At 39.6% G+C, this 144,179-nt stretch overlaps 1 protein-coding gene across 1 annotated transcript; it reads right to left on the reverse strand.

Annotated features, from left to right (window-relative positions):
- Positions 1 to 37,582: 37,582 nt before the first annotated feature.
- lrfn5a (leucine rich repeat and fibronectin type III domain containing 5a) lies at positions 37,583 to 100,990 on the reverse strand. Its single transcript, XM_056236805.1, has 3 exons — positions 100,154 to 100,990; positions 56,016 to 57,423; positions 37,583 to 38,578 (listed from the first exon to the last, which is right to left on the reverse strand). The coding sequence occupies exons 2-3, from the start codon at positions 57,401 to 57,403 to the stop codon at positions 37,594 to 37,596; spliced, it is 2,373 nt and encodes a 790-aa protein (XP_056092780.1). The 5' UTR covers positions 57,404 to 57,423; positions 100,154 to 100,990; the 3' UTR covers positions 37,583 to 37,593.
- Between the last annotated feature and the right edge of the window lie 43,189 nt (positions 100,991 to 144,179).

The raw sequence follows: 144,179 nt of genomic DNA on the forward strand, positions 1-144,179 counted from the left end.
GGACGTTAACGTTAGCTACTTATTAACGACACAGCTGAGCACAGCCTCTCGTACCTTATTGCTACAGTCTATGTTTCAAGCACTTCATCAGTAACGTTAAATTACATGACAGTAGTCGGTTATGTTACAAAGAGTATTCAGAATAGTTTCAATGTTTTAGAACTTACCCGCCATGAACAGCAGTTTGGCTGCAACCGGCTTCGGATCTTGCCTGCGTTTAGCTGGTAAAATCACCTCTATCCAGCCTTCCTGGGACTGGAGGTCTTCCTTGCAGGTGACTGTAATACCAGCGTTTATATATGCATCCTGTATAATAGATGTACTATCTGCAATAACGGACCCGTCTACGAAATAAAACAACCCATACATTGTGCTAACTTTACCCTGTTATCGCCTGAGTATCAGTGATGAATAATTTCAAACATTAACCGTTACTATTTGGCTATGTTGTAGCTGTGTAGCTAATTGGCGCCCAAACTTCTACATAGTGATTGGATGTCGATGATGCTGCGCACACTGATTGGATGTGGGAACCGACTGGTGGGGGTAGGTCCAATTTCTGGGTCCATTCGTAGCATCTACTGCTAGTCTGGATTTTTTAATCTTGATCTGTTGCAGTGCTCAACAACAATCCCTATGTCAACAATAGTTATTAAAATATGCCACCTGTATAATCAAAGTACAAGTCCTACTTATTGGTCACTAATAAGACAATACCAAGGACAACAGAATACAGACACAGGAAGGTAATTATAATTTGTATCATTATTTTATATTATTGATATGTTTTTCTTGTTCTTCTTCTTCTTATAATTATGGTAGTAGTCGGCCTCATAGACATCATATATGATGTCTATGGTCAGCCTACTACTACAATAATAATAATAAAAAGAAGGCCCTAGAATAGCAGTACTAATAATAATGTAAATAATAGGATAATAACTGGTAGCAGGCCAAGCAATGGAGAAAGCCTACCTGATATTCATGATAAGTAGTAGGCTAGCTCCACCATCTTATAGGCTAGCTATACTGTCTTGAAATTGTCTTTTGTTTCAGGGAAAAGGCAGAAGACATAAACAGTACAAGCAGTACCTTTGCAGCAGTGGTGTTGAAGTCCCTGACAGAATTTTAGGATGTCATGACAGAGAAGTAAGCTAGCATATATGATGATGTAAAGTATTTTTTTATGATTATGACATTACATGGATTACAACGTGTAATGTTTTCAGCCAAAAAACTAGCTTAATTCCCAAATTGCTTTGACACACTGCAAAAACTGCTTATCTAATAAAAAATTAACCATCTGATATTAAACTTATATCAAGATCAAAAAAGTAGTTGGTATTGTTTTCAGACCTACCTAGCTCTTTCTCGTAAAATCATTTGACTTAATTTAACCCTTGTGCTGCAATAGATATTTTACGCTGTTGAGTGCATTAATGACCAAAAATGGTCACATATTAAACATTGCCTAAAATATTATATATTATTATTATTTTCCACTTTTACCAAGTTAAATCTTTTAACCAGCATCAGTCCTCATCATAACTACCAAATATTTATTTAATTTCAGGATTTTAACCCTTTAAATACCCGTTTTGGTGGCGATACCATCAATTTGTATAAGAGGAAAAAACACAAAAATGTAATTATTTTCCATATACTAAATGCAAAGTGAAAACCTTGTTTTATGTCAAAATATGTCAAAGATTAGCAGCAACATTATTTTTGGTGCATTTTTATTTTTATGTGCTATGTCAGATTTAAAAAAATAAATAATCACACATAGGGACAAATTTGGTCCTATTTGAACTCATTAAAATATCCATTTTTGAACCCACTGTCATAATATCATAAAATCATAATTTCTATTCAAATACCCTGTCATTACCAAGTCTTGGGGTAAAATATTTACTGTTTTCCACCAGTTGGTACCATTTATCATATAATTGACATACTGCAAACATCTGTAGTACTGCAACATTTTCCTGATTTCTACTAGGTGATTATAACCTGTGCCTGTATCACTACACATCAAAATTTGCTCTAGAAAGAAAGCAAAACTACAAGATCACCATGAACATGAATTTTTATTTTTTCTATAAATAATTTAATTCTATAAACATAAAACATATCAAAACTTCAAAACAAAATGGGGTCATTCTTCAGCTCATTTGCAGGAGCTGCAGAATTGCAATGCATGCTCCTTACAGATGTAAATGCTACATTTTGAGGAGGTGGTGGAGATTATTATTTTTTTTTTGTTAGGGCAGAAACTGCACCCCCTCCTCCTTTTGTCATGGGTGTCTGCAGACCCACTAGCTTTTCTTCATCTTGTCGAGTTTGAAATTGCCGCTTTCTCTTGCTAAATGCACACACACACACACATGCCTACACACACATCCTACACCACTGACACACACACAGAGAGAGAGATAGTAGACAGAAAGGGTAAAATATGACCTTCAGGATATTGTGATTTGTCACTCGCCTAAACACCATGTATTATATTTAGGCCCTACACACACACACACTTTTGTCAATGCAGACACACATTGCTCTCAGACATCCACACATACTACCAAAAATGTCCCTAATGCAGCACAAGGGTTAAGAAGAGTTTGACTTCTCATCCCGAAAACAAGTAAATGTGGCTCCCAGTGCGTTGAGCAAATTGTTCTTGATAAGACTCCTTCAAATAAGTCAAAGTCTTCTTCAATAAAGTCAAAATTATTTTTCAAGAGAGCACGGTAAGTGTCTTTATACTTAAAACAATACCAAAATTATGTTTTCATCTTAATATAAGATTAATTACACTTGGTTAGATTTTATTTTCTGCACTGACATGGATGGTGACAATTGTTTTGCTTACAGCTTCCAGCTCACCATGATGCACCACTGCAGCCAACAGCAGGAAAACGGAAGAGAGCTGACAGTAAGGTCAGAACACTAACAATGCATAATTCATTCCTTATAACTCATTCATTGATTCATTCATTCATAACTATGCAAGATTGCGGTGAAAATACAGACCGGAAGTCAAAAGACAACGAGCTCAGCGCTGAAAAGGGGCGTGGCTACATAAGGTCTATAGGCTAATGTAATGAACTACCCATGTCTGTACCGGATGTCTGTGTGAAAACTTATGTCCAGTAATAACAAAACAGTCATGGAACAATGTATGATATTCACATAAATCATATACCAAATTGTTCAGGATGGCCAAAAAGTGGGTTTCTGTCTATATGTGTTTGTGTGTGTGTAATACAATATGGGGCAGAGTGTAGTACAACAAAATATCTAGTAGTAGTAACCTATAGGTTAGTGGCAATAGTGTGCAGAATGAAAAAAAAAACATGCAGGTCAGGACACAGGTAATACACATTTGTTCACTATGTTAGTCTATTGATATTTTGTATTTAGAGGAACTGACTCCTACAACGTAACAAACTAGCTCACGCATTTTTCAAATTTCAGAGTGGAGCAATTGGAGCAAGTTGCTTTACTTGTAGTGCTTTAATATCCCACTCAATACCTAAAAATAACACCTGATTCAGTGACTAACTTGCCACACACTTTGTGCCAACTTCAGAATGGATCAGCTGCTGAGGACGATGTAGTTGATATAGGAGAGCACCAGACCATGCAAGGACCAGAGGCTGAGAGACCCAACCCAAATTCGTCACAGGTAAGATTACAATTACTTACAGGCTAGCATTTGCATTATAGATTGCTTTACTTGTAGTGCTTTAATATCCCACTCAATACCTAAAAATAACACCTGATTCAGTGACTAACTTGCCACACACTTTGTGCCAACTTCAGAATGGATCAGCTGCTGAGGACGATGTAGTTGATATAGGAGAGCACCAGACCATGCAAGGACCAGAGGCTGAGAGACCCAACCCAAATCCGTCACAGGTAAGATTACAATTACTTAGCGTTCATCTTTGTGCGTTTAATTTATCTTTTACAGGATTGATTTGCTATGATGACTTGATGCACACAATCTGGACAACAAATTTCATTCCTCTGCCATAGAATAGAATAGAATAGAATAAAAGACTTTATTTTCATGTCAGGCACTTCAATTTTGCTCAGCAGGCCACAATAAAGCTGAATTGAGATCTCTGGCTGACATAAAACCATGCCCAAAGAGTGCAGCAAGGCACAAGATTCTAGAAAATATTGATCATAGTGATGATTAGACGTAATTTTTCAGCATCAGCATTTTACTATATGGTCTGATGTTTGAACTCAAAAAATATTTGAGATACTGTGTTGGACCACCCAAAAGTACACACAAGGAATCCCTAAAATATCTGTAAATGTAAGTTCAGTGATGACAACTTATCAAAACCCATCAGAGACTAATACTTAACTAAAAATGGTTAGATGAAGTCATATGCACAAGAGCTCGATCCCAAGGGTTCCCAGAATAATGCATACATTTCATGTGTAATCATATTTAGCAAATAACATATCACAAATAATTATAATATTTTACTCGTGTTAGATTTTGCTCGGGTAGTAGAGCAAAGTTAATGTGAACTGTGTCATTCATATAGGGCATTTTTTAATTATTAGAAACGTGACAAGATTTGATAAACCTGAATACTTGAGAATGTTTTGTTCATTGTACTGAATGCTTTTTTAATCTCAATGTGTCATTTTGTAGGATGGAAATTGTGGAGATGACCTTTTGTACCCTGGAGCACCAATTACCAAAGGTCAAAGTTTGCTGCTTCTAATGGCTTACGTCCTGAGGCATAACTTGACCGGGATTGCTCTGGACCATCTTTTACGGATTTTTCATGAACTTTTCCCTGCACTGATACCAGCAACCTCGTATCTCTTCCATAAATCCTATGGCCAATATGGCGAGTATGTGCCCCATTTCTACTGCCACCAGTGTTCAAATTATATTGGAACAAAAGAATGTGGTTTGACACAGTGTGTTCTGTGTGAGGCAGAATTTGATGTGGATGCTAGTCTAGAAAAGGGTTCATATTTTTTGGTTATCAGTTTATCTTTGCAAATTAAAGAGATTCTGGAAAATCCCAACATCAAAATCCAAAGACATACATCAACTCCAGGTTTAATTTGTGATGTGCAATGTGGAGGGGAGTATAGGAGGCTTAAAGATAGTGGTGAAATAGGTGATGATGACATCAGTCTGATCTGGAACAGTGATGGGATCCCTGTTTTTAAAAGCTCTAGATGCCAAATATGGCCTATTCAGTGCCAAATCATAGAACTACACCCTACAGACAGGAAGAACAACATATGTGTTCCTTGTCTTTGGTTTGGAGAGAGCAAGCCTAATATACAGACTCTCCTATTTCCATTTGTAAAAGAGCTACAGGAACTTCAAAGTAATGGGATCACCTGGGGAGATGGTTGCACTGCAAAGGTGCATGCACTTGTATGTAGTGCAGATTCAGTTGCAAGGCCACTTCTCCAAAATAAGAAGCAGTTTAATGGCATTTATGGCTGTGACTTCTGTTACCACAGAGGTGGAGGCTCCTATCCATATGTTATTCCTGAACCTCGTCTTCGTACAGAAGTTGAGCATTTTGACAATGCCATGAATGCAACACCTCAGCAGCCCATAATGGGAGTGAAAGGCCCAAGTCAACTAATGAAACTAGACAAATTTCAAATGGTGCAAGGCTTTGTTCCAGAATATCAGCATAGTGTGTGCCTTGGAGTTACAAGACAGCTGACTTCTCTCTGGTTAGATTCCACAAACCATCAGCATGGTTGGTACATAGGCACCCAAACTGAGCAGATCGACAAAGTGCTTAAAAAAATTTCACCACCAACTGAGATCACAAGAGTACCACGATCTATGCAAGAAAGGAAGTTCTGGAAGGCGTCTGAGTGGAGGTCGTTTCTTTTGTTTTATGCTTTGCCTGTTTTAAATGGCATCCTCCCCAGAAAATACTGGAATCATCTTTTCCTTTTGGTTTTTGCAGTATATCATCTACTGCAAGAAAGGATCAGAGAGGCCGAGGTGGTGATAGCTGAGCAGGCATTGAAAAAATTTGTCAGGGAGTTTCAGGGGTTATATGGCACAGCTAATGTGTCATTTAATGTGCACCTCATGACACACTTGGCTGCGAGTGTGAGGAACTGGGGACCATTGTGGGCCACGTCCACATTTTCCTTTGAATCTTTTAACGGCACCCTGTTGACATATTTCAATGGCACAACTCATGTCCCTGTCCAAATAATGAAAAGGTACCTTAGGGAGAGGAGTCTCACAAAGAAAGGAGCAACAGTTATGCATAATGCTAATGAGTATGTCAAAGATCTTTTCTATGAACTACAGGGCAGAAAGTGTTCAAGTGACAAATCAGTTCAGATCAGTGCCCATGTCAGAGTTTTTGGTAAATCAGTACAGACAGATGTCTCGGTTTTACACATGCTTGCAATAGATGACCTAATAGGTGTTAGAGTGAAACAAGCCTCCTACTACAACCGTTTCATTGTGAATGGAATACTTTATCACTCTGACACAAACAACCGCCTACAGAAAAGAATCAACTCTGTTGTTGAGTTGCAGAATGGCACATTAGTCAGAATTGTGAATTTGGTCGTTTCTGGTGCAACACACTGTGTTTTGGTCAAGGAGCTTGTTAAGTCTGGAAGGAAGCTGTGCAGAGACACAACACTTAATATTGCATCAAGCTTTGTGTATGAAGTGTCTGAGTGCAATATAGTGTATGCCATCCATCCAGAGTCATTGACACGCAAATGTGTCATGGTTGAATCCAGGGAGAAGGTATATGTTATTCCTCTGCCAAACAACATTGAACGAGACTAATGTGGCATCAAGAAAATTGCCGTACTACTGCCAAGAAGTCCCGAGATTCCCTGAGACCTATTGAATTGACATGTAAATACAATATCTGTACAAATAATGACTGTTCTTTACCTGTTACATAAAGTGACTCTTCTGTCAATCAAGTGTTTGTGCATTGATACATGATGGTAACAGTGTAGATAAACAAAATGAACTTGTCTTTGCAGCATTGTAGCATATGACCCTAGCAGAAATCAGCCTAACAATGTCAATACACTTTCCATTAGTAGGCTACAGTAAATTACTAAATTACTAAATTTCCACTAAAAGTGTTTTTATTTTAGCATATTTCATGACAGTACTTTGATATGCTAATAAAAGTACACTTATATTTTAGTGCACTTTGTTAGTGTACTAAGATTACACTACCAATGAAGTGAAATCAGTGTACATTTTCAAAAATTATACTAACTCTGTATTACAAATAAGCGTACTTACTAAAAGTACACTAAATTACCACTATACATTTTTGTATTTTAACATATTTTATGAAAGTACACTGATATGCCACTAAAAATACACTTATTTTAGAGTGTACTTTATAAAGTGTACAGAAGTCACACTTCTAATGAAGTGAGATCATAGTACACTTTAAAACAGTATACTTACAATTATTTCCCAAAAAAATATACTTCCCATAAGTACACTGAATTGCCACTCTAAGTATGTCACATTTAATACACTTAAAAAAAATAAACTTCTATACAATTTAAAATACATTAACAACAAAGTACACTTTCAAAAAGTACATTTAAAAAATAATTTGATTACTGCTAAATTAGTATACTTACTTTTTGGACTCTTAAGTTGAACTTAATTACATCTTTTTTGAAGTATACTTTTTAAAAGTACATATTAAGTACTCTTTAAATAAAGCACAACAAGTAGAAGCATACTTGTTTTATACTTCATGTACTTCATTCATATTTCCAATACACTAAAGTATACTACTTTTTTACCTGGGGTAGTTTGTCTTTTTAACCTTTTACTTAGATATATATAGTTATATATATATATATATATATATATATATATATATAGATAGTTAACACATGGTTTGTGTAGTTTGTCTTTTTAACCTTATACTTAGATATATATATAGTTATATATACAGTATATATATATATAGATATATATATATATATATATCTACTGTATATATAACTATATATATCTAAGTATATATATATATATATCTACTGTATATATAACTATATCTAAGTATAAGGTTAAAAAGACAAACTACACAAACCATGTGATAACTATATATATATATATATATATATATATATATATATATATACTGTATATATAACTATATATATCTAAGTAAAAGGTTAAAAAGACAAACTACACAAACCATGTGATAACTAGATATAGATAAATGCACACTCCTGGGCATAATGGCTAAACACTAAGATTTTAATTTTAACCACAAATTATTGGTCAGGAAATTAGCAACATTTAGGAAAATGCACTAATTGAAAAGCCATTGCTGTCTCATGAAAACATCAAAGACAGAATGAAGGTTTTGGCAGAATATGGGAAGTTGTATGAGAAGTGATGAATCACAATGAAACACGAATTGCATGGTAATGCTACAGATCGCTGCCTTCGAAAATCTGGTGAGAAATATAATAATAAATGCATTTCTACCACCGTAAAGCAGGAAGAGTGCCATTTTGTGGGGAGCCTTTTTAGCTGCTGCTATCGGTGAGCTACTTCGCTGTGAAAAGTCATTTCATGCTTTGGACTACCGGAGAATATTGCAGAATGGCTTGCTTCCCACAAATGTAAAGTTGTTATCTAAAGAGGAATGATCAGATGTTATTTTTCAACAAGCCAATGCTCCTGCCCAAACTGCAGAGACATCAGTCCATCAGGCTCATGTTTTGGCCCGGTCAGAGTCCAGATTTCAACCCTAATGAATATTTGGCCTCATATTAAACTCAAACTAACTGGGAGACATGTTTCATCTGCTCATGAACTGTTTGAAGCCATAAACATTGTGTAGAACATTGACTCTTCTTCCTATAAAAAGCTGTCTGCAAGTTGGCTATTCCATGCTACATTAGTTTATCTAAAGCAATTCTTGCTAATTTCCTGACCAGTGATTTATGTGTCAATGGTTTAGGTCACCCAATAGTCAATAATTACTCACCCTCATTGTCGTTCCAAACCTGTAAGACATTCATTCATCTTCGGAACATAAATTTAGATATTTTTGATGAAATCTGAGAGGTTTCTGACCCCTCCATAGACTGCAAAGTTATTACCACTTTCAAGGCACAGAAAGGTAGTAAAGACATCGTTAAAATAGTGTTATGAAGCGACGAGAATACTTTTTGCAGAACAAGGCCGAAACCAATACTTTCATTTTTGGTACTTGCCGATACAGATACCGGTATTTTCACTGCATTTGTCATTTTTAAATATTAGATATAAATCTAAAGAATATGAATCATATTCGTTAATTTAAATTGTTTAGCAAATATATATTTCCTGCTTAATTATGCCTGTTAAAATGTATTGTACAAGCCTCTGTTGCTTTGACTGTTCATTCTATTGCTCTATCATATTTTATCTTTTATTTAATAGCACAGCGCATATTTACATTTGTGGCTCAATGCTAAGGATTGTTTCTACTGGTCCAGTTGGGTCAGTGGTTCATCTAATGTTAGGTATCAGTGAAATATCACAATTCTAAATTACAATTTTGATGCTTCAGCAAAAACTACTAATGTTAATGTTAATTTAAAACATTACTAAAGACAAGTAAACAGTCAGTAATAAAATAAGAAGAAATAATCCAATTACAAATAGCACAAATAAAAAACAATAGAACAAAGATACAAATGAAATAGTGCTATTCGGGTTTTTTCACGTAGTTCTAACAGTAGTTTTCAGGTACAGAATTTAAAATGTGTAATAACACTGCATAGCCTTCACTGTATAATATAGTTATTCATTCTTGTAGGATCCCGAGGAACTTACGGCTATATAATGTCCAATGCTAGCAATGTTTTAAACTATTTTGAAAATGGCTGCCCTTGTATTCTCGACATTGTACACACTGTTTATCAAGGACCTTTTTTGTGAGACAGGACACAGGCTACTTATTGAGTTATATAATTAAGGGTGATTTGAGATATAAACCACACAAGAAAGCATCTCTTTCCAACATACACTCACTTGCTAGTAGGACCTTTTTTTCACAGTTCATTAACCTACTTTCATATGCACATCCATTCAGAAAAGCAATCTCAGGCCAAGATGAGAGAAAGAAAGGCGATTTCTTTGAAGGCCTGCACTCAGTCTGAAGGCTGGTGATTATGTACAGAGTCGACGCTCTCGTCTCTGTGCTTCAGTGCAGCTGAATAAAATTCTGGAATCAGATGTTTTTATTTGAAACAAGTCTGTGCCCTTCTGAAGATAAGAATTGACTTCCCTTTCGAGGGAACTCTCGATGCGTCACTTGACGCCTTGGGAACGCCCCCAGCGTGCATGCGTCTGAGCATCAATGTCAACTAGTCCAATGGAAAGAATGAGCGTCACGGGCGGGTGACGTCATGACCAGGAAGGGATAAAGGCTCACCCGGTGAAACGCGGCATTAGCTTCTGTGTCTCAGCAAGCGATCTGTGTCATTTTGTCTCTGTCTATTTACTGTTGTCTGTTGCGGAAAAGGATGGAAACTAAACAAGTGTACAAACAGTGTGCTTCTCCCTGCCCGCGTTATTTAACGGGTGGGGACACACACGAGCTTTGTGTCGTTTGTTTGGGAGTGGAGCATGCGGTCTCAGCCTTCGAGGGGGCTGAGTGCCAGCATTGTGAGATGTTACCGCTTCGCATGCTCCGCTCTCGCCTGTCACTCTTTGATAAAGAGAGTGGGCAGGCTCGCGATCCGCAGGGATCAGGACCCGCGTCTGCTGAGGCAGCGCGGAGATTGCATTCCTGGGGATCGCAAAAGGAACTTTCGGAGGGGTTGGAGACGGGTCCGAGGGCTCTTTCTCCTTCCTTACCCGAGAGATCCAACGCTCTCCCCCCGGTGTCGGAAGCACGCTCTGCGGTTTCTTCCGCCCGGGGAGAGAGCCCTCCATTACTTTATTGCTCTTCCTCCGAGGAGGTTGATGCGATGAGTTTGGAGAGTGAAAGCACACACATGGGGGAAAGAGATTCACAATTTATTTCCCCAGCATATGATGAGCTGGTGGATGTTATGTCGCGGGCTGTAGAGAAATTAAATATTGAATGGCCATCTGAGAAGAAGGGCGCTTGTCCTAAAAGCAAATTAGATGAGCGCTTTTTATCTTCCACCACATTATCTCCACCACGAGGGCTTCCATTTTTTCCCGATTTGCACAATGAAATATCTAAATCGTGGAATAAACCTTACTCATCACGTCTTTTCAGCCCTCAAGTTAACACTTATTCGAGAATAAGAGGGCTGAAAGAGTATGGTTATGAGGCGATGCCCCAGGCGGAAGAGAATTTAGCCAGTTATCTTTCCCCTGGTCCCGCATCGTCTCTGAAAGCCTCGGCTTTGCCCACTAGACCGCTCAAAGCCACTTCGGTGTTAGTGGGCAAAGCTTATACGGCAGCAGGTCAAGCTGGAGCATGTCTGCATACTATGGCAGTGCTCCAGGCTTATCAAGCTGACCTGCTGGGGGATCTGGATAGTAGTGAGGGAGTCAGTCATGACGATATTCGTGAACTTCGTCGGGCTACCGATCTTTCTCTCAGGGCTACTAAGGAGACCGCCAGAGCAATTGGGCGGTCTATGGCAGCCTTGGTAGCTACTGAGAGACATTTATGGTTAAATCTGTCTGAAATTAAAGAAAAAGATCGAGCTTTTTTATTAGATGCTCCGCTTGAACCTTCTGGTCTCTTCGGGGACGCAGTCCACGCGGTCGTCGAGAGATTTCAGGAGTCAAAGAAACAAGCTGACGTTTTTAAAAAGTTTATCCCTCGCCGGGTCCAGCCCCCTGGGGCTGCTGGGCGTGAGCAGCCCCAGCCGTCGAGCTCATCATATCGTGTGCATCAGAAAGAGAGTGTTGCGTCTCGTGCACCTCCACGTAGAGACTGGAGACGGACGCAACCCTCTCAACCGAAGTCTTCTAAGTCGAAGCCGGATCTGAGGACCGTTCTTCAGGCGAAGAAGGCTTCGGTTCAAAAAAAAAGGTCCTGATGTTCATGCATCAGGCCTGTGAGGACAGCCCCGACCGAAGTGGAGCGGTGTACACCTCATTATACGGTGCCCGTTCCATTTCGGGGTCCTCACGAGACCGTTCTGCCAACCCTGCCACCCTCGGTGCTTCAGGGCGCAGCGGTCTCCAGCGAGTCGCTGATGCTATGCTGCGGCACAGCATCGGTTTCGCGCCCTCTGAGGGGGGCCTTAGAGCGGCCAGTTCAGGTAGTTCCTGCCATTATGTTTCAGGCTCCGGAATTAGCCGTCTCGATAACACCAGAGACCAGCCTCGAGAGGCTGGTTCCCTTAGTAAATTTTCTGGCAGCGTGGAAGCTTCTGCCGAATATTTCTCGTTGGGTCCTGCAGATTGTAGAGAAAGGATACAGAATCCAGTTTGGTTCTCGTCCTCCTCGTTACAACGGGGTGCTGCCCACAGTGGTGCATCCCGAGCAGGCTCTGGTAATGGAGCAAGAGGTAAAGGCCCTGTTAGCAAAGGAAGCTATAGAACAGGTGTACTCACCCGACAGAGAGTCGGGTTTTTACAGCCGTTATTTCATTGTTCCAAAAAAGGATGGAGGGTTGCGTCCCATTTTAGATCTTCGTCTGTTAAATCGTTCAGTACAGAAACTCAAGTTCAAGATGCTGACACTCAAGCAGATCGTGACTCAAATCAGATCCGAGGACTGGTTTGTCACGATAGATCTGAAGGACGCTTACTTCCATGTCTCCATCCTCCCTCAGCACAGGAAGTTCCTAAGGTTTTCTTTCGGGGGCAAAGAATACCAATATCGGGTTCTTCCTTTCGGTCTAGCTTTATCACCCCGCACGTTCACGAAATGCGTGGATGCAGCTCTAGCCCCTCTCAGGCTTCAGGGCATACGTATTCTGAACTACATCGACGACTGGCTGATTCTAGCGGAATCAGAGCAGTTGGCGGTTCGGCACCGAGGTGTCGTTCTCGCTCATATGCAGATGTTGGGGTTGAGGCTCAATGCCAAGAAAAGTGTGCTTTCTCCAGTACAGAGAACCACTTTCCTTGGTGTGGTATGGGATTCAGTGACGATGCGGGCCACTCTATCGCCCGTTCGTGTAGCTGCTATCCTGACAGCCACCAAAGAGCTAAAGCTAGGCCAGTCACGCACTGTAAAACAGTTCGAGAGACTGTTGGGTCTTTTGGCGGCAGCGTCCAACGTGATTCCTTTTGGCCTGCTGTACATGAGACCTTTGCAGTGGTGGCTCAGGACCAGAGGGTTCTCCCCGAGGGGAAACCCACTTCGTATGATCAAGATCACGCGGCGATGCCTTCGTGCCTTGGTTATATGGAGAAAACACTGGTTCTTAACCCAGGGTCCGGTGTTGGGAGCTCTCTGCCATCGAGTTACGATCTCGACAGATGCTTCCCTCACCGGCTGGGGAGCGGTAATGGAAGGCCGCTCGGTTCAGGGTCGGTGGAGGAGTCATCATCTTTCTTGGCACATAAATTGCCTGGAGATGATGGCCGTCTTCAATGCGTTGAAGCAATTCCTCCCAGACCTGAGGGGCCATCATGTGCTCGTCCGTACAGACAACACATCGGTGGTCTCTTATCTGAACCGTCAGGGGGGTCTGCGGTCGCGTCCGCTTTGCAAGCTGGCGCACCAGATCCTCCTGTGGTCTCTGGGGAAGGTACTCTCCCTGAGGGCAGTGTATATTCCTGGGGACCAGAATATTGGGGCAGACATCCTGTCGAGGCAGGAGCTGAGGCCAGGGGACTGGAGACTCCACCCCGAGGCGGTGGAGAAAATTTGGGAGTTTTACGGCCAAGCAGAGGTGGATCTGTTTGCGTCTCAGCATACGACGCACTGTCCACTTTGGTTCTCCCTTACTCACCCAGCCCCCCTGGGGCTGGATGCTATGGTGCAGACGTGGCCGAGGCTACGTCTGTACGCATTTCCCCCTGTTGCTCTGCTCCCAGGAGTTCTGGAACGAGTCCGCCAGTACGGAATAAGCCTACTGCTAGTAGCACCACGCTGGCCGAGTCGGATCTGGTTTGCGGACCTGATCCATCTCTTAGACGGTCCTCCCTTGGAGATCCCGATCAGGAGAGACCTTCTGTCTCAGGCCGGGGGCACAATATTTCACCCTCGACCAGAAATTTGGAACCTGTGGGTTTGGCCTCTGAGGGGGCCCAACTCATAGAGAGTGGTCTCTCAGCTGAGGCTGCTGAGACCATTCTAAGCTCCAGAGCTCCAGCTACTAGGAAACTATATGCGCTTAAATGGAGAGTTTTTTCTGTATGGTGTCACCGACATCAGTGGGATCCAGTTAACTGTTCTGTGAACACAGTACTCGAGTTCCTGCAGGAGCGCTTTACGTCAGGTCTATGTCCTTCCACGCTCAAGGTCTACGTGGCGGCCATTGCGGCTTACCACGCCCTGGTGGGGGGTACATCGTTGGGTCGAGACCCCCTGATTACACGTTTCCTTCGTGGCACTTTGAGGCTAAGGCCTGCAACTCGCACTAGGGTGCCAGCTTGGGATCTTGCTTTAGTACTAGAAGGCCTGTCTAGGGCTCCATTCGAGCCCTTAGATTCGGTTTCAGAGAAGTTTCTTACCTTTAAGACTATCTTTCTGCTAGCTATTTCGTCCCTTAAGAGAGTTGGAGACCTTTAGGCCCTTTCGGTTTCCCCCACTTGCCTTGAGTTTGCACCGGGGATGGTCAAGGCATTCTTATATCCAAAACAGGGATACGTCCCTAAGGTGCCGACCTTGACTCCGAGGCCTATTGTGCTGCAGGCTTTCTGTCCTCCTCCTTTTACATCTGCGGACCAGGAAAGGCTGAACCTCTTGTGTCCAGTGCGAGCACTGGATACTTATGTTCATCGGACATCGTCAATGAGGAAGTCCGACCAGTTATTTATTTGCTTTGGATCACCTAAGAAGGGTCTTCCTGCTTCTAAACAGACGGTTAGTAAGTGGATAGTTGAGGCTATTTCACTTGCATACGAGTACTCTGACCTGCCGTGTCCTTTGGCGGTCAGAGCTCATTCTACGAGGGGTATGGCGGCCTCTAAAGCCTTACTATTTGGAGTTTCTCTTCAAGACGTTTGTGATGCAGCAGGCTGGTCCTCACCGCTCACATTCGTTAGGTTTTACAGCTTAGACCTGGATGCTGCCCCAGGTTCTCAGGTGCTTAGTGCTTAGTTTCAACAGACTGACACTCAGGTACTTGGAATTCTGGCGTTTTGGGTATTCTCGTTCCCAAGGCGTCAAGTGACGCATCGAGAGTTCCCTCGAAAGGGAACGTCTCAGGTTACGACTGTAACCGTAGTTCCCTGAGAAAGGGAACGAGACGATGCGTCACCCTGCCATACTTCCTGCTTCCCTGTGATCGGCTTGCTTCGACTTTTTGAAGCTAATGCCGCGTTTCACCGGGTGAGCCTTTATCCCTTCCTGGTCATGACGTCACCCGCCCGTGACCCTCATTCTTTCCATTGGACTAGTTGACATTGATGCTCAGACGCATGCACGCTGGGGGCGTTCCCAAGGCGTCAAGTGACGCATCGTCTCGTTCCCTTTCTCAGGGAACTACGGTTACAGTCGTAACCTGAGACGTTTTCTTTCTTAGACTTTTAGTTCACTTCTCATGTGAATAGAAGATTAAGCTTGGATGTGGGAGCACAACATTTTGCGAACGTTTGTTGTAAAGTTAACATTCAAAGACGTCTCGTCTCAAATCTGATTCACTGAAGGAATCAGGTAAGGGCCCAGCAAACAGGGAACATTCTCAGAATGTTCTGAAAAGGTTCTCTCAAAGTTATAAACAAACTTTCTTCCAGTAAGATTAATGGACTAGTAGCACAACTACCTCCGTACCACGAGCTGCCTTGAGCATATGACACAACCTAACTGGAAATAAATGAGTTGTACTATTTCAAAACGGAAGTGCTCAGTGCCTGTACAGTAGTCCATAGAATGTTCGTTTAAAGCAATCTGGTCTGTAATGTTCTGGAAATGTTAGCACAAAAATGTTATTTATACATCGTTTATGGAATGTTTTTACCTTGTTCACACAGTTTTTAAAAACAGCAACAGGTAAGCTAAAATCTAATTGAATGGCTCATTTCATCGCAGGGGGACGTGGGAATTTTCTTTTGACTCAGTGGTCAACAAAAACAAAACAAAAAACGCACTTTGTAGCGCTGTGATTGATCGCGCTCGGTGTGAATAGCTCCATGCGGATCCATTGTTCCGATTCAAGAGCGTCGTCGCAACGTACATTCATTTTGCTTATGCAGAGTTCACACTGCACAAAAACTTTTTTTAAATGCGTCTTCATGTCTCAAAAGTAACGTTTCCATAATGTTTCCAGAAAGGAATGTCCCCTTAACTTTTTTTTACAACATTTAAATAACTGAACATTTTGAACGTTCAGTGAACATTCAGAAATAATAATTCAGTTTTTGTAACTTAATGAGAACATTAGCTAAATGTTTTCAAAACATATTTTTGTTAGCTGGGGGCACAAACACTTCCAAAAATGTTTAGCTGAATGCGATTTGCATGATGCAATTCCCAATCTCAGAGGAGTTCTGCAGAATGACTCCAGCATCTCTGCAATGCAGAAAATGCATTTGAGCACAGCTGCACATGTGCCCGGTCATGTTGTCTTCTCCATCATTTGATCATCACTTGATAAATTACTCCCACCGTGATCACTAGAAAATGCATTCATTTTAAATAAAATCATGTTTACGGCCTGCTTTCCATGTGCTGTAACAGCATGACATTAATTGCACCAGGACAAAAGCGATGAGCTTTCTGACTAAGGCACATTTTATAATGAGCCTAATTTACATCTAAAGAATGACAGTGACTTAAATAGCAGCACTATTTCGGGGCATTTAGTACCTGATAAATTTAAATTACAGGAGGTTAGTAAACAAGACAAGAAGTTTTTCGTGCCGAGTGCAACTGTTTCATTAACACGTTAAGGTTTTCATGTGTGCAATTAAAGATTTTGATGACTTGGAAATGTAGTTTGTACATCTACACAGACAAAAAGCAATCTGTTTATAAAGCATTTAAGTGAAAGCAAGTAAACCAACGCAGCTGTATTGATTATCTTTAATTTCTTAGTGTTAGTAGGAACATCTAGGGAAATAAGGAAATTCTTTAATGTGCTCCAGATCAATATGTTAATTATATGCCGTTTGGCATTCTATTAGGAGGCTATCAGCAGACTTATGTAATGCACTCCAGACTCCTCTAAATGACTGACCTTTCCTTTATGTCATTTATTGATATCTTTAGCTTCACAATGCTCAACGATTACATTTTCTGCTGATTCCTTTCCATCTCCCACTTATGATGGTGAACCAACGTCTTTTGGGTTAAAGGACCTCAATCAAGGAGTTCATGTTGACCCCAGCATCGTCCCTGCATTTACAGAGCTATATGGAAAGAAAATACTGAAGAAAATGAGAAGATTCAATTGGCGGCTAAGAGGCCTTTGACGGATGTCATTGATTGATCGATTCCAGCCTTTCCTGGACTTGCGATCAAATATCTGACCATGGTTGTGGTACTATGGCTTTAAGTGAGCAGGAATACGACGCTGTTGGAAACACGACTCTTCAATGGCACAACATGAACAAACTGAACACAATACCTCTGCGTCTAACATGGCCCAGATTACAGCAGGATCTTTAGAGATTCAATCATGTCCGCTAAAGGGCTGTGAGCGGAATGCACTAGATAAATCACAGAGAATATGATCCGGCAAAGGCACACTCAAGGACAGTGGGCACTTTATTCTGTGCATATCATTTTGTTTTAATGGTAGGCGGCAAAGTGTTTAAATTGTTTGCGTTTTAATAGCGTCTGCGTTGGAAGAGAAGATGAGCTGGAATGAATATTAGAGTGGTCTATTTTACAGCCCGCTCCTCGGGGGATATCCTCAGCCCAGAGTTATTTGTCACGCTCCGTATGGGAGTTAGGGACTTTAAAATATGGAGCCAACTTAATTTGGAAGGGTTTATTCCGTCGGCTGAAATGTAATCATAGCTGCACATGTCGTATCATGTAATTCACAGGTGCAAGCAGTATCATCCCAAACCTTAACAAACAACTTTGTAATATTGATCATAAAAAAAAAAAATATATATATATACAACTATTATAATGCTGCTACCTGTGCATTAAACGGGTTTATTACCTTCCAGCCAATAAGAATCGAGTATTCAGACAGACCATGGTATATTATAAACAACTGTTTTTTTTTTTTTGGTTTGGTTTTTTAAAGGTAAATAATCATATATATTATGTATTCATAAACATTAAGACGAAGTGAAATTTATGATCGGACATTGGAGACTTCAAAGATACAGTGTTTACATGTGGGCATTGGTGAAAGCATGATTAGACTGAGTGCAAATGTACAAACTTCATGCATTAAACATACAGTGCCTTTCTTAAAAAGCTTTAAGCATTTCCAGATTATGCTGTGTGAAGAGCAATTACGTAACACTAACCATTAGAGACACCATAGTGATATACAAACTGCAATATGAATACTGCAAGGAGATTTGCAGAACTCATTTTAATGGAGCCCATCATTTCATTCAAATACAACACAGCTTCTTCTAATTCATTGTTACATATGTGCCCAGTTATGAATAATGACTTTGGAAGCAGACAAAGATGATAGTGTAGCAAACCAAAGTGCAGTTAATTTACAGTGAAAAAACAATAAACCATAAACAAGAACTTGGCGTTAATCAGACCTTGCACATAAAACAACAACTTACTTTTATACACGAAAAAGGCAAACATGAAGGCTTAAATATATGATTTAGGGGAACACATGACTATGACAACCAATAAGAACACGTCACATGAAACACATGACCAGATCACATGAGGGGAACTGGGAATCACATGACATGAATGAACCAAAGGCTACATATAATACAAATAAAATTCTATTAACAGCCTAGAGTTAAGATAATGGACTATATTGCTACAGCATAATTACTTACTGTCATTATTATAAATATCATAATTTGTTCAAAGTTGTACATATTTTGATGCTTTAATTAGTGAGACCAAAAAGCACAGTTTGGAGTGTTCTACTTTTTTCAGCAGTTGTACATCTAATGTTTGAGAAAATAAAGTTCATTATTCATAACTGGGCACATATGTAACAGTGAATTAGAAGAGGATGTATTATATTTGAATGGCCAGTTGGTGTTTATTTGCTTACATTTGAGAGAATCTGTGGCTCAAACTTATGCAATTATAAAATGTGATGTCTTGTTGATTGACAATGTATAGAAAGGAATATGTTTTTTTCTTTTTAATGTTAAATTCTGAATGATTGGTGTTCATTTTTCATGTTGTTGAGATTTGTTGCTTGGTTGCCGCAAACAGCCTACAGTCGGATTAAGGAACTATATTACTTGGCAGATGAAATGTTTATTAGTGTATTTACTAGAAGCTGGTAATATGCCATACCTGAGTAGATACCAGTGTATGGTGACCTTCGCCTATGTCCTGCCTAAGGCATTACATATTTTAGGCCATCATGATAAAAAAGAAGGGGTGATATTATAAATAATATCTTGACCGTGGGATAAAAGATCCAGCAGGAAAGCAGCAGCAGCAGAAGTGTTACTGATACTATACTGCAGTCTATTATGTCAATGACAAATTGCTAATAATTTGCATAAACAACCTGTGCTGCGGAGCAAGAAGCTGCTTATACACACTAAACTGCAGTCACCTATAATTAGGCAATGGCAGCTCCCTTTTTGTGTCGCCTAGTGTTTTTTTTTTTTTTTTTTAATTAAACAGTGAATAAAATAATAATTGGGCATTGTATAATGAGTGTGTTGTGAAGTGAGTCTGTTAGTAGGTGTACTGAGAGTGGATGTGCAGGGCTCTTGGCTTCCTCTGTTAAAATTTGATTATCTAAATAAAAACAACACGACATCGTTAGAATGAAGACTGGAGATTATATTCCGATTTTAATTGATTCTGGACTCAAATGAGCTGAGCTGTGTGGCAAAGAATTTCAGGGCTCATTGATGTGTAGATTGATGTGTGCACTGTGTGCAACGATCACAACAAGCTGTTTTTTACAGTTCGAAATTTGCAATAATACAGTTCACTCTGGTGTCCAGTGAATTTTTTAAAAAACATTAGAGGCACAAGTCCATTTTTGTCATGAGATCTTTTAGATATGATAGAACTATTATCCAACTCAACATTAACCTAAAGTACCTTTCACACTGAGAGTGATTAATGCCGAGTTCAAATTGTACGAATTTCAGTCATTTCATTTCAAAGTCGTCGGGTCACTGTTCTATCTATCTATCTATCTATCTATCTATCTATCTATCTATCTATCTATCTATCTATCTATCTATCTATCTATCTATCTATCTATCTATCTATCTATCTATCTATCTATCTATCTATCTATCTATATCGTTCTATTTCAGTTTATAATGAAGTTGCTGGCCCTATATTGTATTAATGTAAACTGCTGGTTGGCTTGACTGGACTGCTGTGTATGTGCCAATCACTAACCATTGACCTCCCACACACACACTCTGACCATGTGCTTAAGCTACCGACAGTGATAATTAGGCATTCAGAATATCACCTTACAATAAAAACAAGAGCAATAAAACTGTTATAAACCCCACCAAAAAAGCTGCTGTTTCCATTCATCATAAAACACTTCTGCATAGGGCAGAATGACACATTCTGAGTGATGATCATTGCTACATTAGTGTCGTTAATAAATCATCTACATACTGACTGTATTTTCAGACTGAATGTGATGGATTATGCCTCAAGACACAAACAAGATTATATATCACAGATCAATGTTATTATCTGAAATGCAATTCATTAAGGCCTGTGTACTGTACATAGAGCCAACAAGGTGCAACTTACAAGAAAATAAACTTAGCAATGCTATGAGCAATATTTGCTTCGCAATACTGCTTGTTTTTAAAGTTTTAATATGCACACTGACATATTCCCGAGACTCTTCTTGGAAGCATTAATCACAGAGGTGCTCTGTCAAATGTCATTGCAGTACTGAGAAGCAACACTGGATATCAATGAGGTGTTTCATCTAAAGGCCAACCATTACAGTATACAAGCTCCTTTAACTTTTCTATTGTTAGAGAGGCTTTGAAAGATGCAGAGGCCTGCTGAGGCACCAAAGATACTCTACCGACTCGAGGGTCAATAACCACATTTAGTCTAGCAGGAGATACAATCTCCTGTAATATAGAGCATTTATATTTATAAGCTCCATTAATACTAATATATGCAAAACTCAGGTTGATATTTTTAGAGCAAGACCCTGCAATTCAAACCTGGGTTATTGCAGTGGTGAAAGACACCTGTCAGCATGGCGTAATAAGCAAGAGTTTCAATAATTAATGGAGAAAGGTAAAATATTCTCACCCTTCACTGATGTGCCATATTAATGAGTGATGAGCTCCTTTCCTGCCTGTCCTTTCCTGTAGGACAATGATATACACATCAATTCACAAACTGGCCTTAATAACATCATTTTGATAATTATTGCCTCATTATTCTGTTTTACAGGCTTCTCTCGTTTTCATGCATTCATTTAAGATTTATAAAACAGCTTGGATAAAGATAATTGCAATACATTTCAGCTCTTTGCCATGTATTTTTCCTCCACCTCAAAAAAAGAAGGTGCATACCATCATCAGTTCATAAATCTCGGTTTTGAATTTTGATCGAGGTGATATCATACATTTGGTTATCACATGAATAATTCATGTGATATTGGTTATCACATGAATAATTCATCATGCCCTATTAATATATATATATATATATATATATATACATATTGTACATGTTTTCAAAATTGCAAAACATCAAAACATGTCAATGTACTTTAAATATATACTCTATATATATGCATGTGTGTGATTTTCAAAATATGTACAGTAAAACACAAGAAATTAAATAAAGCCGGTCATGAATTAGAAGTCTAAAATAAGAAGTTTTAAAGAAAAATGTCGATATAAGGATTTCGATATAAGAGAAAAGGAGCTACGTCGGGTCAGAGTTCTACCTTCCGTCGCAACTCGACTCTCTAGATATCACATACGGCCGTTGCCAGAAGCCAGTGCTTATAGTTTATACAATTTAAATATGGATATTTTTTTTACAAAAACCCATCGCTTTGCTTCAGAGGGCATCCCACTGGAGTCATATGGATTACTTTAATGATGTATGGATGTGCTTTTTGGAGCTTCAAAAACTGTCTGGGAAGAGCCAGGATAATATTTAATATATCTCAGATTGTTCTTCGGCTGAAAGAAGAAAGTCATATACGCCTAACATGGTTTGAGAGTTCGTAAAATTATGGGATAATTTTCATTTTTGGGTGAACTATTCCTTTGACACAAAACAGGATACACAAGAATATTCATGTATGCTCTGCCAGGTTCACCGAAAAACACAGAATATTTCAGAACACCAGCTTAATTGTAGCCTGGGAAAACCCAGACAGCTTCCGGCAAATTTAGATTTGCTCTGAAAGTTAGTCTGGCAAAGAGCTCAAATCACGGCACCAATCAGAGACGTTGGGGCGGGCTTTACACGATGACGACAGCGCTGGGATTTTGAAGCAGATTTTGTAGCCTACATTACAAAGATGGATGCCACCGTCGTACATCTTTCGTTCAAATCAGCTATCGCGTCTGTTTTAAGCGATTTGAACGTTTCCTTTTTGTTAAAAACCGAGCAAAGAACAACACTCGGAGATTCTCTGCCGCTCTGCATACGTCATCTTCTTCATCGCTCTGATTGGTTTTCGGTCTATCCGCGACGTCCGTTGGTCACGCCCCTCTGGAAATAATTTGTCTATGACGCTTTGCCAGACCATAACTCAGTTACAACTGAGAATGGTCTGGTTTTAACCAGGCCAGCTTAATTGAGTCATATGTTACTGAATCAAACTACTTTGTCTTTGTTTTTGCGAGGACAAGACGTGCACGTCTTTTAATCACGTTGTCAAGGGCTGTGAGGCAGATACTAAACACACGAAGAAGAAAGTAAACAGACTTAAATGATCTAAAGGTGTATCCAATGAAGTACATCCAAACACAACTACACATAGACGAGACCCGACCATTAACACAACCTGAACTGAACTTAAGTAGTGAGAGGATAATGAGACATGAACACCTGAACACAATGACACACACCTAAAGTGAGTAATTAATCAAATTAACAACCATGAGGACAAACTAACAACCATGAGGACAAACTAAATGGGTCTGTTTACACGACAACGTTTTCAACTAAAAACGTAAAACTTTTTATCCAATTTGGCCGTTCATTTACACGACAACAGCGTTTTGGGTGCCATGAAAACGCAAACTTTTGAAAAAGGGTTTCAAAGTGCAAGTTTAAAAAAAAACCGCGAATCTCTGAAGACGATGACGTCACGCACATGCATATTACGCGTTCAATCTATAGTGTTGCATCGCCATCTAATGGCCTGGCACCAGAATACAGTGTTTTTAGTCGTTTTGTTGCGGATCCGTGTGAATGGGGATCGTTTTTACAATGGTGTTATCTGTACGCAGAAAACTCAAAGGAAAAACTTCTCCGTTTTAAGCATATTGTTGTCGTGTAAACGTACCCTAAGTTGAAAACACAAACAGTGTCCATGTCGTGAGAACTGAGAATAAACATAACCAGTTAACCCTGACACACATTCCATTTAGATGACAAACTTACGTTTACAACTTGGGGTAAAATATGATTTATTATAAATTATTGCTATGCATTCCAGCGCCACAGATACTTGGAAATGTGTAGGCCTACTGGTTATCCAATTTCTCTGTTTATTTCACCCACCAATACCATGTGGTGTTATTTTTTTGTGTGGAATTTTGAAGAATATTTATGCTCTTTTTTCCATAGTACGACAGTTTATAGATCACATTTGTGAAGCTCCAAAAAGTCCAAACCACCAGAAAAGCACCAATATGACTTATCCAGCAACAGGTCTTTTTATTACACCTCAAATTATGACAGCATACTATAGGCTATCTATTGTCTGTTTTGAATCTACTGTATCTCACCATTTCCATGTCCATCAATTAATTAATAGGCTGCATATAAACGTGTTCCATAGGGAAGATTGAAGGTTGTCTAGCATTTCACCTTTTTTATGACATTGGTTATTAAAAATAAGTCACCATTCTAGATTGAATTTGTATCCTGAAAAGAATCTATCATTTAAATTGAAGGCTTTGGATGGTTAGAGCAGAGCATTATAATTCACTGCACATTTATTCTGTATTCTAGGATAGCTATTAAATGAACTGTCGGATTCTTCATTTTCGCTCCTCTCGAAAAAGTGAATGGGCCCTCATTGTTGAGTTTTGTTTGGTGTCAGAACAGAAAGCATCAAATATTAGCTTGCCAACACTTCTCTTCAGGTGCTTTTATCACAAGCAGTAGCATTTAATGAGAGAGGACATTTTGTTTCAACGGTGTGGCAAACATGAGTGATTTGATTTCAGATACTACACAGCTGGGATACTGCTGTAATCCACACCAAATGCAAACATGGCCATGGAGCTCTGCGGTTTTCCTAAACAGCGTTCCGTTAGGGTCCCTATACTATGTTCGCTGCTCCCTATATGGTATCTGTAGAAGTTCACTTCACTTGACAAAGTTTGTTCAATAGGCTTTATGCACAGCTTCACTACTTCCTGAACTTCAGCCAGCTCCTTTGTTTCCTGTCTACCATATTGGACAAACTGATTAATCCAGGTGTGCCTGATTATTGTTACTGAGGCCAGGCACACCTGGATTATCAGTTTGTCCTATAATGGCAGACAGGAAACAAAGGAGCTGGCTGAAGTTCAGGAAGTAGTGCAGCTGTGCATAAAGCCAATTGGTCACCAAACACAGACTTTGAGTAAATGCAGAGTAGGAGGGATGTTTGTGTATTTTATAAAATAAAATGATGTTTACATTAATATAATCATTTATATTTAAATTATTTGGCCAAATTTGTATTATTTAAATGTATTAAGTGCAGTAAGTGATTTCTGAGAAACACTGTTGATATTTGAAATCGACATCCAAACAAACACACCCCTCCCATTTCTCCGACCCCAACATAGAAGTTAAAGCAGTTGTGCTGCTTAATATTTTTGTGGAAACCATACGTGTTAGGATATGTTTGCATCTCCTTGTCTGTCTATCTAATAATTTCTTGTACACCCTGTTTAGTCACACGCTCGTAAGACATGTGGTAGTTATTATCCATAAGGAGCAACATTGCATATGGTATAATTATGAATGGAGTTGTTTGTCTCTCTACACTTTCAGCGAAGCTGACAGTCTCCTTTCTTTTCTATATGGACTTGTTATTCTATTTGTTGGTTTCAGCCTGCTATATAAACTATGGCACGTGCACTATAAAGCTGACTTTGAGCGAACTGCACTTCTGTGTTTGTGTCATTCTTGGTCCCCACATCTGGTGTTCTACTCTGGTCTGCATTGATCGATTTTATCTAACAATATGTTTTCTTATCAGGTTATTCTTTGATGAATAGAATTTTCAAAAGAACAGGATTTATTTGAAATAGAAACCTTTTGTAACATTAACCATCTTTACTGTCCCTTTTGATCAATTTAATGCATCCTTGCAGAACAAAAATATGAATTTCTTAAAAAAATAATTATTGACCCCAAACTTTTGTGCAGGCTACATGTTTATTTTAGCCAAACTTTGTTTTACTGAAATGGTGTTCAACTGATGGGCGAATTTCACTGTCTTCTATCTTCTGTGAAGCGTAAAATGCCACGATGAGCACATTTGGGTGAGATATGGGTGCATGTCCTACAGCTAAAACACCCATGTAGTGACATTCTCATTTAATTGGGTGCTTACGAAATAGGCACATGCCCAACTACAGAGTAAAATAAAAAGCCTATGTTTGTGAATCAAAACCTTTATGCTTTTATTTAATAATTTCCACTTTTAGACTTATTCATACTATTAAAGCAATTGATTACAAGGAGGCCGTTTGATGGCAAAAAGTCACATTTAGGTTGGTTTTAAAGCAGGAAGAATGGACTATTATATTCTGTATAATGGACCTCTGGGCTTCCTTTGAAAGCCATTTCACTGGCTGAAACAGCATAGAGCTTCGAAAGCTTAAGAGAAGGAATCATTTGCATAATGCACACCTGCAGATCTTTTTTAATGTGTTTCAAAGTGCTTACTACCCCCAAAAAACTCAACTTTTAAATGAAAAGGGGCTTTCCAAATAACTTTACATGAAAGTTTTTCTCAAAGCTTACGTGATTGCACCCAATTATTTATTAATAAGGCTCTTTCACAGCAACGCTCTAACTGTGAATGGGAGTTTTGGGTTCCTGTCACATCTCATGATGATGGTGTTCACTACACAGACACTCCACTGTCCTTGAAGTTCTGAAAAACACAGAATAAATTATTTTCAGGCCACTCAAAAGGATTGTATCTCAAAGACTGTGAGAGAAAGAGACAGATCTATCATAATGAGATGTCCCTCCATACAGTCGATTAAAGGCAAGAAAATTGTATTCTTACTGTCTTTTTAAAAGCTCTTTCAGAAACATGATGGATACTTGCTAGTAGAAGCTTAATGAAATAAGCCAATTCAATTTATTTTACGTCACTGAATCCTGTTATTGCTCAGCGAGGTACGTGTTATTTGTCCAGTGTGATCTTGCTTCTTGCCAGGCTTCTTGATTAGTGATGAAGTCCAATTCATTTACGTGAATTGTTAATTTGTTTCAAAGTACTGGATCAAATTAACGATTAATTATTTTGTCATCACTATATTACACCAACATATGGTGTGGCATATTTTGCAAAGATTTTTTTTTATAATTATGTTATTGTTTACTGTTTTATCGGAACCTTCATCGCTGTTTCTGGACAGCACTATGGACTGTATAAACTCTTTATCTGTTTTATCGGAACTTTCATCACTGTTTCTAGACAGCACAGATACCTGTATGAACAATGGATTTTTACCTTCGACCCTGTCAAATCTTCATTTGCCTCCGTCACCACCCCGTTCAGCCAGTCCTCCAGCTCCACCTCTGCTTGAGGTTTGCAGCGCTTCACCATCTGTAATGCCAAGCAGTCACGTCGAGGATCAGGTCCTTTAACCACCATCAGCGCCTGAGCGGATAGATCCAGTGGCTCCGCCTCCGGCTTCAGATCATCTCAGCTGCGCCTTGACTCCTCCCACCTTCGACTCCACGAGACACCCTTAGCCTTTCGACTCTACCGGGTTCCCTCGTCCCACCGGCTCCCTCTCGGTCAGTCGTCACACCACCTCAGCCACGGACTTCTGCTTCGTTCCGTTCCTCCACCCCTACGGCTGCAGCGGGCTCCTCCTTCCCTTCGGGTCCTCCATCACACCGGCATCGCCTCAGTCCTCTGGCAGTCTGGCTACACCTCAGACGCTCGTAGCCGTGGCATCGCCTAGGCCACCTGCGCCCTGGGATCCATCGGCTTCGCCTCCGTCGATCGTCCCCCAGTTGACGTCAGCCATCATTCCAACTTGGCTCCTCCCTCCCTCGACTCCGCCGTGGGCTGTCGTCTCTGGGCTCTGGGTCTGTGCCATCGGACGCCCTTCATCATCGCCGCCGGGGTCTCGTCGTCCGTATTGCACTATCCCCTCATCATCTCCTGTCATCACCTCTGCCACCGCCAAAGCCGGCGTTCTGTCACAGTAATCTGGAGTTATTCATCTTTAGTTTCACTTTCATGGACTTTCAGTTTGTTTTTATTCATCACATGTGTTCCTTTGTTCGATTTTCCCGCCACTCATCAGTTGTCATGGACACTCAACAGATCATCACACCTGTTTGTCATCTCCTCTTTATCACTGTGTATTTAAGTTCCTTACCTTCAGTCTGTGTTTGTCGGTTGTTGTTTGTGTGTCTGTGTTACACGCTGTTACTTTCTCTTCGTCGTTGTGGATTACCTGAGTTTGTTTTCATTAAAGAACCTTTTAGTTTTTTTTTCCTTCATCTTCTTCAACTGGTGACACAAACATAGCAAAATACATACTAATGTGTAGGATTTAACATGCTTACATTTACAGCAAGTTCTCTGGTAGCAAAGCAAGTACCCTATCTATACCTTTCAAGCTTTGGCACACAAATTAGAGATGCTAAAATGCGCATATTAATCAAAGACTGCATCGGAAACCCAACTTTACAACTTTTTGAAAAGTCCAATTTTTGTTCAGACAAATCATATATAATATACATAATCACTAGGCTGAATGTTATAGGCATGTGATGTTTATCATTTTATATATATAAAAAAAGTTGTCAAAAGTTTTAATAGTCATTTTACAGTTTAGGATGTCACCATAGAGATTGGTGTTGTTTCAAAAGAACGTTGCTACCTAAACAACGGTATTATATTCAAATATCAGAGTTTTCCAAAACGATTTCAACTGCTTTTTCGACGGTTTGTAGTTTGCTGGTATGACTTTATGCTTTTACATGCATTTTTGTATTTTGGCAGGACTTTTCAAAATAATCATTCCTAAAAACCAGCATCATGGTATCATGACACAGTAGGCAATATAAAGAGAATAGTCATCAGGAAATGTCTATCCACCTTTTTAAAATGAGACTGTCACAGTTAGAAGTGCTATGGAAAGGGCATAAAAAAAGTGTTGATCTTTCTTGTAACATTGCACTGATTTGTTCTTTTCGCACAAGTCAACCAAACCTTGATTTTGCAGTGGTGGGTTTTAATTCAAAGTATCGAAGCGAGGTTGAACCCTTGAGCAGATTAAAGAGGAGGAACGGCCTGCCAGAGAGTCGTCTGTCCTCTCTGAGCTGCTTGAGCTTGGGATGGATTGTGCTGAGACTAACCCAAAGTCCTACCCAAACCTCAAGCCTCAGCACTTAATCTCCACAATTGGAAACAGCTGGCAGTGTTCAGGTCCTCATCCGGCCCAGCACATCATGGGATGGCTTGATCTCGACCCAGAATTGTCTGAGCCATTTATACAAAACAGAAAAACAACATAGGATATACTATATTGTGATATAAAATGATATATATATATATATATATATGTATATTATGTAGACAGTTGTGCTCCAAACTTTACTTATACCAATTTGAACAAAAAAAAGAGGGATCATACAAAATGCATGTTATTTTTTTTTATTTAGTACTGTCCTGAATAAGATATTTTACATAAAATATGTTTAAAAATAGTCCACAGGACAAAAAAAAAGCTGAATTTATAAAAAATTTCAAAAGTTGATGTAAGTTGACCCTTGATTCGTAATACTGTGTCGTTACCAGGAGGATCCACGACTGTTTTTTTTTTTTTATTTAGTTTTTTTTTTTATGGTTGTTATTGAGTCTCTTGTTTGTCCTGAGCAGTTAAACTGCCCAATGTTCTTCAGAAAAATCCTTTTCCAGCATTTGTTGCATATTGAAGCCTTTTCTAGCAGTGACTGAATTATTTTGGGATCCATATTTTCACCCTGAGGACAATTGAAGACTCAAAACACAACTATTGAAAAAGGTTCAGAAATTCACTGATGCTCCAATAGCATTAGGAGCTGGGGGGTGAAAACTTTTGAACAGTATGAAGATGTCCTATTTTTTCTCTTATTTTTCTTATATTCTTATTTTTATATCTTTTTTTTTATTTTTTAGTACTGCCCTTCGGAAGCAACAGAAGATACGGGAAGACAAATTAAATACAATTTACCTTGATCTTCGAATTCAGTAAGTTTTCACCCCCTGGCTCTTGATGCATCGTGTTCTATTCTGGAGCATCAGTGAATGTTTGAACCTTTTTTTTTTTCATGGGTTTGATTTCTAGGGAGCACACTTAAAAAAAAAAGTAACAAAGCATCTGCCAAATGTGTAAATGCTGCTGGCTAAATAATCTCAGAAAATACTACATTATGCTTTTATTGATTTTCTCTAGAGGGCCTGGGTTTTCATTTGGCTGACTTGACTAACATAATATGTAAGAACAAAATAACAGCTTTCTTAAGAGTAATGGTCTTGAACTGATCTCTGTATTTTAATAGATTTATCATCTTTTGCTTTTCTCTTGAGATGGCATGTTCCTAAAAGACGTTGCGTGTCCACAATGGCCCGTTCCTGTTCATCATAGTTCACAGATAACCCTGACCCTCAATAAATGCATCTCTCCCCTATTGAGTGTCAATTGTCTGACTAGAAAAAGGCAGGTGGTTTGTGATCGATAGCAGAAGTGGGAAATCAGCGCTGCATGTTTGAGCTGCATCTGGGGAAGTTGCAGTGACATTGATGGAGAGCATTTGCTTTTTTAGCCACTCTAATGACTTACATTGCTTCCCTTCAGCTCTAGCTGGTGGTTCATATCTGGCGCTGAGGTAATGTGGAGAAATCTTCTGAAAGCGAGCTTTGATCCACTGTGAGGTTTGAAAGAGAGTTTGACATTCATTCATGTTGTCTTTAAAGGGCAGGGATGAATCCCTTTCAGTCATGGCCTCTTTTGTCTTTCTACTGCAGTTCAGAACATTCATGTCAATACAATATTTTATACTGGGTGAGAAAACTGCTGTGAAATGAACAAATAAATCTGACCTATACTGTATGTCTAAAACTTTTATTTTATTTTATTTTGTTTTATTTATTTTTTTATTTTGTTTTATTTTTATTGTTTTATTTAATTTTTTTGATTTGATTTTATATATATATATATATATATATATATATATATATATATATATATATATATATATATATATATATATATATATATATATATATTTGTATTATTTGATTTGATTTGATTTATTTGATTTATTTTTCATTTTTTATTCTATTTAAAAAAATATATTATTATTATATTATTATTTCTATATTATTATTATTTTTGTTTGCTTAAAACATTGACTGCATAACCAGCTACAACATGAAACTGAGCAGGGATAAATGCATGGAAATCTGTCCTAACCATCTTTGACATTAATATATATATTTTAATCATATATATATATATATATATATACACTGTATATACACTGTATATACTGTATATATATATATATATATATTTTTTTTTTTCTTTTTCATTTTATTAATTGCTGAAGTTTAAAAACTTGACTTCATCCCAACCATCTTTGAAAGTGATTATACATAATTATTTGCTTGTTTATATTTTTACAAACAGAACATCAGAACAGACAGAACATCAGCATTGCTTGAGACTAAATCTGTCTCTTCAGTATCTTTACTGGAAATATCCTTGATTGATCACTTCGTGGAAAGGCATCTTAAAGTCATATGAAGCAAACAAGTTCTCAGTGGTGGAATCAAATCTGCAAACTATTAATCTCAAATTTAGTTCCCATATAGATAACGGACTCCTATAGTAGTCATAAATTAATAAGAACAAGAACAGAACAGCTGCAGCACTATACGGCCTTCATGTCCTCAGCTGTATGTGTGTCAGGAGATTTCTCATACAGATTCCTCACCACTAGTGTTAATGCCAATCACTGAGCGTCAGGCTTATGTCAGGATTATTGACGATGTCAATCAAGATTGACAGTAATCCAGATGCGCTGAAACGCTTCCCCTCTGTAAAACGTGCACATGCATTGTGTATAAAGGGCGACGGCATGCTGATATAGTCCGCTCACCATTGTCACGTGCAGGAATATTAGTTTGGTGCATCTAAAAACCATTTCAAGCAGGAGTCTATGGCTCTTGGCTCTTCAATTGAATGACCTCTGCTCCCTACACTTCAATAAAACTGTCATCTCACTAATAACACAACGTAAATGTAAACTAAAGGGATATCAATATCATTGTTCTCATTTATCACAACCAAATCAATTACCATTTCTTTCATTTCAGCATTAGTTTTACCATTAGTCCAGGGCTTGAAGTGGCCACAGGAAGGACATTTTCACAAGCGCGTTTGCCACTTTCTGAGTCACCTGACCCTTTGTAAGCAACCGTAACCTTTAATATGAATATATAGGTTTCATTTGAACATTGACATTGGAATGTTTTAAGGGGTCTTCCTGCAAACAAACCTCCCAGGTCATCTATGCCTTTCAGAGTTTTCTATAACTGCTGAATTTATCATGTAAAGATGTTTGAAAAGCTACATTTAAAACATTTACCCAAAGATGTAAATTATCTTCATTTATCATCATTATCATTGACTTGCATGGAACACAAAATGAGAAATTGATGCTGTTGCGGTTATGATTATATATCGCTTCTGCCACATATAGAATTGCATTGATCTGATGCATCATGTTGATGTGAATGGACAGAACTCAAAGTCTGAAAGCACATCATTTTATTCCAACTCAACCTGTAACACGGCATCAGTAGACTTTTTTAAAAAAAAATGTAATGTTCTCACTCCAAGCTGAACTTAAAAGTTGGCAGTCCGACACACTTAGATTCCACACATTTAAATTAGTTTGGCCAATCTATAGGCTATAAATGGCCTATAATGTAGAAATAGATTTCACATCTGGAAAAGAGACATACTCACGTTTTTCGTTTTCTCTGAATCACACATACCCACATTTGAGAAATGATTCAAATCTAACGGTTTCTACGCAACATTTTATAAATGAGGCCCCAGGAACATAATTAAGCAAGCAAAGTCACATTTGATGTTGATGCACTGAGAACAGAAACTTTGCCTCTGACTTGATTTGACAATTCTAATATTTCCCTTTACTTTTTGAACTCACAAACTTTTTGGCCACGACTGCATTCCTGTGTTGAGTTACTGACAGCGCAACACCTTAGATGTCTCGCAGACTTAACGTGGATCCTGTGTGTTCATGCTGAAGGCCTCTTTGAAGCACAGAGCTCTCACGGCTTTGATCCTTCCCTTATATTTGCATCCCCCATTCCTTCCACGCAAGAGAGACTATTGTGGAGAAGAATGTGGTTAAATTACACTCTCCTTAAAGTGCAAATCAATGCTAATTGAGAGGAATCAGACCGCCTACTTGCGTCTATTCTCATTAGTCTCCCCAGTTCTCTTGACATGACACACCAGGCAGAAACTAAACTACTTTCCTGAAGTGTGCAAGTGGGGGCTTTTAGAACTCTCAGCCAAGGCTTTGGGGGAAATCATCGAATAGCAGCTTCTAGGGTTCAGCTACACTAAAGGGGCGGCAGTGGCTCAGTGGTTCATGTAGGTTGTCTACAAACCGGAAGGTTGGAGGTTCAATCCCCAGTTCCACCTGACCAAGTGTCGAGGTGTCCATGAGCAAGACACCTAACCCCAGCTGCTCCCGACGAGCTGGATGGTGCCATCGGTGTATGAATGAATGGGTGAATGTGAGGGAAAATGTAAAGCACTTTGTTGGCCATTGGGTCTGTGAAAGCGCTATATAAATGCAGTCCATTTAATTGAATGATGGCTAAATGGAAAATATTTGTGCTTTCTCACAATTTTTTCCCCCTTTGATTTCCAAAAATAAGTTTTTATTTAATCAGAGATTAAGATCCATTGTTCAGACATGTAAATATCCTTGGTAGATTTGATAAGTTGCACTGGGAGTTTGGTTTGGGCTTTCCAAAAATTCATGAATACATTTCTTACCCAATAATTTAAGTTAGCAAAATGTATTTTTCCCACAAATTCTGCGGTGTTTGTTTCCAGTGCTTATGCATAAGTGAAAAAAAAATATATGCTGGGTATAAGAAATCACGAAAGACACCTTAATTGATAGATCTGTTTTTGTTCTTTTTTTTTTCAAGGTTAGAAATTCATTCATTCAAATCTAATAGAAATGTCATTAAGAACACTAAATCGGCTCAGAAATTTATTTATTAAGGATAATTTGGTCAATTAATATTTATTTTGCTTGATATTACAATTAAAAGATTTTGAAAATAATATTTATTTTTTGGCAATTTGGCTGACCTTCACACATCTTTATTCTGTATGGGCGAATCTCATGAAAACAGGTCACATTTCACCCTAAAATCAATTAAAGATAATCTTTTTGTGTCTTCGTTATCACGAAAAGGATGTCAATGCAACTTGTAATATTGCTAAAACATGAAAGACAAATGGATGAAGGGCAAATATGTACCTCACAATACCATTTCATTATTCTCCTGTGCACAGTTGTACAAAGCTCAGAGATAATATATATGTGGGTTTTAAGCCAACAGGCACGTGGGTTCTGTCCAGCAATATAGGATTTAGAGGATTTCAATCTCATGCATTTGTCAATCATTTATCATAAGCCAAATCTATCTCTCGTCCCTCCCTGGATAAATTAAAAGTTAAATGAAAGGATGCTACATTATTTAAGAAACAAAGAAAACTGGCATCTTCCTCGACTTGTAATTAAACAATTATTTCAGCTTGGCATGGAATATGTGTCTTCATGCATATGCCTATTTGTCATTTTCTTGTCTTAGGTATATTAGAAGGCTGTCTTACAGACAGAGGGAGATGGAAAGGGCTGATTTCATTAGGTTTTGATCCAGTGACTATCTAATTTGATTGCATTTTTCAGCACCAGCAAGCAGAGATTATTGGGTGTTAGTGTTGTTGTGAGAAAAAAAAATGCAGTCAAGGTTGGCTCATGTCAGATGTGTAAAATGCATCTGGCACAAACCTTGACAGAATCTCCAACCTAACATCAGTGATTGAACCAAAATACATATTTTTGTTATGTCGAGAGTATATATGTTGACGTGGGCTGAAAGGCTGTGTGATGTGCTCTGTTTACTTCTTTTATTTATTTTGGGCTTCTTGCTTTTTAGAAATGTGTTTTAGTCCGATGTCAAATTTATACAAAAAGGGAACAGGTTTTACCAACATGAATCTTCTTTATGATTTAAAAAAAAATGATTTATGCAACGCTTTACACAAACAGAGTATACGGAAGCTTAGAATCATAATATTGTAAAAACAATATATTATGTATTAGTTAAAACAGTTTAACTACACTGTATATCTCAACCTCTTAACATTTAATCTTGTTAATTGAATAGATTTCATTTATAGTGTATTGCTAAACTTAATACAAATCTTTAATTTACAAACAGAAAATTATATCTTGTGGTGTCCCACATGGCTTGATTCTGGGCCCGTTATGTATTTTTCTTGTTTAATTTACTGCTTTGCAAGAGACTGTATGTAAGGGTTTAGCCATAGCCGAGGAAAACCGAATAAGATACATGATTGAAAAGAAAGGTTACGACAGAACCAACACAACAACATCATCAACCTATGTGTGCGCAAACTGCACTAAAGACACACACAAATCAGACTATTTAACCACAGTGGTCGCTGCTGTAAATGATGACTATCCCCGGTCACATCCATTGTCGTCTTTGACAGACGGAGCTGAAGAAAGAAGGCTTTCACTTTCCAGTGTAATTAACTGACATGCCATTTGTCATTGTTATGCAGATGATGTGCTACTCTATTTTTCTTTTTTCACTTGCATTTATGTGCATACAGTATATAGCGATTTGTAACCAATTTGCAATGTATAAGAATATGTAAATTATATTTTTATATCCATAAAGTGTATCATTATTATGAGTAGTAGAAAAGGTCATGTGTTTACATTTTATCCCATTTTAAAATTGTGAAATTTGCTCATTGTACCTAAGTTTAGTAGACATCTCTGTAAATAACGATTAAGCTTTAATTTCCCCCTAAAGAGTTGCAGTTCTCTGTGTGTGTTTGCCCTTCTTCTCCCCTCTAATGAGCCGACACATTCCGATTAAAGACTTGTGACAGAAAAAGTGGAGTGAGGGTTGTTAAAAAGTCAGTGCCTTCGGCTAAATCTTTATGGTAGATTCATATGGGTACTTTGACTTGTGAGTCTCTCTATGAGACAATAAAGCTGAAGAGCGTAAGGCGTAGAGACCTCTGAAGCCCGCCAACCGGAAACCATATGTGATCAAAGAGATCTTCCCAAAGCTACTTACCATTAAGAGGGCTTAAAGGGGTCATTTGTATGTGAGCTTCTGCCACTCTGAGTCACCTGACCCTTTGTAAGGAACTGTAACCATTCACATGTAGGTGCAGGTTTCGTTTGAACATTGATGGGGACATTTTTAAAGGGTCTTACTGAAAACAAACCTACCAGGACATCTATGCCTAATAAATCATATTTTTCTATAACAGCTCAGGAAGTCTTGAATCAGATACAGCTGTCAGTCCACTCGGCTTAAGAGGATTGCCTGTGAAAAAGTGTCAACTCCCTATACACATGTATAATTATCTTAAAACAATTTTTTTGAAGTATGACAAATTAGACTGGACGTAACAGAAAAGACTTTGATTTTTACATTTAACATGCACATTTTAATACAACTCTTTTTCTAATTAAAAAATCTGAATAACTATATTTTTAGATAATAAGTGTACTTTTCTCAGTAAAATATTTAAAATGATTATGATTGTACCAGAATATGACATTCACAGATGTCTCATTGTAAAATCACATGGTTATCTTTTATTTAAATAATGTTTTGTGTTACTGTATATTTGTTTAGTTAATGTTTATTGAATTATTTTACTCTGTTGATTTGTGGTTCATGGAAAGGCCAATTTTATGACCTGTTTTACCATTTGTCAGAGCATTTCAAATATTTTTGTAGTTCAAGTACATTATATATTAACAATGAATATGGCTATGAAATGTAAACATATACAGGTCCTACAATGCATAATACCTGAAACATCACTCTATTTTTTGTGTATTACACGAATTGAAGCAGTATCATGAACATTTGTTTTACGTTCATACCGACACAGACGGAATGGTTTCATTTTTTTATTTTATTTTACACAACATAAGAACACAGCAGATGTTGTCTTTCTGTACATGGATTTTTTTTTGTGCCTTCAAACAAAGGCAAAATGTCACTGAAAAGAAAAAGCTTTGATTTTTTTAAAAATATCAATTTAATAACAGGTCCCAGTATCAAGTCCTTATATAGTTTTTTTTTTCTTTTCTTATAAGAGTTTCTCTATAATATGCAGGAAATGTCATTTCCTTGAATAGAAAGGCTTTTTTGTGAAATCTCTTATGTTTCCTTCTATAGTGTAACTGACACAAAGCTTGTATCCAGTAGGAGCCCTCTGGTAAGAGGACACAGGAAGGCACCGATGCTTTCCTCTTACCGTGAAGCTCACCGTGTTCAGTGAAGATGGAGGCGTGTCTCTCTTGGGTGATGGATCCGGCTATGAGCGGCTAGCACCTCCCTCAAAGCAAATATCCACAGTAATCCATGGGTTCCCAGAAAACATTAATAAAAAGACAGCAGAAAATATGATTTGCGGATGGAAACTAAAGAAATGGTGCAAAACGTGCACATTCATACGATCACACACATTTATATACTTTGAGAGCCTATACACACACACACGCACACACACGTACACAATGAGATGCAGGCACTCCAGCAGTCGTACATTCACACGGTGCTCTCTAAAATCCACTCTGAACTGGAAAACGCAGTTTTCTCGCTGTCTAGATTCGAGTTTGCCATTTGGACTAGCATCCCGTTTACAGACATACTCCGCTTGCAAAACACGTTCCCCAGCTTCTGCGAGCCAATGTAGCAGTGGTGTTTCGACAGGTTCTCGTTCAAAGAGTACCTGCGTTTAGCCCGCACTCCTTCAACGGGCAGTGTCATATACTTGGACGAAGTAGGACGCGCCCTCCTTAAAATCGGAGTGTCATTAAAGCGGGATGGGGGCGGGGGGGTTGGGACCGTCTGCTGAAGGGCAGTGGAGTTGTTTCGGTTGGTGTTTTGCGTCTCTGCGTTGGGGAGCGCCTCCACTTTGGGCTCGGTGGCACCGGCCGCGGGGACGGGCTTTGGCGCTGGTTTGCGCTTTGGCTTTAATGACCCTGAAGAGCCGGGTGTCGTCCAGCTTTGGCATACCAGGGAAGTGGAGGTGGAGCAGTCTGGAATGGAGGTCTCTGAGGTTTGGGTTTGGGAATCTGGAGGTGGAGGAAGAGGCGCGGCGGAGCTCTTTTGGCATCCCTCGCCTGCCTCCAAGCTCAAAGCACCTTGTTTGGACGCAGACGGTGTGACGGTACAGCCCTGGGACTGCGCCCCGTTGGTTTGAGAGTGCACGTCGGTGACCGAGGTCCCCTTGGCGGAGTTGCCGCTGTTGCACACTTTGTAGCGGATCATGAGGATGATGATGAAGACGAGGACGGAGGCCACGATTATGCCCCCGATGATGATGATCATAGTGCCACCTAAGAACTGGGATTGCATGAAGTGGCAGCGTAGATACTCAGACTCGGTGGTGAACTGCACGCAGCCTACAACCCGCGTGGCCGTCAGAGAGGTCATGCCGTCGTCATAAATTGCAAGGACGCACAGGTCATACTGCGTCCCGGCAGCCAGGTTATTCACCAGGAAGTTTTTGCTCGTTGGGGGAATCATTCTGTTGGGTGAAGAAAAGAAGAGTGTTGGAATAAAACATGATAGGTTTCATTCATCATTCATTTATTAAACTGCTTTACATCTTCTGAACAACCTCAAGAGTGGTATCAGTTCATGCAAAATTTTAATTTCCATAATTTGTCAGCCCAGCAGTAGCCCTGAGAGAGTAATATCCTACATATATGGATAAGGGAAAAAGAAAGTTTTATGTACTGTGACTTTTTCAAAATTTTTACACCATTTGGCTTTTCTTGCAGAACTTTCTTTTTTGCAGACCTGCAGAGATAAATGCTTATTCAACTGATACAAAGTTTCATAAAAACAGCATATATTTATACTTTGTTTTATTGATCATGGCATGTTATTGCTTGTCCATTACCCATAATTACATTCTGTGTGTTGAGTCCCTTTTGTTTGTAATATTATACGCTGTGATGAGGGGGGCGTGGTTTTAGCGCCGTCTGTAGTGAGAGACAAGTCAGAGGGCGCGGCGGTGAGTAAGTGGGTCAAGTGCAAATGATAAACACCTGTGTCTGATTGCAGTGATTGGCGTGGGGAGACGGATAAAAGCCACAAAGTGAGAGAATGAGGAAAGAGAGGAGGACTGGCGACTCGTGCGTGAGCAGTGTTGAAACTGGGACAGCTGAAAGCAGCGTGGAAAGAGTTTAACTGAAGCTGTGGAGGACGTTGAAGCTGAACCAGCGTGGAAAGAGTTGTTATTGGAAATATTGTGTTGCTGTAGTACTACTACGGTGAATGCGCTGTGTGCGCACCATTTATTATTTTTGTTGAAAATAAAAACCGTACGAGTCCCAGTCTCGCCGACCCTGTCTCCTTCTTCCTCCATAAAGACGAACTTTATTACACTGGTGCCGAAAACCCGGGAAGAAGGAGATCGGCCGCCGCCATGCAGAACCCGTCAGGAACGCCGTTTGCGGACATCATTCAGTCACTCGCGGCTCTTCAAAGAGATCAACATCAGGCCCTGCTGAGCGTTAAGGAGGAGCATGAGCGGCGCTTTCAGGCGCTGCTCCAAGGTCAGCAGGAAGACCGTGAGTTGTTCCGGAGCTGTCTGGACCGGGAGACTCCGGCAAGCCCCCCCCCAGCAACAGACTCGGCCTCGCCGCTTACCTTATCGAAGATGGGTCCTACTGACGACCCGGAGGCGTTCTTGGACCTCTTCGAAAGGATGGCCGAGACCCGGGGCTGGCCCAGGGCAGACTGGCCTCTGCGTCTCATCCCGCTGCTGTCAGGGGAGTCGCAGGTTGCCGCCCACCAGCTGCCAGTCGCGAGTCTCCTGGTCTATCAAGACCTACGGCGCGCCATCCTGCAACGGGTCGGTCGGACCACGGAACAGCATCGCCAGCGCTTCAGGTCTCTGACACTCGACGAGTCCGGCCGGCCCTTCGTGATGGCGCAACAGCTCCGGGACTCCTGCCGCAAATGGCTGATGGCCGGGGGAAGCGACGTCGAGCAGATTATCGACCAGGTGGTACTGGAACAGTTTATAGTGAAGCTCCCCAAGAAAACTGCACAGTGGGTCCAGTGCCACCGCCCGACGTCGCTGGACCAGGCCATCCAACTGGCGGAGGATCACATGGTGGCGTGCTCTGGGGTCGGCGAAACCCTTCCATCTGTCTCTCTCTCGCCCTCTCTCTCTCTCTCTCCCCCGGCCTCTACCCCCTCCCTTTCTACTAAGCCTGTCCCCCTTCCTAGGTCGCGAGGAGGCTTCGCACCCAGGCCAGCGCCGAGGTGGAGGTCTGGGTGGTCCGGTGACAATGGGGCGGCCGGGAGGACGGCGACGAGGGGGACACCGGCTGGGGAACTTTCCACCCTGGCGCAGCTGGCACCTCTCTCCCCACGTCAATCCCTTGCCCCGCTTCCTGCCGCTGGAACAGCGGTAAAACCTGGGCCGGCCTGTTGGCGCTGTGGGGACCCGGGCCACTTCATCGACCGGTGCCCGGTGATGGAGGTGGGGACACTGGTTCGGGTCCCCGACGCGCCAAAGGCCGCCCCCGATCAAGCCGGCCCGTACCAAATACCAGTGAGTATAAAGGGGGGTACTTATCAGGCTTTGGTGGATTCAGGATGTAACCAAACCTCTATTCATCAAAGCCTGGTTCGATCTGGGGCATTGGATAACAGCCGCGTGGTTAAGGTGCGGTGTGTGCACGGGGTGGTGGTGAGTTATCCCTTAATGTCGGTAGAAATTCTATTTAGGGGACAAAAGCATAGTGTGGAGGTCGCAGTTAACCCGCACCTCCGGCATCCGCTAATCTTGGGAACGGATTGGCCTGGTTTTAAGAAGTTATTGGGGGCTTTATGTGCGGATGCCTCTTGGGAAAAGAAGCACCAGGGAAGACAGCGGTGATTCAGGTGGGGGATGCTGTACCGGGGCCTCTGGGTTCTGCTGTAGGGGAAGAGAGCACTTTGGAGGGAAATATCCTCTCCGAGCGCGATGATTTTCCCCTAAAACAGTCCCAGGATGAGACGCTAAAACGCGCGTTTGACCAGGTCCGTTCCATCGACGGTCAGCTACTCCACCCGGAGCAACCGCTCTCTTACCCCTATTTTTGTGTGATCAAAGATAGGTTGTATCGGGTGACCCAAGACGCCCAGACAAAGGAGGATACAACCCAGTTGTTAGTACCAAGGAGCCGTCGGGAAATGCTTTTCCAGGCGGCTCACTGTAATCCGATGGCCGGTCATTTGGGGCAAACGGCGACACTAAACCGTCTCATGGCCCGATTCTTTTGGCCGGGCATTCACGAGAACGTGCGCAGGTGGTGCGCGTCTTGTCGTGAATGTCAGTTGGTTAATCCACCGGCCAACCCAAAAGCACCCTTGTGCCCCCTTCCGCTGATGCAGGTCCCCTTCGAACGAATTGGTATGGACCTCATTGGGCCATTAGAACGGTCAGCACGAGGGCATCGTTTTGCGTTAGTCTTGGTAGATTACGCAACACGATACCCGGAAGCAGTACCGCTTCGCAATATCTCCGCTAAGAGTGTGGCAAGCGCGCTGTTTTCTTTAATCTCCCGGGTGGGGATCCCTAAAGAGATCCTCACCGATCAAGGCACGGCGTTTATGTCACGAACGGTTCGCGAGCTTTATGAATTGTTGGGCATTAAATCGATTCGCACCAGCGTCTATCACCCACAAACAGACGGCCTGGTCGAACGGTTTAATCGTACTTTGAAAACCATGATTCGTAAGTTCGTTCACGAAGACGCCAAAAATTGGGATAAATGGTTGGAACCCCTTCTGTTTGCTGTACGCGAGGTTCCCCAAGCCTCCACGGGGTTTTCCCCCTTCGAGCTTCTTTTCGGTCGCCAGCCCCGTGGGGTGTTGGATGTACTGAGGGAGGCTTGGGAGGACGGACCGTCCGCTAGTAAAAACGAAATTCAGCATGTCCTGGACCTGAGAACAAAACTCCACACATTGGGGCGGCTCTCTTTGGAGAATTTGTTACAGGCCCAGGACAGACAGAGACAGCAATACAATAGGGGGACTAAACTTCGTCAATTCGCACCGGGAGATAAGGTACTTGTATTACTTCCCACGTCCAGCTCGAAATTACTCGCAAAGTGGCAAGGGCCATTTGAGGTCACACGGCGAGTTGGTGATCTCAACTATGAGGTAGTTCGATCGGATCGGGGTGGGGGACGTCAGATTTACCACCTCAACCTGCTTAAAAAATGGGTTGAGGCTGAAGCAGTGATGCTGGCGACGGTGGTGACTGGAGAGGAGGATCTCGGGCCAGAAGCGAATATCAAATCCCAGTCATTCGCTCTGGCTCCCTCTGGTGACCACCTCTCGCCCTCGCAGCTCGCTGACATCACAACCTTACAGGCAGAATTTGCCGATGTATTCTCGCCCCTGCCTGGTCGAACGAACCTCATTCAGCACCACGTTGAGACAGATCCGGGGGTCGTGGTACGTTGCCGCCCGTATCGTTTACCTGAACACAAAAAGAAAACCGTTCAGGCCGAATTAGAGACAATGCTGGACATGGGGGTCATAGAAGAGTCCAACAGTGACTGGGCGAGCCCGATCGTTTTGGTACCCAAACCTGACGGTTCGATTCGGTTCTGTGTGGATTATAGGAAGGTGAACGCAGTGTCTAAGTTTGATGCGTATCCAATGCCCAGGATTGACGAGTTGCTTGATCGGCTTGGTTCTGCTCGCTTTTATTCGACGCTGGACTTAACAAAAGGTTATTGGCAGATCCCCTTATCTCCAATATCTAAAGAAAATACAGCTTTTACCACGCCGTTTGGATTGCACCAATTTGTCACACTTCCGTTCGGGTTGTTTGGGGCACCGGCGACTTTTCAGCGTTTGATGGACCGAATTCTCCGGCCGCATGCTGCATATGCCGCTGCTTATTTAGATGACATCATTATTTATAGTAATGATTGGCAGCGTCATATGCAGTATCTGCGTGCTGTCCTGAAAACGCTGAGAAGAGCTGGGCTCACAGCCAACCCGAAGAAGTGTGCAATTGGGCGGGTTGAAGTAAGATATCTGGGCTTCCACTTGGGACATGGACAGGTGCGTCCCCAAATTGATAAGACTGCTGCGGTTGCGACCTGTCCGAGTCCTAAGACCAAAAAGGAGGTTAGACAGTTCCTGGGGCTAGCGGGATACTATAGACGGTTTGTTCCCAATTATTCGGACCTCGCTAGCCCGCTGACTGATCTAACTAAAAAGGGCGCTCCAGATACGGTTCAGTGGACGGAGCAGTGCCAGCAGGCTTTTACCAACATAAAGGCTGCTCTGTGCGGCGGACCGCTTTTGCATGCTCCTGACTTTTCTCTCCCTTTTATCCTACAGACGGATGCCTCGGACAGGGGTTTGGGCGCGGTCCTGTCCCAGGAGGTGGAGGGGGAGGAACGGCCGGTGCTGTACATCAGTCGGAAGCTTTCTAAGAGAGAGACGATGTACAGCACCATAGAAAAGGAGTGTTTGGCCATCCGTTGGGCTGTTCTCACCCTCCGATACTACCTCCTGGGCCAGGAGTTCACCCTGTGTTCGGACCACGCTCCCCTTCAATGGCTCCACCGCATGAAAGATACCAACGCGCGGATCACCCGTTGGTATCTGGCTTTACAACCATTTAAATTTCAGGTGGTCCACAGGCCGGGGACGCAGATGGCTGTGGCCGACTTCCTCTCCAGGAGGGGGGGGGGGGGGGGGGGGGGGCGGGCTGCAGGCCGGACGGTTCCCCGGCCTGAGTCGGGCGGTGGGGGTATGTGATGAGGGGGGCGTGGTTTTAGCGCCGTCTGTAGTGAGAGACAAGTCAGAGGGCGCGGCGGTGAGTAAGTGGGTCAAGTGCAAATGATAAACACCTGTGTCTGATTGCAGTGATTGGCGTGGGGAGACGGATAAAAGCCACAAAGTGAGAGAATGAGGAAAGAGGGGAGGACTGGCGACTCGTGCGTGAGCAGTGTTGAAACTGGGACAGCTGAAAGCAGCGTGGAAAGAGTTTAACTGAAGCTGTGGAGGACGTTGAAGCTGAACCAGCGTGGAAAGAGTTGTTATTGGAAATATTGTGTTGCTGTAGTACTACTACGGTGAATGCGCTGTGTGCGCACCATTTATTATTTTTGTTGAAAATAAAAACCGTACGAGTCCCAGTCTCGCCGACCCTGTCTCCTTCTTCCTCCATAAAGACGAACTTTATTACATACGCATTCACTATCATTCAAAGTGTGAGGTCAGAATTTTTTTTAAAGTCCACAGACTACATTTTTTATTCAAAAATACAGTAAAAAACTATGGGATTAATATCCTGCCATGATTCAAAACTGAAAATAAAGTTCTGAAAGGTTGAAACTAAGTGTTCGAAAACTCAAAATCTTACAAAAAAAAGTTTTGCAAAATCGAAAAATAAGATTTGCAAGCTTGCAAAATGTAAAAAAATTAAAAATATCTCTGCAAACATTATGTTGTTTTTGAGATTTCCTTCTTCAGAACTGCAACATTTTTTTTACGATGTTGCGCAAACAATTTTTCAGAGTTTCACATTTGTCAGTGTTCTCCCACTGTATTAGTTTGTTTTCCAGGTTTGAAACCTTGTAAATGGTGATCTGAAAACTGGTGTGCGAATGTGTGAAAAAAAGTTTTGAAACTCTGAAAACAGACTTTTGCAGGCTTGCAAAGGGGTAAAAAAAATTAAATCTCTGCAAACATAATTTTGTTTTTGAGTTTTCCTTCTTCAGAAGTGCAACACTCTTTTTGACGGTGTTGTGCAATCATTTTTTCAGAGTTTCGAATTTGTCACTGTTCTCCCAGTGTATAGTTTGTTTTCCAGATTTGAAACCTTGTAAATGGTGATCTGAAAACTGGTGTGCGAATAGGTGAAAAACAGTTTTGAAACTCTGAAAACTGAGGTTCGAAAGGGCGAAACTTATTACATTACATTACATGTGCACTCCTATTGCAGACTATTTTTTCAGAGCTGAGTTTACAACACCCAGTTTGCGGAGATACGCCCACACAGTTGCGAGCTTGCGACTCACGTGATTTGTGGCAGCTTTGTCACGCAGCTCTGCTCTGAAACTCTGAAACTCAGACTGAGCGAAAATGAAGCTTCGCAACCTCGCAACTTAAAAAAAAGCTTGGAGGGAGGGCCTTCTGCTCTTGGCCAATGCTTTGCTGTCTGCTGACGTACAGTCCAATCACAAGTCGTATTTACTGGAAAGGTGGGATTGACCGACTGCTCCGCCAATGACGAAAGCGTATGGGATGAATATAATATATTCATGCATTCTAGAAACGGAGCAATGAATGCACGTGTTTCACCTGATCAAAAATTGCACATCTTGTTGCATGCACAAGTTCTGAGCTACATTAATACAAAATCGAGGTTTTGTATTAACAACTATATGGCTCTAGTTGTACAAAATGCTGCACATTCATGTGATTCTGGATTTTGCGCACACATTGAATTGTATTAGTTTAAATGTAGTGACGCACATTTATGAATTTGTCAAATAGATGTGTAGTTGTGCCCAAATTAATAATTAGCACCAGGCCTATTCATTTGTAGTTGTTTGTGTGTGGGTTGTGAAATGCTTAAAACCCGCGAAAAGAAAGTCTCAAAATCCAAATGAATCAAATGAGATTGACTCAGAAAAGACGTCAATGAATGCACGCGTGTCACCTGATCCACACATGCACGTCTTCTTTGTTGGATTCGCAAATTATGAAACACTAATACAAAAGAAAACATTTGTATTCACAAAAATGTCTCTATTTGTACAAATTGCAAATCTTGTGTGATGTCCTACTCCTAAACTGCCGAGATAATCACACAAGCGTGCTAGACGTCCACTAATGACACGTCCGATACGCAAACGAATGACTCATTTTAACTATTCACTTTAATGAATAGTTGAAACAACTGACATGTCCAACACTGAACTCACGAGACCTCTGAATCGGTGTATAAAAAATCGGTGACACTTATAGATTAGTTAACATTTACTATCAACAAACTGCACTTCTACAGCATTGTTAATATTAATGTAAATATTTAGAGAGTCTGTATAGGCCCACTATATGTGTTGTAGCCATTAAATAAGCGCATTTAGTTTCATTTTTGTTAAAATATTGTAATGTTATTTTTTTCACATCTATGCTGATTATGAAAATTGAACAGCATGTGCAAGATGGATGCGCAATATATCGGAAGATATGATGGGTCAGACATGATTTTGACCACTAAATTAAGTTTTGTTTTGTAGAAAGCCTTTCTTTAAAGTGAATTTCGTTTTGTATAAATTGTATCTTCATTTTAATCAATTTTTCATCAACCAATTGGATATATAATAAATAAGAAGCAAATAGCTGACAATATGATCATGGAGGCACGGGCGCGATTGCATTGCACATGAGCTGGAGCATCTCATTATAAATTTTGCTCATTTAAATAATAGTGTGTGTGTGTGTGTGTATGTATATAGCCTATATATATATATATATATATATATATATATATATATATATATATATATATATAATTGCGCAGCTCCCCCTGTCAATGATCTGACACCCCCTCAGCACCTGCGTTAAAAATGATCTGGCGCCGCCCCTGAAAAGGCCTGTTGAAAGGCCTTTGGTTGTGGATAATAAAACATTTCTGCAACATTAATCAAGTTCATTGATAATTGTGCTTGCACGTGTTAATCATTTTGATACTATATTTTGATACAGCACTTTGGCCAACAGCTGTTTTTTTTTAAATGTGCTCTATAAATAAATATGACTGACTATATTCATCCCATACGTTTTCGTCATTGGCGGAGCAGTCGGTCAATCCCACCTTTCCAGTAAATACGACTTGTGATTGGACTGTACGTCAGCAGACAGCAAAGCATTGGCCAAGAGCAGAAGGCCCTCCCTCCAGGCTTTTTTTTAAGTTGCGACGTTGCGAAGCTTCATTTTCGCTCAGTCTGAGTTTCAGAGTTTCAGAGCAGAGCTGCGTGACAACGCTGCCACAAATCACGTGAGTCGCAAGCTCGCAACTGTGTGGGCGTATCTCCGCAAACTGGGTGTTGTAAACTCAGCTCTGAAAAAATAGTCTGCAATAGGAGTGCACATGTAATGTAATGTAATAAGTTTCGCCCTTTCGAACCTCAGTTTTCAGAGTTTCAAAACTGTTTTTCACCTATTCGCACACCAGTTTTCAGATCACCATTTACAAGGTTTCAAATCTGGAAAACAAACTATACACTGGGAGAACAGTGACAAATTCGAAACTCTGAAAAAATGATTGCACAACACCGTAAAAAAGAGTGTTGCACTTCTGAAGAAGGAAAACTCAAAAACAAAATTATGTTTGCAGAGATTTAATTTTTTTTACCCCTTTGCAAGCCTGCAAAAGTCTGTTTTCAGAGTTTCAAAACTTTTTTTCACACATTCGCACACCAGTTTTCAGATCACCATTTACAAGGTTTCAAACCTGGAAAACAAACTAATACAGTGGGAGAACACTGACAAATTTGAAACTCTGAAAAATTGTTTGCGCAACATCGTAAAAAAAATGTTGCAGTTCTGAAGAAGGAAATCTCAAAAACAACATAATGTTTGCAGAGATATTTTTAATTTTTTTACATTTTGCAAGCTTGCAAATCTTATTTTTCGATCTTGCAAAACTTTTTTTGTAAGATTTTGAGTTTTCGAACACTTAGTTTCAACCTTTCAGAACTTTATTTTCAGTTTTGAATCATGGCAGGATATTAATCCCATAAAAAACAGTCATATTGTGAAACATTGTTACAACATTTGAAATAGAAATCCTTTTTTAACATTCTAAATGCATTTACTGTCACTTTTGATTAATTTAAAGGGGTCATGAATTGAGAAATCAAATTTTCCTTCATACTATACTATAAGAATATCCTGTAAGCTTCAGAACTGAAAACTTGTTAGTCCAGAAACAGCTTATACTGAAACCAAGCCCAGAGAACGACTCGTGGAATGTGCCCATATGATAGGTGAAAAAATGCTTCTGCAGAAATAGATCAACGCCTACTTCTACATCATTACCACTGTAGCCCCGCCCACTGATTCGCACATGACAAGTAATAGGTAAATAACATGTGTGGCGCTAACACTGGATGCATAACCTTTCTGACGCAGGATTTGCAGAAAGACTTAAAAAAACCCGGCTCAGCACACTTATGCGAGTAAACTAAGTTTTTACTGTATCACTATTGTTACAGATTGTTTGATTTGTACTGATTATGTGTGCATGTCTAACCAAAATCACAGTGACCAGTGATTTTTTATATGTAATGATTAATGTTAAAAGGTCAACTTTACATTGTTTTGCTTAATAGGATGAAAATAATCTGTTATTTAAATTGCAATTAAATTATATATAGAAAGTGATCAAAGAATAGTCCCTCTCACCAAAACTCTCGTTATAATCAATAAATCCCTTATTTACATCATGTTTGCACTGTTAATTATGATGAAAGTATTCATTAGAGTGCAGAAATCCAGTTACACTGACAAGATCCCTGCATTCATGCGTTCAACATGTCTGTAATCGGCTACAATGCTCATCACTGCAACCTTTCATGTCACGATCTAAATATAATGCTATAGATCTAAAAATAATCTGAGGCTATAATCAACATTTTTCACGATTAGTAAAAAAAAACGTGCTAAAAGAAGTTTTCAAGAGAGTTCCACATGTAATAATTTTTTATTATATCTAAATTATGACGATTTTTGATGTGAAAATCATACCAACATTATAGATTCACCCAGGAAACATTATAAAATAATAAAATAATGCAGTTCATGACCCCTGCATGCTTGCTGAATTATCTATACAGTAGTATTAATTTCTTAAAAATAAATAAATAAATAAAACCCCTTAAAGTCTGATCAGGATCCCGGTGCAAAGCAAAATCCTCTAAATGGGTTAAATTTTCAAAACAATATTGTCTGAAATAAAGTAAAATAATGAATCATAAAAATATTACAAATGAAGCAATACATAATTTGGAAAAAAAAATATGGCATTACTTCAAGGGGTCAATTGTTATGATTCTTTTCATGTTCATGATTTTATTCAGTTGTGTGTTGTGTTCTGAATCAAAACCCACATGAATATACAATTTTCATAAGCTAACAAGAACAGCACGATAGAGAAGTGGATTTCACATCGGAGGGCTCTGTACAGGAACACACTAGTCCTAAGCTATTGATAAATATGGTAATGCTCAAGTTGCATTTTCATTTGTGCAGCAGATTTAAGCACGACACATGTGGAGAACCTATTATACCATTCTGAGCATGTTACAATAAACGCGTAAAGCAAACTGTGATATATCAGGTCTTGATCTCTTATCTGTCCTGTGTTTACTCTGCTGCAGGCATGTTTAATCACATAATCTAGAAAGCGTTAGTCTGGAGCAACGGTAAATCTGCTTCGGTGCTGTATCTAGAGGAAGTCCTGCTGTACTTGCAGGAGCCTGGGGTCTGCTATCACTCTCTGAACCGTTCACTTCAGACGTGAACAATGGCATCTCTTATCATCCTTCCCCACACGCCCCACCTGTCTCCTCTGCAGCCTGGCAAACATTCAGCTCATTCAGCCAGCTGAAAGAAGGGCTCTGTGATTTCCCATGCAAACCGACTGGATTTGGAGCACAAAGGTTCTCAGTAGAAGCGGCCTCGCGCCACAGCCGGTCAGAGCGTTTCAGTATGCTGGGTGAGAGCATCCACCATCATACATACCAAATGAATGAGCTGAGCATTTTAATTGCAGGGTTGCTCTAAGTAACTCAGTGTGTGTTTAATGGTGTCAAGAAACTAGCTGCTAGGGTCATGTTTCACAAAATGGCTGAAAATATTTGCATCGTTCTACATAGCATTGAGTAAGTAGCCTACTAATTTTATTCAGTGACACTGGAATATATCCTCCCATTTCTAGATGCTTTATTGTTAAATGTAACATCTAATTAGCACACTGCCTAGACTCTATTAGTGTCACTAAATCTGGGTAGCATACGTTTCCTCTTTGTGGAGGAGTTTCTTGATACTAGCAGGCAGTTGGCGCTGTTAATGTGAAGACGTTTGCAATCCTCGGCAATGACAAAAAATACTGGGAATAAAAAGTAAAAAAAATATATTTAAGTGAAAGTATGGATACTCAGCCCATTCTCATCCCTAGGCGTCATGAAACTGACGCCTTGGGAATCATTTTGACCATGCTTCAATATTCGACGCTTTAGGCACCCTTTAGCGTCAGTTACATGACGCGATCCTAGGGCGTCATCTTACTGACGCTTTACCTTTAACGTCAGTTAGATGACGCTATCTAATCCTAACCCTACCCCAGACCTACCAGTCGATCTACGAACGCCGATCCAAGTGCGCTGGTGAGATGTGAACGAGCTATAAGTTGTGATAAGGTGAGCGCGAACAGCAGGCTTGGATCGGCGTTCGTAGATTGACTGCTAAAGGCTGTATTTCAAAGATGGCTCCTGCCTGTATTCACGAAGTTGACTGTATGTTTAAAATATCTTCTTATTAAACTGTCTGGACACTGACAAAGTTCTCAATGCTTCGGTTTGAAGGTAGGGACCCTCATTATGCTACCGTGTTAGTGTGGGGCTATTTTCAGCCTTGTTAGTGGTATTAACAAGCGATTTTTATTTGTCATTACACTATGCCCAATATACTAGCATTATACTAGCTTTATAGGCTAAACTGTTTTTAGAGATAAAACTATTTACATTCGATAATCATGAAAACAAATCTCAGATAACGGTTGACTAGGTAACAATGTGTAATTAGACCAAAGGTTCATTTTGCGCCGGAGTTCTCCTTTAAGGTTATAACAAGAACTGTTTTAGATCAACTCCGCTCTCAAGGATGATTGACCATAGCTGTGGCCAAGCACATTTCACACAGATTTTTTTTTTTTTTTTTAAGTTGAATAAAATTCAAGGACATGAGACTTGCTAGCTCAGTAAGACAGACAAAAATATAGTTTATTTTTATTAACAGGATATATATTTGTCATGATGAATGGTAAAATATGTACTTTGAAGGTCTTAATAAAATTACAAGGAATAAAAAGGTGCTATTTTTAAATGTAATTGAGTATTTAGTTTCAACAGCACTTGTTAAAAAAAAAAACAATTCCCCCAAATAATTAAGTACAATTACTCAAGAAAATTTTACACTTCTGAACAATGAATGCAGAATAAATAATATATATACTGTATATATATATATATATTAGGGCTGGGAAAAAATTAATCGTGATTAATCGCATCCAAAATAAAAGTTGTGTTTACATAAAATATGTGTGTGTAGTGTGTATAATTATTTTGTATCTATAAATACACACACATGCATGTATATATTTAAGAAAAATGTGTTATTAATATAAAAAATATGTATATTTATATATAATATAAATGATGTATAAATATATATACAGTATATACATGCAAATATTTCTTAAATATATATATGCATGTGTGTGTATTTATATATACAAAATAATTACACACACTACACACACATATATTATGTAAACAAAACTTTTATTTTGGATGCGATTAATCACGATTAATTTTTTCCCAGCCCTAATATATATATATATATATACAGTATATTTGTATATACAATATAATGATTTTCTTTCTTTCTTACAAAAATGGGTGGTGAAAATTAACTATTTACTTCATTAACACACATTCCTAGTGTTAGTGTGCATGATTCATCGTCATTGCACCTTATTCCAAAGAAAAAAAAAACTATTAATCTTTATAAACTTATATCTAAATGTTTCCCCTGTGAAATTACCTTCCTTTTTGACAGACATCACAAACCACCAGACTACTTAATGCCTGCATTGCAAGATCCAATCAATTTCTTATTGAATATTCTGTATAACTCAGAAATACATTTTATGATAGATTGAATTATGAATGACATTTCATATTGACTTGAAGCGTAGGAGTGATAGTCGGAAGGTTTCAAAATGGCAAGAATCAAGAAAGCAGACATCATCATTGTGCCCATGAGCAAGACACTTAACCCCAGGTCTGACAGGGGATTGTCTCTGTTATAAGTTCATGGCACTTTTCTGCAGCTTTATCGCAGGAACAAATTCCACTGGCCCTGTATGTGTGGCGAAAATTCGATTATAGTCTATGTTTCACTGCGGCCGGTCTGTTGCTAAATGTGTTAACTGAGAAGGGAGCACTTGATAACAACATGGGGTATCAGCCAGATGCCAGATCTCTAGTAAAAACATAGGTTGAGATGTATCTGTAGTCTTTCTGTGGGCTTCATTCTCATCATTTGTGAAAAGAGCTTCCCACACAATGTGCTCTGTACACAAATGACGAGGTAATGGCTTTGCTTTTGCAGTGTGTCTCATTGAACAGGGAACGCTCATGGCCAGTGTGTGTTATTGTAATTAGCCGACTGTGGCTCATTTACAGCAGCCCATTGAGATAAAGTAAGCCAAAAATGAATCTCTTTTTGATTCCCCCAAGCGAGTCTGCAAAGAACGTAATTACGAGAACGTATTAATGAGTACAGCATATGTAAAAGGAAATACTGTTCGAGATAGCACTAAAACAGATTGGCTAACACACACAATGGTTTCTGAATATTATCAGTCATAAATGATAATGATAATTCAGTTTTACACTTTAATATGCTCTAGGTAGGCACGCTTGCTAATCCTAATCAAAGAGGTCCATAGATTTTATTCTGTGTTCAGTCTCCCAAGTGCCCACAACCTCTTTAAACCATAAAAAGAAAAGCTCTAATGGTTAGAGATTCAGGCTGGTAACCCAAAGATTGCGGGTTTGATTCTCAATACCAGCAGGAATGGACTGAGCACTAACTTGGACGGGTTAAATGCAGAGGACAAATTACAACAGAAGTATAACCTTCTGACGATTGTTTCTTAAATCTGGCCCCCCGACTGAGTCTGGTTTCTCCCAAGGTTTTTTTCTCCATTCTGTCACCTGATGGAGTTTTGGTTCCTTGCCACTGTTGCCTTGTCTTTTGGCTTGCTTAGTTGGGGACATTTAATATTCAATAATGTTATTGATCTGCCTTACTTAAGGTGGACGCTGACGCAATTTTCTTTCAGAAACTAACTTTGTTATATTGTTTTCATGTTATGTTATCACTGTGAAGCGCTTTGATACAATCTGTATTGTAAAAAGCGCTATATAAATAAAGGTGACTTGACTTGACTTGACTTAAATCCCTGGGAGGTCTAAATGGGATTTACAAAACGCTTATCCATTAAAGATAGGACAGTACCCACTTTATTTGGACCAACTTGCTCCTCAGAATCGCAACCTGCAAGCAAGTATGATTGATTATTGATGTATATTTTTTCTACCGGGTGTTCAAAATACATAGTTTTGTGTTTTAAATTGTGTAGGTCTCAGGCTGCCTAACGTTATTACTGTCTTACTGAAATAGTTCTGCTAATCAGCTGTGGGCCACTACCTAAAACTGTCAGTTAATGCAGCTTGCCTATTGTTGTTACTACTATGAGTAATGATAAAGGATTTACAAACTTTAAAATTACATCAGTCATTTACGTTAGTGCTCGGCTAACATATGTGCTGTTATTGATACAGTTAATGGTAAAGTTAACATGCACACTACAATAAATTATAAATATACACGTTGGGTTGTTGATGGACATAGTCTTGTTAAGAGGAATTACAATTGCAATAGCGTATCACTAGCTGCGTTTACATGGACCCTTATAATCGGATTGACGGCACAATCGGACTAAAAAACCTTCATGTAAACACCTTAATCGACCTGATTGAGCTCGATCTGATTGGAATTTCGATCGGATTGAAAGATTCCAATACGATCGAGAGAACATGTAAACACTTGATCGGATTGAAAACCAAAACTGAAAGGACTGCGCATGTGCAATGACGTTAAAATAGCGTGATGACGTATGACGCACGGAACGAGCTGTTCTTCCTGTTTATAAAGTGTCATCTAAATGAGTGTCCCGTTATTCTAAAATTCTCATTTCACTCAGCGTCTGTGAAGTGAAGCAGGACAACGTCCCACCAGTCCTTGTTTCAGACTCATCCACAGACGACTGCTTTTGGGCACGGGGTTTTACTGCGTGATAAATATAAGCAGCACGGAAAAGCGGTTCATATGCTCATTGTCTCCAAATCATGACCAGAGATGGATAAATATTAAGTCTGCTGTTTAAAACAAATAAAGAACCAATAGAGGAGAATAGTTATGCGCGAACAGCAGCAGTATATTCGTGCAGTGTGCGCATGTCAAAAAATCAATTCCGATATAAACGCACACATCAACCCGATTACTTCATTTATCGTTCATGTAAACACCGTGTTCGGATTCATCAATCGGATTGATTCCATTCCGATTGAACCAAAAGGTGTCCATGTAAACCAAGCTACTGAGAAAGGTCTTGCTCCTTGCGATGGAAGTTCGGGTTGAATAACTAGTTCTTCAAATGTTTCATCATCGGACTCTCGCTCGGATTGATATGGTAAAATCGACGTCACCACTACTGTCTTTACAGTGTTTACAATAGCTGAGTTTTAGGAAGCCTCCGGAGTTGAAATTCAGTTATGGTAATGGCCGGGTTTTTTTTCGACATACGCTGTAACAACCAATCACAACAGACTGGGCTCTCTGACCAATCAGAGCAGAGTAGGCTTCCGGAAAGATTTAGAGAGACTGAATCATCGGACGGTCGTTTGAGAATCATTGAAAAATGTTGTGATGTGTAATTTATTTTATGAGAAAATAAAACATTTTTTGGACCTTTGATGCATGTAAACCTGTTGTAGGAGAACATCAAAAAAGAATCTTCAAAATAGCATAATAGGGGCACTTTAAGATATTTAAACCATTTAAGGGACACAGTTTAAAATAAAGTAATACAAACTAAAGGCTAGGGTACACTATGACAGATCACAACCACACAAGACAAAAACACGGCACAGTCTAAAAACCAGCATACAAAAACAAAAATCACACACATACACCAGTATTATTCATTTAAGAGAAAATTAGAAATGGATTTCTATTCAAGCATTTCACATTAACAAAAAGCATCGATCCATCCATCCATTAGAACAACATAAACTGGTGATGGATTTTTGTGCTAATGTACTGAATATTAGATCCCTTTTCACAGCTGGCCTTTTTAACACCTTGCTGCTGTCTCAAAGGGCCAAAATCAGTTTGTTCCTTTCCTTGCTGGCCTATTGTTGTGTCTAATGTCTAGTGTATATTAAATTGGCTTCCTAAATTTCAATCTACAAACTCATTATTTCAAATCACATACTAATGTATCTGGCTAGTTTCCAAATGTTTGTGCTTTATTATTCACGTGATAAAAATTATGATGTCCAAAATTGTACACATTTAGAGAAATACTGAAGGTATTTTCATGTTTACTTCTCATTGCTATTCTATTCTAGCTACTAAAGTGCACATCTGAAATGAGGGCATTCTAGAAGGTGGTCCATAAGTTTCAATAGTTGAGGCCATTTTGTTTGTTGAAATTGGTGGGGACGGGGACATCAATATAAATATATTTTAAGTTTTGATCGAAATTATTGCTAGGGATATATCAGTGTCACTGGATATTGGTAGGGACACGTCCCTAGCATCCCTACTAAATTCTACGCCCCTGGTATGTACAATTCTAATTCAACTTCAGTTTTACTTCTTGGTTGTTTCACAATGGAAATACATTGTCTTAGTTAATCTAATTGTCCTTATTGGCTTTTTTCTAAATGATGGTTGTGGCGTTGTGACCAACAATAACGGTTTAAAATCTACTTCAAGAAATGGATAAACATTTAATGTGGATTCACCCAACAAGCAAAAATGACAGAATGAAAAGTATTTCTCACCTGTAAACAAGAGAGTCATCATAGGTTCCATTATACTGAATCTGAAACATGCGTATTCCAGGTATATTCCTCTGGAAGTTAAATTTGATGAGTGCAGTAGATGAGGTGGCTTCTGCCATAACCACCCTCTTATCTGGACTGGTCTTGGCGTCGCCAGTGTGGTTGCTGCCGTTTGCTCCCGCCCTTGTTGAAGTGGAGATGTCAGAAGAGCCCGGGTCAGGCTCCTGGATGTTATTGGTGCTGTTGCTAATATGCGGAAGCTTGATGATAACCAGCTCCACGGTCTGGTGGGCCTCCCCGGCAGGATTCGAGGAAATGCACGTGAAAGAGCCCGTGTCCTTTACTGTGCTTATCAGGATGTCAAGTGTGCCGTTGTTGTAAACCAGCGTGCGTGACGTGTTTGAGACTAACTTCCCATCGGGAGATATCCAGTGAATGGCAGGTTCGGGATCTCCCCTGGCTTTGCACTTTAATGCTACCCGCTGGCCCTCCAGGACCCTCATCTCGTGAGAGTGGCGGGTAATGAGGGGCGGCTCGCAGAGGAACTCCTCCTCCGGGATGGACCAGAAATAGCGTCCAGAGAGATGCAGGGGTGTGGCGCAGGTCTCCAAGTCGTCCTCGCGATTGAGCCGCCTAAGCCACAGCAGCTCGCAGTTGCAGTGTAAAGGATTTCCTCCAAAGCTCAGAGCAAAAGAGAAGGAATTGAGAATGCCGGATGTGGCCAGAACCTGCGCCCGCTGGAAAAGCGGGTCTGGTGGAAGCTTCTGGAGCTTGTTGGAGGTCACGTCCAAGCGATTGAGCTTCTGTAGGAGGGAGAAAGTCCCCTCAGGAATGTATTCGATCATGTTGTGGTCCAGACTAAGTGTGTGTAGGCTGATCATCTTTTGAATGGCCTCCCAGGGGATTGTCTCCAGGTTGTTGTAGGATAGGTCCAGTTCTTCGAGGGCTAGGAGGTCATTAAAGGCTCCCATGTGGATGAGGGTCAGTTGGTTGTTGTTCAGAATCAGGTGATGCAGCTTAGACATGCCACTGAAGGTCTCGTTGGATATCCGCGTCAAGCGGTTGTGGTCTAAATGCAAGGCTCGTAGGTTCTCCAGGTCTGCGAACGCATGTGGAGTGATGTAGCTTATTGTATTCCTCGACAAAGTAAGATCCACCAGCTTGGTCATGTTGGCCAAGTCTTTCCGTTTTACGCTTGTGACAAAGTTATCAGCTAGCCGGAGCTCCACGGTGTGCCTGTCGATGTTGGGCGGAACAAAGAGTAGCCCTTTTTTGGCACAGAGTGTTGCGAGGTTGGGGGATAGAACTTGACAGACGCAGCGCTTCGGACAGATCTGGGCCTTCACTGCCATTCCGATAACCAACAAGCAGACAAGCAGTTTTTCCATTGTAAATCAGGTTTTTACACCTATAGGGGAAAAAGAGAAAAAAAGACAAAGGGCGTGATTAATATGCTACTGTGCCTTTGAACTACAATTTCAAGCAAAGCAGGCCTTTATTCAGTTGGAGCATAATTGCATTTGTAGATGTTTATCAAACACCAGTGCTTAGCGCAGTCATAATGCATGAGATAACAGCAGGCCATTGGTTATCCTGCAGTTATTTCAGGAAGTGTGATAAACAGTTCATCTTGCACAAACAAAACCCCATGTCTGATGTAAGAAACCAGCAGTTTTGTAACACAGCATTAACATTCCCAAGCTCAAAATCAGTTTTGCCAGATCTAAAAAAAAAAAAAAAAAAAAGTAACCTGCTCTGAAAAAAATCCAAAATAAGGGAAAATATACATATAATATAAAATAATCAAGTCTAAATATACATTCTTGATTTTCAGACAGTGTATCTAGCATTTTTAGCTTAATTTAAAAGCAACTAGGCCTATACATTTTCAAGTATAAAGAACCATTTATACAGAGGTGGAAAGAGTACTACAATATTCTACTCAAGTAAAAGTACTATTACTTCAATACAATTTTACTTAAGTACACGTAAAAGTACCAGTCTAACAATCTACTCAAGTAAAAGTAAAAAGTAGCTCATTTAGAATTTACTCAGAGTAAAAGTTGCTGAGTTACTTGTTTAACAGCGGGGGTGTGGTGGGGGACTCTCCCAATGTAGGGTTTTAACGGTATGAGAGTTTCACAGTATGATAACCGTCTCAGAAAATATCACGGTTTATGTAAACTGTATTATTATCATTAGTTAAAATGACAGTTAAATAAATGAAACATTTGTTCAATAAAACATATCTAATCAACTAATTTCAATAATTGATTATGAATTAGATTAACAACTTATTTTTATCATTAATAAATTCATTAATTCATGACTGTAAATAAGACCAAAAACAATAAAACACAGCCACCTGCCCATATTTATGAGCGACTTAATGAAAAAAAATTGCTTATAATAAGTGCTCATGGCAACACTGCTGAAAATAGATCGATGCAGTCTCTAAAGGAGTGTGGGTTTATTTCAGGCAAAACACATGGCTGATAAACGTCATGCACATTACAGGAAATTTCAACACTTCAGTTTATTAGCTACATTAATTCATTCTAAACCAATATGTTATTTTCATCTTTGATTTCAAGTGTTTTAACAATATCTTCCTGTCTTACTTTTTCACACTTCTGTCGAAGGTGTGACTCATTCTTTCCAACTGTAGAGTCCTTCACTCTCCATTAGAATTGTGTGGGTGTGCAGAAGAGCTGTTTCATAATGACCGTGTGTGTGAACGGAACGCTTTTGCAAGACCCTGACCCAGTGGGGGCAACTGTATTATATTTAATTATATAATTACACTAAGTTGAGTATGTAATGACACAATACGGGGTCTAACAACTATGAACTCGTAGAGAGTACTGCATTAAAAACAGCTATCATCAAACGGCAACCGCAGCTTACATCAGACTATGAAATCATGAGGACACTGTCTGAGCATTAGACCTGAAATTACCCGAAGAAGTACGATTACTGACTGATTATGTCATCTTGTTGATGATAATGGTCTAAAAGCGATAGCTCTCTCAAATATGACAAGTTGGTATCATTTATTTACCCTTATGTCATTTCAAACCTGATATTGTCCTCTGCAGAACTCAACTTAAGGAGGTTAATAGAATATTCACGCTGCTGTTTTCCATACAATGAATGTGAATAGTGATGAGGGGCTTGTAAACTCCAAAAATGACAAAACAACAAAGTTCTCTTCCAAAGCATCATTAGTTCTCTTTCATTATATGGGGGAAAAGCACAGTGTCAACAAGTTTTTTGTTTTCATAAAAAAGAATTGGAAAAAATCCAAATCCAGGCACTTTATTGTTTTACACCCTGGCCTTCATCAGGGTGTTGGTAACAAACAGACAGTTTGTTTAAACAGTTTAAAGTTTTTAGTATTATTTATATACAATTATAGTATTTATTTTGAATTAGCTTTTATTTTTAGCATTTGTCATTTTCATTTAAAGTTATAGTAATTTAAATACACTGTATATAAGAGGGGTCACAGGGGGTCTCGCATCTAAGAGGGGTCTCGCATCTCACACGGAGGAGCGGAAGCATAAAGGAGGAGCGACGACAGTGAAGATCGAGAAAGAAATCAGGCCTGTTCCTTTCTCGGTCTTCACAGTCGTCGCTCCTCCTTTATGCTTCCGCTCCTCCGTGAGAGATGCGAGACCAGTGCGTCTCACAGGTGTCGTTCATTATCACTCACGCCACCAGCCTGGCGCCGCTCTCTCACGTCACTCGGCCTCGTCCTGCTCGCCACAGCCACAACGAGCCCTGCCTGTCCCAGTGTGAAGTTGCGCACAGGCACACTTAGGACGAGATCACTAGAGTGCAAACTCCAGGCACCCATGAGATATAGAGACGCCTGAAGGTCTCCTACTCTCCTCAGAGAAGTAATGGCTAATAAAAAAGCTACCTTGAGAGAAAGATTCTTGGCATCAGCCGACTCCAGAGCTTCGAAGGGGACCTCGAGAGCCCTTCGAGAACCACTGCCAGGTCCCATGTGGGAACTCTGGTACGAGCCGCAGGTCTCATCCTTCGAGCTCCACGAAGGAAACGTACGAGCAGCTGATGTCTCCCCAGAGGCCCATCACCCAGATGAGCGCAGAAAGCCGCGATGGCAGCCACATACACCTTGAGTGTGGATGGGGTAAGACCAGGTGAGAAGCGATCTTGGAGGAGCTCCAGCACTAAATCCAACCGGGCAGTTAACTGGGTCCACCTTATGCTCTCTACACCAAGTGGAAACAAATTCGACTTTATGTCGTACAATCTCCTCGTGGAAGGAGCTCTGGAACTGAATATGGTCTCAACCACTCCAGCCTTTAGGAATTGAGCCCGCTCAGGGGCCAGGCCCAAAGTTTCCACAGGTCTGGTCGAGGGTGAATATTGAGCCTCCGGCCTGTGGAAGCATGTCCCTCATGGTTCATAACGTGAAATGTGGATATGTGGAAGTATATAAACAGCAGACTTAATATTTATCAATTTCTGGTGATAATTTGGAGACAATGAACATATGAACCGTTGTGCCACTGCTTATATTTATCACGCAGTTAAAATGGCCCTCCCCGCCATAGACTGTAAAAAAAAAAGAAAAAGCGCACGCGCCCAAAATCAGTCGTCTGTGGTGGATGAGAGTCTGAAACTAGGACTGGTGGGACGTTGTCCTGCTCCACTTCACAGATGCTGAGTGAAATGAGAATTATAGAATGACGGGACGCTCATTTATATGACACTTTACTCAACAGGAAAAACAGCTTGTTCGCACGTCATACATACGCTATTTCAACGTCATTGCACATGCGCAGTCCTTTCAGTTTCGGTTTTCAATCCGATCAAGTGTTTACATGTTCTCTCGATCGTATTAGAAAAGGAATAAACCACCGCTCTCTATTCGATCGAAAATTCATTCGGATCGAGCTCAATCGGATTGATTAAGGTGTTTAAATGAAGACTTTTCAGTCCGTTCGAGCTGTCAGCGAGGCAGCGCGTAGATTATAGGGGTGGGAATCTCTAGGCACCTCACGATTCGATTCGATTACGATTCAGAGGGCTCCGATTCGATGCTAAAGCGATTATCGATTATCTGAATCTTTTTTTGTGTGTGTGTGACTATAAATACTTTGCTTTAAAAGTAAAAAGTAATGACCCATAAAGAATTAACGTACAATATATTTTATTAACATTGCAAAGAACCAACAGGAAAATAAATGTGTGCCTGAACTAGCAGCATAACGTTACTTGTTGTAAATTAATAATATAACAACGACGGTAGCCTACAGCTGAGTGTTTTTCCTCCTGGGTGGAAACGTGTCATATGGCTTCATCATGTTTCCGAAATATTTTAGTTTTATTCTATAAAGCTTACAAATAGTGTGGCTCTTGTCCAGCTCCTTTCCCCCTTCAACTTCATAGAAGCCAAAATATTTCCACACGTCAGCTTTTAACGCGGAGGGTGTTTGGATTTCGCGCTCAGCCATTGTGCACGCCACTCGGGCGTCTCTGTTGTGTGCACGCCACAGACGGTCCGGGCACTGCAGTTCCGTGCTTCAGAGTTCTGCGTTCCGTCAGTATTACGTTATTATAAATATATATATATATATTTTTTTTTTTTGAAAATCAATTTTTGACATCTGTGAATCAATTCAGAATCGTCCACGTCTGCATCGCGATGCATCTAAGAATCGATTTTCCCCCCCACCCCTAGTAGATTATGGGCCCTATTTTAACGATCTGAAACGCAAGTGTCAAAGCGCAAAGCGCAAGTAACTTTGTGGGCGGATCCCGGCGCTGTTGCTATTTTCCCGGCGGGATAAATGCCTCTTGCGCCTGGCGCAAATCTAAAAGGGGTTGGTCTGAAGTAGCTTCATTATTCATAGGTGTGGTTTGGGCGTAACGTGAAATAAACCAATCAGCGTCATCTCACATTCCCTTTAAGAGCAGGTGCGCATGTTGCATGGCGGATTGCTATTATAACGGCAGATTTACCAGGCGCGCGCCAGGAGCGGTTCACAGCCGAGGAGACCGACGTTCTTGTCAGGACCGTGAAAGACAGAGAAGTGACGTTGTATGGGGATGGGAGAAACCCACCCAAATCAGCGTCGGTTAAACAGGCGTGGGAGGAAAAAAACAAAAAAATTTACATCTTCATGGACACCACAATGATTTCCCTCATGTGTTAATATTTTTCCTTGTTATAATGTATGATTTGCAAAAATAAAAACTGCTGCATCTGTGTTGATGAGAGAATCAAAGTGTATGCGCATTGTGCACCCGCTACATTATGGCCAAGCATGCACGCTTAAAATAGCATAATGAACAACGCGCAACGCGCCACTGACTTTAGACTAGTTTTTTTCTGGTCAGTGGCGCAATTGTTTTATAGAACAGCAAAATAGCATGAGGGAAAGTTTGCGCCGGAACACGCCTCCTCTTTGCGCTGAACCGCCCCGGGGAGCGCAAGTGTATTTCTTAGTTAACCGACCTGTGTCTGTGGAGGGAAAAGTCCGCTTTGCGCGGGTGCAAAATAGGAATGATACATGCGTCAGTGTACAAAGTCATTTGCGCCGGTGCAAGATAGAGCCCTATGGGTCTACTCTGCAATAAAGATTCTGTGGCTGGATCAAATAGGAAAGACAGTTTGACACAGAGCGCTTGCTGAAGAGAAAGTTGTGTGCCAGCGTCCCTTTGTAGCTTCCGTGAATGCCGTCACGTGTTACATCATGACGCAGCACCAATCAGGATTGGATTAGTTTCATTCACACTGCGTTACGCTAAGGGCGCTCCCCAAATTGTCGTCATCGACGCCGTTCGAGTTCCCTTGAAAGGGAACACAGGGCTTACATACCAAAGCAAACTAATCGACAAAATAAACGACAGGTGCAAATCATAATCACATCAATGAAAAACCATAGAAACAAACAAACCCAGGAGACAGAATTAAAACTCACAAAAAAAAAGACATAAACATTATCACCCATAATAATTTCAGCTTTATTTCGATTAATGAAAATGATTTGTAATAGTTTTAATTTTAGTTAAAAATAACAACTCTGGTGTCAACAACCTGCATCTTCTTTTGTTTTTCACGTAAGAAAGACAATCATACAGGTATGAAACAACATGAGGGTGAGTAAATTTCATTTATGGGCATTTCTTTGAGTGAAAATGATGACGGAAAGATGACTTCTGAACATGTCTGGACAAGATAAAATACTCCCTCTTATGTGAATGACTCATCTGGTTGTCACCCAGGCACACAGCAAATGCAAAGATCATGTTCTTTCCAACACTGCAGATCTTCACTATTGTTTTTCATTCCAAACTGTGGACAGGACGGAGCAGCGAGATTTGAATGAACGAGAGATAAAGAGAAGGAAGTAGGAAAGAGCAAGAGATACACAGAGAAATGTGATGCTGTAATAGAGACTGATGCTTTGTGCATATGCACAATAGGGAATGGAGTGTATGATTCATGCCAGTGGATCTGATTCACGAGCATTGGCTCTTCACCAGTGCAGTAAAGCAAAACAGGCAGATGTGCATTATGTTTTGCCTCAAGATGAACTGAATAATGTGTCCAAGCCACACGGACACACAAGGACCTATCAGCAGGACGGTTCTTAGGGCGGTGCAACTGACCGAGGGGGTCCTGCTTTCTTTCTAACTCGCACTGGGCCCCACCCCATGATTGGGACAGCTTATACAGATCAGTGTACAAAAACTAATTTTTTTTTATTACTGTATGAATAGGACACAATCCAATTCTTGTCAGCTATACCGCCTAAAAAGTTAAAGTAGGGTATAGTTTGGGAGGGGCTTGCACAGACGATTCCCAGTAATTGTAACAGCAACTATCAAAGCAGCTGTTAACTTCACTATAGGTGACAAATCTGACAGCTTTTCCTGCATTACCAGTAAGAGTGAAAATCTTAGCACGGATGTTGATTAAACCTGTTGAGTTGTAACTAATAGCTGTGCTTTATCCCTAAATACACCACATACAAGCTAAATGTGTTCATTTTAGGGCTGTCAGTAGATATTTTTTTTTTTAAATCACGATTAATTGCACACTTATCGTGAAATTAAGCATACACTATTTATCTTGTTTAACGTTAATTTTGTCATCATTTGCTATATCCAGCAAAGTAAACCATCAGATTGAAGGGTGTCACAAAACTGTAAAATTATCTGATCGCAAACAGAGAAGCAAAATCGGGTTAGAATAGAAATTTCCACCTACCAGGGATACAGGTGCTTGTGCCATTGTAGATGCTCTCGACTTCGAAGCTCATCTAACTGTGTGACGTAAATTACCTTAATGATTTTTATTTGCGTTAAATTATCATAACCCATTAAGGATTTTGAATTAATCGCATGCGTTAACGCATTAACGTTGGCAGCCCAAGTTAATTTATGTTTCTAAGGTTTCAAGCTTCCAACGTCCTGAAATCTTCTCTTTCATCACCCTTCTTTATTATGTATGCCTGCAGATCCTAGAATTAGCACATTCACATTTCCCAATTCTGTTACAAACTAAGAAAGGACCAAACTAACGAACAATAGGCCTAATTAATCTGCATTTCATGCTTCATTAAGGGCCTCTAATTGATAAAAATAAATACATATTTTTGACAGAACACACTACCAGTCCTATATTTATTTTTATTTACCTTTATTTTACCAGGAAATAGTCCCATTGAGATTCAGAATCTCTTTTTCAAGGTAGTCCTGGCCAAGACAGCAGAATAATAGTTCCATATTAAAAAGTACATATACAAACATTAACAAAAACAAAACAAACAAGAAAAAAAAGTACATTTTGGCTATTTAACATACTCTCAACATAATCACCAGCCGCTCTCAGGAACAGCACATGTGCATCTAGTACTCAAATAGTCCTTTATCCTCATTTTAAATTGTGTCATTGTCGGTAAACAGTCAAATTTTAGCTGATTTTGCAATTTATACCAGAAAAACGGTGCAAAAACTTTAAAGGCACTTTCACCGAAGACAGTGCATCACATCTGATATTACCACTATAAAAAATGAAAATCAAAAAACTACATTTATACTTTGCTTTTCTTCCCATCCAGTTTGAATACATGACGTTCTATACAGAGCTACGTTGTCGGACTGGGAATTATGCGTTTATTTACCAACACTAATAATGGCTAAATTAATGAGCAGGGTATTCCTGCAATATCGGAGGCTGCAGTTTCAGGTCTGCAGTGCTAGAACCACATTTCTTGTTTTATTTTTATTTCCAATCCTGTATTTTGTATGATTCATATTTTGAAACTGTTATCAGGCTTAGCATCTGGCTATAATAGGAATGCTACCATATTACTGCAGCAGTATACACTATAGTGCGCATACTGCACAGTGTGCAAATTTTCTGTATGCATAGAATACCCAGATGACCCATTACATTTGCAACGGGCTGTGTGGAATACTGTATCCCACAATGCACCAGTGTAATGGATGACTCAGTGGTAATATCAGATGTGATGCATCTCTTTCTTGACTCATATCATACTATCAAATCCTAAGACTTCTTTACACCAAAATCAAAATGCAAATTCACTTTATTATTTATAAAATGAATATAACATAAAAGATAGAGCTAACAATGTGGAATTCGGAATTTGAAACTTTTTTATGGAATAACATCTAATATTTCACTTACTATTTAAAAAAAAATAGTAGGCAGTGTACATTAAGCAGAATTTAAGTATAATATTCCAATCTAAACATAGCCAATGCGTTGGATGCATCAGTCATTATTTGAAGACTTCCTTGGATAAATAAAGCATGATGCAAAGGGAACCGCAGCACATAAGCTTCAATCTAAAGATGACAACAGCAAGCTCATCGAAAATTAACAGCAAGCTCCTGACCCAAACACTACAACTATAAAAAAAAAAAAAAACGATGTAAAAAATCACTGATTCTATTAAAACTCTACCAAACAAAAGACCTCTTTGTATTGAAGTATTCTAAATGACCCTACTGAATATCAAGTAGATGTTGCATGCGCAGCAGACTCTCATGAAAAGCATAATGATAGCAAGTGTAATGAGGAAGCTTTAGAGTGCTGTCAGTCACTTTGACAGGAAGCAATTGCCGTGTACTTCACTGTGAAGAGCAGCCCCAAGACAAACACTCGCTAATCAAGCATGTCTGAGCGAGTATGGATGTTTCACCCACCACAGTCCTTAATGAAGTGAGGCGTTCGGTTAAACAATAGCTCAGTCCCGAGATGGGAAACTTCACAAACAGTGTTTCAAGAAAAAAAAAGAAAGAAAAAAAAGATAATTGCTGCATGTTAAATAGCTTCTTTTTTTTTTCTGTGGGGGAGAACTGTATAATATTACAGCACAGTACTGTTTATTGCACATTATGCACATGAAATCTGATATTATTCTGATATAAGATATAAGTTTATCTTCGCCAGGGTTGCACAATTAAGCAAGAACAGCATATTTTCATTCAGCGACAAAGATGTGGATCGTTATTCTTGTATGCAGCCATTTCTGATTTATTAGCTGACCGAAAAACAAAATCTTACAGAAATTTGGGATGTTTGGAATATAAAAAAAGTTGTAGGTTCTCTTTTTGCTTACACGTGCATGTGTATTTGTGTGTGTAGCAACTGATTGTTGACCTGAGAGTGACAGAGAGAATGAGAAAGACATGATTATCATGCATCATTCACATGGTAAAAACATTCTAACTTCTCTATAATTCACACTGGCCATATTTTTACACACAATGCACACATTAATTTTTAAGCATGTTTTCCTCACTGAAAATATTATCATAAATATTTAAAATGTGTCAACACACACAGCAGAGATGCGCAGCAGGATACGGACATAAAGAGAGAAAAAAGAGAAAGATTTAAAACTCACTCTGTGAAACTCACGAGATTTAGATTTGTTGTTGTGAGGGTGGTCATGTTTTGGCTAGTTATCTTTGACAGTTAACCCTATTGATATATACGTATGACATAACTGCAGACAAGAAGCATTTTCAGTACACTCAGTACAGATTTCAGAACATTTTATCAGTGTCAAACTTTTTTTCTTAAATTAAGGAGTTCTAAAATGTCTGCATTAGTACAAAGTACATTAGACCTCCTTGGTTAAATCCAAAGTTACAGTAAGAGTACAGATGGGCTAATAAATGACAATATACAATATATTTGCAATGACTTAAACTTTTTTTTCAAAATACAGTAAAATTGTCTTTTCTTAATGTAATTATTTTTATAAAATAAGAAAATGCCAAAATAAAGGTTTTGTCTGATTGATTTTGAGCCAAAAAGGTCAATCTGTGGCGCACAGATCTTTTACTGGTCAAACATCTTCCGCACACTCTCCCGCTTTCGCTTATGTATGAATTAAATGATTAAACCGCTCATCTCTGATCTCTTTATGATAAATTCCAGCTACATTTACAGGTTTTGAGTTTGCACCTAAAGATTATCAAAGCTAAACAGATTCATTTGGACAGTTACTGTATTTCCAAAACCACTAAGCAAAATGTGGCACAATGTGAAATCCCATTTCTGGCCCATTTGCACTGCAAACAGTAATGCACTGCAGATGTCAGACTAAGATGTTTTTGAAGAAAAATGTGGACACTTTTGCTCCAACAGCTGGGAGGGAGGCTGACTTGTTCTAGAGGATGTAGATCCACACTTCAAGAGGAAGAGAAATGGAGCTGCTTTTTTTCCTCGCGCTAAGTGATGGCAGCAGCATTTTTCAGGCTGCTTATTCAAGATTAATCAGTACCTAATGGCAAAAACAGAGTGCTAAAATCTCCATAAAAGAGAGAGGGGCACAGACTGAGGGAGATGGATTGAAATACAGAAAGGGAAAAAAAAAGAAACATCAACACATCCGCAGTAGCTGCCTGGAGCAATGACCAGCCTCAGCATCACTCCCACTGACACACACGCACAGGAACACAATAAGACAGAATCCATTCTAAACATCTCTCCTTACTGCATTCTCTCCATCCTTTTCTATCATTTCCTTCTGTCTAGCCTTTTTCCCCTCAGCTCATATATTGCCTGCCCCAACTTTCTGCTTCCTCCCCCAAAGGAAAACAAAAAACACAAATGAGATCTTGTGAATATCTCAGCTATTTCTTCTAGACATAAAATAAAGGCTTTTGCTGACAGAACTTTTCTTTTACATAAAGACTCTATAGTTTGGAGAGATTACTAGAGTCAGAATATATCTCAATAATTCAATATGAAAGAGAAATTATAAATGTGATTTTTTTTAAAGGATAGTTGAATATTATATCATATTCTAATATTCTTTTCCCAAAAAAGAATATTCTTTCATAATTTTATTGTTGCAAATCCGTATGAATGAATTTCTATGTATGATATATTTTGAAGAATATGGGTAACTAAACAGTTGATGGGCCCCATTAACTTCCATAGTATTTTTTTTTTTTTTTTCCATACTATGGAAGTCAATGGGGCCCATCAACTGTTTGGTTACCCATATTCTTCAAAATATCTTCTTTTGTGTTCAGCAGACAAAATAAACTCATACAGGTTTGGAACAACTTGAGGGTGAGTAAATGATGACATAATTTTCATTTTTGAGTGAACTATGCTTTTAATCTCTGAATTGTTTCTTCTAGATGACAACCCCTCTCTACATGAAGAATTTGGAGTCTCCTTGTCAAGACTCCAAGAGAGTTTTGGAAAAGATATCTACAATCCCACTCAAATCACAAACTTTTTTAATATCTAAATTTTAAATGTAATTTATAATCTGTATGTTATAATATTTGTAATCTGGAATAAACTATATAGCTGTTAAAAAAGATAAATATTTAACAACAATTTAGTATTCTGCTTCTCAGATATTTATGACCCCAGTAATCTAACATGGAAAAAAGGATTTTTCTAATTTCACAAATTGTGCTCATATTTACTCAAAAGTCAGGGATTTAAATATGAACTTACACATATCTCATTAAATAATTTGAGTTACAATATCCACATAAATTATATTTGTCTTCTAGTTTTTATTCCTTCTAAGAATTATATAAGACACATCTGAGAAAAAGTTTAAATGAACTCTACAACTGGTAACTTGATTATGAGTTACAAAAGAGCATCCTCTAAGTAACACAATTTTCCTTTGAGTGATTTAACTTTTTTTTTTTTTTTTTTTGTATCTCTTCTGTTCCCTGCCATTGTATGAAAAGATGTCAAAATAAAGCAATATATTACACCTCTTCCTGCTCTGCCAACTTTACCCAATTTTCTGGAGTTACGCTTTAGAAGACCAGAGTGCAGCAATCATAGTAAATCTGTGCTCTGGAAAGATAACCAATTGTTCAGCCCTGATCAAACCTGAGTAGGGAAGAAACCGTGTGACTGTGTGTGCGTATCGGAGACAGGAACAACAGCTCGACAGAAAGAGAGCTGGCATGCGGGTCACTTAATTGGATGAGAAAATGAATTTGGCGTTGCATACGATGGGATGAATATTAATAAAGCACATGAAGCTTGTGACACAGGACAGATCCTATCAGGGGAATCTCATTTCTCTTTTGGTCTCTGAGTCTGAGCATGAGCAGATGCATCTATGCCCACTGACCCTCTTAATGCCACTCTAGCTGGTTATTATATGTAGGTGTCAATACCATCAGACATAAGACCAAGAGTGGTTTAGACAAATGCTAATTTTTTTAAGTGTTACAGTGGTTTTACCATACTTAAGGTGTACTGTTAGTACCAAAAAAACATTTAACTGCTATAAAACCACCACAGCAACATGATAACACCAATGTTCCATGACAAAATGCTAGAAAAACAGCTCAACAATGACTCACAAATGAGAAATTCTGTTCCTAATTTTACATTACTGTGAAATAATAATCTAGTTAATTAACCAAACTTTAGTTGCTAAGCAGCACACAGTACTCATTACTATATAATTCAACTGATGTGCAGCAGTCAGAGGTGTGCATACACATATAAGCTAATGAAAAAAAGCATTAAAATGGCTTATACAATGTAGTTTTACAACCAGAACTATAATGAAGTGGTTTTCTATTATAGGAATTGTGGTTTCAAAATGAAGCTGGACCAACCAATAAGAAACACTGGATTTACTTGTGATGTCATTTCACATTATAGTGAAGTAAAATATTATATATAGAGAGTATATAATCTTCATTCTGAGAAAACGACCCCAGTATCCCATGTCTCATCTAGGTTTTCAAAAAAAAAAAAAAAAAGGATTGTGCTCAGATCTGCCAATATGTCAAAGTTTACAATCTAAAGTCAATAAAAAGAAAGTCAGAAATAAGAAAAGAAAAGTCAATAAGACCTCATATTTCTCATCAGATTTTCCTATTAGTTTTATAGTTATGTACTATTACTGTTTGTCGATTATTATCTGTTTGTGTCTCCTAGGGAATTTTAGAGGAGACAAAGTTGACATCTAAATTAAACATAACAGAGATCCTCAAAATCTCCTATGCCTTGACAGAGCGACCTCTGTGCAATTACATGCTATTCTCAGGTGATATAAATTGGAAAGTGCAGCTAACCACTTAGAAGCATACAAGACTTGAGCCAATGCTGTATGCCAACAAGCAACCTGAGACTCATCATGACATGACGACAAGCGTGTGCATGTGCACGCTGGCATATGTTAATAAGGTCTCAGTGTGGGATCATGTGTCTGATGACTGAAGCTCAGCAGGACCCGTTCTGTTCTGTCTGGCTGTCAGTGTTTGACCCAGCACACACACAAACACACACACACACACACAACCCGAGCCCTTTTCTGGTGACTCTCACAGCCCCCCCCATAGCCTGCCTCTCACAGCTCATTAGAAGATCCTTCACCTCCCGCTGGTCTACCGCCCACCTTGGCCGCTGATCACAACCATAGGAGAAAGCCATCGGCTCAAGCTGGGAGAGGGGAGAGAAGCCGGGCGGGTGTGTGGACGGAGAGAAAGGCCTCCAGATACTTATGCTGGACTGCCACCACGACCCCGCCGCTTTTGAAGCAGAGGACCCAGAACTCTTTGATCTGTAACAGAGCATCTGTAGCACCTCCGCTGGGAAATGAGCACGGAAAAGATTGGTAACCAGAGAGTTATGGGTTGAAATCCCTCTTCACCTTATTACGGTGACACTAGTCTCAGCCACACTGACCGCCCACAGTCTGTTCACTGACCGCCTGATGCATATTGTACAAATAAATGGCAAAATATCAAGCTCATTTCTGATTGGCTGGCTTATAACTTCTGTGAATATGGGCAAATCTTTTAAAGCTTAGGAGCTAGTTTGACTCTTGAGTACGAAAGTTGGCAATTCCTTGATAACGTCACCCATCTTGCCTTGGCTACTCTGGTTATCCTCACTATATATTAACAATAAAACGAAACGATTTAAAACATGATATAAAACACCACCCTGGCTCTTTTCGTTTTCTACAAACTCAAACATATTAATAGCCACCAAAATGTGGTTCATGCAACATGTGCACATGTATATTCATTACAAAACTAAATAAAACATAACCCTGCCTCTTTTCGTTTTCTTTTTAAAAATATGAAACATTAATATGTGGTATGTGCATATATACTCTGATTATCTTCGCTGTATGTACATTTATAATAAAATGAAATAAGACATAAAACAAACCCTGTATCTTTTTGTTAAATGTCAGTTTAAATGAACAATTATAGCCATTATAAAAGTATAAAGAATAAGAAGCTTAAACAATAGGAAATAAAAACAAGCAAACATTTCAAACATACAAAGTCAGTGCTCTAGTACAACGGTATAATATATAAAGTTATGAAACTGACCTTTGGTCCTCAGCCAAAACGATATGCCGGGAACACATAGATTCATGAGACCAAAGAGTGTACAAAAGATGATCTATCTATCTATCTATCTATCTATCTATCTATCTATCTATCTATCTATCTATCTATCTATCTATCTATCTATCTATCTATCTATCTATCTATCTATCTATCTATCTATCTATCTATAATGTGCCTAATGTACACAGTAAGAGCATGTTTTGTGTCACCGGGCTATTTGAGAGCATTTATATTAATAAAATATGTTTTTGCACTTAAATAACATGTCCTTAAGAGGCACTGTTTAATGAATTCAACATGAGGTTTAAGAAGTATAATACTTCAAAATGGGGCATTTATTCGAAATGTTATTTTTAAGGAGCAAGCGCTTCTATCACACCATCCATTAAAAAAAAGAGACATTTGGATATTTGCACAGACGATAACATTCTCTCTTTCAACCAACACTGAACAACAGAGAGTGAAATGACATAAACACTTCACTACATTAATGATAATAATTTAGTGTTATTATGATACATTTACAGACAAAATGGCCATAAGTGAACTGGATCTCCAGCACTCATACGCAGTACAATCGGATTTATGGCAGCCCTCACCATCATCAAGGGAAAACAGCAATGGTAGATGAGATGAAAAGCATTTGTGATGTGTGCTTTCGAACATACGCCCAGGGCTGAATACTTTTCTCTGCCATTCAGTGCGATTAAAGGGTGAGGCCTTCATTCTTTCCACCTGATCTGTCCGTTAGATCCATGGGACCAGGGCTTAACAGTGTGGATATCTCTCTTTCCCAGAACTCAACATAATTGATCCAGATTTAGGGTTTACATATTCTTTTTTTTTTTTTTTTTTTTTTTATAGACAAGACTGTTTTGGGAGCTTTAAGCCAGCCAGTGCTGCAGACTCTGCTCTAGCCCAAGTCTGTTTAATGGTATAATGCACAATAGCTAAAATTTTCATATCAGTACTGAGTGTGTCACATCAGTGATTTTATGTAAGCGTTTCTGCTAATGTTATATAAATGACTAATACTCCAAGAGCGTTCGCAGAAATTGCTATTGAAAATGCGTTGTGTCATCATAACCTCTGCTAAATCTGTCAAGCAGATGTATTTCAAATCCATTATAGATACAATAATCTGCTCGCAAGTAAGAACCAAACGAGGCTCGCTGCCAATGAACCGAGAGGCTTTTAATGTTAAAAGTCATAATTGTCAGGGATATATTGAAGGTCTTTATCAAAACTAATTTGTCTTAGAATTTGTAGACCCCATATGATTTATTCATTAAAAATAATTAAATGTCACAACGATACATAACGCATCACACTTCTAGGTCTTTCTACATCCACACAAACTCTGTGCTGTGTATGGGTAGGAGTGCTTGTTTGGTGTTTCGCTTGGGTGTACTTGCCACTAAAGTGTCTCTAAGTATGTAAAGTGGAGCAAGCATCTTATCTCTGAGCTGAGAGCTGGCGTTCACAGCTGGGAAAGCTAGGCTTTATGAAGATCAATAGTCCTCTCCCTTTCTCGCTCTCTCTCTTTGGCTTTTCTCTGTCTCAAAGTGAAGGAAAAGAAAACACACCCAGTGAGGTGATTACCTCATGCATGAAGTTCACATCACCCTTTCAGCCAAGCAAAGCTTTATGGGATTACAAGAAAAAAGCCATGGAAAACAGGAGGATGAGTACAGGATAACTGTCTGTGCACCTCAAAGGAGAGGTTAAAGATGAAGCAATCGCCTTATGTCAGCATTGACATTTGAGCTAATGCCATTATGAGTGTCCCTGCAAATATTTGTAAATATTATAACTTGGTCCAATCCATTATAGAATATGTGAAATCTAGTAAGCCTTCGCAAAAGCTTAAGATCCAGGATATAAATGCTTAAAGCGGTTTGTTTGAAGAGGGATATCAAAGTCACTGTTCCATTGGAGTAATGGTGAACAGGTGAAAAGGTAGCTCTCACTATGTGATATTACAAAAAAGTACCAATATGGTCTAGTAGCTCAGACACGACATGACTAAGGACTGCCCACAGATGCTGTAAGATGCAAAGTGCACACAAAAATAGCAAATGGTTATGAAAAAATCAATTGGCTGGCTGCTACACAACTTTCAAACCAATACATGTACTAAACTGTATATTTTGAATGATAAAAGTGTCTTTCAAATGCATAAATGTAAGTGACTTGGCTGCTACACTTTTTGTCTGGTATTCTAGTAAAAAAATAAATAAACTTGATTTACATCAATGCTCTACATTGAGAGTAAATCACTTGCACATGTGATTAAATATCAACATATCTATCGTTAGCCACTGGTATAAATTGTTAGTCGCTAATATTAGCCACTAATAAATTGTTAATTTCACTTGGCGATGATTGAGTTAGAAGCTAAGAATAAGTTTAGCACAGATATATCACAGATATATTCTCACTGCATGCTGTGTCCTATGGCCATTTTGCATAACAATCTATATAAGATATTAAGTCTTGTTTTCAGATTTCTTAATATCTTAATTAATAATTAGATTTACTGGAAAACAAGTTAAAAATGCATATATGCTGCAATATATATTTTGCATTGTATAATAAGTGCTTCAGAGGAATAAATCTTATTAAGATACTCAAGAGTTTTGTTTCAATCTGACCACAAAGTCTACACACATTTTCCACTAGACTGATGTACCTTTATTTGAAGGTATCTATTATTACGGCATCATTGATTTTAGATTTACTCGTCCCCAAATGTCAAAACAAACAGTGGTTGATCATTTTACAGCAATCAGCTGTGTGTACATGGGTGAATTTTGACCCAAATAAGCTACATTGTGGAGCAGACTTCATGGCAGAAGTCAAAAGTCTTGTTTTGGCTAGACCAGGGATGGGTATCTTCAGTCCTGGAGAGACTTGGTCCTGCAGAGCTGATCTCCAAACCCTAATCAAACACACATGAACAAGATAACCAAGGTCTTTAGATAACCAAAGCTAGAGGCAGGTGATATTTTATCCGGGTTGGAGCTAAACTCTCCAGGATCGCAGTTGCCCCTTCAATGGGCTGGATTAAGCAGCTCTGGACTCTAACTGATTCTCCTGACCTTCACCCCTGGAAATGTGAATAAGGACCTAATCATAATCCAAACTCAAATCCGGACCTAAAAGAACTCTGTCAAGGTGTGCCAGACCTCAGAGAACAAACAGCCTTATATAGACACACCACATGGTAATGAGCTCAACCAAACACTCAATGCGGAACAACAATAAAATAAATTAATAATTCAAATCCAAACAGCAACCATGTTTCTTTGAGTATAAATACATTACACTGCTGTGCATGCAACGATGCATCAATATACACAAGCAGGTGCACGTACATGCAATAATATACAGCCATGTCACACAGAACTGATCTGGTTTCACAGTAAGCCACAGATGAGGACGACTAAACGTTATTAGACCAGCATTTTTCCATGGTGCATTTGTTTGTTTGTATTTTTATTTATTTTTTTGTTAGTTTGATCTCTAAATCCTCTTGTCTCACGAATAAGCGTTTGCAGTGCAGGGGTCACATGGTTCCTCAAAGGGTATGAGGACAGCTTAACCCTAAATGTCTCCGAGTAGGTTGATGCCATCTGTGTGAGAGCTGGTGTGGTTTGATGCACACCCTTCGGCTATCCACACAGACATTAAAACCTGCAACAGATGGACACGCCACAGCTCTATCAAACAGAGGACAAGTACACACACAAACTCCCGGTTCGGAGAAATAAGCGTAAATAAGCACATAATGCGGCACGCAATGTATGACAACACCAACATCTTTCTGCGAGCTCATTACTTTTTGATACGCCTGGGTGACTTGTCCTGCAATTGAAAATCACAGAACACTACAAAGCATTCTATTATGCTATACTCTGAGCAATGCTCATTTGTATTTATGACAGTATAAAAAGGCTCTCAACCAGGCTCTATGAACGTCTCAGAAGACATCTTTAGATGTCTCCTTGTTTTCTCTGAAGAGGCTAGAACAGAACGTGGGGGAGAAAATGAACAAATATCTCATCGGGGCATGACTGGCACCAGCGTGTGTGTTTTTTCAGGACCTGTTCCATCCTGTCCTTCTCTCCAGCAGGGCTCTGATCTCATTTGCCTCTCGGTATTGATTTTGCATTTAAGGATTAATGCCGAGTCTAATGGACAATCAGTCGGAATAGCACCCCACCTCCCTCTCAGTCTTCTCGGCATCAGGAGGAAGGGACCATCGAGATCTATAATCAATTTGTTTTGCAGTAGTGCTTGCTGTTGTTTTTGGCAAATCATTGGCTTGTCTTTATCGCTTAAAATCTGAAGTTTCTAGATGCTCCTCAAGCACATCATTTTCACCTGAATTACGTTTTAGTAGTTTTGTTTTGCTTTTGTCATTTTTATCAGTTTTTATAGTTCATATTTTAGTGCTTCAACTTAACTTCAACTTTTCTAATTTTTATGTTTTTTTTTAATAATAACAGCACTGGTTCTGTCATCTCTGACATTTTTAATTTCTTCCACTTAAAGCAAAAAGAGATCTTACAGAGTATGCCTGAGCTTCTGTATTCCATAAGCTCCAAAAGTCACTTTTAATAAAAAAGTAGTTGATATGATTGTCACAGTTATGTTCTTCTGTCCTGTTGTTTTGGTTTTAACTGTCACATTTCTTCCTTGTTCAGTTTTCCCGCTCCTCATTTGTCTTCAGTTGTCTCACCTGCGTTAGTTAATTATCATCATCTCTGTCACCTGTCTTCAGTTCATCAGTCTCTGTATTTAGTTCCCTTCAGTTCAGTCAGTCCCTGTCGGTTGTTAATTGTGTTTAGAGTGTGTGTTATCCTGCCTGCCATCCTGCCTGCATGTACCTGTGAGCAAAATTTAAGTAAATCGTTTGTATTGGACCCTTTGGACTTTGAGTCTTCTTCAATCCACACCACATCGTGACAGAAGAACCGATCACATCATGAGCTGGGAGCTCGCTGGACAGATCGCGGCTTTGGCTCTGGATAGCCGCGATCTGTTCCACTTCACCTGGGGGTTTGTTCCTCTCGCTGCCTCCTGCTCGCTGGGCGACGAGACGATCAAGGTGTGTTACCGGCTGGGGGCTAAGGCAGTCGATCCAAGGGAGCTCCCAGATCTCTCCGGTCTGGACTGGAGAGGCACTCTCCAGCTGTCTGGAGAGCTTCCTCCCGTGGCACGCCATGACAACACCTGATTTGCACGTCACCTCTCCTGTGTTCATCCCCGGTCCGGAGTCTCGTCCCCCCGAGCTTTCACCACTGGTCCCGTCCAGTCCCGAGCCTTCACCGCTGGTCCCGTCCAGCCCCGAGCCTTCACCGCTGGTCCCGTCCAGCCCCGAGCCTTCACCGCTGGTCCCGTCCAGCCCCGAGCCTTCACCGCTGGTCCCGTCCAGCCCCGAGCCTTCACCGCTGGTCCCGTCCAGCCCCGAGCCTTCTCCGCTGGTCCCGTCCAGGCCAGAGCCTTCACCGCTGGCCCCGTCCAGCACAGAGCCCGAGCTCCACGTCCCGTCTGCCCAGCCAGAGACTGTTCACGTCCCGTCTGCCCAGCCTTTCCCTGAGCCGGTCCCTGTCTCAGTCCCTGAGGCTTTTCTTGACTGTCACTCTCCCCAAGAATTTTTTGGGGGGGGGCATAGGTCCTCGCCGTGGTCGCCCAAGGGCCCACGGCCACCAGAAAAGTCTTCACTGCCGTGGCCACCCGAAGGGTCCTCTCCGCCATGGCCCCCTGAAGGCTCTTCACCGCCGTGGCCGCAAGAAGGGTCCTCTCCGCCATGGCCACCCGAAGGGTCCTCTCTGCCATGGCCACCCGAAGGGTCCTCACAGCCATGGCCGCCTGCACTGTCAGCTCCGCCCTGGCCGCCTGCACATCCTGTTCCACCCTGGAGGCTTCCTGTCCCTGTTAGGCCATGCCCTATTCAGCCTTCAGGGCGGCTGATACGATCATTCAAGTTTATATAAGTAACAATTCAGCTCTCTGTTGAATGTCAGTGTTTTTATTCTCCAGATGAGTAAAACCACAGACATTATTTAGAGTAATTTTATAGATTGTTGTGTTTATATTGAATCAAATAAATAAGCACAGCAAATGTTAATTTTGCAATGCACATTTGAATAGGCCTTTAAAAAACAGGGTTTTTGCAAAACACTATCAACAAAAACAAATAGAAACACTACAACTCCTAAATGATCAAAATGAGTAGTCTGATACAAAAATGATCAGGAATATTATTCATCAAGTGCTGAGTATTTGTGTCCTTCCTTCCTATGTCCTACTTAGGTAAGGCAGGATTCGCTTTATAAATTCTATCTTTTCTGAATTTGGGGGAGATGGTCTATTCCTCCTTTCATCCAAAACATGCGCAGCTGTACTGAATACTCACTCACCATCAAAACTCCAGCGATAAACTTCAAGCACTGGAAATAGAAATACAACATAAATTGCATAAAGTAATTAAATGTACAAAAACAGTGCATGATCTTCAAAAAAATGATTTAGTTAAAAGGAATGAGAGACCATTTGATTAACATTAATGGCAAAGACGACAGCAGCTTTATTAGCCTGCTTCCACTTTAAACGAATGCACCGATACTCGCAAAGGGCATTTAGTTACACAAGTGTGTATATTTATCTGTTCAAACCAAAGTAAGATAAGTACTCACGCGGTGTATGAGCCGCAGCTTTATGTGCGTGCGTTCCAGGTGTGTGCGCTGACTGCGCTCAGAACCCATCTCTCAGACAGCGCGCCCACATACCAAATGAGCACTGCTTTGCTGCTTCAAATCACTTGTCCTTAAATCAGAAGGCATAAAAACGCATTGTTTCTTGAAACCGCGTAATAACTCCACACCCGCGATGAGATGAATGTGCCGCTAAAGTCTGATGTCATCAATTTGCAATCGGTTGGTGAGATCGGCCTATTTTAGTGACACCTGATACCGATCTGCGGCCGATCGATCGGAGCATCCCCTAATCATTATAATGTTAAAGCATTAACTAATGGGACATTATTGTAAAGTTTTACTGTTGTTGTTCATTCTTTAGTTTGTTGGCTTGTTTCCATTTATTAAAAAGGGAAAGTTTTCCACTTTCACAGATTTTGTCAGTTACTCATACAAAGTTATTGTACTTCTGTCAGGACCACTATCGTCACATACGATTGACAATTAGCATACAGTGGATTGGCGGTTCTGTTCTGGGCAAGAACTCCCTACACATCCATGCAGCCTAGCATAGATAAGAGCAGGGAAAGCAGCAATAACCCCCCTTAGGGTAAACAGAACAGAACCAACATGAATGTATTGCAGATATCATTAATTAATTTCAATGTACAACATAATTAGAGAATTTTAGTCTGATTCAAGTGGAATCTGAATGCCAAATCCTGACTGACGAGAGGAGCTGGGAATTCGCTCCTGAGAAACACGTTAGCTGTTGATAATACTGAGAAGCTTATATATGTATACAGTGATACGTCATATTCCTATAGGTAGACGTGGATCAGCTGATGCGAGTCGACTAACGTGACCTGCCAGAACTGATGCTACGCTTAGGTCTTCCAGGAATTTAGCACACAAGTTGAGACAACCTTCACAATAATTTTTGTCCTTTTAGCTTGACAATGTAAACCACCATTCACTTTCCTTGTACAAAAATAGAAGCTTGCAGTAATTCTGCCTTTTAGGCTTTGTTCAGACTGCAGTCAAATTGGATTTTTTCACAAATCAGATCTTTTCAGACAGACTGTCCGCACTATTAATTGCAAGTGATCAAATAAGATTTGTGTGTCTAGACATAACCAACCTATCTGCATGGGTTGCTTTGGTAACGATGTAGACATACCCATGTATGTGACAAGGCTTTCAAAACAGATGCAGGAAAAATAGAGGTGCATAATTTCGCTCTCTTAATAAGTGCCCTGTCGAGTCACGGTTCAGAACTCCTCTATCGCACAAGAAAAACTAAGACTCATATGTATTGGGATGTTCCATACTGTAGTCACGGCCGAAATCTATGGACACGCCGTTTGAATACAGTATGAATATTCCTGCATTTTCGTCACCTGTTGTGACATTAATGTTAAGAGTGACGCAAAAGACAATTTGAAATCTGATTTGAGCAGCCAGAGTCTCCAGACTGAGACTAATCTGTAAAAAATCTGACTGGAATCGCATTTCAAACCACCTCCAAATGTGGTTTGAATTAGATTAGAAAAAAATCAGATCCCCTGTGTTTTTTTTGCTGTCCACACTTTCAAAAACCCATCTGGATATGCAAAATATTGGATTTTTTGGTGGTAGTCTGAATATAGCCTTAATGTTTCTATCATGAAGTAATGAAAATACAATGGAGTGGGAAAGACATCAGGGTAAGACAATAATGACAAAATGCTAATTTTTGGTGATCAATTCCTGGGTGAACTATTCTAGGTGAGATCTAGTAAATGTTTAGCTCAGTTTTCACTAAAAAGAGAGCGTTATAAAAGGAACTGGGGAGCAGCATAAAAATGATCCACTCTGCACTTTAAAGCTGATGATTTTGTCTATGCAGCTTTGCACTTGTCATTTGTGCATTGTGGGTTTTTTGATCTCTCTCTCTCTCTCTCTCTCTCTCTCTCTCTCTCTCTCTCTCTCTCTCTCTCTCTCTCTCTTTTACACTCAGGTCTGGTCGAGCCGGCTGCCTCAGCTCCTCTGGGTTCTCCAGCACCTGTGTCGGCTGCACCTGGGGTCTCTGCAGATGGACTTTCTCCCCCCTCTCTCCGGTGGGGCCTCATCCTTGCCACTCTCCAACTTGAATCTAAATCGCACTGCCCGTGGCTATGTCTGGCTTCTGCGTCTCAAACATTCCCCACCGATTCCCCTCTAGTTCCTCATCAGCAAAGTTTGGCTGCGAGGCACGAGGTCGAGGCCTTTTTGATCAATGCTGCACGGATTGAGTGCGCTATTTCACTTTCAACCTGCCTGTGGCATTCACACATACATGTACTAACTCACACACACACATACACCGCCAACTGTGCCGGTGGTGCAGCTCAGGTCGTGCTCCCTCCCGCGATCCAAACCAAATGATGCATATCCCATTATTCAGCGAAGTAGGTCACAGTTTATATACCACTGGCTTAAACAAAAAAGAACAAGTTGCCCATATCTGGGACATGGAGAGAGACAAAAATCTGTTTGTTTAAGATTTCAAGCTTACACCACTTACGTTTGTTCTCTCAGAAGATTGAAAGGTCTAGCCAGGACAGGTTTCTGTGATGTCACTTTCAATTATGTCACAAAGTCTGTCTCAGTGGTCCTGTTGTGAGAGCCCACCCTCCACTGTCTTACACACACTGACTAAGGAGGCATTCAGATCACTTGTAAGGCCCATTAGAGCCACTTGCCAAAAGCAAATTCAGTGGCTGAGTGTTCACCACCGATGTTTTGTCCGGTCTGAAAGCTCTAATAGATTCAGAGAGAATCTCTGCTTACAAATACAACCGGCAAGCTTTCTTGAAAGGAAGGGTAGAATAAAACTGCGTCAGTCCACAACAACAACGAGAATTTGTCCTGACTCTCCACCTGCTTTATTCTGCTCTTCACTGTCATCTGGATTAGGGTTTTTCAAACTTTTTGATGCCAAGGACACCCTTTCTAATAAATATATACACTCACCGGCCACTTTATTAGGTACCCCATGCTAGTAACGGGTTGGACCCCCTTTTGCCTTCAGAACTGCCTCAATTCTTCGTGGCATAGATTCAACAAGGTGCTGGAAGCATTCCTCAGGGAGTTTGGTCCATATTGACATGATGGCATCACACAGTTGCCGCAGATTTGTCGGCTGCACATCCATGATGCGAATCTCCCGTTCCACCACATCCCAAAGATGCTCTATTGGGTTGAGATCTGGTGACTGTGGAGGCCATTTTAGTACAGTGAACTCATTGTCATGTTCAAGAAACCAATTTGAAATGATTAGAGCTTTGTGACATGGTGGAAGTAGCCATCAGAGGATGGGTACATGGTGGCTATAAAGGGATGGACATGGTCAGAAACAATGCTCAGGTAGGCCGTGGCATTTAAACGATGCCCAATTGGCACTAAGGGGCCTAAAGTGTGCCAGGAAAACATCCCCCACACCATTACACCACCACCACCAGCCTGCACAGTGGTAACAAGGCATGATGGTTCCATGTTCTCATTCTGTTTACGCCAAATTCTGACTCTACCATCTGAATGTCTCAACAGAAATCGAGACTCATCAGACCAGGCAACATTTTTCCAGTCTTCAACTGTTCAATTTTGGTGAGCTCTTGCAAATTGTTAGCCTCTTTTTCCTATTTGTAGTGGAGATGAGTGGTACCCGGTGGAGTCTTCTGCTGTTGTAGCCCATCCGCCTCAAGGTTGTGCGTGTTGTGGCTTCACAAATGCTTTGCTGCATACCTCGGTTGTAACGAGTGGTTATTTCAGTCACTGTTGCCCTTCTATCAGCTCAAACCAGTCTGGCCATTCTCCTCTGACCTCTGGCATCAACAAGGCATTTCCGCCCACAGAACTGCCGCTCACTGGATGTTTTTTCTTTTTCGGACCATTCTCTGTAAACCCTAGAGATGGTTGTGCGTGAAAATCCCAGTAGATTAGCAGTTTCTGAAATACTCAGACCAGCCCTTCTGGCACCAACAATCATGCCACGTTCAAAGTCACTCAAATCAACTTTCTTCCCCATACTGATGCTCGGTTTGAACTGCAGGAGATTGTCTTGACCATGTCTACATGCCTAAATGCACTGAGTTGCCGCCATGTGATTGGCTGCTTAGAAATTAAGTGTTAACGAGCAGTTGGACAGGTGTACCTAATAAAGTGGCCGGTGAGTGTATATTATGACCAAGATATGACCAAAATCTTCTATCACAATTTGTAATTGTATTTCACGATAATGATATCTTTCACAATATGTTTTAGCTTTAAATAAGGTTTTTATGATATCAACATTTTTGACACCATTGAAATTTCATAATTCTTATCACCATTTCAATATGATTAAAAAGCTAATACTAGCCTAAAAAAGACAAGTAAACTGATAAAGAAAGAGCAAAGAAAACAAACTACAATAGAACAAAGACACAAATGAAATAGACCTACCGGAAAAACTTGCACTAGAAGAACTAGAAATACTACATAAAAGGTATAATCAACAATGGATTAATATAATGTATATAAAACAATGGATTAAAAACAATGCATAGTCTTTACTTTGTAAATTAAATGCACATTTATTCTAATTTAAAGTTATAAAAGTTATTCAGTCAAAAGCAGTAAAATATTTTATCTCTTTTTTATTCTTGTTTGATTAGCATTTATAATGACAGCAGGTAGCCTAAATGTGGATGCTATCACTTTAAGACCGACTTCACGGACCTAATATACTTGTGCATTTTCTCTCTAAACTGTTTAAGTGGTTCACTTAATACATAATTGAATCTGTTTAGTGTTTTCTTGCAAATTCATGGTCACTTTGATACATAGGTATGTGTGTTTAACCTTTCAAGCCCAATTCGCCTTTGGCTAAGCCCCGCCCCCCTTAGTTACTGTTGCTACGTCCGACAAACAAACTTCATCTGGGCTCTGGTATCAATATGGCTTATGCTGTGACAGCTCTTCCTGCTGAAAATTTATCAAACTTTTATAAAGCAAAAATAAATTGTGTGATAAAAGTAGGCAGAAGGGGCTGCAATATATGTTTCGAAGGCTATATTTACGACATACAGGTGAAATGCAAGGAACAACAAGGCATCCAAATAGAGGCAAAAGCATACCGGTCACAGTCAAAAAATGAACTAACAATATCAAGGAGCAACACTGTTCATGCAAAGCTGGTAAACGTAGACTAACCATGTTCCGTACACTTTTCGCCTATCACCGCACGTCAGCGAACACTCCTCCGTTTCTGAGAGCAAGACTAGCATGTTTGTGTGATCATTCTCTGGGGGAATACCCATTGATTGGTCCACACTTTGATTGATGTCTTTTGGACCAATCGTTTTTGAGAAAAGTGGAGAAAACTACCTCCTCCACTTGTGTACGGAAGATGATAACCGTTAATGATGTTCCGTACAGGCTTATAATGGTGTTCCGTACAGAGCGAATAACTTATTTTCAACAGCGAAAATGGAAAATTAACTGATCAACTGATCAATTTTAATGTTAAAATATTCAATTCATGTAACAATTTATGTTAATATTAACTTAATTGACCCTTTATGAATATAAACATCATCACTGCACTGCTGACAGACGTGCTGCCTTTTTTGCAGCCTGAGAGTGGCGCCAAACGGTCATTGGCCGCAATCGTTTAAAAATTCCCATTTCACAGCATTTAGTTAACAAAAGGGTAATATATTTAACAATTTGTGATAACATAATATTCATATAATAAAGACTTTTATACTGGGAAAAGCATAAATGAAATTGAAATGTACATTTTCGCTGCTCTATTTGTCTCCCCACCCAAGCCGCTGTCTGAAGTATAGCTTGCCCACGGGCCATTTTCAAGCGAAGTGGGTGCACCTGGCAAACTTGCTGAAATATCACTGGAACAAACAGCTGGAGTGTCTCTGTTTTGATCGGGGATGAAAGAGGGAAAAATGAAGATGACACAGATATGCATTTTGTGTATGACCTAGAAGTATTTATTCAGCGATCGGCGGTTAAAGTTAATCTGTACGGAACATCGTTGTTGTACGGAACATGGTTAGTCTACGTTAGGTCTCTATTCACTTCTATAATCGTTATTACAAAGCAAACGGACTACGCGAGTATAACGTTGTATTTATTAGCAGCGTGTGCTAGACGACACTTGTCAGGATTTGATTTCGGGTTTGGGAAGGGAAAAAAACGCACACCCCCCTCCAACCTCTCTGGGAAACGCGTATCTGTGTTACAAATGCCCCAGGAACAACGTTTAACCATATTTTTGATAAAACTACGATGGTAATAGCCTGCCGAGACCAAAAATATGAGACGCCTGTGTTAAAGTCAATGGAGCGCTGTGAAAAAGTGTCTGACCTCTGTGGGAGCTCGTTCTTGGCTGCGCTGTGATTGGTCAATCTACATTCTAGGGTGTGGCTTAGCCAAAGGCGAATTAGGTGGCAAAAAGTACTCAGTTCAGTTGTCACGGGCTCCATGAGCAGCGGCTTCATGTCGCACGTCCCTCAGAGAGCGCGTGGATATACTGAAATGAGTTGTCTTTCACTGCTTACTGCGCTTCAATGGTTTAAAATCACCTGTTTTTAAACCACAATGCTTAAAAACTCATGGAAATGATAAGCTTTCGTGACTGCGTAGCACAGCAATGTCACATAAGCTTAACCGCGATCTCTACCAGACACATTTCTAGCGGTTAATCGTGTCTACCGGTATATCGCCTACTATGCAGCTTTACATTACATTTTTATATTAACAGAACCATTATACAGTATAATGCATAAAATTCATGAAACATTATATGCATATAAACATACACACACTCATATTATGTATGCATTATTCTTACTCCTAATAGAATAAGTATATATAATTATAAATCACAATTAATCTTTAGAAGGCAGAATTAAACATGTTTTGTTGTTTTTGTTTCTAAATCATCTATTAACCTCCAACTAGTTTTTGAAAACTGAATGAAACAGTAATAATGCAAAAATGTCCATTTTTCTTTTCTAAAATTTTCCACAAACACTCTACCACCTCCTTGCAAACCCCATGGTCTGGATGCATCCAGTGAAGAGTTAGAACACTGTAGTGACAACACAGTATATGACTGCATTGCTATGCGAATGAAGATTTGTTACATTCATGTGTTGCTTCGATGACTACTAATCCTAGCATCTCAAAACCCATCTCAAATGGTGGCCACAGGGGGAAAAAAACAACACAGTATTGATCTTACGTAGAGCATTCATCCAAGCACTGTTCTCAACCTTTCTATGGTCATATTTTTGACTCTGAATAGGCCACTCTGCTATGAAGTGCTGCCTGTGATAAATATTGAAACTTTTATTGTATTAAATAGCCCCTGGTCTGAGATGATGTACGATCCACATTCAGCTCGCTTACGATCCCTGAATATGTATGAAAAGCCATAAAATTTAATGACGCTTTACCTTTTCTCAAATGCAGTACACACTGGGATGTCTGTCCGAGGAAATACAACAATCTGCCCTTTGTAAATCCCATAAAACATGGATTAAGCTATGCATGCTTACAGTATTGGACAGTATTGGTGCTGTATTTCATGCAGAATTGGCCCACGTGGGTTTCAGCCACTCTGCGTGGAAATGCTGACAACGTGGAAACCATTAGACAGGGAACAAATCACAGATGTGTGTTATCAAGAAGACAAAATAACCACCCCTTAAGGGGCTTCCTCCTTTCGTTTTGTGCATTGTGGCTCCTGATTATCACAGACTTCGTGTTTTCTGTGTAATAGCTGACGGCCCACAGACACATCTCAGTAATTATATGTATTTGCGTAGGTGTGTGTGTGTGTTGTGTGGGTGTCCCATATGAAGAAAAGCTCTGTTACTCTGGTAAGTCGTGCATAACAGTCAGAGCTAAAACCATTCGCTCCCACTGTGATGTTTTCCATCATGCCACAAGCGCTCTAGTTTCGAATCATCACGCATACATGTATGCACACACATGCAGGACAAGGGTTTCAGAGGGCACAGCACAAAGAAAACCCTTAATCATCAATATGCTGCAGCATCCTAATGATTTGCTTCCTCTGAAGGTCAAGGCAACATGCAGCAAATTAGGGGTGATCGAGCCAACAAAGCACAATATGGAGAGTGAATGGAGATGAATGCACTCTAGGTTTATCCAATAAATGCAGGGGATAATTACGGGGTCATTAGGATTTAATGATACTGATGATTTCGTCCGTACTCGTGCGGCACAAAACACCTGGGGCAAGGAGAGATGACACTAGTGTATCTCTAACATACGAACACTTTTGGGGACAAGATTGCTATACAAAAAAGGTTCTATTGTACAGAGATCTCAGCACTTATGCTACACTAAAAACAAGTATGGAAAGTATGAATATCACTGCATTAAAAAACACTTCTCTAGAAAAATAGATTTGGCAGCAGATATGGACTGTTGAGGCATCTGTGCCTTTGTTCATATGGACATCTTTGACTGCTAAGTAGGGTTTGTGTTATACAAATAGTGTGCATCCCACCTTACTGAGAAAAGAAGGTCAGGAGGAAAAATGTCCTCGCAAGTGCCTTTTTGTTATACAAAAACACTTTGAAACGGACTTTATATCAACATGTTTGTTTGTTCTGCTTGTTACTTTGTACTTTTTGTTAAAAAATGTTTTTTATTCAAGTTGTATTTTATTTAGGATATAGACATTTCAATTCCAGTATCTAAATATTCTTAAGATTTAAACATTTTTTGTTTTGTTTTTTGAAAGCATGTATTATGCTGTTACATTACCATTATATAATCAGTGAAAAATGGTCTTAAAATGACAATAATATCATTTATCACAATTATTACTGGGACAATATATCACCGAACAAAAATATGTTATTGTGACAGAACTAAATATGAAAAATGTGGCATTTATTTTAAAGAAAAAGTACACTTTTATTAAAATAAAAATAAAAAGTGGTATTTGTTTAAAAAAAGTAGTATACTTTTCAATCTGAATTAAAAAAAAATTATTATATATATATAATTTGAAAGATTTAGTGTTCAAAAGCATTTAATCCATGTAACAGAATGAGTTTCAGACATATTTAAGGGTGACATATAGGTGTCCAAATAGTTGAATTTAAGAACAACACACACACACCAACACACACACACACACACACACATATATATATATATATATATATATATATATATATATATATATATATATATATATATAAACAGGCTTGTGTGATTGAACATGTGTTTTACTGAAATATCTGAAGTGGGCAGACATTCCAAGATTTTCAAGACAGTTACCACAGTAACCAAGGCAGTGAAGAGCAAAGCCTTGAGTGGATTTCAATGAAATTTAACACTGCTAATGCACAGATGAAAGTTGTTTTTTTCCCCTGCTTGACAGCATCATTCTCACCTTGATTTTATTCTCAAAAGGTGAAGTCACACTGCAGTCTACTGTCTTGATCTCTATATTATCTAAATTAGCTATAAAACCAAGTGTAGACTCTGAATGTAAAACGTCTGGAGCTGAAGACAAATAAAAAGTTGTATAAGGTTACGAAGCAATATAAGCACTGTAATAAAGCAATCAAGAAATAAGTTAATCAGCTGAGCTGAGCAATGTGGAATTCATTACAGATAAAGTGGATCAAAGAGAGACAATGAAAATGCAGAGGGAGTAAAATTATAAGAGAGAGGGAAAGCCAGAGAGAAGACGAGAAAATAACCTGGAGCCTTAAAACAATGCATACATTATGGCACACCTCCGACGGGAAGCGTGACATCAAAGCTATGCTAATGCTCATAAACAGCTCGGAGTGATGCAACCGCCACATGCGATCTCTGTCACATGCCAGCAGAAAGCATAGCAATCAAAAATAAACACGTTAGTACCTCGCTGCCACACTGCACATTTCATATGTGTTTAGCTAAACATTTGGAAACGTCTTGACATCTAAATACTTTTTTTTTTTCCTCATGCAGAAACCAAGCAAATGAAATGTTTTCTGCTCTGGGGGGAGAAGTAAACCTCAAAACACATTTGCCACTCACAACTCTACACCTCAATGGTTTCTAGTATGATTTGTGCATAATAAACTGTAGATCTTCATGCGTGAAAGTAATTACGATGATTTGAATTCCTTTCACTTTCTTTTAATTGTTATTTCACAGTTACTGGACCAAGATTAATCACTATCTCAGCTTCAGGACTGCCTACATTGCGTCTAATGCATATTGCACACCCACACACAAAAAAAAATGGCAAGATGTGTAAACCATAGCAATATCTGATTATCAGGCTTTATGCAATTTAGGTAATCAGGGATGCAAATCGCAGTCTTTAAAAAGGTACCAGGTCGATAAAAGACATTTTTAAAAAGCAATACTTATTACTTCTGAGTTCTAACCACAAAGTTAAACTTTTCGACAATTGTACAACCATTTGTGGAGTCATTATTTGAACGAGCCACTTTTCTGCTTCTAAATGTCACATAAAAACAAACAGTGACTTAAAGGGGCTATATGTAGAATTCAGAAGACCTTGTTATTGGCGACACCGGTGGCCGTTAAGTGAACTGCAGCCAGAAACTTGTTGCTCGTGCTCGCGCTCGTGATCACGTAACGTACAAGAGACTCAAGGCCCTGATATACTCATGGTGAAGTTCTTGTTCGTTCTTCGCTTAAATAAAAATAATTTGGAAATACCTTTGCAGCGATATACTGTTAACGGACATCCAGACGCCATCCACCCTGCTGAGAGCGGCGTTTAGATGAATATGTAAATATGGGCTGCACGCTTTTTTCTCAATAACAAAATAAACACACAACAATAATGACAGCAGTGAGATCGCAGAGATCTGATCAATGTAGATATGCAATTAGCAATGTGGATATGTTTGCACTAGCTCAGAAATTAATCGGCATCATGTTAACTGATGAGGTAATTAAAATTACACTGTTATGATGGTTTGATTATGTAGTGTATTTGAGACTATTGTTTGAATTAGTTCTTTGGATGACACATGTACATTACAGTACAGAATGGCTCTTTCGGCATTATCCTGAACATTGTATAAGCATTCATTTCATATTTCACAGAAGAGAGGCTCTCGGAAGCTCGCGTAAACATTTATTAGATATTCAGAGATTTGTTTTTATGATATAGATGTGTATTTGCTGAATGTTGACGGTAAATGAGTATTATCCTATTATTGCCTTTCTGTTACTCATAATACAAAAGCAAACGCTATACTTTTTCCCATACAATTCACTTTCTTTGTTTAACAGTTATCTCTAGTATTAGATATGACTGTTAAAAGAGACGCTAAACTGTGAAACGGAGGATGTGAGCACCGTTGTTCTTCTCAGGAGTTCTTAGCGCCTCCCATCAAAATAAAAGTCTGGTGTGCCATCAAAATAAAAGTCCCACTTCTAACACATCGGCCAATCAGAAAAACTTCGGACAATGCAGATATTTAAAAAATGCCAAATATCAGCCCGGCCACTGTTTTACATATAAGAGTCCTTCACATATAAATCAGCCTATAGGCTTTCGTAGACAACCTAGGATGTCAAGGAGGTCTTGTTTTTTTAAGTTTAAAAATCTTTATTTAAGGTTTTAAAGATTTTAAAGCTTAAAAACCTTAAAAAACACATAGGCAATACAACAAAATTATAATACATGAAAATTCTTACACACCTTTAACATGACATTCAGACAGCATCTACCAATCTAAATGAAAGGTTCTTTTCCAGAATAAGCTGCAAACTGAACCAAACCTTATGCCAGAAATCTGTCTCTGTAAGATCAAGCATTACTCAGTTACTGTCTAATCAATTGTAATTAGTGATCAAGGTGCTGATGGGAAAATCAGGCCTGCAATCTATAAGTGCTGTAGGGTCTTTTAATTCACACCTGCTGGCTGATAGGAAATTCACCCATGCTCATGTTCCCAGAGCCCTAACACAGAGCCTTGTTAGCCCGTTAATTTGTTCTGGAACAAACCGAGTCTGGATCTGGCACCTTCCCCACCATATTTCCCTGAAAGAAAGACATGCTATGACTTATGTATGTTAAATAAATACTTAAATTAATAATAATAGTTCATAATAATAACAACCAAAAAAATATTGTTATTTGAGTGAATAAAGTGGCAGTGTAGAAAGCATTGTTGATTTTAATAGAAGAGATGTAGTTTTGTCTCCTGCCACTCGCTTGCTAGGTCAATAAGATTTAATGGCAGATACATCACCAGTCTTTGTTCCACAACCTCCTAGTTTACAAATTAAGCACTGCTTAGCATGTGATAGTTATTTTATCCATGAACAGAGCTTGTCTAACCTCTCATAGTGCTTTGGCAGACATTTTAGGATCTCTAAATCCTCCCAGGTGCTCATTGTTCTCGGTGGCATCTCTTGAGACGGTGAGCGGCACCTCTGGAGTGACAGACGGCCTTTGCTCAGCTCATGAGTCTGCGCGCGCTGGGACATAAACTCACGGTGACAGCCTCCATTCAGGCCTCCCAGGTGTCTCCTCTAAAACAGCTATTCAACCTTTCAGCTCCTTAATGAGAATCAACAAAGCATCAAAGCCTTTCTAAACTCCTGTTTCCTGTCTTTCACTAAATGGATCTCTCTTTTTGCAGCACAGGCAGAAAGAATGTCGAACAATGGAAACTATCCACTTATTTTATTGTATGTGTAGTTGACATGATATTTCAAGTGTCCTGCAGTATGTCATGCGAAACTTTACCTAAACCTTTTCAAACATCACATTATTAGACACAATGTCGCAATTTTCACACCGCTGCGTTATACGCTGGTTGGAAGCTAGGTGGCGCTATGAGGTATTTTAGTTTAGCCTACACTATAACAAAAGCATTAGAGCAACTAATTTTAGCAGCGCTGAAGTTCAACTAAAGATTTACTTACTTGATTGTGCTAAAGTGGAACTATTGCATTTAAAGACTGATATTATACAGAGATCATACAATCCTTATTAATAATGATATTAAAACACATTTTAGGCTTAATGTTAGGAAATGTGCATTGTGCAATAAAGAAATACTCCAAATAAAGTTGAATTATACGTTTATATAAGCAAGTCTTAAGTGATATGTCAATAAATATGTTAATGGATTTGAAGTATGTATGAAATAAATGTTTTTTTAAATAGATTTTGTATAGTTTTTTTTTAATAGGTTATCCCCAGACATTTAGCCAACATATATCATACATATATTTAGTTGTTATCTCATGTCATCCCTGGGTTACTTGCGCTTTCCAGCAAGTACTTTTTGTATTCTTTTAGATAAGTAAATGAAAAACAACTGATCCCCATAGGTCACAACAAGCCCCTATAAACATAGGCCAGTAATAGTTTGTGGTGTGTGATAAATCACAGGCTAATGAGAGAGCGGTGTGGTGGTGCATTTGTATTCCGCCCAGCTGTTGGCAGACTTATATCTGCTTTGAGCCTCTCATGGCCATAGTGAGAGGGAGAGAGACTGCATTAAGCCATTATAGTCTGACATTCACCCTGAATACAGATGTGCATACATCCATTTCAGTCCATCATTTAGTGTCAATATGCGCAGGAGACAGAGGCCAGAGGAGGTAATCATATATGCAATAAACGCACCTACCGAATCTTTATCTTCATCAGCTGGGCTATGTGAAGTGCAATTAGGGTCTCTTGGCGTAGGACACATCCCATGGCCACACTTTATAGTTTGTGCTTGTGTACGCCTGTAGATAAGCAGCCATTTCCATTACCAGAAAATGGTGCAAGAATACAGAAAGAGCTTTAATGCACTCTTTACCACTTAAATGAATATATCAGGCATGCCGGGTGTTACCGTCTCGTTTTAAAGTTGCAGCAGACCTATTTTATGACTCAATATCTGCTTACTTTAGTAAGATCCGCTTACTGCAAGCCAAACCTGGCCAGCCATGTTTGCAGCAGGGGAGCTGTATCAGATGCCCCCCTCTGTATCAGACAGTGTTACAGTGCTTTACTCACTCAGTTCAGCTCAACGAAGTCACTGCTCTGCACTTTACCACACTCTTAAAAATAAAGGTTTCAAAAGTTTCCTTCAGTGATCAGTACTAAAACATTTTTTTTTTTTATGTGAAGAACATTATAATAATCTAAGGGTACGTTTAAACGACAATGATATGCTTAAAACGGAGCCGTTTTTCCTCTGAGTTTTCCGCGTACAGACGACAGCATTGTCAAAACGATCCCTATTCACACGGATCCGCGAAAACGTCTAAGAACCCTGTATTCTGCTACCAGGCCATTAGATGCATACCTGTCAACACTCCCGTTTTTTAGCCCTATCTCCCAGACCCCTCCCGGTTTGTTCCTTCTCCCGGGAAACTCCCGTAATTTGCATGGTCCAAACTCCTTTATGAATAATCGGAACAATTATGCTTGTCTAATGTTGACCAGTTGCCAGATCTTGTATTAAATGCATTATATTCACACAATCCACACACCATATACAATTTCAACCCATTTGTCATCTCAACCTGGCAACCTATAACCCAGTTGCGCAGTCGCGGAAACCTTAACCCGAAAGCGAGCACCAGACGCTGGTGTTCTCAGCGCTGTCGAAATAAATGTCCGCTGTGTCGTCAAAATATAAGTCCCGCACAACAACCAGAACGGTAGGACGTAAGTGGCGGCTTATTTCACTTCAGAAGTCCTACTGGTGGTGCGAATGCAACCAAGAAAAATGTTGTTCTCGAGGGACTGCCCAAGTGGCCAGTTCCTGTTACGGAGGTCCTATAACTACCAGGTGCAAAATCCTATGCTACCTTTTGTGCAACAGAAAGTTCTTCATGAAAAAAAATCTGATCTTCACGGAACCATAGATGCTAATAAATAACACTGTAACACTGACGAAGAAGAAAAGCTACAGTAGTAATCCCAATGTTTTAAAATAATGTTACATTTATGTTTTAGGAAGTGAAAGAGAACAAAGCCATCTTATAATGTACAGCCTTATAATGTATAGCCTTCCCAGAATTCCCTGTGACATTTCACATTTGATCTTTTTCTACTAAACTAGTTTTTAAGAGTGCACAGTAATGAACTGGAATAAGAGTACGATAGTCATTGATACTATAAGCAACATTTCTGTTTTCCCGAAGAAGAAAAAAAGTTTCCAAACTGGGTTTTTGCCATAGAATAGCATTTTTGCATCCTCAAAGGTTCTTAAAATATTGTTTTTTCTTAGTGTGAAGAACATTTAATAATCTAAGAACCCTTTTCCACTATAAAGAACCTTTTTGTGCAATGAAAAGGTTCCATGGATGTTAAAGGTTCTTAGTGTAATGCCAAGATAACCTTTATTTATTTATTTTAGTGTATGCAGAACATAGCAAGTAAACATCTTGGATGTGACAGTAGAGCTTATGCTGCTTGTCATGTGAACACACATGTGATGGATTGTGGCACCTGGATCAGATTAAGGTCATCCATGCTGTTAATGGCTCTTCCTCTGTCTGTAATCTGAGCACATCAGAAAAGACCAGGGGTGTGTCTCAATCAACTCCTTAGCTTGTGAATCAGTATATTGTATTCAAGAATTTGGGCACTGGTAAGGACAACAAAGGACGCTGGCTCACTACTCAGTACAACATCACTACTGGTATTTATGAACAACAGCAGAGCATGTCTTTCTGACATTACTTGCAATGTTATTTAAAGTATATTATGATAAATACTTTGCTTTGTTACGTATACGTTCAACATTTCATCCAATTATAAATGTTAGCTAGAGTATGTTCATTACCTGTCTAGCAATGTATGTTTATGCTTAAATAATATAATAAAATAATTATTTGTATTTTTAAAACATCTATCGCATGTCATTATGTGTAGTGAGTTGGCTCACGTGATTTAAATGTTGTGCTTCTGAACTTCCATTAAGGGAACATAGTGAGCATCGATGCTCCCTCATTTTCATGATGCACGTGGAGTTTTTTTTTAGGGAGCGAACGTTTCAGTGCCCTCGAAGAATTATGTGATTGAGACAGCCCTTAAAATGTCCGACTCCCTGATCAGTGCCCTGAATACTGAACTAGGGAGCTGAATGAGACGCACCCCAGGTCTAATGCTCAAATGCACTCACAAAATTAAAACACTTCCTTTCTCAGAACACAACACACATATTTATCCCATTTTCACCTTCTGCATTGGCATTGCAGAAAATCCCTATATCAGAGAAAACAAATATTCCCAGCCAGTTCTGTTCGTATGATGAGGCTCAAATAAGTGCAGTGTGGATGCATGGGCTACTTTAAAGAGATAGCTTTGGTTAGCTAAGAACTATTAATCTTGTTATGGATGACACAGGCTTTGCTCCATACAGAGGAAAGCAGAAGGTAGCGGCGATATGCTAATGCGGTTGACAACTAATGCACGCTGATGATTTATTTCTAGATCAGAGATGCCTGATGAATCTTCAGTCACCAAAGGCTTTCAGTGGCTCTATAACAACAAACAACTGCACAAACACTGCATAGCAACACTTCTATAATCTTTTGACTCCATTAGTGCTTTGGATCACAAAGCTCATTTTATGGTTTACTCCACTACATTTATTGGAACTCAGTGTTAATTCAGTACACATGCGGGTGAAAATCAATCTGTCAAGAATAGGCACAAAGATCGTATTTCACCCCTATATAAAACAAAAACAATACTCACTTTATTTTGCATTAAAGAATTTTTATGACCATTTGCATTGACATGATATGATTAGGGGTGTAACAATATCGTGCCACAATATATCGCAATACAAAAATGCAACAATACGTATCGTGGATAGTGACAATATCTATCGAGGATAGTTCCCCCAAAATAAAAATTGAAAAAATGAAAGTTTACAGAGTTTTAGTGTCAGTACTACATTAAACTTCTATATATATTGTTGAATATAGTGTATAATAATGCAGTGGGGGAATATTTGTGGGTCCTGATAATGCCAAATGTCTTATGTTACCTGTCATTTATTTTAAATATATCTAGTCAGTGACAGAGTGCAAGCATATTCGTCTAAAATTATTCTGTATTTTCAGCTTCAGAATCAGGAATATTGTTATTCTGGTGTCACCATTGTCCTTGGGTTTCAGCACCAAGTCCAAAACTATTCATTTAAACCCACAATATAATATCAAATTTAGTATTTTAATCAACAGTACATTTTTTGTTAACCTTTTACCATATGTCTTGGAGTATCGCAATCATAATGCTTGCACATGAAGCTGTCTCTCAAGACTTTTTTTGCAGCTTATGGCGCTTAAATGGTCAAATACACACATAATTATGTCAAAATGCCCGTCTTGGCAAGTATTTACATAAACAGTTTTTTCCCCGTGCGATCGAAAATGGTATCGAATATCAATATTTTTTTCAAGATATCTTATCGAAGTTAGAAATTCCAGTTTTGTGACAACACTAATGTGAAAAAAATAATAATAAGATAGTATTTTTGTAATGAATTTAATTCATTGTGATTTGAATAAAATGATTTAAACTAAATGTAAACATTCTTTTTAGAATGATGCTTTGGATTTTTGTTACAGTAAAGAAATTTTAAGAAAAATGTGCTAACTGGCAATAAAAATCTCCCAGTGCAATACATCTTAAAGGGATAGTTTTAATTTTAGTTTTTAAAAAAATGTTAATTCTGTCATACCTGTAGGGCTTTCTTCAGTAGAATAGATATTTTGAGAAATGTCTCAATGTTTTTTTTGTTTGTTTTTTTTACACACAATGGAAGTCAACGCCCAGCATTCTTCAAAATGCAGAAGAAAGTCATTTGTAAATGATAAGTCAATTTCAGTCTGTCTGTCAATCTGTCTGTCTGTCTGTCTATCTATCTATCTATCCATCTATCGTTATATGACCTAGTTTCCTCACACATGTAGCATATGGTAAATTAATCAATATTAAATATACAACCAATTAAAAAAAAAAAAAAAAAAAAAAAACATTGGGACATCTTAAACATCATTAAAATTATGCATTAAAATTATGCTTTGATAAAGTCCATATGTCTCATTTGAGCTGCAGCACTTACAAATGCAGGGAATCCACTAGAGTATTGATAATACTATTATGCTATTATTATATTAGATAACTAAATTTTTTTGTCACTTCCTCTTCCTTCTGGTGATTTATTTCCTGTTTTTACACTTGATGGCTTCTAATTCATGATCATTTTTCTCTGTTCAAGTCTCAGTAGACCACATCTACCACTGTCCAGTACAAGACACACAAGACACACACACACCACACATTTCCTCTGAACACAGAAGACAGTCACCACTCTCCAACACATACACATAACTAATGGCATTATAGCCTCATTGGCCTTTGTACACAGACTCTATTTCTATTCACAGCTGTCACTTTTCTCTTGCTTAAAGCAGCAGGGTGGCAAGATCAAAACAAGGCACCGGTGCCTCAGTGACAGCTCATTATCACAGACAAACACCCCCTAAAGTGACTCCCACTCGAACCTCTGCCATTTTACCTCACCGCCTCTCCCGTCACTCTGACAACAAGCACACTCTCCCCATCTCCGAACGCCAGCACTCCCGAATCCGACATTCAGAACGCTTAGTGCTGATCATGACCTCACTGTGGCTATGTTGTGATTTTATGCTGCTTCAAAATCTGGCTGTTTTGACTGGGAATTGTTTCAGTTTACTTCTCTCGCCAAATATTTCCTGAACGCCTGCCCAAAAGCTTTTTACATCCCAGTGACTCTGTCCTCTGCGACTCAAAAATAGCTTCCAGAAGATTCAGGTGGTGCCTCACAGCATCTGCAGAAACACTGCAGGGTTGTTTTAACCTGTGCAGACCTGCAATAACAAAAAAAAAAAAACCTGAGGAGTACCTTTCTAGGGAAAATATTGGCACACATCTTTTGCGGCATGTCTCAAAAGTTAGATATGAGGTCAGAACGTGGACTAAAGGTTGGGATTTGACCTCATATCCAGTATCTAATCTTTATTGACATGTTTACATTCATCTAGTTGAGTCACAGATCTATTGTGTTTAATTCATCTGTTTTAGCTGATTGAATTCAAAGACAAGTCAGGCAACAGGCCACCCAGGCTTGAAAATACTCTATACCAGTCAGAGCAGAAATACTATACAAATCTCCCACAGAAAGCAACATGGATGATTGACTGAGAGATATGATTTAACCTTTTGGTCCATTTCATCAAACAAAGCCATAAAAACTAAAAAGAATAAACATAGGATTACCCTTTACTCAACCATACACATACATAGCTTTCAGGTTCCTCTCATCTCTATATTTGAAGCAACAACAAAAAAACTGCACAGGAACAAACCAGAGACATGGCTGCTTCTCCAGACAGCTGTAAACAGAGGCATATTAGGTTTCACCATCTCAGCACAGCTAACATGTCTCCTAATGTCTCACGTGCAAAGTCACACATGTAACGCCTATCTCGAACACGCAGCTTACAGCATATGACTATAAATCAACTAAAACTTACCAGGTCTGCTGTGATTGTGACCTGCTAGTTGCATCATTTCAAGGAAAGCTCAAGGAAAGCTCAATCTTCTATTTTTTCCCCCTTTCCAATTCCTTACTCAAACAATCACGCAAGCTGTGGGAATCATTGCGCTCTTGCTGGCTTCTTGGCTCCATCTCATCATATCATGGGTCTAATCTCAGCAAGAGTAATTAAACAAGTCTGAAGGACTTTCTGGCATTCTGGCACCATATTCAACAACACAGCACAGGAGATTTAGGAGCTGTCCGTGGTTCTGGAAAACATGCTAATTTCAATGTTACGCAATGAATGGAAATCAATGCTACATAGTAAATGTTAAAATGACTGGTTACTGTCAACCACAAGGCCAATATGCAAGCAGCTCCATGAAACAATAACACATTAAATATGCAGTTTGTTACTGTACTGTAATATGGATATGATAATATACAGTATATAACCCTCTTTCCTTATATACAGTCTTGTCAGGATGATATACCCATAGTTTTCCCACACCCCTATCCAGGAAGACAATGTTCTCGGCCCTCAGAGCTGCTGTGTGAGCCATAAATTGAATTATAGCACCACCAGCCAGTGGAAGAGGTGCTGCAGTTCAGTTACCCATCTACTCTGTGTGAAAACTCAAACATTGTGGCCAAAAATATACAGCAGCCTCATATCAAACAACATATCTCGTATATTGTCATTTTGTGAACTTAGGAGCAACGATATATATTAGTAATTGCATTTATTTTCAAGTAATTCAAGACAAAATTACACATTTATGTCAAAATAACTGATGGAATTTGACTTAATTTAAAATATATTTTTATTGCATATTATTCTGCATTTAGATGTACAATATTTTTAGAACATAAATGATATATAATTGATACTTTATATAAAGTATTTAAATAATAGTAAAAAAAAATTAAAATTGTATTTTTTTTTTCTTGTGAGAACATTATTTTTTTGTTTAGGACAATCAAAAAGCTGCATACAACTCAAACATCTGAATATCCAAATACCACTGCGAAATGCTCCTTCGTTTTATCTCTCTTATAGCACTTCATATTACCTCTCTCTCTCTCACACACACACACACACACACACACACACACACATATATATATATATATATATATATATATATATATATATATATATTTATATGTGCTAAAAGATGGAACTAGGAAGACAACTCCAATCTATTATTTCACATACAAACGACCACTGACAGTACATTTTAGGGGAAATGACACTATTTTACACAGACTTTTTATTTTTTTAAACACACTTTTTACACAGACTTTTTTCATCTTTTATCCGAAAAATGAAATGAAAGCCAAGTGCACATGACTTGGATACGCCTCCTGTATCATCGACATAGTCTTTGCCAATGTTGAAGAATATGACTTCATCGCTTCTGATAGTCAATATTTCACGAAATAAATAAATAAATGAATACATAAATATTAATAAAATAAAATAAAAATGACAGAGAATGTCACTCTTAATGTCATCACTACTTAGAATAGAGCAGATTACGGATGTGGGTGCATATAAAATAATTGATTTTGATCTAGTCTTTCAACATAACCCCATCCACCGCCCAACACACACACACACACACACACAAACCCATCCATCCTATTATCTGAACTATACAAGCACTCAGACCAAATCATGGCTATATCTTTAATGCATGAACCAGATGCAATATGCTATAATAAACCATCTCAATGTAGCTATTTCTCATTTTTGAGAGCAAAATAAAATAGTATACCTGAAGATATATATTGACCTTGCCTAAAAACCAAAGCCCGATCTGCCAAAGGCATCTAGACACTCTGAAAAGAGATTCGGACTCTCGGCACCAATTCGTTAAGGTCGAGAAGGGACCGTTCAATGTGACAAACCATTCAATATTCAGAAAGAAAAGTTTACCTAGCAGAAGGAACACCAGTCCTGCTTGAAGCACCGAGGGTCAGAGGAACCGAATCTTCTCACTTGTCATATTTCCCCATGTTGTGCTCCACTGGATTCACACTAAATTCAAAGGTGCGCGTGATATGAAGGCATCCAACACCCCAAAGCCCATATCCAAAACCACTAAAATCCAATGGGATATTTTTTTTTCCTTTCGAAGTAATGGATTGATATCCCCAAATAACGCACTGAGGGACAGTCAAATTCCTGCGCAACGTGCCCAACGCCCCTCAAGGAAGCTAAGTACTTGTTTTCCCCTCAGAAGCGCGGAAGCTCGTGCCATTCTCCTCCCGCCCGTCGACGCACCTCGCTCGAGCGCGAGCTTTCGTCCGCATTAAACCCGGGAAGTCAACTCAAATCTCAGCAGGGAGACCTTCACACCACCGCACCTTTACAAGTACTTCCCCCCAGCTTAATCCACACAGTCACTGAACGACTGCCTTCCGTGCCAACCCTCCATCCAAAAGGTATCAAAAGTGTTTTCTCCTCAGGCTGCGTACGCTCTCCACACGCGACTGAAGATGGATTAATAACTCGAAATTTCTCCGATAAGTCGATATAACACACATAGGATGCTAAAAAAATGTAAAGAGAGGTCTAATTAATTGCACAAGAAGCGGGAAGACGGAGCAAATTCCTCATAATAACGGTCGAGCTGTTTAAACAAACTAGTAGTTTTGCACCAGCCACTGCCTGGGATCATCCGTATAACGGCTGTTCTCTCTACCCTGCTGTTTGGATTGGGAGAGAGAACGCAGGACGTCATCGCGGATTGGCTCAGACTGACGCTCGCAATACTTGATACGTGTGTCACTCTGCGCCCCTCAGTGAGAAGTGCTGTTGATTTAGGGTTCGAAGACGGCAGAAAAGGTAAAGAAGACCACGGACTATGGCAAGCTGTTGTATCGTTTATTCATTAAAACAAAGTAGTATCGATTTTGTTCTCACTTAAAGTTTTTTTTTACCTACTGTAGTAAGTCAAGGTTGACTAAATCTGCAGCCTCAAAGGCAAACCTACAGTAGCTAGCAGTCATCAGTTGGAAACAGGAGCCTAAACCCCTTTGTGGCAGCAGCGCGCTAGATTTTGGGAGTATGATCAAGCAGACTAAAGACAGTGTAGTACCATAACATTCTCAAGTTTATTAATGGGCAAGTTAATCCAAAAATTTAAATGATCTGCTATGTATATTTGCTCACCCTCAAGCCATGCTAGGTGTAGGCTATATGCCTTTCTTCTTTCAGCCAAACACAATCTGAGTTATATTAAAAAATATTCTGGTTCTTCCAAGCTTTATAATGGGAGTGAATAGTAACTGAGATTTTGAAGGCCAAAAAAAGTGCATCCATCCATCATAAACGTAATCCATATGCGGTGGGGTTAATAAAGGCCTTTTGGAGCAAAGTAATGCATGTTTGTAAGAAAAATATCCATGACTATATATTATATTATAAAGAATAATTATAACTTTATGAACTGTAATCACTAGCTTCCGGTAACGTCCGTCTGCACGGCGCACGTTCACAAGAGAGTCAAGTTCTGGCGCATAATCTTAGGTGAGAGTAGACTCCTCTTGCAGTTTAAACAAATAGGGCTTCGCTTCGCTTCTGGAGCCGTATGGATCACTTTTCTGATGGGTGGATGAAGTTACTATTCAATCCCATTATAAAGCTTCGAAGAGCCAGGATATTTGTTTTAGGCCATGTCCACACTAATACGTTTTCGTTTGAAAACGTATATTTTTATCTCCGGTTTGGCCTTCCGTCCACACTGAGACGGCGTTTTAAGTCAATGAAAACGTAGCTTTTGGAATACGCTCTCCAAAGCGGATAAATTTGAAAACGCCGTTTTCGCGTTGTAGTGTGGACTGTGAAGCCGGAGGTATTTGAAAACGATGACGTAAGTTTAGTCATATGATCCATGTTGTACCAATAGATATTCATGTTTACCGGTATTGTGCCTGTTATGTGCTATTCACTTTTACACTGTTGCTAAAATATGTTACTTTGCACACTCTTCATATCACAGTACTGCAAAGATGACAGAAAATGTACTCACATTTGCTGTCCTGCGGCAATACAGGAGAGCAGTCGCGTTTTAGACCAAACATATGGACTGAGTGCGACCTGGACGCATCAGTGATGGTGAGATATTTTGCTAAGTAAAATGATCCTGTTATAAGAGTTGCGCGATAACTTTATTATTTATTTTTCCATCTGTATCATCGCAGTGAGCTTTTGTGAGGTTTCACGCATGCGCTATAAGGTGAATTTAGAAGTTTCTCACCCACACTGAAACGTCGGAAAACGCCTGAAAATGCTAGTGTGGACGGAGAACGTTTTTAAACGAAAACGCGGTTTTCAAATGTATCCGGATTAATGTGGACGTAGCCTTAATATAACTCTGATTGTGTTTGGCTGAAAGAAGAAAGTCATATACAGGTGAAACTGGAAAAATTAGAATATCGTGCAAAAGTTTATTTATTTCAGTAATTCAACTTAAAAGGTGAAACTAATGTATTATATAGACTCATTACATGCAAAGTGAGATATTTATTTGTTATATTTTTAATGATTATGGATTACAGCTATGAACACCTTTTCACAATATTCTAATTTTGAATTTGGGGTTTTCATAAGCTGTAAGCCATAATCATCAAAATTATAACAAATAAAGGCTTGAAATATCACTTTGCATGTAATGAATATATTAGTTTCACCTTTTAAGTTGAATTACTGAAATAAATAAAATGAACTTTTGCACGATATTCTAATTTTTCGAGTTTCACCTGTACAGATATCAAAAGTGAAGCCCAAGAAATAAGAAAATTAACAATAATTCAGAAGTTATGACTTGGGCGTATTCATTTCAATTTCAAAAGCAACTTTTCTTTAGATACTATTAGGCAGGGCACGAGTTGGATCCCCCTGAAAGGATGTCAAAACAAGATGTAGAAATTGTAAAAATAGGAAAATGTTTGTTGCTGAAATATCTACAAATTTAACTCCAACAATTAAATAAGAGCACACTGTTTACCTGCAACTGAGATGCATGTGAAATTTGTGTTTATTACTTTAGCAACAGTAATCTCCCTGCACGTTATTTTTCAGAATCATGATCTTGGTCCAATTCATCTTTAATATATAAAAAAAGTGCACGAAATCTAACAGTGAAAAAATGAGACACTAGTGTGTTTTCCAATTGTAATTGTAATCTCACTAGTTAAAATTGCTTTTTACTTGACATTTGTAATTAGTCAGAAAGGCTACTACTTTTCCCCATGTACGTACATATTATAATAATTGCAATAATTGCAATAACTGGATAATAACTAGGTACTAACCCTGAACTTACCCCTAAAACTAACCTTAACTCATGTAGTTACCTTACACTACCCAGTACATTCTTAGGTAAGTACACTAATATAGGTAAGTGCAAGTACTGTAGAATAAAGTGCAACCAAAAATCTTAAATTATTGGGATAGTGACTACAGTAGTAGAATACATACTAGTAAAGCTAGAATACATTCTAGTAAGAGTTGGGACAGTTACTTAAAGTGCCTAAAGAACAACTACTAGTAAAACTGGAATGCATACTTAAAAAAAGTTGATATCACATATTGACAGCATTTTGAAGAAAATATGAAATTACAGTGTTGTAACTAGTAGGATAGACCGGTAGCAAAGGAACAAGTAGCCTAAACGAATGAGAAAGTTACCTTCTGTTTTCTAATTAAATAGTACTAGAAAAGTAACAAATGCTAATACAGCTTGCCATAAATGAACGATCATACCAATAAAAGCGTCACCGCTGCATTTACCTCTGCGTCAAGAGTTCGCTCACTATATAGCTTGACATTTCAGCTGTCAGTATCAATGCAACTCTTGTGTTCTATGCTGTAAAACACTCACAAATATGTATATTAACAGTTTCCATAAGGGCACATTTGTGTATACAGGCCTAACTGCTGCTACAAACATACATACTCTCCACAAAAGGTTGTTGAATGGTGATTCAGCACCATGGACAGTGATTTCTGCAGTTTTGCTGTTTCTTTGTTCATATCTTTGAGACCACACACACACACACACACGTTGGGTTTTATGGGGTCATTCCACATAATTATTTTTATAATGTCCAAACTGTAAAAATTATACCCCCTAACTAAACCTAAACCTACCCATCAAAGGAAAAACAAGATTAAAAAAAAAAAAAAACATTACTTAGTATGGTTTATAATTCGTTTTTCTCATGGGGGACCAAAACAATTTCCTCACAAGGACAATGATTTTGGATATTGCCATCTTAGTGGGGACATAATGTAGGGTATAGGTGAAACTCGAAAAATTAGAATACCGTGCAAAAGTTCATTTATTTCAGTAAGTCAACTTAAAAGGTGAAACAAATATATTATATAGACTTAGACTCATTACATGCAAAGTGAGATATTTCAAGCCTTTATTTGTTATAATTTTGATGATTATGGCTTAGAGCTATGAAAACCTTTTCACAATATTCTAATTTTGAATTTGGAGTTTTCATAAGCTGTAAGCCATAATCATTATCATAATCATAATCAAGTCAAAATTCTCACATTTTACTATCTTTGTGGCGAAATTTGGTCCTCTCAATGTAGGTTAAACAAGAACACACACACACACACACACACACCTTTCTAGACCAATGTTATTTTCAGTATAATAAATCCGTTTTTGAGTCCTGGTATACCAAGTGTTAGACACTGATGTAACTGTAATTCTGTTTTGCCCCCTTTCACCCTCAAAGAGTTGTCTGCAGTTGTGTTTGAACATTTCCTTTGACGCCACAGTTCAAATTAATCTCACACTGAGGTCCTTGTGGAACGGACAATGAATCGTAAATGATTCACAGCAAATAATGTGTTCATTAAAACCATTGGTACATGCTTGAAATGTGTTTGACAGGTATTTGACTTTTTCACTCGGTTGATTGTCTGGGCAATTCACTATTCGTTGTGTCGTCAGCACGCTCCATAAAGTCACGACCGTTTCCCTGCACTCAGTTTAACTACATGCAAGTAGAACATAGCATTAAAATGGTTTTATGTGCTGGGTCAATTTATTTCGCAACACAGCATGCATGCAATAGGTCTGTTAAGATGGGGGAGCTGTTGCACTGAACACTACATTGCTATGGATTATTCAGTCCAGGACTTCCTGCAGAGTCATTTATTTGAAGCAAGGCAAAACATGTTACAGTATATGCTTTCTCTAAAGGGTGAATTACAAAATGGCCATGAAATCTCCGTATTTGTACTATTTTATTACTCATTGTGGGTGTTCTCCTTCCAAAGTAAACACTTCCACTCAGCATTAAACAGCCCATCAGCATCTGCCCTGCAAAATAAAAAGCCCCCCTTGCTGATCATCGCATAATCAAGCTCTTGTTTAGCTGAATTAGCACTTACTTTAATTCACTCTGAAAAGCCATAATGAGGATTTTGATTTGCCAATGCAAGGCCATGTTTACAGAATTTATAATCCTGAAATTATAAGAAAAGAGCTAGCTAAACTTAATTTCAAATCATTTTAAACATGACATTAAATATATATGAATTTCTATACTGATATGGACTAACGTTTTAGCTTTAATAACACTCATGAAGGCTACTGACTGATTAAAATGGTAATAGTAGGTTACTATGCTGTCAATTACTAACACCTTATCTGAATGGTGAAAGACAATATTCTCGTTTAATTATCAGCTCTCTAGAGAGGACAAATATACTATCTGTCAGGTGTCTTCTGATGGAAATCTGTCAGTTGTCAGGACCCAAGCAACAGTAATTGACGTAACAGACAAATTAGACAGCAGACAGTCCTAGTGGGCAGAAAAAGGTTGTGGAACGCTGCCTTTACTAGAAGGGAGATAATTTGTAACTGTTTTGATTCCCCTTGAGATCATGTCTCTTTTTTAATGATTAATATGTTAATGAAAAAACTTTTTTTTTTCTACCCCCTTCAAACAAAAACAGATGTGAGATATCCCCTACGCAATACCCATGTGCTTGTGCTCACACACGCATGACCTGCACTCTATTGTGCCATACCTTGTCACATCATCAGAGGGAATGAAAAACCTTTGGTGTAGCTCCTAAGGGACACTTTCACGCTGCTGATTTTAGCTTCTGTTCTCCCGAGACCGCCTCTCTTCTAATCATGCTATGAGTCTGCACAGTACAATCTTCTGTTTTTAGAAAGACAGAGAGAGGATGCTAATGACTCTGATGGAGTGTAACTAGCTGTAATTGTATGCAGATATGAATAGAACAGAAAAGTACACAGTCTGAGATGAGGTTTTCTTTATGTGTTTTTTTTCAGTGGAACACAAAATAAAATTATTTATTAATGTTCACAATATATATATATATATATATATATATTTATACACTCACCTAAAGGATTATTAGGAACACCTGTTCAATTTCACATTAATACAATTATCTAATCAACCAATCATATGGCAGTTGCTTCAATGCATTTAGCGGTGTGGTCCTGGTCAAGACAATCTCCTGAACTCCAAACTGAATGTCAGAATGGGAAAGAAAGGTGATTTAAGCAATTTTGAGCGTGGCATGGTTGTTGGTGCCAGACGGGCCGGTCTGAGTATTTCACAATCTGCTCAGTTACTGGGATTTTCACGCACAACCATTTCTAGGGTTTACAAAGAATGGTGTGAAAAGGGAAAAACATCCAGTATGCGGCAGTCCTGTGGGCAAAAATGCCTTGTTGATGCTAGAAGTCAGAGGAGAATGGGCCGACTGATTCAAGCTGATAGAAGAGCAACTTTGACTGAAATAACCACTCGTTACAACCGAGGTATGCAGCAAAGCATTTGTGAAGCCACAACACGCACAACCTTGAGGCGGATGGGCTACAACAGCAGAAGACCCCACCGGGTACCACTCATCTCCACTACAAATAGGAAAAAGAGGCTACAATTTGCAAGAGCTCACCAAAATTGGACAGTTGAAGACTGGAAAAATGTTGCCTGGTCTGATGAGTCTCAATTTCTGTTGAGACATTCAGATGGTAGAGTCAGAATTTGGCGTAAACAGAATGAGAACATGGATCCATCATGCCTTGTTACCACTGTGCAGGCTGGTAGTGGTGGTGTAATGGTGTGGGGAATGTTTTCTTGGCACACTTTAGGCCCCTTAGTGCCAATTGGGCATCGTTTAAATGCCACGGCCTACCTGAGCATTGTTTCTGACCATGTCCATCCCTTTATGGCCACCATGTACCCATCCTCTGATGGCTACATCCAGCAGGATAATGCACCATGTCACAAAGCTCGAATCATTTCAAATTGGTTTCTTGAACATGACAATGAGTTCACTGTACTAAAATGGCCACCACAGTCACCAGATCTCAACCCAATAGAGCATCTTTGGGATGTGGTGGAACGGGAGCTTCGTGCCCTGGATGTGCATCCCACAAATCTCCATCAACTGCAAGATGCTATCCTATCAATATCAATATGGGCCAACATTTCTAAAGAATGCTTTCAGCACCTTGTTGAATCAATGCCACGTAGAATTAAGGCAGTTCTGAAGGTGAAAGGGGGTCAAACACAGTATTAGTATGGTGTTCCTAATAATCCTTTAGGTGAGTGTATATATATGTATGTATATATGGAAATCACATGGCATCACATATATATATATATATTTTTTTTGGTACGGTTCGTTTTCACACTGCTCTTTTTGCAAGTGAACCAAAAATTGTAAACAAAACCACACGTGTGCTAAGGCCGTCCATTCATTGGACAATGATTCTCAAGTAGGGAAATCAGGAAGTGCAAAAAAGGCTCAGCATGGAGATATTTCGTACTGCAATATTTGTTATTTTACTAATTTTGTACAAACGCAATATGAAGAAACTGCGCAGAAGACGGATAAGGTATAAAGTTTTCATTCATAGAGAGGGGCTATGTTCACACATTCATTAATGAGATTCTTATTGTATATACTGCTAACAAGTGCTGTCAATGTTAACGCTTGCGATTTAAGTTTGTCCAGTTTAACGCAGCGTCATCCTTTTATTGTAACTATCGTTACATTATATGAACTGCAAAAGCTTGTTTTGCATCTATGCGCGATTAGACTAAAGAGAACGCTCTGTATGTGAATGTCCTGATGCACACACACTCATTCATTCATTCCATTCCAATGATGCACACACGACGCGCAGAAAGACGCGCAACAGCGTGTGGCCAGACACCGCGCCGGAATGGAATTCTCTTTCGCACTTGAACAACAATAACACAAACCATTAAGCCAAAATCTCCGACTACGGAAGCCTGTTAACTTAAAAGCGCAGTGCTTTCTTGCAATTGGGTCGGTTCATGTTCACACCGTAAACGAACCGTACCAGAGTTCGTTTGGAACCGAACCGAGACCACCTCTTCAGCTGGGTCTCGGTTCGGTTGTTTGGTCCGCACCCGAGTTCGATTGCTGTATTCACACCTGCCCAAAAGGTCTGCACCAAGGGGGGAAACGAACTAGAGTTCGATTCAATCGAACCAAACAAGGCAGGTGTGAATACACCCTTAGTTGTTAGTTAATAGTGAGAATTGGACACTAATCTAAAGTGTGTATTTCACTTCAATACATTGGATCTATCTATCTATCTATCTATCTATCTATCTATCTATCTATCTATCTATCACCGAGAGAGAGAGAGAGAGAGAGAGAGAGAGAGAGAGAGAGAGAGAGAGAGAGAGAGAGAGAGAGAGAGGAGGGGGTGGGGGCAATTATGGAAGCTATAGAGGGTGAGGGTATTGCTGGGTATGAAATGTCAAGGGTATCATTGTAGCTTCAGCCTCAGGGCTAAGAAGGGTTTTATGTCATAAGTACAGACGCATTGGGCGTGTGTATGTGTGTGTTCAAGTTCAGTATGTGTGACAGGTCATGTGCTTTCTGATTGAGGGTGCTATTTGTTCACTGTGACACAGAAACCATTTTGTTCTATTTCCTCCATGTGCAGGAAAATTCCTCCAAGCCTCAGCCGCACCTGCAGGTTACCTTCCCCTTCACGCAGCCTGCAGAGAGCAACCAGGCAGAAATCTCCCTGAGTCACATCATCTCCCCCTCAACCCTCCGGCACAGCCACTGTCCAAGACAAGCAGAAAAAAAAATTACAGGTAAAACGAGTAAGAACCGAGTAAAACAAGTTTTTTTTGGCAGCCGTCTCATTTATACTCAGCGCTTTATCTTGTTGATTGAATACTGTAGACCAAGACATATTCAGTACAGCCTAATATTGGCCACAAATGGTAAAGCATGGCAGGTATTTGCAATACTGATGAGTAAGCAAATATGACACATGCACATTTGAGCAATATTACTAATTGGAAAAGGAGCAGACCATAAAGTGATTTTGTTAAAGTAGTCTATTACACATTCTTTCACTTCAAGAATGAACAGCAAATAAAAGCAAAATTTTCTGAAAAAAAAAAAAACACTCATCATACTACACTCATCATTAAATTGCTGTGAACCGGAAAAAAAAAGGATAAACAATCTTAACTGAGCCAACTAAAGAGCCAATGCATTTTTAGCAATGATTTTATCTGTGTTCAAATTGTCCTGCACTAACAATTTTTAACTGTATAGACCTTATGCACCAGAGAAACGAGGGTGCCGCCATCTTTAGAATATTGTCTTTGAACTTCCGTTTTTGCGGTCGCTCTGTATATTTCTATGGCATCGCTGTCCAGGAGTAATTAGCTGGTGAAATTGATTTACTTATTGTAGAGATAACGAAAGTTATCATGAGCATTGTAATGTTTATGATAAGCATTGTAAAGCATATGTCTTAACAAATGGACCTTGGGAATTTTTTTAACGAGCCGTTCATTCATAACTACGCAAGATCGCTGTGAAAATACAGCCCGGAAGTCAAAAGACAATGAGCTCAGCGCGGAAAAGGGGTGTGGCTACATAAGGTCTATATAGTGTCCAAAATTAACTTTTTGCTCCTCCTACCACTGATGGGTAAATTGAGAAAATTGGACAGGCTCATATATATCTTACCTGTAATTTACACTGCATTACATTGATTCCAAATATATATTATGTCTCTTTGACAATATAATTTATTTGCTGTTTTGTCAATGAATAAATCAAACAGCACAGGTCATGAGTCCATCTTTGTCTCTCAGTAAAACAGCACCTATCACAAGAATATGAAGATATATAGTGATTTTAGACACGTTTATCTTAAAAATCTGGAGAAAGAAAAACAATTTGTTTTCCTTGATGTGTGATGACACAGGTCACACAAGAAAACTCGTCCGGAGTTTTATATCATCAATCAATGACGTGTTAGGTGACAGTGAGCTGCATTACACTCAGGATTAAAATGGTGGCTACAAAGAAATCTCTAATGTTAATTTTGGTCATGGCTTGTCTTGAAATACAAAGACAATTTGACCGTCGTCTTAGAAGTCACACTGCAGGACGGAGAGTCAAATCTTCTGACACTGACAAAATTTCATCTTAGGTAAAATGTGATCGCAACGGTCATTAATTGGCTGTCGGTGAGCATGTCAAACTAATGATCAAAGACTTCAGATTGTAGCCTAGGTTCAGAGGATTTTTTTAGGATTTGCTAAATTTGTTTCAGATGGCCAAATTGTGGCCAAATTCGTACTGTGTACCCGGCTTTACACTGACTAGCCACTTTATTAGGTACACACCTCTTCAACTGCTTGTTAACGCAAATATCTAATCAGCCAATCACATGGCAGCATCTCAATGCATTTAGGCATGTAGACATGGTCAAGACAATCTGCTGAAGTTCAAACTGAGCATCAGAATGGGGAAGAAAGGAGATTTAAGTGACTTTGAACGTGGCATGGTTGTTGGTGCCAGACGGGCTGGTCTGAGTATTTTAGAAACGGCTGATCTACTGGGATTTTCATGCACAACCATCTCTAGGGTTTACAGAGAATGGTCTTAAAAAGAGAAAATATCCAGTGAGCGGCAGTCCTGTGGATGAAAATGTCTTGTTGATGCCAGGGGTCAGAGGAAAATGACCAGACTGGTTAGAGCTGATAGAAAAACAACAGCAACTTAAAAAAAAAACGAGAGAATCTCTGAACGCAAAACACGTCGAAACTTGAATCAGATCGGCTACAGTAGCAGAAGAACACACCGGGTGTCAATCCTGTCAGCTAAGAACAAGAAACTGAGGCTACAATTGGCACAGGCTCACCAAAATTGGACAATAGAAGATTGGAAAAATGTTGCCTGGTCTAAGGAGTCTTGATTTCTGCTGCAACATTCAGATGGTAGGGTCAGAATTTGGCGTAAAAAACAACATGAAAGCATAGATCCATGTATCAATGTATCAGGCTGCTGCTGGTGGTGTAATAGTGTCAGTGATATTTTCTTCTGACATTTTGTGCCCCTTAGTACCAACTGAGAATCATTTAAACGTCACAGTATGTCACAAAGCCGAAATCATCTCAAACTGGTTTCTTGAACTAGACAATGAGTTCTCTTTGCTCAAATGGCCTCCACAGTCACCAGATCTCAATCCAATAGAACACCTTTTTAGTTGTGTTGGAACGGGATATTTTCATGTCTTAATACTTTCTATATAAAAGATCGGTACTTATACGTTTGAGTTTGCAGACGCTGACGCACACAATTACCTCCACCCTCCCCCACCACCACCACCAGGATGGCCCTGTGATATTTAAATCATGGATATATAGCTGACAAATATGCAGTAACTGCATGATGTTATCATGTCAATATGGACCAACATCTCTGAGTAATGTTTCCAGCACCTTGCTGAATCTAAGACATGAATAATTATAGCATTTCTAAACGCAAAAGGGTGTCCAACCTGATAATAGCAAGATGTACCTAATAATAGCTAATTTATCAACAACCTAATCCACAATAATATAACTCACTGAACAAACTGTACTTCTTCTGTCCTTCGGATGAAACGTTAAACCGAGGTCCTGACTCTCTGTGGTCATTAAAAAAAAATCCCAGGATTTCCTTCGAAAAAGAGTAGGGGTGTAACCCCGGGATCCTGTCCATCATGGCCTCCTAATCATCCCCATTTACTGATTGGCTTCATCACTGTCTCCTCTCCACCAGTAAGCTGGTGTGTGGTGGGCGTTCTGGCGCAATATGGCTGCCGTCGCATCATCCAGGTGGATGCTGCACATTGGTGGTGGTTGAGGAGATTCCCCCTTCCATATGTAAAGCACTTTGAGTACCCAGAAAAGCGCTATATAAATGTAACGAATTATAAAATGTAATGAATTATTATCCCTCACAGCTTCTTTTGTGTTCACATTGACCAAGGTCCATGTTTGCAGGGTTGATGCACACATGCTACATGAAAGATGTAAGTTGAACGGCCCACACAAATCATAACACTCAATATAGCTTTAAGAATGGAAGTTTTCTCAACAAAGTTATTTTCACTCTTCACTTAGGGGTAAAAGTTGGATGTTTGTATGTTCAACATATCAAGCGATGTAACGTTTATTTATATAATACTTCATACTTTACTTCACTAGGGCGTTTGAAGGTGTTTACCAGCCGGAGTGAACATTTGGCAAGCTCCAAACAAACTTCGCTTGGGCCTGATTTTGTTCGAAATTACGTCTCACTAGGTCATTCAGGGCCTTGAAGTTAAAACAGCCAATCACTTTTTTTTGATAAAGTGTGTTTGTTCTATAAGTTCTGCCAGGAAGACTCAATTACTACGTCACGTATTACCTTCACATCTATCCAATAATGTCTTAAGATCGGTACTTATACGTTTGAGTTCGCAGACGCTGACGCAAACAATTACCTCCACCCTCCCCCCACCACCACCAGGATGGTCCTGTCCATACCTCCCGGCCGGGGGTCGGCTGCGCCCCTGGCTTCGTCTTCAGGCAGGAAATGCAGATCCGCTACCCTCGGATTATGCACTACGGACGGGGCCTACGCCAAAGAACTTTATAAATAATTGCTTGCTGGGCTGTCAATAAATGAATGCTTTGTTACATCATTCTATCTCCCGAGTCTTTCTGGTAGAACTTACATGCACATTAACAGTAACAGCACAATCTTGTCAAACAATTTGGGAGATCAGAAGCTGCCCAGGGTTGTTACTAAGATTCCTGTCGAGCGATAAGCGCTGTATTTCCATGAGCAACCATCAGAACTATGTGTTGCATTTCTTCACACACTTCTCAGGACTGCTTGTGGCAGAAGGTCTTATCATTTTGTCTGGTTAGCAGGGGGCAGCTGATATTACCATGCAGATGAGTGCTGGCAGGATGGAGGCAATCTGTTCGCCCTCAGTCAAAGCGGAGTCTCAACACCTGCTTGAGATTCCTGCTTCTCCTCCCTATCTGCTGTTCACCGCGTGTCATGTCTGGGGTTGTTCACCGCCCCTTTATAATTGGATCTTGCTCTGTAACTTTCTCCCCCTGCAACCATTATTTTGTAGGAGCTTTGTGAAAAAATGTAAAATAATTTACTGCTTGGAAAGTACAAGAGAAAAAAAGAGATGTTCTTTCTCACTCTGTATTTCTCGGGTCTTCCCTTGTGGGGTATACTGGAGGGATTTGTAGAAAGAGAGCAAGCTCAGTAGTTCTTAAGAAATAAAGAGATATACATCTGGTTGTGGTAGAATGATTCCCGTGGGGTTTTAAGGATCATGTACTTACATAGTGTCTCTACTGTCTGGACAGGTTCTTCTGGGACTGCTTATGTTGTTTGAGGTATAGGTGGACATTAGTCTCAGCCTCAGACAGACAACCATGATACATGGTGCTCACAAAACTGGCAATCGCTTTCTCAATTTAGTAAGCTCTAATCTGATTGGTTGGCTTTACAGAACTTGAGGGAACAGCGCACTTCTTTTTTATCAGTCTGTTTGGAAACAAAACACATTCACAAGCCCTCCGATTGATACAATGATATTTAAATTGCCAGGAATTTTAATCACAGGAAAATAACTTTGCTGAATTGTAATTTAAGAAAATCAGTCTGGGAAATTTAGTGTTTCCCCATCCTAATCTACAAAAGTTATTTTATTAAATATGGTGAAATATATCAAATAAATAACATTTTCTAGTTAAAAAATACAGAATTGGCAGGAAGTATAATATGAAGTTGAACTGGATTGTCAAGAAGAGAAATTAACTCAATTTCTAATTACTTCAAAGAAATGTAACACATGTAATGAATTCTGGGAAAGGATGTGTTCTTCCATCCTAGTGTAAAAAAGTATTTTTTTTTCTATGACATTTCTATGACATTTCAAACAAGCATTTTTAAACCATTAAACAAAGTTTTATCACGCCAGCATTTACATTTTGTCTAGACAAACTTTACTTTTTAACAATTACAGTTGGATTTACGTGAACTTCAATTCAATTCCTTACATTCAAACTGCAATGGGAATTCCCATTTTCTACCTCAATTCAAATCTAATTCAAATTCAGGAACCGAATTGGAATTTAAAGGGCATTTTCAATTCATTTCAGATAATCACACCCTAAACACCACTTACAAACAGAACAAACTGAGGGTATGTGTGGCAAGCAGGACAAGGCTGTGAGAATGCAGCGCATGATGTCACCATTTTCACAAATTCACGTTTTTGTTGTTTACATGGAGGCGGTAAAGGTATAATTTTCAAAACCTTGTACTTTGAAACCTATTTTCAAAAGCTTGTGTTTTCAGGCCCCCAAAACACTGTTGTTGCGAAAATGAACTGACAAAATGCATAAAAGGTTTTCCGTATTTAGTAGAAAATGGTGTTGTGTAAACATACCCATAGGCAGTCACATGGTATCTTCCTGTGTACTGTATGTACAGCATATACGCTGCATTGCAGACTAGACCTACTACTAGATGAACATGAGTTTCAATACATAATGACATTTTCAAAAGTCCCAGATTTAATTCTAAAGAGAGTACAGCTTCACAAAATTTCACAGCCCCATAGTGCGTGTCTGATTGACCATAGCTGATGCTGGCACAGTTTTCTGGAAACTTCCAATTCCCTTTAGCGTCACAGTCCTGCAAAAGCTTAAACTAAATCTTATATTGGATTCGAACCACAGAATGCATGTATAGGCATTTGGTTAAGAAACGTAAGCCTTGGTTCTAAAACCATCCATATAACAAAGGCAATGAGCGTGCCTACTGAGGCCGCTAGATAAGTCAGGCAGCAATTTATTGATGCACGGCATTGCAGGAGGATGCATCTGTGGTGGTTTTTAAGGTCACGACTGCATCTTTCTGCTGTTCTGTTTATATGAATAAACAAAAACAATATATCAAGCTGTCACATTCCCTATAAAAAGCCACAACAGTTTTATTGTGGTTTCAAGAGCCCCAGCCAATGCCCCAGTTCATCCAACGAAAAAGAATAATTGCATCAGACACAGTGCTGATGGTTAGTAGGTTTGGCTTGGTTACTACTATGGCTAAAATTGTACAGTCATGTACAGCTCAAGTGATTCACTCAGAAATAGCTGGTAAATGGCAAACACCAGGATCACTTCAACTAGTTGAAATTGCACATTTCTGACTTAAAACAATCCCAGTCATGCTGCATGCTAGACTCAGAACTTTGAATTCTCAAAGTGGGGGTTGGGAGAACACCAACTTCAGTGAGAAGTGTTATTTGATGTCAGTCAAGTTGGATGTCCGCCATTCCAGTGATTATTTAAGTAGACGAATTCCAAGTTTCGAATTGTCTGGAACATAAAATGGCAAATGTCAAACCGCATACCTTCCATGCCAGCTAAGATTATACCTTACTAGCGAATAGCTTTCTCCAGGTATTATATAGACCTCAGTGGTTAGTAATCCTTCTGCGATGGATAATGGAGGATAATGTTTCTAAGAGCTTATGGAGCCGATCTTGCAGCTACACTCTGGAAATAGGAACAGAAAAAGAGAACATTTAGTTTCTCAGTGAAAAATGACATTATGGCATTGAATCGGAGGGGGTCTGAGAAGAGTAGCTCAAAGTGTGGCCTTTCTCCCCCTCGCTAAACATCTAACCCCCCTTTGTGAAGAATCGAGTCAAGGATTAAATTGTGAAGGTAACCTTCCTGAATCTCCATGAGACGGATCTGATGAGGGATTTTGGCTTGGTGCCGTATGAGGTCTGGAGTGGGGAATAAAGCATTAGTAGGGGGCGTAATAGTAAAGTTGTTTTGTGATGCAACGATATCATGGATAAGCTGGCACAGCAGGTCAGTTCAGCTTTGTAGCAGCGTTTAGATACCAAACACATGGAAATCATGAGCATTAGAGCACACTGGCAATGACTCATTCAAAGGTAGCATCATTATTCCAGGGTGGTGTTATCCTGATTTGTAGGTATTTGTACATAATGTGCACACACACAAAAAGTAAACCCTATGTACAACTGTTGAGATGTACAAATGTTTATTAATCAGAATCTTGTCAGATCTGGAACATTCACCATTGAAAATTACATGAAAAAATCCAGGACTCTCATGTCAATAAAAGGAATACACTGTCCAAGATAATGGCAAATTTACTTGATACGAATGAGATTATTAAAAATAAAGACATTTTCACTCTTTGTTTTTGAATTCAGTTATCAAAGCTCTGAAAAATGTTAATATGTTAAACTAATTTATTAAAAATACAATAAAATCATCCATCCGTCTATCTATCTAGTACATCAATGCAATCGGTGTGTCTATCCAGTTGTGAAAGAAATATGTGTGTGCTAGAGCCACACTTTATATGTATAAATATTAATGAGATCATGTTGATTATTTAAATGGCTGAGACAACATATAGCAGAAGGAGACCATCTGATAATGCTGCACGGAGGAAAGGGGATTCATGTGATGGGCACATTCATTATTAGGCCAAGGCTAGTAAAGAATGTGTGTGATGGGGCCTTGACATGCCCAATCTGTCAGGCATGGCTTAGCCTGCCTCTTTGAGACTTGCCTAAAGTGTTTACAGAACATATCCGTTTGCTATTTTCCTTGGAATAAATGCCTGATTAATCCAGTGATCAGCTCCAGATTCCAGCACAATGCTAGTAAATAAACACACACACAAGCTCAGACACACATAAACTTATCCTCAAACGCAAATAGGACCGAACCGCCAACTATTAGCTTTCACCTTAGAGAAAGCATATCTTCTAATGAGTTCAGTCAACAGCTTTCTTTCTTTTTTTCCCCCTGTTGATTTTATTTTTTCCTGTTTTTGCAAACATCATCCCATGGTTCATAAACCAGACATTTATACCGGTTTCATCTCCATGTGAAAATAAGGAGTCAAGAACTCTGTTTATGCACATAATGCTCCTTATGCTAAGCCAGTGTGTGGCAGTTTCACATTCACAGAAGGATTTATCTGGATCAAAACAGGGCCATCTACGAGCACTTGAGCACACAGTTTTAAATGTGAAAGACACTATCGAAAAGAGAAAAAAAGAACAACCTAAGCCTATTCATATCCATCTATGCATCTATCAATCCATCATCCGTCAGTCTATTCGTCCATCCATCTGTCAATAAATCAATCTATCCATCCGTCGATCTATCCGTCCATCAATCTATATATCCATCCATCCACCCATCAATCTATATCCAATCGATCTATCCATTATCCATCTATCTGTCTATTTAAAAAAAAAAAATCCATCTATAAATCAATCTATTTATCCGTCAATCTATCCATTATCCATCCATCCATCCACCTATTCATCCATCTGTTACAAATTAAGTAAAATCTCTACTCAAAGACAATGAAACCATCCATAACAATTAACAGGGATCCGATCAACAAGATCCCTGGAGTCCCCACTCTCACTCCCAAGGCTTCAAAACACCAAAACACTCTTTAAAAGTACAAAAAGTGAATGTATTAAACATAAGTAAATAAGGAGCAACATAAACTTAAGGAGGGCAAAGCCAAAACAAATAATAAAACAAAGCCAACTAATTTGAGGATACTAACCTAGAAATCAGATAAGAAACAAAAAGTACAAAAGCTTCCCTCCCTACTTATCATAAACAAGAGAAAACGAATAATAAATTAAAGAGGCACCCACCTCCCTACCATGCTCCAATTCGATAAGGATTAGTAAGAAGGATAAGGTTTAACATAACAAGAATTATTCACAACTTCGCAAAAGCTGGTGGTTTACAACAAATGTCTCATGTACCAGTTCTTTAACAATCACGATGTACAGCGTAAACAATGAACACTTCTGTCCATCAATGAAGCCATGAGAGCGGTGAGCCGTAGATCCATAGTTCTGAAGGCTTAAGTACAGCGGCAATCACTCCAGTCACCAATCAGGTCACTCGTTAGCAGCTCCACCTGTGACTCATTACAGTTAGAGAGTAAACGAGAGAGAGAGAGAGAGAGAGAGAGAGAGAGAGAGAGAGAGAGAGAGAGAGAGAGAGAGAGAGAGAGAGAGAGGAACACCAGGAAAACTAGACCACGAATGAATATATATATATATATATATATATTCCCCAACAACACAAAGTAAATACACTCACACGTAACACATCCATTCAACTTTGCCTTTCTAGTTCATTCATCTAATTTATATAATGAACAAGTTCATAATCCGTATTTCGTTTCAAGGTGTAAAAGTAACACAATTTTGGGTGCACATCAATAAGAACAATGTAGACGACCTCTTAGGTCCAACCTTTCTGAACGTATGTGAAATTTCATTCAAAGGTGAGGGAACATGACCACTGTACAAAATGAGCAGGAATCAGAGCGTGTAGCAGGTTATCTCGGGATGACACAGTCTGGCACCCATTGAATGGCAGAGCTCTCGCCACCAGTGCTCACTCGCTCACCTCTGGAGGAAAACAAAAGACCTCCTGCTAATGAGCAGCACAGGTGACAGGAGAGATAGAAAGCGAGTCAGAAATAGAGACGGACTGCGTATGAGTACTGTCACGTATGTGTGAATGAGAGAGCGGGCAGGAAGCACACACACACACACACACACACACACACAGCCACCTGCCACTCGATGCTGCGGTCGAAGCCGTAATGAAGCATACAAGCTGTCATGCTCTTGTAGCCTGATAAACACACTGACTGAACAGCAGTGACAGTCCCAGCCCTCCCGTGATCCCTCCCACCCTGGGACATTCACAGCCACGACACCACAGTGATTGTTTGCTAGGACAGTTCATCCAAAAAAGAAAACGTTGCCATTATTTATTCACCCTAATGCCGTTCGGAACCCGTCTGCTGTTATCTTGTCTCTAGAGAACAAAATGAGTTTTGAAGAATCCTAATGCAGCTCGTGAACATACAATGGCATAAAATAAAACCATTCATTATGAGAGCCTTAGATCAGTTAAATGATAGACGAAACTATACGTTTTCTGACATTATCATTACACTGTTCTGTGATGTTTATACTCATATTTCTCTCATTTTACCAGCTGTATAGTATCACTTAGAAATGGTATCTTAGATATCCGGATTGATTCCAGCAGGAGGGCCAGCTATGCTTACATCTCTGTGCTTTTTGAGTCTCAGAAGGTTATGATTATGTGTATCTAGGTGCATGTGAGTATTGCTCCAACACAATGTGTTTTTTGGCAGATTGAGGTGAGAAACAGCTGTCTTCTCACCTGCTGAGAGACTCTGGCACTCATACACTTGTGAAACCTAGCAGATAAGACAAAAACCTAATGCATGCCCTTGTGTGATGGTAAAACACACGACAGGGGAGCACAGACAGGATACCAGCAGTTTTTCTTTATCCTACAGACATAAATAACCGTCCCTGTGACCAAGCACTTCAGGGAGTCGCGGATCTGATTTCCACCAGCATTCAACAACAAATCTCTATGTTGTAATATTATAGAAATATATATACAGTATAGGTCCACTTATAATATTAGGCAATGTTTCTTGCACTTGCAAGGAATAATTGAGTTTTACACAACCATAATATCCCCCGCCCCCCTCTCTTTATTTAAAATAAATTAATAGTTTTATTTAGCAAGGATGCATTAAATTGATGGAAAGTGACAGTAAAGACATTTGCATTGGTACAAAAACAAAATACATTTCAAATAAATGCTGTTCTTTTGAACTTTATATTCATCAAATAATCCTGAGAAAAATATCACGTTTTCCGCAAAAATATTAAGTAGCACACGTCACTGTTTTCAACATAATAAGAATAAATATGTCTTGAGCACCAAAACAAAGAAAGTTCAGCTTTGTCATCACAGGAATAATTACATTTAAAAATATATTAAAATCTAAAACAATTATTTTAAATTGTAATAATAATTAAATATATTACCATTTCATTGTATTTTTTATCAAAATAAATGCAGCCTTGGTAAGCATAAGAAACCTTTTTTTTTTTTATCTTACCTTATGACTGGCTTGCTTCTATGCATGTAGAATGAGGCATCTGTCAAATTTCTAAATACTAAATAGGTGTTTATATGTCAATGTGGGATGTCATATATTAATATCTTGATGTCCAAGGTTTTTATTTTTTGGGACAAAATACAAATCTCAACAAAAAAAAAAAAGATAAACAAACAGATAACTAAAAATAATTAATATACTTAAATATATTAAATATAATATTATGTAATATCATAAAATAATATAGCAATATTAAATATCTGAACGGTCATGACATAACATTATAAATGACTCCTTTTTTGTAGCTTAGGTTCCCATATCCAATCTTGATGGATTACATACAGGACTTTTCGTTGTAAATATCTAAATCTACATTCTTGATTGAACTCTTTCATTTCAAAATAACAAGTGAAATCGTGTTTTGCATGACATATGTCCTTTATGTGTATTTATACTGTGTATATTGTTCTTGCATCTGGCTAAATACTATACAGTGTACTTAAGAATTACATGCAATGCTCCGGTTGTATAATATGGATGGTACCATCTGAAATCATATTTAAGATTCATCTCAATGATTGCTTTTGGAGCTTTTTTTGTTTGTTTGTTTTGTTTTCTGTCCAAGCCTATCACGCTTGAGACGGCATGCCCTAAACACCGCACGTCAGCTGTGCAATTATGGGATTGTGTAATATGGCATCCCATGGGGATTAAAGGAAATTTAAGATATGGATGAACAACCAGAGAGCAGAGGAAGCTTGAGTGCTCGTGTCAGACGGAGAGGGGAATTTTACAGCCCACTTTGGAAGATTGTAAATCCCAAAACGGGAGAGCAGGGAAGCAGTGTTCACCGTTTCACATTTCCCACTATTTAAGGCATAATCTCCCTCGTTCTCCATTCCAGGTGCTGACGAATGACCCTGGCAAGTGCAGAGGCAGAGAGTGCCCTGTTTTCCTGCACACCGGATAGCTTTACCTAAAACTGGGTGCTGCGGCCAGGCCATTTAGCTGCCAAAACACGGATTAGCTCTCTCAGCCATTCAAGTTAATGGGCAGGTGCATTCTAGACATCAGGACATCTCAAGGTTTACGGTCAGGTCTCAGTGAGTGAACAAGCATGAGTCAGAAGAAATATACATGTACAATTCAATGTCTGCAATTACAGAAAAGGAGATTCAGTCATTATTGGTGTTCAGTCAATCAGAGATATGTATCAGCAATGCCTAATGCCGTGTCTGCTCACCTCCTAATGCATCATTACTGACAATTATGTGAGCGCATGTGAAAACTGCCTCTACATATTACCATAAACTTATGACCTTTAGTATTTGTAAACAGAGTTTGAAATTGGCCTATAATGCAAAACAGGATTTACTGAGAGCGGATAAAGATATTTGATCTTCAAAGACAACATGAAGAGCATTCGTATTGCTTTAACCTTTACGTATAATGTGATGAGTGAAAGAGAAAATTATATGCTTATTTTTTTTTTTTTGGGGGGGGGGGGGGGGTTGGATTGGATTGGATTGTGAAAAGTAGACTAGAAGAGTATTGCTTAATATTGTTTTTCCACACACGCAAGGCCCAGTTTATGTCAGCAAAAAAATAAAAAATTGTTCTAGAGGTAGACATGGTTATTTATGGAGGCACATTTCTGACTCAAATTTAAAAAAATAATAATAATCAGAAAAAAGATTTAACGGTCACATGACTTTATATCTCACAATGGTGAACTGATTTGAATGGTTACGTAACAGGATTACATTATATTGCTTGGCTTAAAGTTTGTTAAAAAAAAAATCTTATGCTCACCAAGGCTGCATTTTAATCGAAATTTTTTTTATTTATGAATATTTCAATATAAAATAATTCCTGTGATGGCAAAGCTGAATTTTCATCAGCCATTGATAGTTCTAATTATTATAATATTATCAGTGTATAATAAGACAGTTGTGCTGCTTTTTTTTTTTTTTTGTGAAAGAAGATCTTACTGACCCTAAACTTTTAAATGGTAGAAAATAATAATAATAATGATAATATTAATAATAATAATTATTAATATATATATATATATATATATATATACACTGACTTTATATACTGTATTTAAAGGTTATAGTGCTAAGAGTTGCACAACATGTATATTCTGATGACACATATCTGCTGCATTAGTCATCAGCTTTCAATTTAAGCACTTCAACACTGAATTTCTTCAATAATGCGCAGTTACATTTAGTTTATTGCATTTTTTTTTCATTGCAGTTGTTTATTGTAATTCAAATTAATCTCATTGTGGCGAGAAAAACAACAATTTCACAAACAGTTTACAGACTTATTTGTGTTCTGGAAAAAAAGGTCATACATGATAGGGCATAGCAGGCAATCTCATAATGCATTGCCACGGGCTCTGTTACAATACAAAATAAAAAAGGAAAAAAAAGAAATCCAGATTTGCAGTTGAGGTGAAAGAAATGTCCATTATAATTTCCATTATTATTCCATGTCCATTATAATCTCATATTTCGAGGACATTCTAAATTATGTTGTAGATATGTAGAACATTCCAAGTTGGTCACTAATGCCTTTGTGATGCTACCTTAGAAGGCAGATATCTAGGTTTGGATTAGTGCTAATAACAGGACAAATCAACAGTCTATTTTAGCGTTGACAGGTTGTCTTCCAGGAGACTGAAAACATGTATTTAAAGGTGACGGTTGAGGTGACAGGATTTTCAGGGACAGCTGTGATAAACAGCTTTCTTAGACTTGAAGAGAATCTGCCAATCACAAAGGGATTTTAAGGCTCATGATACAAACAAGTATTCTTAATGTACTGCAGCTCGGTTTATTTTGTCATCCTATGCTTCGACCTTAGCAGCTCTCTGCACCCTCACATATGACTTCCAAGACTTCGCTAGACAGGAGTTGTTGATTTGTGACTTTCTGGATGCTATAAAAGCAATAAAGCATGAGAGACAGTGATTTACCTCTGTTAAGCTGTGTTGTTAGGCACTGTATGATGCGGACCAAAATAGTTTTGTTCAGTGCGCTGACTGAATTCTTCCATCATAAACAACAAAGTGCAGATTCGATGTAAGAGATTCATGTCGCACGTTTCTGTGATTTTTAACGGGAGTTTCCAATTCCAAAATTCCACTCAAACTTGTACAATAGGAATAGGCAACATAAAATGTTTTTTGTGTTTTGGTAAACTGCACATCATATTCTGGCTACACAGAAAAAAAAAACCTAAGAACCATTTATGATTTATATTAATGCTTTTTACGCATTAGAAAATGAAGACTACACAATCTTATCAGCATGATGAATAAATTATATTAACTGGAATTAACTGTACACAGAAAGGGAGCAGAGAATGTGACCGATCGAGCTTTGCGTGCTCTTTCTACGCATAAATGATCTTTTACGTATAAATGACCTTTTACGTGCATCCAATAAGCAATTTAGCGCCGTAGGCTACATATGATACGCACTTTTTTTGCCTACAAAGATGCACGTATTACTTTTGCGTATGAAGCGCAAGCCTAATAAAAGCACTCGTGCTATAGGCCTAGATACGCAGTGTCAGGACCGATCGTGAGGCTGTACATAACTCGGGTCTAGTGCGAGTTTAAGCACGCAAAAACACAGTTGTTTTCTTTACAGAACTAAAGAACAGTTAGCCTATCGCCCTTACATTTTCCCCAAAGATAAGTTAAAGGCACACTGCGGAACTTTTGGCCACTAGTGGCGCTCGACCTGTAACTTTCACGTCTAGCGTCCCTAGAGGCCACAAGCTCCGCAGCACTGTCGCAAAAGTCAACAAACAGTCAACCGGTCCGCCCATAGACAGTGGGTCAGCTTCCCGTGTCTTTAGATTGTGTGTGCTTGCAGTGTTTGAGGCGGGCAGCCTGGCCGCGCTCGATTCCCTTGTTATAGCAGTCTGCTGAGAGAGAGCGAGCGGCTTAGTGCTAACATGTCTGTGAGTGAATGTGGGCGCGGGACGGCGGGCCGGGCACATTTACTGCACTAAAAACACCGTCGGCCTGAGCTGACTGTAACTAATGTGTGTTGGTTTCGTTTTACAGAAACCGTGGGATATGTTGTCTGTAGTGTTTGTGGGCACTGAGTCGTGGGAACGTTCACTACATTTAATGTACATTTGACATGAGTCGATTTTATTTGTTCGAGCTGTGACGGGCTGTGTTTGTGTGTAGAAATGAACAATGGGCTGTGGGCATTTTTTACACTCATAACACCATCGGCTGTGGCCGGAATACCAGAAAATACTACACTGCTTATATGATTTATCTGTGTCACCTTGGAAACGGCATTTGTGTGCAGGCAAGCGTTAGCATCGGTCGGGCACCCATCCTCCTCCTGTAGCTCACGCCAGCGAGCGAACGCTGGACCAATGGTGATCCACGTCCTGGCTTTTCATTTGTCACTATGCCTTTTTCTTTTTTTTAGTGTCCTCTGACAAAACCTTTGCCTTCTTCCTTGTAGCTGTTGGTTCGGCCATGACGAAAACATACAGACGGCAATCAAACGCGAGTTGAGCACTCACGTCAGAATCTGAGGAAGTTGTGGGTGGTGGGGGAAGTGACGTATGCCGTAAAGCGGTCGAATTTTGTAGTTCTTTTTGTGCTCGGGTTCCTACCCGAACCCCGAAGTTACATAGTGCTAGGAAAAGCGATACAGACACCTTCAGGCTACGGCAGACGTGTCATTCAACCTATTGTAAGTCGATGTACCATCTCAATGGGTTTTGGTAATATATTATAAAGGTTGAAAAGTTCCACAGTGTGCCTTTAAGACTTCCTGTTTTACTAGAAATAAATTATAGCTGTTAAATATATTTCCGTGTCACTCATCACAGTTCCTGGTAGTACATGCAGTAAATGGCTGATTCAGGTGTTTAAAAAGTAAACCTTTGAGTAAACTAACCCTCACCCTAACCCTAACCCTAACCCTAACCCTAACCCTAACCCACCCTAACCACTGGCTTGCATGATCATTCCTTTATTTTCAATCATATTTTACAGTATATTATATTTTATGTCATTTCTAATACATATTGCCAACATTTAAGTTTGTTTAACAAATATTAGATGTAAAAATTAAGCAGAAGTCATTCAAGTGTAATCGGATCTCGTGCCGGAGCTTGTATCATGTTCAGCGGGGGAACTTCTAAGACCGGAGCCCTGCGTTTCACTCGTAGCCAAAATATGCGGTGACTGACTCCATAACATGTCAATAAACAATCAGTGACTGAATATGTTCTGAGAACATATTTTCAACACCACACGTATTTATATTCTGTATCTTTTTTAATAAAATCATACAATTTTATGCAAGGCATCAGGCGTTTCCATCACGCGAAAAGACCGACGCGAGTCACGCGACACTAGTGTAGGTGACTCACAATTGGTGACTCAATTAAACGATGTACAGCACAATAATGAATTTATAGATAAAATAAAATCTGAATACAAACATCTATTTTACCGAGAACATGCACCAATTTGACGGAGCTGCACTGCTCTGTCCTGAAGAGGTCGCAAAAAGCCCGCAATAAATAACCTCAATCCCTGGGTTTTTATATCTGACCCAAGATCTGGGTGACAGAAGAAAACAACCCAAACACTGGGTTGTTACGTCTGACCCAGGAGCTGGATAACACAAAAACTACCCAAATACTGATAGAAATAACCCATAAAATGACCCAAAAGGCTCAATCCAGGATTTGGTCATCATGAAGTCTTTAGGTCATCATGAAATTAAAACTTACTATTTTCTGTCTCTTGAATACCCTTTTGGGTAATGGTCTTGGTAAACCCTATGTTACGGGGACAAAATCACCACAAAGATGCTTACTTGACCTTGTGGGGATTTTCTTGTCCCCATGAGTAACAAAAAAAACGACTCGGTTACTAACGTAACCTCGGTTCCCTGAGAGGAGGGAACGAGTATTGCGTAATAGCTTACGCTATGGGAAAACTCCTTTTCTCGAGAAATATTGAAGTCTTTATGTAAAACGCATTGCAGCTGCACAGCATACAGCAATGAGCGAGGCAGCTCGGTCATTGGCTGTGCTGCGGCAACTGCACGAACCTATGACGGGGCGACTCTGAACCCGCTTCCAATGAGCGTGCTTCGCGCCCACGCGCGTCAGAGCCCGCCAAGATGGGCGTGGCCAAGGGCTATATATTGGGCGCCCCGTCGTCTGAGTTCTTTAGGTTCAATCGACTGAAGCAAACTGACCAAGCACAAGCACGGCAGATTACAAATATACTCTGAGTGCCCTGACCGGGCAGAGTAAATTAGCGTCGCTTTCGTCTGCTGGAGACGATAGCGTGGCCAAAGATATCACCTGTGCTCTGAAAGGAGTAGAGAGCACCTTAGGAATATACCCGTGTTTTGGCCTGAGGACAACCCTGCTGTCGTTAGGTCCAAACTCCAGGCAGGTAGCGCTTGATGACAGCGCGTGCAGGTCGCCCACTCTCTTGACCGAGGCGAGAGCCAGCAAGAGAGCAGTTTTGAGCGAGAGCTGTTTAAGGTGCACAGTTCGGAGGGGTTCGAACGGGGCACGCTTAAGTGCGTCCAGGACCGTGGCCAGGTCCCAAATCGGCACCGAGGGGGGGCGTGGGGGATTTATCCTCCTGGCGCCCCTCAGGAAACGAACAACTAGGTAGTTTTTCCCTAGTGTACGTCCTTCCACAGGGTCATGTGATGCCGCTATGGCAGCCACATATACTTTGAGCGTGGAGGGGGTGCGGCCTGCCTCCAACAGCTCTTGTAAGAAAACGAGCAAACTCGGTACTTCGCATGTCTCAGGATTCAGGTTCCTGGATTTACACCAGTCATTGAACACCTTCCATTTCTGGGCATATAAGCGCCTCGTAGAGGGCGCTCGCGCCTCAGTGATGGTTCTCAACACTCCACTGGGGAGGTTCCCGGGAATCCGTTGAGGGGCCACGCATAGAGGGCCCACAGATCGGGGCGGGGATGGAGGATCATCCCGTTGGCCTGCCTGAGGAGATCTAGCCTCAGTGGAATCGGCCATGGGGCAGATTGCATCATCTGCATCAGTTCTGGAAACCACGTCTGGTTCTTCCAGAGTGGGGCTACCAGGAGCACTGCACATTTCTCCTCCCTGATCCGACTGATGACCTGAGGCAGCATCGCGACCGGAGGGAAGGTATACAGCGGGCGGCTCGGCCAGACTTGGGCGAGTGCGTCTGTGCTCTTTGAAAAGAAGAGAGGGCAGTGCGCATTCTCCTTGGAGGCAAAGAGGTCGACCTCTGCTCTGCCAAAGGTTTGCCATAACCACTGAATCGTCAGGGGGTGGAGAGACCATTCTCCTGGGAGAACTTTGTCTCTGGACAGCATGTCCGCTCCCTGGTTCAGAACACCTGGCACATGCGCTGCTCTCAGCGAGCGCAGGTTGCGCTGGGACCATAGGAGGAGCTCCCTGGCCATCGAGTGAGTCCACCCTGACGATTTATGTGCGAAACTACCGTCATGTTGTCCGTTCGGACTAGGACGTGCTCGTCCTTCAGGTACGGGAGCAGAGCAGAGCCAAAGCGACCGTTTTAATTCCAGACAGTTTATATGTAGGCGCTTCTCCGGGTTTGACCACAAGCCGGAGACAGGCCTGCCCTCGTAAAGGGCCCCCCAGCCTTTTTTGGAGGCATCTGTCGTGATCATTTTTCTCCTTGTGTTCACGCCCAAACTCACGCCGGACTGATACCAGTCGACAGCTTTCCAGGGCGTCAGGGCTTTTATGCAGCCGTAATTCGCTCTGATTAAAAAGTGGCCCGAGCGCCACGCGTGAGTGGGGACACGGCTTTTGAGCCAGCGTTGGAGAGGACGCATGTGCAACAATCCTAGCTGGAGTACAGCTGATGCTGAGGCCATGAGACCGAGCATCCTTTGAAATCGCTTGACGGGGGCGCGCGCACCCGCTCTGAACGATGTTGCAAGGCGCCGGATAGTGAGCGCCCCCTCTGACGAGAGGCGCGCCGTCATCTGCACCGGTCCCAGGCAGTGGGCACAAATGATGTGACGATCCCCGTCCTGAAGAGGGCCTCGACACGAGGCGCAGGAAGGCATTTGAAACAACGCCTTGATAATTTGCTCTTTTAGAAAAAGTGTCGCGGGGGCGAACACTGATAGCTTTGAAAAGGATATAGGATGATGCGCGCCGGATGGCTTAGCAGAAAAGGTGATCGAAGGCGGCTGAAGGCGCCGGCGTCCTCGAAGCAGTCCTGCTGTAGGCTTGTCGACGGCGGCGGCGAAAAGACTCCAACAAATCCGGAGGATCCAGCGAAGAGAAGGTTCTTTGCTGAAGGAGATTAAATCTAAAGAACTCAGACGACGGGGCGCCCAATATATAGCCCTTGGCCACGCCCATCTTGGCGGGCTCTGACGCGCGTGGGCGCGAAGCACGCTCATTGGAAGCGGGTTCAGAGTCGCCCCGTCATAGGTTCGTGTAGTTGCCGCAGCACAGGCAATGACCGAGCTGCCTCGCTCATTGCTGTATGCTGTGCAGCTGCAATGCGTTTTACATAAAGACTTCAATATTTCTCGAGAAAAGGAGTTTTCCCATAGCGTAAGCTATTACGCAATAGGAGGAACCTCTCGAAAGGGAACAAAAAAAAACAATCATACTACAATCATACTAAATGATTGTTATTTGAAAATGTAAAAATGCAGAAAGTTTTCTGTGATGGGTATACGTTTAGTGTTAATGTTAGTGTAAGGGGATATAATAAACATTTTGTACAGTATGATAATCGAGCCCGTTCTCATCCTTTGGCGTCATATAGGTGACGCCATATGACATTTCGTTGAAATACTACGCACATGGCACCCTTTAGCGTGAATATAACACGCAGAACCCAAGGCGTCATACACGTTACTGGCATCCTTTAGCGTCAATATGAGACGCAGACCCTACCCCAGACCTAAACCTACCCATAACAGTCACGCTAAAGGGTGCCATGTGCGTAGTATTTCAACGAAATGTCATATGGCGTCACCTATATGACGCCAAAGGATGAGAATGTGTTGGATAATCATTATGTCTGGAGAGTCCCCACAAAGAGCTAAACAGAGAGAGAGAGAGTGTGTGTGTGTGTGTGTGTGTGTGTGTGTGTGTGTGTGTGTGTGTGTGTGTGTGTGTTTTGTCTGAAAGGATACAGCTCATTGGTTGTTTGAGGGTTTCCAGTAAATCTGCTTGCTCTGTGTTCAGCTGTGGCCACAGGCTGCTCTTTTCTGCAGCATCTGTTCCTGTCACATACTGTAATCTTCCATGCAACGCTGACCTTACCCCATCCACACCAAACACTGGCCAGAGATAGTCTGCAGTCCAGAGGGAATCTCGTGGCCAGCGCATGGACAGTGGAAGCCCACCATAGCTAGATCCATAGCTCTCCTTCCCCTGAGGTCTCCTGGAAAACATGGCAACAGAAATGTATCACAGTTTCCACAAAAATATTACGCTGCTCAACTGTTTTCAACATTGATAATAATAAGAAATGTTTCTTGAGCATCATTAGAATGATTTCTGAAGGATCATGTGACACTGAAGACTTAAGTAATGATGCTGAAAATTCAGCTTTGCCATAACAGGAATAAATGACATTTATTAAGTGAGCATAAAGACTTCTTTTCACGCATGTTTAAAAAAACTCACCAACACCAAACCTTTGAAATATGCTGTATATGGAGCACCTATAAAGACTAGGCACATGCAAATTTCAGCAATTAAATAATTTACTTCACTTCATTTGAGAACTTTGTTTGGCACTTAGTGGACGTAAAAAGTCCATTAAAAAGATAAAAATATCCATAACAAATTAGTCTGGCAAAAACCGCTGCTTCACATTAGATATCATTGAAAATGAAAACAAAACACTCAACAATTAAATAATTATAAAATGGACAGTTCTAAAACTGTAAAATCTCTTTTTGTGATCCATGCAAAAAAAAAAAAAAAGCATATGGGTTCAGATTGACATGAAGGTGAGTAAAAAATAACAGCATTTTCATGTCACCCCTTAATGCTCAAAAAGGTTATTGTGTATATATTATTGAAGTATTTCAAAAATGAAAGACTATAGTTCCAGAGGTTTTCTGCATGTACACAGCATATTGGAATGAATAAATCAACTGTTACAAAGTCCTTGAAAAAATAACATACTAGTTTTTTCAAGATGATAGATGAAAATCACAATGTTTGGTCTAGATTGTGAATGTAGTGGTACGTATTTTATTTCCATGAATACTTGTAAAAATATAGATGCATACAAGGTATGGTTAAACAACAACAACAACAACAACAACAAAGTCAGCATGAGGCTTTGTATAACAAGCATGCTACCTTCAATCCCAACCTACAAGAGCTTGAAAATGATCAAATCCACATAAAATTATGAGAGAGTGGGAATAAACAGAGAGTGAAATGTCTGTTGCTCATGTCAGACAGTGTGCTCGCCTGTTTCAGAAGAAAGCTCTCTGTAATGACTTCTGACAGTCAACGCAGCCTTTTTTGTCTACAACTAGCAGTCTAGGTTACATGGAAAAGTCAGTCTTAAGTTGTTGTTTTGCTTTTATCCTTCTTTTATATTTTGCACTCTATATAGTGTACATAGTCATCTCCATACAGTATTGTATGACAATAGATTATTTTATACTTTTATACTAAAGATAATGACAAGCTCAAATTAAAAGGAAATTGTCTCACTGGAAAAATAAATTGAAAATTATGTCATCATAATTTACTGGCCCTCATGAAATTTCAAAGCTGTAGTTTCTGGCTTTCTTTTGTGGAACACAAAAGAAAATATTTAGCAAATGTCTCTAATGTTATATTACAAAACTGAACCCTTTTAAAACATCTTTTGTTTCCTCATATGAAAGAAAATCATAAAGGTCTGGAATGACACGAGGGTGAGTAAATGACAGAATTTTCAATTTTAGATGAACTATCCCTTTTCCAGTGAGATAATTTCCTTTTAATTTGAGCATATCATTATCTTAAGTAACAGACACTCACATATTTGTTTGTGCTTAAACATCTGCATGAAAACCTCATGTGTGTTACCAAGAGTGGGATTTGAACCCACAAGGATATTTGTCCATTGGATCTTAAGTCCAACACCTTAACCACTGAGCCATTTTGGTTGGGACAAGGCTTCTTATTTCCACTGCAACATAACCTAATGTATATTTATAATGCAATGCCAATCGACATAGCCTTTATCACTGTATAGAATACTATAAAATAATATAATTTCAAACTCATTCTGTGATAAGAAGCCACATCAGTCCACAGAAGTCCACAGGCTCACAGTCTCCGGTCTAATTCATCCCAAATGTGTTCTATCGGGTTAAGGTCAGAACTCTGTGCAGAAGAAAGAGTGATCGTGCGTTCAGCTGAGTCTGAGAATGTACTTGCACCTCAGAATGCTTTTATGGCGCAAGATTAATGTAAACAGCCCACTACAAACACCCTTGTAATTCGCTTCAAACTTTTCGAACTTTATGAATGATTATTTTATAGAAGGTTCAAGTGGTGTGTGTAAGGCATGGAAGCAAGCAGAGTACGGTGTTTCTAAAGCACGCAGTGCCATCTGCTGTTAAAAAATTAAGCTTAAAATCGATTTGAAACATTCGGAAAATCTCGGAATCGATTTATTGTCCCAGCCCTATAATATGATAATGATTTGGAGGGGTGTCCCAATAGACTAATGAACAAGTCTGAATCAGAGTCACAGCATTAAACTAAATAAATGCACACAAAATATTTCTATAAAAAGTAGAACACTGAAAACATAGTAAAGAACAAAATATTCGCTCTAAAAACAGACATATAATGCAGCCCATGGGGACTTGAAATTGTAAATCGTTTTTTAATCGATTCATTTACATTAAGCACAAAAAAAACAGTGCATGTGAACAGTAGTTAACCCAGCTTTCCACGGACATCAAGACGGGTGGTGGAAGCTCTGCCAAGACCAGACTCTCTCTCTCTCTCTATTGGGCATGTGAAAATCGAAATGCCAGGGCTAGTTGGCACTCCAGGGATGCACAGAGGCCACGTGTTGGGCATGTGAGAGAGAGAGGAGAAGCTGCAATGCAGACATACTCTGTTTGTTTTTAGGATTAATGTCCTGTCTCTGCTGGACTCATGTTTGCACAGCCAGAGAATGAGTGAGGGAATGAGAAAAAACAGAAAGAGAGAGAGAGGGCAGGTGGTACAAAGGAAGCTATAGTCCATGTCCCTTCCATGAATTACTCTCTCGCATGGGCTCAGTTGAGAGGAAAATCCTCCAGTGCATTCCAGGTGTCAGAGGCAGAAGTCTGACACCAGCAAGGATGAGGACAAACTCGAGCTGCATGGCAATGATGCTGATATGAGTATCACACTCTGTCTGGAATAGAGAGAACGGAACTGGCTGAGGATGATGAGTGGATAGACATGCATATGTGAATATGGGGTTTGCAGACCTCTAAATCTCAAATAATGGGGTCATGAGCTCACCAGCTATTGAGGTTAAGAGTTAGCGCAGCCTGACTCTCATTTTAGCACACATAATAGGACAGAAATTACACAATCTGTGTCAGTTACGTCGGTTTGTTAAATGCTGGAATAAAGATCTGATGACTTTGATAACTGGGAAAAGTTCTTTGCCATTTCTAGGCAGAGCTGGGTTTACAATATATGCTAAAAAGACTATGGTTGGTTTGGTGCTAGTTCAACTGTTATCCAACTTTGTCTTTCTGTTGAAGGTGGTTGACGGATAACGGCTTCTCGAACATTAAAAAATGTAGGACGGGACTTTATTTTGTCAATCGGGAATTGATTGGATTGTTGCCATTTTCTATTGCTGCGATCTCATGTGAGGGAAAGTTATTTTGATTAAAGATTACAAGGGCACATAAGTTAAGAAAAATAATGATGTGAATCATTTATAATAAATACTGGAATATTACATTAAAATAAGAATAGACGATTCTGATTTCATGGTGACTTTAAAAGGGGGATTCACTGCTCACAAGATGGACTTTTAATAAGAGTTGAAACACTTTTTTATATAATTGTGCTACATGTTACATGACTAGAGTAAAAAAGGGGTTTTGGCTGTCTGTGAGTGGGAATAAAAATGCGATAGTTCGATCTATAGTTTTAATAAAATCCCTGGTGCTATGTCAAGTGCGTTATGTGTGTTTTTGTCAATAAAAATCCATTGGAAGAGGCAAAATGACAGATTGTGTGTCTTCGGGCAGACTTTTGTTGACAAACGATTAAGGACATCTGGGTGCAGGTAACGTGTAAAAACAACTTTTTGTCTTCCACAGAAGAAAGAATGAAAGTCTTATAGAAATGACATTAATTGAGTAAAGTTTGTTTTTGGGTGAACTGTTCCTTTAAAAAAGTTTGCCGATTTTCAGCTTTGTACTGTTTTTTGTTACTATGTCGGTACTCGGTAGTATACACCAGTGATGCGCGGGTCAATGTATAAACAACCCCCACCCATACGCCCCCCATCAGCCTCCCTGGCCTATAATATCCATTAATCCAGCCTGTGGAGGAGCGAAATGTTTCAGGCCCTGACGTGGTGCGCTCAGAGGTGCAGCGGCGAGAGCAGGCAGTTCTTGAGGCGGCCCATCATTTTCCATTTCAGCTGTCTAGATGCATATTATTGATGAATGCGATGTTTATGTTTCGACCCTGCTTGAAGAATTCATCAGCAGGTCAACTGAGAGAAGGCCCACTTTTGGAAAAGTGTGAAAGCCCTTAGGAGCGCAAACTGTTCTTTTTCTGAATGCTGTATGATATAGTCTAGTGTTATGTAATAAAGGCTTGATTTATTCATTTATTTCGTTTCATTTTCTTAACAATTAAGATGCTGCATGTGTTTATCCAGTCTAATCGAAGTGTGCCTCTCTCCCCCGACTTTCCCAACAAAAATCCCGCCCCCTCTCAGAAAATACATAAAACTGACGTTACTGATCTATATGCGTTTAACAGTAGCCTATTAAAATAGTACAATGGCATTGCTCAGTTCAACGTGTTGGGAAATCGGGCATTTTGTCCCGCGTCACGTCAGCATTTATTCAAAAGTTAATAACGCTCAACATTCAAAAGGTAAATAAGGATTTCCCATGCACTTGTATTAGTAGGCTTAGGCTATTTCGCCACGTGGATGCCCAATTGAAGCTCTCACAAGCACAAAATGCAGGCATAGAATATGTTAATAAAGTCTTTATTAACGCATTTTAGACGAACAAAAACAGGTAGGCTAAGCCAAAGACTGAGGCTACAATATCCATAAATAAATGTTCACAAATACCCATGAAAGTAAAACTGAAAACTGAAACACAAAGTAAACTTAACCTGGGCTTAAAAAGAAGGATAAAGGTTGCCAACAAGTGCCACTTGTTGGTAAAAAAAAAAGTAGCCTAATACAAGATAAACGCAAAATATGCATTTGTATAAGAAAATAAAATAGGCTGCATTGTTTAGCCTACACAAATATATCCATAAAACTAACACAGGAACCTAAATCAGATACAGTAAGCCTAACTTGGGCTTCAAGGGGCTATAAGGTCCCGTTGGTGGCCTAAAACAGAAGATTAGCCTACTTATTTTTAGCTTTCCTTGCGCTGTGTAGAAATAATATTGAATCAACTGTCCCTGGGTTGAGACGGTTTCTTCTCGCCTCTATGACACGACCTGCGGAGCTGAATGTGATCACTGGCTGCACTTGATGCTGGAACGCAGAGGATCCTCTTTGCCAATGCACGAAGCCTCGGGAAGGTGGGTGCCAATAAAGTGTAGGCCTATGTATTTCATAGAAAATTGTGTCTAGTACTATATAAATTACAAAGGTTTAATTGGCATCTTCATTTCAAACGACCCGACCGACCGCGACCCGAATATCATTAAAAACATTTTTGGATGACCCGTAACCGCGGGTGACCGCAGGCACCCACTCATTTTGGATCAACCCGCGCATCACTGGTATACACAGTGTTGGGTAAGTTACTCTAAAAAGTAATCAATTACAACCTCTTCAACAGTTTAATAGATTACTAAAAACTCTTTCTAAAAAGTAATGCATTACTTATTACTAATTATTTACTCACCCTAATGTCGTTTTAAACCCATATGACTTTCATTATGTCTTATGTATGAGACAAAACATTATTTTTTTCTTAATGAAGTTTTATGTAAACAAGGTTCGGGAGGAGCATGTTCAGGTAATCATCCAATCAGCACAAGAAGAAGCCAGTATAAATAAAGCCTTCCCTTACCTCCTGTCTCATGACTAATTTCTCAGCATCCCACCACCACCCCTTCACCCCACATTCGGCTGGGTCCGCTCATAGTTACCTATGATCTCTAAGGTTATGGGGGGAGTACTCTGGGGTCGGGCCGAATTCTGAGCTCGGAGCCCTCCCCCCGGACAGCAAGCCAAATACGCATTATAATATTACATCAGATTTCATTAACATGTAAACTCGTGAAATGACTGCTTTTAGAATATGAAATTAAAGGAGATGTGGGCCTGTCTAACAGCACAAAAGCAGCATAAAAATAGCATAAAAATAGGTGAAAAAATTATTCCTCTTCTGAAAGACTTTAAATTTCATCAAATGTCTTTAGAAGACTTAGAAGACAGGTGTACTGGATGCTTCGTCAGTAGATTAACCAGCAAGACATTATTGTAATCAACAGGACAACATAAACTAGACCAGCATAAACCAGCTTAGACCATCATGGAAATTAATTTTCATTGTCTTAATATAAACCATGCATAATTTGAAAAGTGAGCAGAGACACGCGGCTTCCTCATGGAAATGCTGCATTTGTTTTCTCGCCTTCCAATTCCATCTTCAAAACAATGCTGCAGACATTCGTAAAATTAAACCTGAAGGTCCTTACCGCACCCTCTCAACTCCCATCAGCATCTGCCGGTGACAATACGTGTGAACCACAAGCCATGAAATGAAATAATAAAGACATGTGGCCTTCAAGGCAGGCTTGTTAAGAGCACATTTCACAAATTTGCACTGGTACATGCACAATAATTCTGTCGAAACACTTCCTATATGCTAGAAACAAATCTTTGATCACATCAAGAGCTACATTATGTATGACAGTGTCTTGCACTTACAGAGCTAGTGTCTTCATTTGCTTAGCCACATATTTATGTTTATTTCAAACATAAGCTACAACATGCCGTCCTCAAATATCACCCGACCAACACAAACAGGAAAAAAACCCAAGGTCATTTCTTCCACCGCTTTGAGCTGGCTTCCATAACCGGCTAAAGGCACGCAAACAATCACATTAACGGGTTTGTGTGCTCTGTGCATCTTTAAAAAGGTTAGGCATTAATAATAAATAATTTGGACTTCAGGCTTTATCGGCACACATCGTCCTTGACAAGCGCTTTTGATTGTAATCATTCACCTGCCCTTCACAGAAACCTCAGAAAAATCACCCAGGATATAATAGATACGGTGCTAAAGGGTACTGCTTGCAAATGGATGAAAAGAGGGGAGTAGCAACCATTTTAACCTGGGGGACATGGGATATAATCATTATATTTTAAGAGCTTTGTTTTGCTTTACCAAGGTGAAAAGAAAATGATGGCTGCACAAACTTCAATATCCAACCGATGCCTTGGTTGCGGAAAATTGCAAAATGCACAACTTTACGCAAATAAGGTCTTTATGCAAAAAACATCTGTCATAAATGTCGATGGTGTTTATATTACATTGTTACAGTACATATTACTATATTTAATTCAGATTCCAAATGCAATTTGAGCAGATTTTATAAAGGGCCATATTTTTGTAAAGTCTTGATTTTGTTTTTGGGGGGTCTGCTAGAATAGGTTTTCATGCTTGAATGTTCAAAAAACAACATTTCCAAATATTTTACATTATTGTGGCACCTCTCTTCCCAGTCTGTGAGTAATGCTCTGTTTAGTTTTTCTGTCTCTATGGCTATGTTCACACTGTCATTCCCGAAACGGATCTAAAATGAAACTGTGTATCGCAACTGTTCAGATCCGATTTGTGTGTCCATGCCGTTCTTTAGTTTTCCGGATTATCTGCATTGGTTTCTATGGGTGCGTCTCAATCAGATCCCGAGCTCATAAATCAGTATCGCCTCCGCGCTGGACAACTGAGTCCTCTGGAGGTAGCGGCAGAACCTTATGTCGTCTCTGCCAGTTTCAAAACATTTCTCCATTATATTGTCATTTTTTGCTCGTCCGCCACTTTGCAACAACAACCATTTTGAACGTGTTTCAGAAATGGTACACCTAGACCCGGGGTGGGAAAAAACAGCATTTCTTAGACATGGCGACAACATGCTACTACCACAACTCATTCCCTTTTTTTTTTTTGTGTATGCTTTGAGTGGGAATAATTTAATTGAGGAATATGGTTCTCAGAAGAAAACGTAAGACTATTTCAGGGGGGTTCAGAAACAGTGCTCACTGATTTATACCTTTGGAGTGGGCTTTTTGCTTTGCAACTTTAACAATATCCACTGATGGTGAGAAGAGATGAGAACCCAAGTACAATTTCTTGAACAAATTAGGCAAGGCAATAACTAAAATGTGGCTTGACTATGAACATAACATGACCAGACTTGACTTGTTCTAGCTTGTACTAACCTGGACAATGTTTGAATCTTTGTATTGCTAGCACTCATGTTATTGTCTCTTATTTACTTATTATTGTTATTGTGTATTTGAATTGCTTGTTGTGTTCCACATTTGTTTCTTTGGAAAAGGCATCTGCTAAATGAACAAATGTAAACTGACATCATATTTCTTGTTTTAAAATGTGCACTCAACCCTCATATTGTCTTGGGCAATAGGCAACCTTGGAGTATAAAAGCTTGAGAACCACTGCACTACATGGACATCTTTGACCATTGTGACGTGCCTCACTGTTTCATTGTGCAAATGTCATTGTGCAAATTCTATATCAAATCTGAAGTAAGTATAGTAATGCAGCACTGTGATTTACAGCAAGCACTAACAAAAGATTTTGAAACATGCATGACAGATGTCTGCTAATTGAATATATGCAAATGTTTTAGAAGACAGGTTAAAAGTCGTTTAAAACATGACTGTACTGCAACTAACTGTCTTTGAATGCAAGAAAGCATTCCTAATATGACTAGCACCCGCATGCCTTTCAGCAAATCACTTTGCTACTGTGCAAGATATGTCTTAATAATATTCATGAGTCAGATTTAAAAGGGTTAGAATGTGTCCCTCCCACTTCAGATACTCCCTAGAAAAAAAATATTGACAGGGATGTAAGGGCATAAGAAAGCTGCAAGCAAGCATAAGCTGTATGGGAATGTATCATGGTGTTCACATAATGCTCAGTTAGAGCTCAATGTCAGCTTCCATTCGTCTTACCTCTCTCCCTGACCATATCGGCTCCTCTGGGACGGAGTTCATGCTTGATTGATACTTCTTTAAAGAAGATGTCTTAAAGCTTGGTCTGAGGGGCACGCTTTCATTCCAACAAAACCAAATGGACTTGAAGGTGTTGGTATTATGTTGACGGTATTTAATGGATTACAGTACATAACAACACAATGTACAAAATAAATCCCACTAGTGACAAGCCAGAATCCAATTTATTTTCAGTGCTCCTATTGAACGTATTGGAAATAACTTCAGAAATGTCAAACATGTCCTGAGAGTTGCAGTTTTCAGAAGGAGAATGTTATTATTCTGTGATTGTGGTATGATACTCTCATTCTTGGGAGCTTTTCTTAGTGTGTCTGATTAAATTTGAGATCTCTTAGGATGCGTGACATGACTGCGTCCTCACTTTTCACCTCGCTCTATCTCTTCTCTTTCTACCTCACTCTCTCTCTTTCTCACGCTTACTCTGTTCCACGCTGTTTTTGGGTAAAGCAGAGGCTGATATAGCTCATGAAATGCTCTACTTCCCCCTGACACTTTTAGAAATGGCAGTGAAAATTCATAAATATTCATGTTCCACCACTGCTTCATTGTGCTGCACATCTACAGGGGTGATAGAGAGAGGTTTTCTATTAGTGGCCTTTCTGCTCAGATAATGTTAGGTTCTAAAGAGAAGCATTTTGGAGACTGGCTACATGGGCACCTCCAATCAAGAATGACAGGAAAGAGAAGGAGCAACGCCGGGAGGAAAGGACAGAAAAAATGTGAGTCACAAAAGCGATTGGGCGGACTCAAATAAATCGCTTGAGACATAGGAATGTTCATGCTGACTTCTGCAGAGTCCAGCAGTTATAATCTGAAATGATCATACAGTGCCCTTTATCAGCCAAACTCTTCCATATAGCAAAGATTTTCGCTTTGATTGAAAATGTGCTTTTAATTAAAGAGATAAGTCCCCCCAAAAAATGAAAACATTTTTTCTCATTACTACCCTCATGTTGTTCCAAACCTGACTTTCCAAAAATGACTTTCTTTCTTCTGCAGAGCACACACACAAATATATATATATAGAAGAAACAACACTGAAACCCATTTACTTGCATTGCATAAACAAAACACATTCTTTAGAGCCTATATTACAGAAACATCCTACTAATCATATCATATCTGTTTGGTAATTTCACTTAGGAAATAAAACTTTTTCAAATCTTAAGTCAATAATTAAGATAGGAAGTTTCTGTAATACATGTCCTGAATATCTTCTTTTGTGTTCCACAGTGAATTATGAGAGAATGTTTGTTTTTTTGTAAAATAATTCCTTTAAGTGATATTGTACTGATAAAATACACAAAAGACAAAAAAGAGACCAGAACAATATTTATAGACCGAAATATCATAAGCTGTGTCCGAAACTGAATATGTCCCTACTATATATTGTATGTGATAAACAGTACTACAAGAGAGTATGTCCAAATTAGGGGTTGAACGACTTCCGTTTTTTTTTTAAGTTGACATTTATGTGATGGAAATCGAATCGACGTCGACTATTTGCTGATGACGTCATAATGAACAAATAAGCCTGAATCTCGAGCTGAGACTCAAACGCGGATTTTCTTGTGCACATGGCATATATGACTCAGACAGCGCTGCTCACAAGGCTATTGCTCCTACACAACGGCTTATTTTTAACAGTTCTTTTATCTTTGGGTCATTATATTTCTCACAGATTTCTGCTCGTTTTAAATCAGATAAATAAATAAAAACAATAAAGTAGCACAGTAAAGATTACATTTAATGCATTAGTGAGAGAGCGAATTGAATTATTTTGAATCTGAGAAAGCGAATGTGAATTAATTCTACCTTCAAGTGTCTCTCTACTAATAGTGAAGCTGTGGGTGTTAGTTACTAATAGGGATGGGAACCGAGAACCGGTTCTTCTTCAGAACCGGTGCCCAGTGAATCGATTCCTTGGAACCGTTAGCATGCCTGCTTAACAATTCCACTTATCGGTTCCGCTCGTTGCAAATGCGTCATGATGTCAAACACGCACTGCGTTGTTTTGGTTCAGAACGCAGCAAATCGCATCGAGGCAGAAGCGCTCTAAAGTTTGGTTATATTTCACGCAAAAAGACGACAGTACGGTCACTTGCAACACTTGTAAAATGTACATTTCGTCAAAGGGGGGCACTACCTCCAATATGCATAAACATTTGGCCACACAGCATGCAATTAATTTGCAGGATTGTCGCGTGTTTGATACACTAACACACTACTTAGCGACACAAGTGAGTCAAGCAGCAGCGGAGCTAACGGGACGCCATCTGTTATTAATGCCGAAGGTAACTTTAAACTCTCCAGGCAGGACAGGCCCTGTCTACTTAGTTAATGTGAGCGCCATTTCATTCATAAGTTGATAGTTCTTTGTATTTTTTTATGTCAGTTGAATTTTGTTTCAGGTTGAATCCAAATGAGCACTGTTAATATTCCAAATGGCACAAGCTCTTCCTTGACTGTTTTCAGTCTGTGTTTTTAGTTTTTATGGCACATAAATGGCAGTTTTATTTATTTTTTTTGTCTGGACCAATGAATGTGAAAATTAACAATTTCCTAATCCTAAGGCACTCTTCTTGATAATCTTTCAAGGCACACACTAGCGTGCCATGGCATACTGGTTGAGAAACACTGCCTAGGCTATGGGTCCCTGGACTTTACTTTGAGAAGTAGCTCACCTACTTTTAGGTTTGTTCTGAGGTTGCTACACATAATTTGTGTATACTCTGTGCTGTGTTTTCTGATCAGATACTAAAGCGAGTTAATACAAACAAACAAATTTGTACTTATTCCCTCACCCAATTAGCCTAGAAATCTAGACTCCCCCTAGCGGCTGCAAAAATTATTTTGGTTCACTGCTACTTGAAAACAAAGAATGGCTGCTGCTGCTGGCAAACAGCTGTCTTTCGATTCAGCTTTGGCCGCAACTCTGGATGATTTAAAGTTAAGCTTTTCTTTGAAACATGAACAAAGAACGGCACTTGAGTCATTTTTAAAAAAGGAAGATGTGTTCTGTGTGAAGATGTGTGAGATCGCTCTGACTACGTCACCTTCTTCGTTGCTCTGGTTGGTTGTAGCGCTATCCTATTGCGTGCAGAGGGAATTTGAAAGACAACCGTTTATCCCGCCCCTCGTATTGAGCCCTGTCAATGGTGAGTTCCCAGACCTAACATCCTGATGTAGGTCTGGTATGCCAGGCTATCACCCAATGAGAATCGAAAAGAGAATCGATAAGGAATCGGCTCGATAAGCAATATCGATAATGGAATCGGAATCGTTAAATTCTTATCAATTCCCATCCCTAGTTACTAAGACGCTAGATATTTTCAATTTCTAAGCTATTTTATTGATAAATCACAGAACAGTGTTGACAATACATTTCTACGCTACTGAATGTTTCTGTGTGTGCGCGATCTGCATGTGATGTGCACGCTACTGTCTTTTGTGTGTGTGTTACAATGCAGCATGCATTAGTTTAGAACAGAGATTAACTTACCTGTACAATAAGCTGTTAAAAATGTGCATTCACCCGATCAATTTTGAGCATCCAGATCGTATAATCAAATATATCTTGTGGAGCGCTCTTTGAGTATGCATTTATTTGTCATTTTAACTGTCTGGAATGGAGCGTAAAAGTGGACTTCAACGATTTCTTATCCTGTTGCGCCATCTATAGGCCATGATCAGCGACTAGTCGATGTCAAACTTAAAGTGTCATGGCAGAGCATTAAAGTCGATTAGTCTGTGCAACCCCTAGTCCGAAAACATTGGGCCAGATTTACTAAACAGGGCTGTGTTTCCCAAAAGCATTGTAAGCCTAAATCGATCGTAGAGACCATTGGTGGCAATTGTTCTACGGTCAACTTAGATGCTTTTAGGAAATGCAGCCCAGGGCAAATTAACCTGTGAGTGCAAATCAAAAAAGCACAGATTGGAGTGAAAAGTTCAAATTAAAGAACACAGACGCAGCCGGATCATAATGACCAACGCAATCTACCAAGAGCAGCACAAATTACTGCATAGCAATATGCTAAAAACTCTGTAAAAACCACATAACAATGCCCTGACAATTGCCCACAACACCTTAACAACCACATACTGTTGCTTGCAACTACCTGACACCCTAGAAACTGCATAGCAGCAACATGTAAAAACACAAACACACACACACACACACAAAACACATTACAACACCTTAGAACAACTATACAGCCATCAAAACCATCATGGCAGTGACTTTTACATAGACAGCCACACATTTTCTTCAGGAAGTTTAAAATCTAGTTAGGGTTATTACTGATTAAAAAAGTCTGATCATTTAGAAAAGCACACACCTCCCCTTAACAGTCAGTCAGTCAGTCATGTTTATTTATAAAGCACATTTAAAAACAACAGCTGTTGGCCAAAGTGCTGTACAATGTATAAACAGGTATCCATAAGACATAGAACAACAAATAAACAATACACAAAGCACAAAACAATGCAATACCACTACAGCCGCTTATGACCGTAAGCAGCAATAAATAAATGAGTTTTAAGCAATGATTTAACATCAGTGTATGTAGGTGCAGACTTTATGTGTAATGGCAGATTGTTCCAAAGCTGTGGGGCGGCCACTGAAAAGGCCCGATCTCCTTTTAATTTTAAACGAGTCCTCGGAACAGTCAACTGTAGACTACTGGATGACCTGAGATTTCTAACAGCATTATGATGAGTTGAAAGGAGATCCGAGATGTATAAAGGACCTAGTCCATGCAATCCCTTATAAACAAACAACAGCGCCTTAAACTCAATACATTGTTTAACTGGGAGCCAATGAAGAGAGAGCCAATGCTCTCGTTTCCTTGTTCCTGTTAACAGTCTTGCAGCAGCATTTTGGACAAGTTGAAGACGTGACAGTAAAGACTGTGAAACACCCAAGTATAGTACATTACAGTAGTCTAACCTTGATGAAATAAAAGCATGTATCACAGATTCCATGTCTCTGGGTGTTAAAATTGCCTTCATTTT

Source organism: Rhinichthys klamathensis, unplaced genomic scaffold (genome assembly GCF_029890125.1).
Source record: "Rhinichthys klamathensis goyatoka isolate OS25496 unplaced genomic scaffold, OSU_Roscu_1.1 h1tg000466l_1, whole genome shotgun sequence".
In the NCBI taxonomy this organism is placed as follows: domain Eukaryota; kingdom Metazoa; phylum Chordata; class Actinopteri; order Cypriniformes; family Leuciscidae; genus Rhinichthys; species Rhinichthys klamathensis.

Bases quoted from the DNA above. Each gene is read 5' to 3' on its own strand.
- lrfn5a (XM_056236805.1), bottom strand. From the start codon at position 57,403: ATGGAAAAACTGCTTGTCTGCTTGTTGGTTATCGGAATGGCAGTGAAG. The intron at 38,579-56,015 runs GTGAGAAATACT...TTCACCCAACAG, and splicing joins GATGACTCTCTTGTTTACAG to AATGATTCCCCCAACGAGCA.